This window comes from Microcaecilia unicolor, chromosome 7 (assembly GCF_901765095.1).
Source record: "Microcaecilia unicolor chromosome 7, aMicUni1.1, whole genome shotgun sequence".
Taxonomy (NCBI): domain Eukaryota; kingdom Metazoa; phylum Chordata; class Amphibia; order Gymnophiona; family Siphonopidae; genus Microcaecilia; species Microcaecilia unicolor.
Window position 1 is genome coordinate 297,851,780 of NC_044037.1, and position 104,221 is coordinate 297,956,000.

Below are 104,221 nucleotides of genomic sequence, written 5' to 3' on the forward strand. Positions count from 1 at the left end.
TCTTCGATTCATAACTACCTCTTTAAAAAAGTGATTTAATGTGCACTAACTTACAAATTAGCACGTGTGTTTAAATATTGCAGTGCGTGTTTAAAGTTGCTACTGAAACAAAAAAGTAAAACCGATCAAAAAAATGTACCTGCAGATCTGGAAAAATTCATGGAAAAAGAAAAAAAACCTTTCCTCTGCCCAAATCCCTAGTGTCACAGTAAAACCACTTCTTTGGGTAGAGTAGCTAAGCCAAGGTTCTGATGCACTCATGCTGCCACACTATTCTCCACTCCTTTTTTTCCTGATATACATACAACTGCATGTTCTTCTAGGTTACGAAAATCTGATCAAGTTTAAAAAAAAAAAAAGTTGTTCATTTTCTGTGCTGCTGCTCCAGCCCTTGAAGACTGCCACCAGCTCACCGGACTGTCATCTGACCTCTTATGCTACAAGTATGTGAAAAAGGGTTGTTTTTAAACATGACAGTATTTCAAGCAAAGTAGTGGGTTTGTCCACCAATCTCTTGAGTGTCATCTTTCAACAAAAGGGAAGAGAGGAAAGTAAAATCTAACATCTTCCCCACAAACACACCAAGGAATAAACGGTCCTCAAAATTATCAACCTTCTGGGGGATCAATAAGTAGAGTTTTACTTTAAAACTACTCATAAATCTAAGTATGAATGTGCAGCAAAATGCTATCCTTCCTAATGTGAGAGGACAAGATTAAGTTGGGGGAAAGGATAAAATTCTAATGTTACCCCAATTCTTGCAGTGCTCCAATACCAAAATAAAAAACTATACGTAATTCAGAGAAAGGACAGAAGAGCTTCACAGCAAGCTTTCCCAGAGATTTCAAACATATGACCTCCTTAATGTAGACATAAATTTGCTTTTCAAAATGGACCCAATATAGTTTACAGTCTCACCTGCCACAGAATATTTTCTGTTCTGGATATTACCGCAATGTTTAATTGCAGAGAAACACAAGCAAAATCGTTAATAAAACAGCAAAAGTGATAAAAGCATCTTGCAATCTTCATTAATGCTACAGTATAACCTTAGAAATTTGATAGCCAATTTAAAGGATTTTAAATATGCAGTTCTGTCTCTATTTAAAAAGTAGTAAAACAGGTCATTAAATATACTGTACAATCAAATTTAGCAGCTACATAACATAAAACTGCACGTCAGCCTGCACAAAAATAACGCTGCAACCTGGGATCACCATATCCAAATTTTCTTCATCTACAACTGAAACCATTTTATGCAATCAACTACAGAAATGCCCAGAAATCATGGAAGCTTCACATCAGTCTACAAGTTTCAACTTCTCAGCACCAAATTTTTCATGGAAAAATATAAAATGGCAATTAAAAAAAGAAAAGCATATGCCTTTATCAAGACAAGATACAAAGGAAGCAATATAATATAGACTGGCATCATTTCCATACTGTACCATCCAAGGATCAGCTCAATGAAAGAAAGCTAATTTCTGCTATATTTCTATACTTAAAAGTACACTTTTGTCTCTCAGTTGTAAAAAAATATTACAGGAAGAGCTGCATTTAAATGATCAGTTTAACCTGCTGTACATACTCCTGTCAAATTGTAATCTTTTCCATATTATAAATAACTTATTAAAATGTCCAGAATAGGGCCAGTACAATGGCTCAGTGACAGTGCTGTGCACGACCACATAGGCTTGATTCTCAATTTCCACTTAAACTTCTTTGGCCGGTCTGGAGCTGGTGATGTGGCAAAGCAAAACTTCACAGCTCTCAAGGGGGAAGGTATCCCTGTCATTCTGCAATGATAAGAGTCGCTAGCTGAATTGGTGTCCCAGTCCAAAGAACAACAAGGTCTATCAGTGGATAATTAGAGGGTGTTAAAAGTGGGGGGAAAAACCCAGGCTTCTGTGAATGAAGCCTGATGGCACCATAACCCCCATAACTGAGCTGAAATTCCCAAAAGGAGTGAAGCAAGAAGCTGGTAGGTTAAAAACAAACAAAAACTTGCACACGTACATATATCCCCCTTCTTCTAATGACACATGTGCAACACTGTCAGCTTCCATGTTTTTCCTATATTTTTGGTACTTTTCTAATTTACTCCACATCTATTAGTTTGGGTGGTCTATCAATTAAATAAATAATGTGTACGCCCAATATATTGTAAAATGTTTTAAAAATACTAATGTGTTTTCCCTCTCTCCATGTGCTACCAAATTTCTGCTAAATGATGCAACAGTGGGCTATGAGCCGTTTTTCCATGTTGTTAAAGCAACAATGCACCTCAGTCAAAAAAAAAAAAAATAAATTCAGCCAATAAGAACTCAAGCAGCTACACTTGTCCATGCCCTTTGGAGAAGTGCCTCCAAGTACCACATAAGTTGAACATTTTCACAAGCGCAAAATGGGAAACAGTCCTGATCAGAGAAGCAGCAAAGTACCTTTAGAAACCACACATTCTTTTTAAATCTCATAAAGCAAAACAATGAAATAATGAGCATCTTAAGAGCTGCTCCTCAACGTATCGTATCGCATAAAGGACAGAAAAGTGCTTTCAGTGAAAGAAGAGGTGTCAGGTGCTTCTAATTGTTGTCAGGCTCTTTCACCTGTAGAGAGAGATACTGTAAATACTTTAGTGCATAGTGTAACCGAAAGCTACATAGTAAAGGCAAATTTCTTCTTGGCCGGAAATGTCCCTATTCAGAAGCTGCTGCTTTAAGCCAATGAAAGGGATCCAAAAAAAAAAAAAAGAAGCATTGGAGAAGGCAAGTCTGCTCCTTAATGATCTCAAGTTTTCACACAAGGTTCAGCAAGAACAGTGTTTACATTGCTGGTTACCCAAGCTGAGAACAACCCTTCGATCTAACAAAAACAAAGGAAACATGAGAGGAATGAAAGAAGCCCAGCTGCTCAAACGCTGTGACAATGGACCTCAGATGAAGAAACGCTATTAAGGTGGGCTATCAGCTGCGTTGTTTTCACCCAGCCAGAATTCAAATGGTGATGGAAAGATATGCACAGTCCCAGACTACCTTGAGGCCAGTTTGTCATTAGCTAGGAATGAGCATATACTAAAGTGCTTTGTCTAACTGAACCACATCAGTACCTTATAAAAAATGTATACTCTTTGTGGAAAAAGGTCCTCATTATACATTAAAAAAAACAATTTAGAATAATCATTGCAATTTAAATGAAACTTGGAAATCAAGAGAAATAATTTTCCCTCTTGTCTTTCTTGCTAAAATAGAAAAAAAAAGTGCAGTCACTTAGAAAATAAATGCAGCAGACGTGAGCCGAGTTTGAGGCAGGTGGCTAGTGATAATGCACAAATGTGTGCCTTAACAGTTCTTCTGCAGAAGGGCGTAATTTGGCTTCTACAAAAATGCGCTTCAGGAAATCCCGCAAATGATCTGAGACATGGGCAGGCAGCTGGGGACTGGTTGGTTGTGTGGCTATTTTAAAGATAGCAGCCATGGCTTCAAATTCCGCCCAAGGGGGCTTCTGAGTCAACATTTCCACTACTGTGCATGCCACACTCCTAAAAAACAAGAAACCATGTATGAATATCTTCAATATAGAAAAATCTCTTAACAGTTCCATAACAAGAATAACCAATGTCCTGGCAACAGCTTTTGTCTTTACTGATGGCTTAAATTTTGCATTTATACTATTCACGCTTACTAAGCAGAGCACTAGATTACTATGAGGGGTATTTTCGAAAGGGACGTCCAAGATCTGATGAGGACGTCCTCGCAAAACGTCCCCATCCAGGGGTGGGGGAACCCATATTTAAGAGACAAGATGGATGTCCATCTTTTGTTTCAATAACACGGTCAGGGACGCTCCTTAGAGATGGTCGTCCCTAGACTTGATCGTTTCTGATTTTTGGCGATAATCGAAATGAAGGACGTCCATCTCAGAAACGACCAAATGCAAGCCATTTGGTCGTGGGAGGAGCCAGCATTCGTAGTGCACTGGTCCCCCTAATATGCCAGGACACCAACCGGACACCCTAGGGGGCACTGCAGTGGACTTCATAAATTGCTCCCAAGGTACCTAGCTCCCTTACATTGTGTGCTGAGCCCCCCAAAATCCACTACCCCCAACTGTACACCACTACCATAGCCCTTACGGGTGAAGGGGGGCACCTAGATATGGGTACAGTGGGTTTGTGGTGGGTTTTGGAGGGCTCGCTGTTTCCTCCACAAACGTAACAGTTAGGGTGGGGGATGGGCCTGGGTCCACCTGACTGAAGTGCACTGCACCCACTAAAACTGCTCCAGGTACCTGTATACTGCTGTGATGGACCTGAGTATGACATCTGAAGCTGGCATACAGGCTGGCAATCAATATTTTTAAAGATGATTTTTTGAGGGTGGGAGGGGGTTAGTGACCACTGGGGGAGTAAGGGGAGGTCATCCCCTATTCTCTCCGGTGGTCATCTGGTCATTTTGGGCACCTTTTTGTGCCTTGGTTGTAAGAAAAACATGACCAGGTAAAGTCGTCCAAGTGTTCGTCGGAGATGTCCTTGTTTCTTTCGATTAGGGATCGAGGACGTCCTAGTGTTAGGCATGTCCCGCCTTCGCTACGCCTCCGATACGCCCCCTTGAACTTTGGCCGTCCCTGCGACGGAAAGCAGTTGGGGACGTCCAAAATCAGCTTTCAATTATACCGATTTGGACGACCTTGTAAGAAGGACGTCCATCTTCTGATTTATGTCGAAAGATGGGCGTCCTTCTCTTTCGAAAATGAGCCCACAAGTGTCTGTTACAGATGAACAGAATATCAATATCATTAATACATGTTGCCCTATATGTCAACAATATTATAACCAAAGAACTTCAATAATATTCAGTCTCTAAATAATTCTATAAACTCAAATTCACTAGAGAGAGACTCACTCATATCCTCAACACACATATGTATTTACACGATGTATTTACATCTGGAAGCACTGTAAAAATTGCACTGCAGAGACCTAAACCAGGAAGACTGAGAAACATTTAACCTTGGACTTAAGCTTACTTTCAAAGCCTTAAAGAAAATTACAGGACATCTATTAAGCATTGGGATTGTTGAAAACACCAGTACACAGCTTAAACATTTATATTGTGGACATTATAAGTTTGTCTTGAATTAGGAAAAATACACTGAAGCATTTGATACTGGTGTATATGAATATTGAACAGTTTAATGTTGTAATTATTTCTAAGTGACATATCACTTGAGAGACTTTGCAATTAAGCACAGGATTTAGGAATCATTAAAAACTTTCTAAAAAAAAATTTGTTTAATAGATTATAAATAAAAGCATTGTTATTACATATGTGTGTTGAGAATATGAGCGAGTCTCTATAGTGAATTTGAGCCCTTTATTTCAAACCTAGATTTCCAAGATTTTTGAGTGAGACAGGAAATGTTCCATGGCACTTCCTGTATGTCATGTCCTAGTGTAGTCTCCCTGCTTCAAAATGTATTAACGGATGGTATGAAAAAAAAATTGTTTTAGTTATGTGTAAGATTATAAAGCCAAATTTAACATACCAGATATCTGCTTTTCTACCATAACCTTCACCACTAATGACTTCAGGGCTCATCCAATATGGGGTCCCTGTGACAGACTTCATTCCCGTACCGGAAAGACAGATGGTTTGGAGACGTTTACTGGCACCAAAATCTCCCAACTTCACATTACCTGCTGAATCCCGAAGAATATTTGCTCCTAAAAAGGAAAGTGTTTTGCTTAGTGTTACACAAGATACATTAAATGATCTGCATATGTATGAGTAGCAGAACTGTAGAAGCTGTGCTGGTCTTGGCCAAAAAGAGTTTTTGTGTGATACTTTTCAATGGGCCAAAAAAAGGTGTTGCAGTAGACAGGATTTTGAGACGTCATAGGCTACGATCTGAACATGAGGCCTGTAAGATCTCAAACTGATGTACCGCCATCTTAGCTAGTCCTCTCAACCTACAAAAGACTCTAAGGGGGCAGGAGGATTCTGTATATTCTTTAACATGTGTGCCTAATTTTCATAACATGCAACACCAGAGGGGTGTGACCATGAGAGAGGCATAAGCGGGTCAGGGCTGTTCCCAGAATTTTAGTATGGTATTATAGAATACCGGCTTTTCCGTGCCTAACTGCCATTAGTTGGGCACAAGCATTTACACCAGCCTTTGGCAGGTATAAATGCTCATGCCCAAAGTTAAGCATGAAATGCAAGTTAAGTTAGTATTCTATAAAAGCTGTTCCATGCAGAATGGCCTTTACGGAATTCACACTTAGTGCAGATCATCCCGGCTCCTAACTTGGGTGACCTTTACAGAATTCCCCAGTAGGTGTAAGCAGTTTAACACTCAATCTCATCACATTTTTAAAATAACATTTCTTTCTAATGCCACCTTATAGAAAGAAAAACAATTGGGAAATATAGTTTATTCATATTAGAAAGAAAAATTGGGCGCACAATAGTAATTTTGTAAAGCTTGTCACCACAAAATATATCTTCAGTTAATTCCTACATCTGACAGAGCTATGAACGATTTTAAAGTCCAGCTAAAGCCAATTAACCCTTTAGTGTCCAATGTTCCCATCAATTTGTTCCCATATGGCTTATTACGGGAACATTGGACACTAAAGGGGTTAAGTCAATCTCCCTTTCTCTCTCCTCCACGCATTTGTCATCCCTGGTCGCTCAAAACAAAGCAAGCAAATCTATGAACTGCCCTAATCACGTTGTCATTCTTTATTGTTGGTACCATTTTTATTTGATTTCACTTATATTTTCAAACATGCCAGCATGTGCAGCATACGGACGTACAAAGAACTAGTACTGGTTAGGGTAGTTCTAAATTGTAAATCATTGTGTCATTTGGAGGGGCTGGTTATAGGACTCCCTGTATTTGCACAGAGATCTTTTCACCTAGTAAATGGCCACCAAAACAGACATCATGTTATGAGAATCAGGTGCTTAACAATAAGATTTACTATTTAAGTACAATTTTAAAATAAATATTAATTAGGTTGAAACCTAGGAGCATTTAACATCTTTATTTTCTTGTACCTACATAGTAACATAGTAGATGACGGCAGAAAAAAGACCTGCACAGTCCATCCAGTCTGCCCAACAAGATAACTCATATTTGCTACTTTTTGTGTATACCCTACTTTGATTTGTACTTGTGCTTTTCAGGGCACAGACCGTATAAGTCTGCCCAGCACTATCCCCGCCTCCCACCACCGGCTATGGCACAGACCGTATAAGTCTGCCCAGCACTATCCCCGCCTCCCAACCACCAGCCCCGCCTCCTGATCTTGACTAAGCTCCTGAGGATCCATTCCTTCGGCACAGGATTCCTTTATGCTTATCCCACGCATCATGTTATGAGAATCAGGTGCTTAACAATAAGATTTACTATTTAAGTACAATTTTTAAATAAATATTAATTAGGTTGAAACCTAGGAGCATTTAACATCTTTATTTTCTTGTACCTGCAAGAAAAGAAACAGATTGCATGTGGGAACTTGCTCCTTTTGTTTTGTGGAATGCAGTGATATATTATAAAAATGCACTTGCCTTTTTTATTACTATTTCACAGGAGAGTACTGAACAATGAAGGATGGGCTTCCTTCATACAGCAGTTCTGTTCAGTCTAAATGTGCCAACATAGTCCAGTTCAGCACACAAGTTCATACAAAGTTAATTAAGTTCAGTGGAAAATAAATCAGTTGGCTCAGGCTGCCTGCTATGTGAATATTCCATCAATATTCATGCTTTAAACTTTGTTTTAATTTGTTTATCCAAACCTTACATGCACATGTTTTTGCTTTTTAAACCCAAAGGTAAATTCTAAGGGTGGCTGAACAATTAGGTATAAACTGTGCTGTTTCGGACTGCTTTGGGTCCTACTGATCTCTACGTCTAGAATTTTGGAAGATGGAAATGAGAAAATAAAAATTAAGTTTTGGATGTACTCTGTAGAAGTTGTTGTTTATTTTTGCAATATGTGTATGGCTGCCTGTTCTGGTGTGTGCATGTGATATTGTTTGAATAACTGCCTATACTTATGGCTATGATTTCTGAACATGCGACATCATTAAAAGGACAGACTTTTAAATGCCCAGTGGAGATATATATATATATATATATATATATATATATATATATATATATATATATATATATATATATGCTAATCTCAACTTTGTTAAATGTTTCAGACATATCCATCTACTTGCTCCCATGATATAACTGAATTCTATTATTCTGTTTCACTGTATTTTCAAATGTAAACCACATTGAACTGAGTTTGCTTGGAATCATGTGCAATATAGTGAAGATACTTACCTGTAGCAGGTATTCTCCGAGGACAGCAGGCTGATTGTTCTCACACTTGGGTCGACGTCCACATCGGCCCAGGATCGGAAGTTTTGCTAGCAAAAATCAAAAATCTTCCAGAGTCTTCTGGCATGCGAGCGGCGCGCACTGCTAATGCATGAACTGGTTTCCCGCCCGACGCGTAAGGACCTCAGTGTAGTCCAAAAGAAAGCGAAGAACAATGAACAACTCCAAAGGGGAGGAGGGCGGGTTTGTGAGAACAATCAGCCTGCTGTCCTCGGAGAATACCTGCTACAGGTAAGTATCTTCGCTTTCTCCGAGGACAAGCAGGCTGCTTGTTCTCACACTTGGGGTATCCCTAGCTGCCAGGCTCACTCAAAACAATAAACATTGGTCAATTGGGCCTCGCAACAGCAAGGACATAATAGAGATTGACCTAAAAAAAATACAACTAAGTGAGAGTGCAGCCTGGAACAGAACAGTAAAGGGCCTAGGAGGGTGGAGTTGGATTCTAAAACCCAAACAAATTCTGCAGCACCGACTTCCCAAACCGACTGTTGCGTCGGGTATCCTGCTGTAGGCAGTAATGAGATGTGAATGTGTGGACTGATGACCACGTTGCAGCCTTGCAAATCTCTCTTCAATAGAAGCTGACTTCAAGTGAGCCACTGATGCAGCCATGGCTCTGATATTATGAGCCGTGACATGGCCCTCTAGAGTCAGCCCAGCTTGGGCACAAGTAAAGGATATGCAATCCGCTAGCCAATTAGAGATTGTGCGTTTTCCGATGGCGACTCCCCTCCTGTTCAGATCAAAAGAAACAAACAACTGGGCGGACTGTCTATAGGGCTTTGTCCGCTCCACGTAAAAGGCCAATGCTCTCTTACAGTCCAAGGTGTGCAACTTGTCTTCACCAGGGCGGGTATGAGGACGGGGAAAAATGTTGGCAAGACAATTGACTGGTTCAGATGGCACTCAGACACCACGTTCAGCAAGAACTTAGGGTGAGTGCGGAGGACTACTCTGTTATGATGAAACTTGATATAAGGTGCATGCACTACTAGGGCTTGGAGTTCACTGACTCTAAGAGCTGAATAACAGCCACCAAGAAAATGACCTTCAAGGTCAAGTACTTCAGATGGCAGGAATTCAGTGGATCAAAAGGAGTTTTCATCAGCTGGGTGAGAAGTGAGAACGACGCTGAGATCCCATGACACTGGTGGAGGTTTGACAGGGGGCTTTGACAAAAGCAAACCTTTCATGAAGCGAACAACTAAAGGCTGTCCAGAGATAGGCTTACCCTCTACACGTTGATGATAAGCACTAATTGCACTAAAGTGAACTCTTACGGAGTTGGTTTTGAGGCCAGACTCTGATAAGTGTAGAAGGTATTCAAGCAGGGTCCGTGTAGGACAAGAAAAAGGATCTAGGGCCTTGCTGTCACACCAGACGGCAAACATCCTCCATTTGAAAAAATAACACTTTTTCGTGGGATCTTTCCTGGAAGCAAGCAAGACTCGGGAGACACTCTCTGAAAGAGCTAAAGAGGCAACTTCTAAGCTCTCAACATCCAGGCCTTGAGAGCCAGACTGGAGGTTGGGATGTAGACGCGACCCCTCGTTCTGGGTGATGAGGGTCGGAAAACACTCCAATCTCCATGGTTCTTCGGAGGACAACTCCAGAAGAAGAGGTAACCAGATCTGACGAGCCCAGAAGGGAGCAACCAGGATCATTGTTCCGCGGTCTTGCTTGAGTTTCAGCAAAGGTTTCCCTACTAGAGGTATGGGAGGATGCGCATACAGAAGGTCTGTCCCCCAATGTAGGAGAAAGGCATCTGACGCTAGTCTGTCGTGGGCCTGAAGTCTGGAACAGAATTGAGGGGCTTTGTGATTGATCTAAGTGGCAAAAAGGTCCACCGAGGGGGTGCCCCACACTCGGAAGATATTGTGGACAACGCCCATGTTTAGCGACCACTCATGAGGTTGCATGATCCTGCTCAACCTGTCGGCCAGACTGTTGTTTACGCTTGCAAGATACGTGACTTGGAGAAACACACCATAACAGCGCACCCAAAGCCACATCCGGACGGCTTCCTGACAAGCGGGCGAGATCCGGTGCCCCCCTGCTTGTTGCTGTAATACATAGCAACCTGATTGTCTGTCTGAATCAGAATGATTTGGTTGGACAGCCGATCTCTAAAAGCCTTGAGAGCGTTCCAAATCGCTCATAATTCCAGGAGGTTGATCTGAAGACCCTTTTCCAGAAAAGACCAAGCTCCTTGAGTGCGAAGCCCATCTATATGAGCTCCCCACCCTAGGAGGGATGCATCCGTCGTCAACACTTTTTGTGGTTGAGGAATTTGGAATGGACGTCCCAAGGTCAAATTGGATTGAATGGTCCATCACTGAAGGGAACTGCAAAAGTCGGTGGAGAGATAGATCACATCCTCTAGATCCCATGACCTGACACCACTGGGAAGCTAGGCTCCATTGAGCTGATCTCATATATAGGCGTGCCATGGGAATTACATGAACTGTGGAGGCCATGTGTCCTAAGAGTCTCAACATCTGCCGAGCTCTGATCTGTTGAGACGCTCAAGCCATGGACACGAGGGCCAGGAGATTGTCTGCCCTTACCAGGGGAAGATAAGTTCGAGACGTCCGTGTGTCCAAGCTCCAATAAACTCCAATTTTTGAACCGGCACAAGATGGAACTTGGGATAATTGATCACGAACCCCAGTAGCTCTAGCACTCAAACTGTCATCCGCATGGACTGTAAAGCGCCTGCCTCCGAGGTGCTCGTCACCAGCCAATCATCGAGATAAGGGAACACATGCACTCCCAGTCTGCGTAGCGATGCTGCGACAACAGCCAGGCACTTTGTGAAAACCCTGGGCGCAGACGTGAGGCCAAAGGGCAGTACACAGTACTGAAAAGTGCAGAGTTCCCAACCAAAATCAAAGATACTTCTTGTGAGCTGGAAGTATCAAAATGAGGGTATAGGCATCCTTTAAGTCCAGAGAGCATAGCTAATCGTTTTCCTGAATCATGGGAAGAAGGGTGCAGAGGGAAACCATCCTGAACTTTTCTCGGACTAGGCATTTGTTCAGGGCCCTTAGGTCTAGGATGGGACGCATCCCTCCTGTTTTCTTTTGCACAAGGAAGTACCTGGAATAGAATCCCAGCCATTCTTCCCTTGGTGGAACAGATTTGACTGCACTGGCTTGTGCTGGGAGCTGTAGGACTGAACTCCTGGTGGACAATTTGGAGGCATGGCTACTAGATTGAGAGTGTATCCTAACCGAACTATTTGAAGAACCCACCGGTCAGAGGTTATAAGAGGCCACCTTTGGTGAAAAAATATTAACCTCCCTCCAACCAGTAAGTCGTCCGGAACAGACACTTGCACTGTGGCTATGCTGCACTGGAGCCAGTCAAAAGCCCGTCCCTCGCTTTTTGCTGGGGAGCTGCAGGGGCCTTAGGTGCACGCTGTTGACAAGAAAGAGTGCGCTGGGACTGAGCCTGGGTAGGCTGCCGAGAAGTAGGAGTGTACTTATGCCGATTATAGGAATAGGGAGCACTCCTCTTTCCTCCAAAAAACCTCCAGGATGAGGAGGTGGTAGCAGAAGATACCCGGCGGGAGAGAGAATTCATAGCATCATTGTGCTTTTTGATTTGATCGACCACATCCTCTACTTTTTCGCCAAAAAGGTTATCCCCCCGGCAAGGGACATCCGCCATTCACTGCTGGATCTTATGATCCAGGTCACAGACACACAGCCACGAGAGTCTGCGCATCACTATACCTTGAGCAGCTATTTTGGATGTCACATCACAAGTGTTGTAAGTACCCCTGGCCAGGAATTTTCGACACGCCTTCTGCTGCCTGACCACCTCGTGAAAAGGTTCGGCGAGCTCCGTAGGAAGCGCTTCGACCAAACTAGACAGTTGCCTCACCGAGTTCCGCAAGAGGATGCTCTTGTAGAGCTGGTATGTCTGAATTTTGGTTGCGAGCATAGCAGCCTGATAGGTCTTCCTCCCAAAAGAATCCAAGGTCCTAGACTCTCTGCCTTGGGGTGCCGAGGCATAGTCCCTAGTACTCTTGGCTCTCTTGAGAGTAGAATCCACCACCATGGAATCGTGAGGTAGTTGAGACTTCACCATTACCAGCTCTCCATGGACTCTGTACTGGGACTCAGCTTTTTTGGGGGCCATTGGATTAGAGAGAGGGAACGACCAGTTTCGCGTAAGAACTTCCCTGAGTGTGTTATGCAAAGGAGCCAATGCAACCTCTGTAGGTGGAGAAGGATAATCCAAGACCTCAAGCATCTCGGCCCTGGGCTCATCCACAACCTCCATAGGGAAGGGAATATCCTTAGACATTTCCCGAACAATGGAGGAAAAAGAAAGACTCTCAGGCGGAGACATCCTTCTCTCAATGGGCGGAGTAGGATCAGAGGGGACTCCATAGGACTCTTCTTCAGAAAAGTATCTGGGATCTTCCTCTTCCTCCCACGAACACTCATCCTCTGTATCGGACAAAAGCTCTCTAAGAGCTTCCTCCACCGACGCTGAAGGAGAGTCGACCCGGGTGGCAGCTGACGCCAATGCCCCACGCGGCACCGAGGTTGGGGACCTCACCACAGGCGAAGGACCAGATGCCGCTTCAACAGACGGTGCAGGAGGCGCAAGCACACCCGGCACCGAAGTAGACTGGTGCAGCAATCCCTCCAGAAGCTCTGGAAGAAGGGCCCTGATGCGCTCGTTGAGAGCCTCCATCGGAAAAGGTTGTGGGGCTGGTGGCAAAATCTGTGGGGGCTCGAGAGCCGGTACCAGGCTGCCACAAGACTGACGCATTGGCACCTCCTGTATAGAGGGTGAGCGGTCCTCCTGGCGCCGACGCTTCTCGGGTGCCGAATCCCTCGGCTCCACGGAGCTCTCGGTACCGTGCATGGAAGGAGATTGATAACGGTGGTTCTTAGCCTTCGCTCGATGCCCGTCATCAAGACTCCTTGGTACTGAAGAGGAGGACGTGGAATCCTCACGCCTCCTCGGGGCCGGGTCCAACGAAGGTTGGTCCCGGGGGTCCTGCATAGCAGTAGCCCTCAAGACAGGTGGAGACCAACTCAATGCCTCGCTGCTCCCAGCACAATGTGGTCGTTCGGCAGCCATTACCTGTGCTCTCGAAGCTGATGTCGAAGGACTGGACCGATCAGCAAAAGGTTTTTCTTGTTGAGCCTCCCGAGACACTTGGGTCCGTTTTTTCATCAAAGGACACAGCTTACAAGCAGCTGGTAGATGATCGGGCCCAAGGCACTGGAGACACCACGCGTCTATTTTTGATGCAAAGCAGCAATAAAAAGGCTGTGATCTCACCCAAACAGGACGGCTGACCAAGTTGTACTCAATGTACACCAAACAGGCCACAGCTCAATCCAGGGAATCTCTCCAGCTTTTCTTTTAGCTAGTTGCTAAACCTCCATAGAAAGCACATGTTCACCTACAACTGGCTGGCTTGCCTGTTTGCAAGCCCGGCCAAATGTACCAGCTGATGTGATTAACAACTGTAACTTAACTGCAGCATATCATTCTCCTTTATTTCCAGGCATACTGGAAGCAAGTGGAGGAACAGCAGATTGCACTAATCTCACTGGTGGCTACGTGCTCCCAGGACAGGCCAAATGCACTGGCTAAAATACTGAATTGCCATGACTTAACTGCAGCACATCACCTTCCTTTTCCCCAGACAAACTGGAAACAAATAGAAAAGGAGTATGAAAACTTCAGACCCTCTGACTAAAATTTTTTTTTCTTCGTCCAAAAACTTTAATGGGGAAGGACTTAGCACCCCTGGGCTCTGTGGATCAGCTTCCACCAATCCTATCCCTTTAGTCTGTTTCCAAGCGAGGGAGGAAATCAGCTCAAAGGACTTTTCCCTGCAGTGCCCCCCAGACACGGTCTATCCTGCACTGAGAATTTGGGCCTGCAGACTTCCCAGGAGCAGCCTACTTGACTTACTTATAGTTTCTGCTCCAGGCCACATGTCTGCACCATCTCTTGAGGGTAGAAAGGTACTGCGGAGCTGAAAAGGCAGCATCAGTTCCCTACAAGGGGAGTGACGTCAGCTTTGGGATGTTTTTCCTTTGGTTCCATCTAGCAGGGGGACATAATCCATTTGTTTGGACTGGTCTGGCATGGACAATATGGAAACAGGAATTCTCTGTTATTAAATATTCCCTTCATACTAAGAGTGAAATGGGTGTGATGCTCACTGTAAAGAGGTGACCATGAATTTGATAAACAAATATGTCAACACCAGTACAGAGAATGCTCACTTTGATACCAACACATTATATATATCAGAAGTTCCATTGGAAGCATAGAGAAGCAGCCTGTGGGACATATAGCCTACGTTTTCAAAATAAAAGTTATATGGAAACACCTTTTTGCAGTGCCTTGGTGAGCTACCTCCTATTTTATTTAAAAAACTAGTACAAAAGGCCCGTTTCTGGAACGAATGAAACGGGCGCTAGCAAGGTTTTCCTGGGAGTGTCTATGTTTGAGAGAGAGAGCCAGAGTGAATGTGCGGGTGTGTGACAGAGTGAGACTGTCTGTGTGACAGTGTGTGTGTGAGAATGAATATGTGACAGGGCCCCCTCCCCTGTTCCTAATGCCCCTCATCCCGTTCCCTCCCCTCCTTTTCCTCCTCCTTCCCACACTTTGGGTTCCTTAAGGCTTTCAAAAGTCTATGTAACCCCGTGGCCCTAACGCCCAGTATCCGGATACCCCACCGCTTTCCTCCTTACCCCTCCCCCAAGATGTAATACTTTCACGTCCTTCATTTTTTTTTAAAGTGTCCTATCTACCCTGTGTACAAATGCCCGGCATTCAGATTGTGTTCCTCTCGTAAATGTTCATTTCTTTCATTCATTCATTCATTCAGAACTTGCCCCCCCCCCCCCCCCCCCTGAACACTTTTGGTTCCTTCAGTCTTTTAAAACTCTCCTATGTACCCTGTGTGCTAATGGCCAGCATTGAGATTGTTTTCCTGTCCCAAATTTGCATGTCTTTCAGTCATTCACAACTCTCCCCCCCTTCTCCAGTTTAACACTTTTGTTTCCTTCAGTCTTTTAAAACTCTCCTATCTACCCTCCTGTGTCCTAATGGCCAGCATTCAGATTGTTTTCCTTTCCCAAATGTTCATGTCTTTCAGTCATCAGAACTCCCCCCTCCCCCCATTTAACACTTTCGGTTCCTTCAGTCTTTTAAAACTCTCCTATCAACCCTGTGTCCTAATGGCCAGCACTCAGATTGTTTTGCTTTGCCAAATTATCTGTCACTGAGGTCACTGAGGTCAGTGCTTGCCTGTCTAGCAGACCACTTCCGGCAGGCACGGTCCCAAGCACATCCTGTTGGAGGTGAGAATTATTATATAGGATGTATAACCCACTTATATACTAAACGGTTCACATCAAATACATACACAATAAAATATACACACATATCAAATAAATCAATGGTGCTATTCATACATTATCCTTTCAAAATCTGCTTACTACCATTCAAAATGCTAATATTCAAAAACAAGTTACAAAGCCTTTTCACACCAAAATGGAAGTGCACTATGATTTTTAGCATAACTTACAGCTCTCAAAAGAAGGCCGGCACAAAAAAAATGAGTCTTTAATAACTTTTTAAATTGGATCTTACTCCATGTTCCATAATAGTGGGAACAGCTACTGAAAAGGCAGCTCTTGTGCTGGCATAATGTACACTGGTCATTGCCTCCACACCGAGCTAAACTGCAGTCTCTGATCTCAACATCCTCTTAGGACGATAAACATCGAAGGCATTTGTGAAATACCAGAGCACTTTTCCATACAAAGCCTGGTGAATGATGGACAGAACCTTATGCTGTATCCTGTATTTCACTAGTAACCAGTGAAGTTCTTTCAAACTTGGGGTTATGAGATTAAATTCAGATGTGACAGCAATCAATTTAGCTGCATAATTTAGAATAACTTGAAAACCTATCACCCACAAATTCGCAACTCCTCAATACAATAATCTATTTTAGCTAGCACTAAACTCTGTACTACCCAATTTATAGGTATTGATGTAGGGCTGACTGAAAGCAGGCTTGATTGGATCAAACAGGTGGTTGGGATCAGAGATCATTCCTGCCTGAACCTTCATCATCAAGAAAACTTGAGCCCAACGAAGGAAAATGTGTTCCTGGAACTTTAAACATATCCAGATCCCCTACATCCTCAGCCTGGAGTAAGAACAAGAAAGAAATGGAAGGCTGATCTTGTGTACCTTTAATATCTCTATGTACTATCATATTACTGTGCAAATAATGAACGCCCTCCAGGATCTGCCGGGTGTACTTGCGGGTTACATTCTCAGTGAGAGCTCCATATGCTTTCAACTGGTCCTTTATGGAACCCTACAAGAAAAAATATAAATGGTTGTTTATTATATGAAACAAAGAAAAACAAAATAGCTTTGCCATTATTAAACATAATACCAAATGATCTGGTACTCTACATGCAATAATTCAATATATAACAGGCCAAGTTCTCTAGTACTACCTTCCATTAACATATATTATATGTGAGAAACCTCAGTAATTACGCTGAAGTATACCTTTTGTAATCAGGAGTAGTATAAAGCAATGTAAGATTACCAACTGTACAAAACAATTATTATTATCCAATTACTTCCATATGGCTCATGATTAAAGTAACATTAAAAACATTGTTTCTCATCTGACAATCAAAACATAGTAACATAGTAACATACATAGTAACATAGTAGATGACGGCAGAAAAAGACCTGCACGGTCCATCCAGTCTGCCCAACAAGATAACTCATATGTGCTAATTTTTGTGTATACCTTACCTTGATTTGTACCTGTGTTCTTCAGGGCACAGACCGTATAAGTCTGCCCAGCACTATCCCCGCCTCTCAACCACCAGCCCCGCCTCCCAACCACAGGCTCTGGCACAGACTACTGTTATTGCAAAAGATCATGGATTGGAATAGCCACTGTGCCTTTAAGCACCTCCAAGAACTCAAAGAGTTCAAAGAGGCTCAATATATCTGAACTAGATTCTGTTTCTTGTTATAATGGGAAGAGAATCTTTCTGGACATGCCGTGGATGACCCTTGGATAAGGGATATCTTTCACAGGGAATCTCGCTTCAAGCAGGAGGAGGAGAAGGAGAAGGAGATGGTTTGGAGAGTATCCCTGTAGAATATTCCTTCTCTTCTAAGGAAATTTCAGGAGGAATAAATCCAGATTTATGCAATCCTTTAAGTGACTTTGAAAGAGCACCAAAGACAGTGAAGGAGCAGACAGAAAATGTAAAAATGCCCACCCTGTGGTTCAGAGTCAGATATAGGTAGCAAAGATACTACTGGGGCCCCAAAATGAATGAATCTCTTTGTATAAAAGTAATAACCGTGATGGTTGTTTGTCCAATGTTCATGCTCATGTTATTGGGATTAATGGTTGGAGAAAGACATTTTGTATGTTGGTTGGTTGTATTATTTGACCAATAAAAATTATTAAAAAAAAAAAAGTAATACCCGTGGATTGAGAAGGTACTGAAATACACTGCAAGAGCAGGTCATGGGAGGCTGAGCATGGCATGGGAGTTGGAGAACCAGGTGGAGAGAGCATGGAAACCAGGACAGTTTGGGCTCACGCATACACACTAAGCAGAAGGGGACAATACAATGAAGTGAGGAATCACTTGTGCTGCAATGCAACAGGGACACTACTACTAGAGAGATCAAAACAGAGGAAATTTGAAGAAACATTTTTAAAAATTCTAATGATCAAGAATGAAGCCATAATATTAGAGTACAGATAGTGCCAGGAGGTGGGGTCCTCCACTAAGAGACGGAAACATTTTTGGGGAATATGGGAACCATACATTCAATCCTTATCCCCGAAGGCACGTAGTTTTATAGTTAACTGTCTTTGAAAGTAGGTTTGTTTGTTTTTTTTCTCTTTGAGGGTGGGAGGGAGGATGGGGGGGTGGTATGGGGAAGGGGCGGGGCTGGAGGAGGGCCAGTATACAAATACAAGATAACATTAGTAATGTTCTTATGTATGGACTCTTATTTGGCTTGTCATGAATAAAGACAGTTTAAAGGTCAAATTGAGGGGGGGGGGGGGGTCAAAAGTCTTGGTGGGGAGGAGGGGAGAAAATTGTAAAAAAAACTTTGATGATACAATGCACTACCCTGGCTTAGGTTTGAGGGGTTTTTGATGTTCATTCTGTTAAATATTGGAATTTCTGGATGTTGCCCGGGAGGGAAAGGTTAGGACAGCTGCTGTACTGGGTGATTCGATCATTAGGCATATAGATAGCTGGGTGGCTGGTGGACGTGAGGATCGCCTGGTGACTTGCCTGCCTGGTGCGAAGGTGGCGGACCTCACGCGTCACCTAGATAGGATTTTATATAGTGCTGGGGAGGAGACGGCTGTCTTGGTACATGTGGGTACTAATGACATAGGAAAATGTGGGAGAGAGGTTCTGGAAGCAAAATTTAGGCTCTTAGGTAGAAAGCTGAAATCCAGATCCTCCAGGGTAGCATTTTCTGAAATGCTACCTGTGCCACGCGCAGGGCCCAAGAGACAGGCAGAGCTCCAGAGTCTCAATGCGTGGATGAGACGATGGTGCAGGGAGGAGCGCTTTAGATTTGTTAGGAACTGGGCAACATTCTGGGGAAGGGGGAGCCTATTCCGAAAGGATGGGCTCCATCTTAACCAGAGTGGGACCAGGCTGCTGGCATCGGCGTTTAAGAAGGAGATAGAGCAGCTTTTAAACTAGAAATGGGGGGGGAAGGCCGACAGTCGCTCAAAAGAGCATGGTTCGGGATAAGGTATCTTTCAAAGATATCACCATAACAGGGAAGATAGAGTATCCTGATAGTGAGGTTGCAAAAGAGATTGTAGTAGATCGGGTATCTTTAAATAACAATAAAAATCAGACAAAAGATTGCCAATTAATACTGTCAAGTACTAAGCATGATGTACTTAGGAACAACAAACATAGTTTGAAATGTCTATATGCGAATGCCAGGAGCCTAAGAAATAAGATGGGGGAGTTGGAATATATTGCACTAAATGAAAAATTAGATATAATAGGCATCTCTGAGACCTGGTGGAAGGAGGATAACCAGTGGGACACTGTCATACCGGGGTACAAATTATATCGTAGTGATAGGGTGAATCGGATTGGTGGAGGGGTAGCATTGTATATTAACGAGAGCCTTGAATCAAATAGATTGAAAATTCTGCAGGAAACAAAACACTCCTTGGAATCACTGTGGATTGAAATTCCATGTGCAAAGGGGAAAAGGATAGTGATAGGAGTGTACTACCGTCCGCCTGGCCAGGACGAACAGACGGATGCGGAAATGTTAAAGGAAATCAGGGACGCAAACAAACTGGGCAACACAATAATAATGGGGGATTTCAATTACCCGCATATAGACTGGGTTAATGTAACATCTGTACACGCAAGGGACATAAGATTTCTTGATGAAATCAAGGACAGCTTCATGGAACAGCTAGTTCAGGAGCCGACAAGAGAAGGAAAAATACTAGACTTAGTCCTTAGTGGTGCTCATGATCTAGTGCAGGGGGTAACGATACGAGGGCCGCTTGATAACAGTGATCATAATATGATCGGTTTTGATATTGGCATTGAAGGAAGTGAAACTAGGAAATCAAGTACGCTAGCGTTTAACTATAGAAAAGGTGATTACGACAAAATGAGAAAAATGGTGAAAAAAAGACTGAAAGGAGCAGCTCGCAGAGTAAAAAACTTGCATCAGGCGTGGATGCTGTTTAAAAACACCATCCTGGAGGTTCAGGACAAATATATTCCACGTATTAGAAAAAAGGGAAAAAAGACTAAACGTCAGCCGGCGTGGCTAAACAGTAAGATAAAGGAAATCATTAGAGCCAAAAAACAATCCTTCAGAAAGTGGAGAAGAGAACCAACTGAAAGTAACAGGATAGATCATAAGGAATGCCAAGCCAAATGCAAAGCGGAGATAAGGAGGGCAAAAAAGGACTTTGAGAAGAAATTAGCGTTGGAAGCAAAAATACATAGTAAAAATTTTTTTTAGATACATTAAAAGCAGGAAACCGGCCAAAGAGTCGGTTGGGCCGCTGGACGAAAATGGTGTTAAAGGGGCGATCAAGGAGGACAAAGCCGTAGCGGAGAAATTAAATGAATTCTTTGCTTCGGTCTTCACCGAGGAGGATTTGGGGGGGACACCGGTGCCGGAAAGAATATTTGAAGCGGGGGAGTCGGAGAAACTAAACAAATTCTCTGTAACCTTGGAGGATGTAATGGGTCAGTTCAGCAAGCTGAAGAGTAGTAAATCACCGGGACCTGATGGTATTCATCCCAGAGTATTAATAGAACTAAAAAATGAACTTGCGGAGCTACTGTTAGAAATATGCAATCTGTCCCTAAAATCGAGTGTAGTACCGGAAGACTGGAGGGTAGCCAATGTTACTCCGATTTTTAAGAAGGGTTCCAGAGGAGATCCGGGAAATTATAGACCGGTGGGTCTGACGTCGGTGCCGGGCAAGATGGTGGAGGCTATTATTAAGAATAAAATTGCAGAGCATATACAAAAACATGGACTGATGAGACAAAGTCAGCACGGATTTAGTGAAGGGAAGTCTTGCCTCACCAATCTAATGCATTTTTTTGAGGGGGTAAGCAAACATGTGGACAATGGGGAGCCGGTTGATATTGTATATCTGGTTTTTCGGAAGCGTTTGACAAAGTGCCGCACGAAAGACTCCTGAAGAAATTGCAGAGTCATGGAATCGGAGGTAGGGTATTATTATGGATTAAGAACTGGTTGAAAGATAGGAAGCAGAGAGTAGGATTGCGTGGCCAGTATTCTCAGTGGAGGAGGGTAGTTAGTGGGGTCCCGCAGGGGTCTGTGCTGGGTCCGTTGCTTTTTAATGTATTTATAAATGACCTAGAGATGGGAATAACTAGTGAGGTAATTAAATTCGCCGATGACACAAAATTATTCAGGGTCGTCAAGTCGCAGGAGGAATGTGAACGATTACAGGAGGACCTTGCGAGACTGGGAGAATGGGCGTGCAAGTGGCAGATGAAGTTCAATGTTGACAAGTGCAAAGTGATGCATGTGGGTAAGAGGAACCCGAATTATAGCTACGTCTTGCAAGGTTCCGCGTTAGGAGTTACGGATCAAGAAAGGGATCTGGGTGTCGTCGTCGATGATACGCTGAAACCTTCTGCTCAGTGTGCTGCTGCGGCTAGGAAAGCGAATAGAATGTTGGGTGTTATTAGGAAGGGTATGGAGTCCAGGTGTGCGGATGTTATAATGCCGTTGTATCGCTCCATGGTGCGACCGCACCTGGAGTATTGTGTTCAGTACTGGTCTCCGTATCTCAAAAAAGATATAGTAGAATTGGAAAAGGTACAGCGAAGGGCGACGAAAATGATAGTGGGGATGGGACGACTTTCCTATGAAGAGAGGCTGAGAAGGCTAGGGCTTTTCAGCTTGGAGAAGAGACGGCTGAGGGGAGATATGATAGAAGTGTATAAAATAATGAGTGGAATGGATCGGGTGGATGTGAAGCGACTGTTCACGCTATCCAAAAATACTAGGACTAGAGGGCATGAGTTGAAGCTACAGTGTGGTAAATTTAAAACGAATCGGAGAAAATTTTTCTTCACCCAACGTGTAATTAGACTCTGGAATTCGTTGCCGGAGAACGTGGTACGGGCGGTTAGCTTGACGGAGTTTAAAAAGGGGTTAGATAGATTCCTAAAGGACAAGTCCATAGACCGCTATTAAATGGACTTGGAAAAATTCCGCATTTTTAGGTATAACTTGTCTGGAATGTTTTTACGTTTAGGGAGCGTGCCAGGTGCCCTTGACCTGGATTGGCCACTGTCGGTGACAGGATGCTGGGCTAGATGGACCTTTGGTCTTTCCCAGTATGGCACTACTTATGTACTTATGTGTTTTGACATGATGGATCATCAATAAAAATTGTTAAATATAGAGTACAGATAATAAAACCCAGAATTCAATGTGATTTCCTGTGTTTCTTTAAGTCTCCAAATAAAAGACTAACCAAAATTAATCAACAACAAAATAGTGGGGGTTTGAAGGGCATAAGGAATACCACTGAAGCTACACGAATTCTTCCGATATTGAACTTTTCCTGAAAATAACACACTGCTTACCCCTGGCATATATTCCATAAAAATGGAGAGGGTTCTTTCTTGGGAATCTTTCAGGCAGCCATAATACTGAACAATTCTTTCATGCAGCAGATTTTTCAGCAGCTGAATCTCACACTCAAGGGCATTTACTTCCTGAAAACCAGAAAAAAACACAATCACTATCTAGCTATAGCAGCCACAAGATTCATCCAGTGTCCAAGGCTTTTTGGCTTTTCCCTAAACAGTACTATACAAACATAACACATATAACTGATATTTAAGTAACTAACTCGTGCTTTTAATTACTTTCTTATACTTTGCAATTAAATGCAACCACTTACAACTCATTCGTTCTTTTGGAAGGTGGTAACAAGTCTGAAGACAAGAATCATTTTTCTTTAAAAAAAAGTGTTATCACAAAGAAAGAAATGCCAGCTATGCAATAGCAACATCCACTAGCCAGTTTTACAGTCCACGATAGCTGGGCTATGAAAAGAGCTGTGGCTTAATGGCCCCAATATAGGACTGTCTTTTCAAAGACCGAATCAATGAATGGGGTCAGGGGTCGGGAGGATAGAAAATAGGGGGAGAATGTAGTTGTGAATAAAGACACACGGTGTCATAATCCAGTACAGGCCAGTTCCAACTGAGCTGGAAACCTAGAGGAGGAGGAGGAGGAAACTATTAGGATAGAATACTCTATATTAGAGATTTTAAGTAAATTGTGGAATAAAGTTGATAATCTAAGTACACTAGTAAAAAAGGCCCATTCCTGTCAGAAATGAAAAGGGCGCTAGCAAGGTTTTCCTCGGCGTGTATGTTTGAGAGAGAGTGTGTGTGAGAGATGGAGTGTGTGATAAGACAGAGAGTGTCAGAGAGAGTGTATATGAGAGACAGAGAGTGAGTGAGTGGGTGCCCCTCCCCCTCCCTTTATGGTTTGAGGCCCCTGTTCCACCCCCACCTCTCTGGTCTCAGGACCCCCCTCACCCCTCCCTCCAGCCACCCTTGTCCAGTGACCCTGCCCCCCCTGCCCAGCTACCCTCCTCTCCCCTGCTCCCCCTCCAGCCACCCATGTCTTGCGACCCTCCTCTCACCCTGTCCCCCCTGCAGCCACCCATGTCCAACGACCCTCCTCTCCCCTGCCCCCCCTGCAGGCACCCATGTCCTGCGACCCTGCTCTCTCACCTGCCCCTCCTTAATCCACCCAGGTTGTGTAACCAATTCTTCGGGGCAGGCAGGAAAGATCCCTTAATATATATTAACAGTGCAGTGTTCTGCTCTATAATGTCCTGTAAAGCATTATAGAATATTAACCGTGAGTACGTTTGATGTAATTACAATAACAGCAGCACCAAAACAATTTATGTAGGAATCTCTCCAGCAATGAAACCAATAAAAGAACAGTAGTTTGTGCTTCTTACCTTACTAGTTTCTGGGCTGTCAGGGTCAAATTGAACTTGCTTAACAGCTAGTTCTCTTCCTGTATCAGCATCATAACATAGATATACTCTGCCAAATGCACCCTGACCCAGCGGCTTGCCTAGTCTCCAGTTAGTTGGAGCTCGTGGTGCTGAAAATGTAGTTATGAGAATATCTTTATTAAGGTTGATTTTTACTGAAAATAACATACTGGAAACAATAAAAATCCCTAGGCTGAGTGTTATAAAATCTTTACCACCACCATCACTAATTCTTCTCAAGAGCAGTTTAACTTTCCAACATTATAAATATGCCCATACTATTTAACTATTAATTTTTGGATCTGTGTGTATCATACGTTAAATTATTCTTTTGCTCTAGTGTTATAAACATTTGAGAAAGTTGCCTAGTATGCATCTAGCAGAAAACAAATTTAATATTTAAAGCCATTACACCTCCAGCTAGAAAATAAATGTTCTGTACCTACATAGTCAACTGATTTGACCTTGTTTTAATTATATTTTTATTTTACATCAAGCTAGGGAAAATACCAAATTATCAAAACACCCCATTTACTTTTTACTCCTTAGAGAACACTTGAACTGGAAATGGGATAATTCATTTCTGCATTTATGTTTCAACAATTTTATTGAAATGATAACAGAACCATAAACTTGGCTTTTGACAAAGGAAATAACACATCATCTTCATATCAAGATACCCATAGCCCTTGTCAGCTTTGCTTTTCTCATTTCCCACCCCTCTCCTCTCCCCCTTCCCTCCCTTACTCACCCTGTTATATACCCCCCCCCCCCCCCCTCCCATCTTCATTTCTGCATTTAACACAGGAATGCAATCTCCAGGTATTACTCCCTTGGATTCCTTTAAGAAATATTTGTTTGAAGTTTTGAAATTTACCCCAGAAACTATTCCCCCGATAAATCGGATTTATTATATACCTAACAAGAGAACCTCAGAGAATTCTTTGGAAATGATTTGTCAAGAAAAGAAAGATTCATTAAATATATCTGAACTATTAGAAACATCATTATTAGCAGATTTAGAAAGTATGACTATTGGTTTCATTCGTATTTGAGCAAGATTTGGAAGCGGTGAAAAGGTTATCCCTCCGAAATCTGCAAACTTTGTTTTATGGCAAAAAAGTTTGGTTATTTCCAGATGTTACAGAGCAAACACAAGAAAGGAGGAAAGTGTTTCTGGCTTTAAGAATGGACACTTTGGCATTGGGGGCTTCTTTTTATATTAATTATCCATGCAACTGTGTTGTTAAGTATACTGGGATAAGATATGCTTTTTTTCTTCCAGAACAATTACGTGCCTTCATAGATTTAAAAATGGCTCACACTAGTATTACCCACAGTTGAGAATAAATGAAAAGGATGGGGTTATAGCATGTTTTGATTTTTTTTATGAAATGATTTCTTGAAGCTTATCTCCTGAATTATATATTGTAAAGGCCCCCTGGATTGTGGTCTAAAGAGTATTTACAATTTTTCTTATTTACTAATTTGATGTAAATTTTACTTTTCTGATTTTCTTATCAAGTATTATGACTTGTAAACTGATTATATACCAATAAATAAAATAATTTAAAAAAAACACAGGAATGCATGTCAATCAAGAGGTAAAATACAGACAGAACATGATCATGTCTGCCACTTTCTAGCGCTCCAATTTAAAAATGTTCAGAAAAGTGCCTTTGAAAAGCAAGTCTTCAAAGATAAAATGCCTGGCCTTAAGATTTTCTGACTTGTAAATACCATTAAAAATAGCAGTGCATGATAAAGACAAGGCTACTTAGTATTAAAATGTAAAACAATGAGCTTGTCTGAACATTTCAATATTCTCTCTTAGGTCTCAAATTTCAAATTTTCCCACCACAAAAAAAACAACAAAAACATTTTGGTTTTAATCCTTCTTTGCTTTTCTACTTATAAGTCCCTTTACAGCCACTATTAAAAAAAAGGATCATTATTCCTGCTCCACCAAAAAGATGATTATTTTCTCACATGAACAAGAAACCTACTACAAGACTTACAGCGGCTAGGTGGGCTGATGTCCATCACTGAGAGAGTGGGATTGTCTATGTCACTTCCTCTTCTCCTCATCTTGTTGTCCTCATATTCTGGTGTAAAAACACTACTTCCACTGCTTGTGCTCAGAGAGTGATCTGTGGGACTGAAATTAACTGGAGAACGAAAACTGTTCCCTTGAGTCCTTCTGGCCCTTGGAAATGTTTTACGACCTGCCAAGTGGTACAGTGAAGAAAACTAAGTTGCTACTTAATAATAAGGAAGCCAAGATACATGTCTGAAAAAAAGGGTAATACACAGGGAACGAATGACTGCTCTGACAGAAAAAATGACTTAAAAGTTAAGCAATTTCCAATTCTTAGTGTTCTGGCAAGTGAAATAACTTACTGGAATGGTTTTCTCCAAATTATAATTTATTGTATTTAAGTGATACACAAACATTATGTACTACATATTGAGTGCTCATCTGCAGAGAAACTGGCTTTAAAACCAGTACAAATATTTTAGTCACTTGTGGCTTTTAACCACACTGCCCCAAGACACATAGACCTTTGAAGCTAGTGAACAAGTCTCCTGCATCAGGTCAAGGTCAACAGTCAGCACCCTATCTGTACTGGAATCTGATTATACTCAACACACATTTTTCCCACTGTATGGCAGGTTTAATGTGGCTTACATATTGCTAAAAAGGCGGTTACAAAATTTAGATTTGTAGAAGTCTAGTACATAGTTTTGTGTCATCTGCAAATTTAATCACCTCATTTATTGTTCCATTTTCCAGACAGCACCAGTCCCAGTATAAATCCCTGTGGCACTCCATAATTCACCTTACTTCATCGAGAAAAATGGCCATTTAACTCTACTCTCTGTTTTCTGTCTAATAATCAATTCCTAATCCACAGAAGGACATTGCCTCCTATTCCATGACTTTTTAAATTTTCTTAGGAGTCTCTCATTAGGAACTTTGTCAAAAGCTTTGTGAAAATCCAGAGACAATACATCACCCAGCTCACCTTTATCTACATGCTTATTTATGCCTTCAAAGAAACGAATCAAATTGGTGAGGCAAGACTTCCCTTGGCTGAACCCATGCTCACTCTGTCCCATTAAACCATGTTTGTCTACATGTTCTGTAATTTTATTCTTTTTAATAGTTTCCACTATTTTCCCCGGCACTGCAGGCTTACAGGGTTGTAATTTCCCGGATCACCCCTGAACCCTTAAAAAAATAAATAAATAAATAAATAAAAATTAAAAATCAGCATTACATTAGTCACCCTCCAATCTTCAGGTACTATGGACAATTTTAATGGCAGGTTACAGATTACTAACAGATCAGCAATTTCTTGTTCGAGTTCTTTCAGTTCTCTGGGGTGTATGATAGATCACCTGGACCGGATGGCACTCCAACTTGTCAATATGGTTCAGTATATCTTCCAGGTTCACTGAGATTCCTTTCAGTTCCTGCGCATCATCATCCTTCAAAACTATTTCCAGTACAAGTAGATCTCTCACATCTGCTTCCGTGAATACCAAAGCAAAGAATTCATTCAATCTCTCCGCTATGGCCTTGTCCTCCCTGAGTGCCCCCTTTTGCTCCTTCATTATCTAACAGTCCCACGGATTCCCTCACAGGCTTTCTGCTTCTGATGCACCTGAAAATGGTGTTACTATGAGTTTGTCTCTCAACATAAGTTTTTCTTTATATTCTTTTTTAGCTTTATCAGTGCTTTGCATCTAGCCTGACACTACTTATGCTGATTCTTATTTTCTTCATTCGGATCCTGTTTCCATTCTTTGAAGAATACTCTTTTGGCTCTAATAGCCTCTTTCACTTCACCTTTTAACCACACTGGCTGTCATTTGCTCTTCTTTCCACCTTTGTTAATATGTGGAATACATCTGGTCTGGGCTTCCACAATGGGATTTTTAACAACGTCCACGCCTGATTTCAAGTCTCAACCTTTGCGACCGACCCTTTCAGCTTATTTTTAAACATTTTCCTCATTTTGTCATAGTCACTCGTAAATTGTCATTAAAGGAAGAAAGGCCCAAGACATTACAGGAATAATGCCATTTTTATGTGGGCATGGGCTCTTACTTTTGCCCACAGGACTACTTAAAATCCAAAGAAAATGATGAATGAGATAGAATTACCTTCTTCAGACCAACTACATAAAGTCACCCCATAATGGGGCAATGATGCGTTAGCTCCGGCTGGCAGAAGGGGATAGAAGTCAACAGAACATGCCACCAAACTGGCTATTTCCAAATACTGCATAGCACCTTTTCACCTTTTGAAAGGGCTCCCAAAAGTTGCTCTATAAAAATAAAGTAAAACTTTCTCAGGTTTACCATCATTGTAATCTTGATGATGATATGAAATATGATATCTTCGTGGATACGTCCCTCCTTTCCCAAACTTTTCAAAGACAGGAATATCATAATCTGGGGGGTGGGCGTGAGAAGAGAAATAAAAAAAAAAACAAAAGCATCATTGTTACTGTAGGTGTAATCATATTAGAAATAACTCTATACAGAAGATCTCATTTGCACTGATAGGTCAGAAATATTTATTACTCCAGAGTAAGAAAACACCAGCAAAGAAACTCAATGCTACTTGCACTGTAACAATTATACAAACTGGTTCTCAACAGGAATCAAAGTCATATTATTCAGCAGGCACAGGTATTCAGTTAATTAGGCTGCTCAACTGCTTGAAATTGCTTAGCTTAGTTTCCTAAGGGCTTGATTACTAAGTTTTTTTTCCCTTTCATTAAGAGGTTCTAAGCGAGGTATCCCATGCAGCTGAATATTGCATAATTTGAAGTCTGATAAATCATTCAATGTAACTGGACATCTCACAAAAGAACTTTAAATAAAGCAGAAGAAAAGAATTGTAAACAGATAGGCCCTGACCTCCAAAAGCCACATATTGAAGTTCAACCTGGGATGTATGCAATGGAAAGTGGGGGTCCTTTTGGATTAAAAAAAAAAAAAAAAAAAAACAGAAGACTCCTATTGTAAAACTGCTACTGTTTTTGTTTAGAGCATGTCTCAAAGTGACTTAAGCTGATGACTGCAGAAGCTGATTGTATTTGTGCTCCTGGCTCATTTAATAAAAAATGATTTAAATATAAATCTGAAGAGCGGCAAGAAGAATCACCACTTGAAGAGATGGCATGTTAAACCACTGGAAATTGTACTTCAATATCTTAGTTCAGAAGTGAATTTTATCACAACAAAGCTTCCTTTAGTATATTCTATCAAGTACCACAGTAACATAGCAAATGAGAGCAGATAAAATACTGAAGTGGCCCACCTAGTCTGCTCACTAAGGTGGTTAAGGATTCTAACTGCCACTTCCATGCAGACTGCACCCACATCTTTCTAGAAGTACAAAAAGTCAGTTATCTGCTCTGTTAAGCTGGAGCACTCAAAACTGGGTTTATATCCGCTTGCCATTTAATGATCTCTGTTTATCCCACTCGCTTTCTGAATTCCATTACCATTTTTGTCTACACCGCCTCCTTCTCCGGGAAGGTATTACAGACAACCATCAGCCTTCCTGAAAATATATTTTATGATGTCACTCCTGAAATTAAGTGACCATTATGCAGATATCTAATGTTAAAAATGGGGGATAACTCCAGGTGGAAAAGGCATTGTGTATGGGTTAGATTAAGTGAGGATGTAAGATTTGATCGTTGATTTCTCATGTTCTCAACAATGAACTAAGAAACAGATAAAAACAGAGTTCAGATTCCACATTCCCTGTTGACATTCCTTGTGACTCTGGGCAAACCACTTTATCTTCTGTTGTTTCCAGCACCCCATTAGGTTTAGAAACTCTTTTGGAAACAGACTTTTGGTACACCTTAATTCTAATAATGCTGTACACCAACTTAAGCTTCATTTGGGAAAGTGATTTAAAAAAAAAAAAATGGAAAGCAGCTCATTATACCAAAATATCAATAGCAGCCTGTTATGACTGAGCTGGAAATCTAAAGGAGAAAGATAAAGCTTCCAGACCAAATAACAGTCCAAAAAAATCCCTACTACTTTTCTCCAGTTAAATATTATTTTCAGGCTATTTTGTCCTGTTTAGTTAGCTGATGTAAGTTTCAGCCATGTTATCAATAAAATAAAGTTTTGATAAAACCCTGCATTACTTTACTAACTCATTGTGCCATTACCTGAAAATTCTTGGTGGTTATCAGGGTAACTCAGGGCTCTTGGCATCCGAGATTGGGGGTAGCTGTCTCTGGTAAGGTCAAATATATATCTGCATTATCATTACAAATCAGTGTGTAAAATGAGACAAAGTAGAAAATATTTCAACTTTAAAGCTAGGAGCATTTTGTTACTGTAAGGAAAGCCCAGGCTGAAAACACTGTGTGGCATTCCATAAAACAGGTAAACATAAGTTTAAGCATCATTCTGCACATAATGTTAACGTGGGAACTGGGATATCCAGGTAGTGAATGATACATACCTGTAGCAGGTGTTCTCCGAGGACAGCAGGCTGATTGTTCTCACGACTGGGTGACGTCTGCGGCAGCCCCCACCAACCGGAAAAAGCTTCGCGGGACGGTCGGCACGCAGGGCACGCCCACCGCGCATGCGCGGCCGTCTTCCCGCCCGTGCGCGACCGCTCCCGCCAGTTGAATGACTAGCAAAAAGATGAAACACACAACTCCAAAGGGGAGGAGGGAGGGTAGGTGAGAACAATCAGCCTGCTGTCCTCGGAGACCACCTGCTACAGGTATGTATCATTCACTTTCTCCGAGGACAAGCAGGCTGCTTGTTCTCACGACTGGGGTATCCCTAGCTCTCAGGCTCACTCAAAACAAGAACCCAGGTCAATTGAACCTCGCAACGGCGAGGGTATAACAGAAATTGACCTACGAAGAACAACTAACTGAGAGTGCAGCCTGACCAGAATAAATTCGGGTCCTGGAGGGTGGAGTTGGATTTACACCCCAAACAGATTCTGCAGCACCGACTGCCCGAACCGACTGTCGCGTCGGGTATCCTGCTGGAGGCAGTAATGTGATGTGAATGTGTGGACAGATGACCACGTCGCAGCCTTGCAAATCTCTTCAATAGTGGCTGACTTCAAGTGGGCCACTGACGCTGCCATGGCTCGAACACTATGAGCCGTGACATGACCCTCAAGAGCCAGCCCAGCCTGGGCGTAAGTGAAGGAAATGCAATCTGCTAGCTAATTGGAGATGGTGCGTTTCCCGACAGCGACCCCTAGCCTGTTAGGGTAGAAAGAAATAAACAATTGGGCGGACTGTCTGTGGGGCTGTGTCCGCTCCAAGTAGAAGGCCAATGCTCTCTTGCAGTCCAATGTGTGCAACTGACGTTCAGCAGGGCGGGTATGCGGCCTGGGGAAGAATGTTGGCAAGACAATTGACTGGTTAAGATGGAACTCCGACACCACCTTCGGCAGGAACTTTGGGTGGGTGCGGAGCACTACTCTGTTGTGATGAAATTTGGTATATGGGGCATGAGCTACTAGGGCTTGAAGCTCACTGACCCTACGAGCTGAAGTAACTGCCACCAAGAAAATGACCTTCCAGGTCAAGTACTTCAGATGGCAGGTATTCAGTGGCTCAAAAGGAGGTTTCATCAGCTGGGTGAGGACGACGTTGAGATCCCATGACACTGTAGGAGGCTTGATAGGGGGCTTTGACAAGAGCAAGCCTCTCATGAATCGAACTACTAAGGGCTCTCCAGAGATGGCTTTACCTTCCACACGATAATGGTAAGCACTAATCGCACTAAGGTGATTCCTTACTGAGTTGGTCTTGAGGCCAGACTCTGATAAGTGCAGAAGGTATTCAAGCAGGTTCTGTGCAGGACAAGAACGAGGTTCTAGGGCCTTGCTCTCACACCAAACGACAAACCTCCTCCACTTGAAAAAGTAACTCTTTTTAGTGGAATCCTTCCTAGAGGCAAGCAAGACACGGGAGACACCCTCAGACAGACCCAACGCAGCGAAGTCTACGCCCTCAACATCCAGGCCGTGAGAGCCAGGGATTGAAGGTTGGGGTGCAGCAACGCTCCGTCGTTCTGCGAGATGAGAGTCGGAAAACACTCCAATCTCCACGGTTCTTCGGAGGACAACTCCAGAAGAAGAGGAAACCAGATCTGACGAGGCCAAAAGGGCGCGATCAGAATCATGGTGCCGCGGTCTTGCTTGAGCTTCAGTAAGGTCTTCCCCACCAAAGGTATGGGAGGATAAGCATACAGGAGGCCGGTCCCCCAATGAAGGAGAAAGGCATCCGACGCTAGCCTGCCGTGTGTCTGAAGTCTGGAACAGAACAGAGGCAGCTTGTGGTTGGTCCGAGAGGCGAAAAGGTCCACCGAGGGGGTGCCCCACTCTCGGAAGATCTTGCGTACCACTCTGGAATGGAGCGACCACTCATGCGGTTGCATGACTCTGCTCAGTCTGTCGGCCAGACTGTTGTTTACGCCTGCCAGGTACGTGGCTTGGAGAAGCATGCCGAACCGGCACGCCCAACGCCACATCCCGACGGCTTCCTGACACAGGGGGCAAGATCCGGTGCCCCCCTGCTTGTTGACGTAATACATTGCAACCTGATTGTCTGTCCGAATTTGGATAATTTGGTAGGACAGCCGATCTCTGAAAGCCTTCAGTGCGTTCCAGATCGCTCGGAGCTCCAGGAGGTTGATCTGCAGATCCTTTTCCTGGAGGGACCACAGACCCTGGGTGTGAAGCCCATCGACATGAGCTCCCCACCCCAGGCGAGATGCATCCGTCGTCAGCACTTTCGTGGGCTGCGGAATTTGGAATGGACGTCCCAGGGTCAAATTGGTCCGGATGGTCCACCAGAGCAGTGAAGTGCGGCAACTGGTGGAGAGGCGGATGACATCTTCTAGATTCCCGGTGGCTTGGAACCACTGGGAAGCTAGGGTCCATTGAGCAGATCTCATGTGAAGACGAGCCATGGGAGTCACATGAACTGTGGAGGCCATATGACCCAGAAGTCTCAACATCTGCCGAGCTGTGACCTGCTGAGACGCTCTGGCCTGCGAAGCCAGGGCCAGGAGATTGGTGGCCCTTGCTTCGGGAAGGTAGGCCTGAGCCGTCTGGGCATTCAGCAGAGCTCCTATGAATTCCAGAGACTGTGTTGGCTGGAGATGGGACTTTGGGTAATTTATCACAAACCCCAGCAGCTCCAGAAGTAGAGTAGTGCACTGCATAGACCGGAGGGCTCCCGCCTTCGAGGTGTTCTTGACCAGCCAATCGTCCAGATATGGGAACACGTGCACTCCCAGCTTGCGTAGGTAGGCCGCTACCACCACGAGGCACTTTGTAAACACTCGTGGGGCAGAGGCGAGCCCAAAGGGCAGCACACAATACTGAAAGTGCCGTGCGCCCAGGCGGAATCTGAGATACTGTCTGTGAGCTGGCAGTATCGGGATGTGAGTGTATGCGTCCTTTAAATCCAGGGAACATAGCCAATCGTTTTTTCTGAATCATTGGCAGAAGGGTGCCCAAGGAAAGCATCCTGAACTTTTCTTTGACCAGGAATTTGTTCAGGCCTCTCAGGTCTAGGATGGGACGCATCCCCCCTGTTTTCTTTTCCACAAGGAAGTACCTGGAATAGAATCCCTGCCCTTCCTGCCCGGGTGGTACGGGCTCGACCGCATTGGCGCTGAGAAGGGCGGAGAGTTCCTCTGCAAGTACCTGCTTGTGATGGGAGCTGAAAGATTGAGCTCCCGGAGGACAATTTGGTGGCAGGGAGGCCAAATTCAGGGCGTATCCGCACCGCACTATTTGGAGAACCCACTGGTCGGAGGTTATGAGAGGCCACCTTTGGTGAAAAAATCTTAACCTCCCCCCGACCGGCAGATCGTCCGGTACGGACACTTTGAGGGCGGCTATGTTCCCGTGGATCCAGTCAAAAGCCCGTCCCCGGCTTTTGCTGTGGAGGCGCAGGGGGCTGCTTAGGCGCACGCTGTTGACGAGAACGAGCGCGCTGGGGCTGTCCCTGTGCCTGACGAGGCCTTCGGGCCGGCTGGTTGTACCTACGCTTTGCAAAAGAATAGGGTGCAGCCTGCCGGGCCCGGGAAAAACGTCCACCTGCTGAGGTGGATGCTGAAGGCGCCCGGTGGGAGAGCTTGTCGAGGGCGGTTTCCCGCTGATGCAGTTGGTCCACCAGCTGCTCGACCTTCTCACCAAAAATGTTATCCCCCCGGCAAGGGACGTCGGCCAGTCTCTGCTGGGTGCGGTTGTCCAGGTCAGAGGCACGCAGCCATGAGAGCCTGCGCATCACTATACCTTGGGCCGCAGCACGAGATGCCACGTCACAGGTGTCATAGATACCCCTGGACAGGAACTTTCTGCACGCCTTCAGCAGCCTGACCACCTCCTGATAAGGCCTGGACTGCTCCGGCGGGAGCTTATCGACCAGGTCCGCCAGTTGCTGCACATTGGTCCGCATGTGGATGCTCATATAGAGCAGGTATGACTGGATGTGGGTCACGAGCATGGAGGATTGGTAGGCCTTCCTCCCAAACGAGTCCAGAGTGTGAGACTCCCGCCCCGGGGGCGCCGAGGCGGTATCCCTCGAACTCCGTGCCCTCTTGAGAGCAGAATCCACGACCGCCGAGTCATGGGGCAGTTGGGGCCGCATTAACTCTGGGTCAGAGTGGATCCTGTACTGGGACTCTGCTTTCTTGGGAATGGTGGGGTTAGTTAACGGTCGCACCCAGTTCCGAAGCAGTGTCTCCTTGAGGACATTGTGCATCGGTACCGTGGAGGACTCTCTAGGTGGTGATGGATAGTCGAGGACCTCGAGCATCTCGGCCCTCGGCTCTTCCACAGAGACCACGGGGAAGGGAATGCTGATAGACATATCCCGCACAAAGGAGGCAAAGGAGAGACTCTCAGGAGGTGAGAGCTTCCTCTCCGGTGAAGGCGTGGGGTCCGAGGGAAGGCCCGTAGACTCCTCTGAGGAGAAATATCTAGGGTCCTCCTCTTCCCCCCACGAGGCCTCATCCTCGGTATCGGACATAAGCTCATGTAGCTGAGTCCTGAACCGGGCCCGGCTCGACGTCGAGGCACCGAGGTCTCGGTGTCGTCGAGCGGGTGGACTCCCGCGCCGGCGGGGACGGAGCTCCCTCCATCGACGTCGACGGGGACTCCACCTGCGTAGCGGTCGAGACCGGCGCCGCAAGCGGCGGCGGTGTCGACGGCCCCGGCGCCGGGCTAGAGCTCGCCGGCGCCACAGACATCGGCGCCGAGGGCGCAAGCACCCCCGGCGCCGGCACAGCCTGGCGCATCAGCCCTTCCAGGATCCCCGGAAGGATGGCTCTGAGGCACTCGTCCAGGCCCACTGCCGGGAAAGGCGGTGGGGCCGGTAGGGGTGTCGGTGCCAGAATCTGGTGGGAGCCAGGAGACGGCACCGAAGTGCCGGGACCCTGTCGCGTCGGTACCTCCACAACCGACGGGGACCTCTCCTCTCGACGTGGACGCTTCGGCGTCGCCTCCTCTCCGATGTCCGGGTGCATCGAGGGCGACCGGTGACGACGCTTCTTATTCTTCTTGCGATGCACGTCACCGGCGCCGGGAGGCATGGAGGAGGAGGAAGACGATCCCCCTCGGTCACGAGGAACCGGGTCAGACAGGGTTCGGTCCCGTGGGCCACGGGCTGAGGGAGTGACCGGGGCCGACTGCCCACGCGGCCTCTCACCTCTACCCTCACCGGCGGGACCTGTTCTCCTGGGGTCGATGCCATCGGTGCCGATGTCTCAGGCATCGATACCGATGCCGTCGAGGTTGACGTCGAGGGGCCGGCGCAAGTTCCAAAAAGACGGTCCCGTAGAACTTGCCTCGCAACCTGAGTCCGTTTCCGGAGACCGAGACACAGGGGACACGACTTGAGATTGTGCTCCGGCCCGAGGCACTGGAGGCACCAAGCGTGGGTGTCGGTCTGCGAGATCGGCCGGCCGCACCGACCACACTTTTTAAATCCACTCGGGACCTTCGAGGACATCGACGGAAAAATCGCGTCAGCGAAGTCAAAGTCGTCGATGGTGGCGGAAATCACACCTCGAAAAAGGGAAAAACGACCGTGCGGCCACTAGGCCGCAACGCGGCGTCCCCGCTAGAAACGAGGGAAAAAGGGGAGCACGTGCTCCACACGCTCAGGTTTTTTTTTTTTTTTTTTTTTTTTTAAAGAAAACCGGGCGGTGAACAAAAACTAAATAGAAAAAAGAAACGATTCGCGTAAACGCGATCGACTTTCCGGCGGCTGAGAATAGAGAGAGCGGCAAAGCACGACTCTCTCCAGACGCGGAAAAAAAGGAACTGGCGGGAGCGGTCGCGCACGGGCGGGAAGACGTGCCGACCGTCCTGCGAAGCTTTTTCCGGTTCGTGGGGGCTGCCGCGGACGTCACCCAGTCGTGAGAACAAGCAGCCTGCTTGTCCTCGGAGAATGGGGTGTTCATAAGTCCTCCAGTACTATACAAAAGGCTCTGCTATTTATAAGGATACTAGCAAACACACATGTAATTTGCCAGCCACATACAGTGGGAACATCGATTTTACAAAGCTACACTTAAGTTCTAGAAAACGAGTGCAATCACTCAGCATCTTCTCTGTAAAAGCGTCAGCAAATACACATGCAAGTGCTTTTTGCACTTATACATGTAATCACCAAAAATTATGCACAAATTACCCTATTCCAGAAAATTATCCCCCCAATTTTATAAAAAGCGCTAAAAATTGTGAACACAAATTTGGGCATGCGCCCAATTTGCATGCACAATTTAACTGAATAATATATCAATTAGCACTGATAACTGGCTTTTTAACAAGCAATTATTGGTACTACCGTATGTGTACGTGTGTAAATTTAGGTGCAGGATCCCTGCCTAAATTTTACACATGAAATGGGGGGGGGGGGGGGGGGGTGCGGCAATGGAAAAAGGTCCCAGCTCTGGTCAAGTGAAAATTTTGCAAAGGCAGAACTGCAGGGCTACGTTGAGCTTGTGACCGCAAGGTACGTGTCAGCACATACAGTGCCACAGCCTGCTGGTGTATTCCAGGGTGCACTGTGTGGAGCAGGGTGCCGCAATTTTGAAGAGGGCAGTGCCAGAGGCAGAAGAAAATGAGCACTGCTCCTGCCTCTTTTGAGGTATGGGTCCAATGGGTTTGTGAGGGGGAGGAGTTGGGAGTTGCCACTAGACACCATGGATATTTTGTTTTTAATTGGGGAGTTGGGAGGAGGAGGTTCATTAGTCCATCAGGGAATTTGTGTTGATGTTGAGAGGGGGGGTGAGGGAGTGCACTAGACCACCAGAGAAGTATTTTATTTTTTCCTATGTGTAGATGGGGGGGGGGGGGGGGGGGGGGCACATCAGGTCGGGGAGAGGAAGAGAGAGGGAGGTCACTAGACTTAGCAGGGTGGTTGGGTCAGAGTGAGAGGGGGTGCTACGCTGCCCCAATGCAGAGATTCCCACATACAATGCATGGGAAAAAAATTTTCTTGCATAGTCACAGGATAGCTCATTAACATACATTTAAATGCGTTTTAATTAAGTCTGCACTAAAGTTTTCCATGCGAGTTAACATACGAACTGAAACCCCTTCCTGCACTGCTATTCTGCAGTAAAACTGTGTTACACCTGAGTTAACCACGTGGCAAGTTTTCTGCATGAACCCCTAAAATGGTGGTGCCAGTCGTCCCATCCCCTTTATCATTTTCGTCGCCCTTCTCTGCACTTTTTTTTTAATAATTCCACTATATCTTTTTTGAGATGTGGTGATCAGAACTGAACACAATATTCAAGGTGCTGTCGCATCATGGAGCGATACAAAGGCATTATAACGTCCTCATTTTTGTTATCCATTCCTTTCCTAAGAATACCTAACATTCTATCTGCTTTCTTAGCCGCCGCAAAACATTCAGCAGAAGGTTTCAATGTATGATCAATGACAATGACACCTTTCTTGGTGACTCCTAAGTGACTTCCAAGTGGAACAGAGGCACCCTGACAGTACAGAGGACCTACATACCTGTAATAGTCTTCGGAGCTTTCCAGAAAGCTGTGGAAAAGACATTCGGCTCACCAAACACTATTAATGTAACCCACTTGTGTGACAGATGAATGTGCTTGACTTTACAGAACTAGCATGGATCAGAATCTCCTGCAGCCCCAAAAGCAGTATGCTAATTCACCCCCCCCCCCCCCCCCCAGCTCAAAGAATCCCCACTTGGGAAACTCCTCTGTTGACTGAGACATCAGGAAGGTATCCTACACTTTCTATACTGTTTTGACAAACTAGTGTTTACTCATTTAGAAGACATAAGAAATGTGTGCACAGCATGAAAATCCTTGTGGTTTTCTCTTACAATTACATAAAATCAGAACCGTTCACCCAAATCTGGTTGGTGACAAACTGATTCTAATGATTCAAAAATGATACAATGTATTATACGCTTTTTCTTCCTGTTTTGGGGGAATGCTGCTGCAATACTATGTCACTACATATGTCTATCAATAGAGAAATAACAGTTACCTTACCCATCTAAAGGACTGTCTAATGAAGGGCAGCTTCCAGAGCCAGAGTTCTCAGGGCTACTTAAAGACAAGGGATCCAGCATCTATTAAGAAATATTGAGAGATTTATTGTTCGAGGTATCAATTGTGATAACTTCCTTTTTCACATCATGTTGGCAGATATTCAGTATCTGCAATTTCTTTTGTAGTCTTGTAAAGCTAAATATGATCAGCTAAAAATGAACTATTTTAGTATCTTAATATTTAACAAAAGAATCAGCGAACAAGAAAAAAAATATGACAATTACCTGGTCCACGGTTTCTGGAATGAACTCTCCCTCACTATTGATACTCGTATATGATCCATTTCGAGCAACCTGGTGTAGCTCATCTGGAATGTAGCCTGGGGGAGGTGAACTTCTATCCCTGGTTTGAGAACCTTAAAATAAAAGGAATGAACAGCTAAATAAAACACCACATATGAAATACTGTATTTTTAGGACTATAAGACGCACTTTTTCCCCCCCAAATTTGGGAGGAAAATGGGGGGTGTGTCTTATAGTCCGAAGGTAGCGAGGTCCGAGTTCGGGATCGCCCTCCCCCCGAGTTCGGGATCGTCCTCCCCTACTCACGTCACGCGATGTTCCCTGGTGGTCTAGTGACGTCAGGGCAGGAAAGAGCCCCCTCTTTCCTGCCCAGCGCGCTGCTCTCCGTCCTCCTGTATGCTGCCTGACGGTCTCGGCGAGATTCAAAATGGCCGCCGAGACTTCAATTCTCGGCTGCCATTTTGAATCTCGCCAAGACCGTCAGGCAGCATACAGGAGGATGGAGAGCAGCGCGCTGGGCAGGAAAGAGGGGGCTCTTTCCTGCCCCAACGTCACTAGACCACCAGGGAACATTGCGTGACGTGAGTAGGGAGAGGACTATCCCGAACTCGGACAAGACGCACCGGAGCACCTAGGTTTTAGAGGAGGGAAAAAGGAAATTTTTTTTTCCTATTTTCCTCCTCTAAAACCTAGGTGCGTCTTATGGTCCGGTGCGTCTTATAGTCCGAAAAATACGGTAAATATTCCTCAGATTCAAGAACAGCCTCAAACACAGCCTTAAAATCCACAAGGCAGATCTCAACAGTTAAGAGGAAAAGGCCTTGGACAGAAGGAGGCGGGGCCTAAGCCAGGGAAGAAGAGACGTCATGGAGACTCTGCGACCAACACAACAGATCTTCCTGCCCGTGCAGCGCTTCAGAAAGAGGTGAGAGGCGCTGCTCGGGTCGGTAATAGGGAGGGGGGTCTCGGTGGAGGGGGGAGCGGCGTAGTCGACCTCGGGGGGGGCGGGGCACGGGGCAGAAGAATGACGGGAGGCGGAGTTAGCTTTGCAAAACACAAGAACAGGAAGGGAGGGGGACCGGGGCTGCTAGAATTTCGCTTTTTCGTGGTGCATGGGAAAGCGGTGGAAAGTGGGGAGCAGCGGGAGGGGGTGCACGGGGCGGAGGAATGATGGGAGGCGGAGTTAGCTTTTGCAAAACAGAAGAACAGGAAGGGAGGGGGACCGGGGCTGCTAGAATTTCGCTCTCTCGTGTGTGGGGGGGGGGGGGGGGGAAGTGGCGGACAGTGGGGAGCAGCGGGGGGGGGGGGGGGCATGGCCATCCATTCAGGACGCTCCTGATGAGCGCCCTTGCCCCCTCCGGATCCTTTTATTATTTTTATTTGATGTGTTTTCTGACACGTTTTCTTTAAGCTTAAACACAGCTCTTTTGGACATATGTAATGCTACGTCCTTTGGACCAATCACAGCGCTTTTAGCTCTGCTAATGTGCTGGGATTGGCTCAAAGTTTATTTTTTCACTTTACGATTTTTCCTGGCACAGAGCTGTCCTAACGAGAGGTCCACACCTCTCGTTAGATTTCCTGCCTTTTTCCTGCATAAAGGCAATCGGAAAAGGTTAGTGCATCTCGTTTCAATGGGGTTTTTACACTAATTGCTCATCTCCATTCCGTTTTCGTTAGCTGCTAGCTTCCTCGGTAAAAGCCCTTTGATGCATGCAACGGATCAAAATTTCCTCGTTGGACGGTCATTAAAGGCTCATTAAGCTTTAGTGCATCTGCCTCCAAGTCAACACATTTGATCATGTGACCTCACTAGCTCACAGTGGTTGCCAATTTCAGCAAAGATTAAATTCAAACTCTTCTGGTTGATAAGTTACTTAACACAGGCTTGCTTGCCTTGTTTTTTTGCCCGCTTTTTTAATTCTTTACTCTCTGATCCTTAAATCAGAATTTAATGGTAATTCCATTTTACACAATAATTGGATTAGACACTACCAAACATGTGGAAAGCTCCTTCCATTGCACTTCAGATTAGCACCTTCCTTAACTCATTTTAGGAACAATTTTAAAAGTTTAATTTATTTTCTGATCATCACTTATTAGCCTTACAGCTTTAGATATCCCCAGAAAATAGGCCCTTTGACCCTGAGACAAAACAGATGTTTCTGGATCAATGTGAGTGCTGAATACTCTCTCTTTAGTATATTTTTTTTCTGCTGGGTCCAATGTAACTTTTTAGGATTCTCTCATTTCTCTCACCTATATTTTTACTGTAATTGTAAAATGCCAAGCAGGTTTTTTGACCTGCGGTATATCAATAAGTACATAAGTAGTGCCATACTGGGAAAGACCAAAGGTCCATCTAGCCCAGCATCCTGTCACCGACAGTGGCCAATCCAGGTCAAGGGCACCTGGCACGCTCCCTAAACGTAAAAACATTCCAGACAAGTTATACCTAAAAATGCGGAATTTTTCCAAGTCCATTTAATAGCGGTCTATGGACTTGTCCTTTAGGAATCTATCTAACCCCTTTTTAAACTCCGTCAAGCTAACCGCCCGTACCACGTTCTCCGGCAACGAATTCCAGAGTCTAATTACACGTTGGGTGAAGAAAAATTTTCTCCGATTCGTTTTAAATTTACCACACTGTAGCTTCAACTCATGCCCTCTAGTCCTAGTATTTTTGGATAGCGTGAACAGTCGCTTCACATCCACCCGATCCATTCCACTCATTATTTTATACACTTCTATCATATCTCCCCTCAGCCGTCTCTTCTCCAAGCTGAAAAGCCCTAGCCTTCTCAGCCTCTCTTCATAGGAAAGTCGTCCCATCCCCACTATCATTTTCGTCGCCCTTCGCTGTACCTTTTCCAATTCTACTATATCTTTTTTGAGATACGGAGACCAGTACTGAACACAATACTCCAGGTGCGGTCGCACCATGGAGCGATACCATGGCATTATAACATCCGCACACCTGGACTCCATACCCTTCCTAATAACACCCAACATTCTATTCGCTTTCCTAGCCGCAGCAGCACACTGAGCAGAAGGTTTCAGCGTATCATCGACGACGACACCCAGATCCCTTTCTTGATCCGTAACTCCTAACGCGGAACCTTGCAAGACGTAGCTATAATTCGGGTTCCTCTTACCCACATGCATCACTTTGCACTTGTCAACATTGAACTTCATCTGCCACTTGCACGCCCATTCTCCCAGTCTCGCAAGGTCCTCCTGTAATCGTTCACATTCCTCCTGCGACTTGACGACCCTGAATAATTTTGTGTCATCGGCGAATTTAATTACCTCACTAGTTATTCCCATCTCTAGGTCATTTATAAATACATTAAAAAGCAACGGACCCAGCACAATAAATAAATGGACTTGAACTTCAGCTTGAAAAACAGAGTACACATGCATGGCATCCAAGTCTTTCATCTGTGAAAAATAAGTATTAACAGGGTAAAATACTATAAATTAAAATAAAAAGCAGATACTATTGAAAATGTAATCTTGCCACCCTGAACAATATAGCAGGAAGTAAAAAGTACACAACACTGATCACTGAAAAAATATCATACAAGTACATATAACAGTTTGTGAAAATAACTGGCATCACTAATTATTTAGAGCAGACATCTTCAAGTATCTCGTATTACCTAAATTAATTGTTTTGTTATACCCTTTTACTTAGTGGGTAACCTATTTAAAAACATAAGCTTAGTTCTAACAGTAAACATATGAAAATATATTTCATAAACATATATTGTAGATATTCTGAAGACTTGACCCATTAGGATTGTATCTGAATACTATTATAAAAGAAAACATGTTTAAAATTAGCAGCGTGACTTACCTATCAAAGATATTCTATTATTTTTCTCTGTTCCTTCAATTACTGTATTATCTAAATCTTCCAGTGATGGCAATGCTTTCATGTTACATAAATTGGAAGCCTATAGAAACAGAGAGAGAGAGAGAGAGAGAAAGAGAGACTCGCTTTGAAAATGAATGGCATAGTATGAAAGAATATTTAAAGCAGAAGTACTAAAATTTCTCGGTTCCACTTGTTCCCATCTTGATCTTAGTCCTCAGTCTCTTTACCTTATTGTCTTAGTCATTATTTCTTATATTTTTAGCCTACTCTGCAGAGGATAGATGGCTTATTAGATTGCCCCGTCTGTGTGTTTGAGGCCACCTCTGATAACCTGTTCACACCTATATATCAGTGTCAGAAACATCCTATCAGGGGGATGCTTATTGGAATCTACATACATACACATGAACATATGTACCCATGTGCATTCCAGAAAGTAGACTCCATTAGTTTGTGTGGCATTTTTCTTTCAAATATCTCCGAGTTTAAGCTACAGCTGTTTGTGCTGTATTTAGGCTTTAGATATACGTTTGGTACCTACATGATACACCAGCAAGATTTTTCATTGCAATATCTTGATTTACTTAGCTAAGAATTCCTGAAAACCGTAATTTGTTTTAGTAGGCAAATAAGTTTACAGGAAATTCTAGTCTGTACATATTTTCATCACATGTTAAATAGGAAAACTCCTATACTCAATATTCTCAGCTACAGGGTTCTTGCAAAATTTGTCTTTAACCATGAATAACTTATTGTATACTTCTCACTCTGACATTTCACTACATTTTAAAACAGTCTGCGCTGGTGGAACCTAAATTAGAAAAGACAGTTTTCCTTAAATGTAAATTTTATTTAACATCTATCAATACAACTACTCTCTTCTTCTATATGTTCTAGTATGGAGGATGGGAAGATCTGATACAATTTATTAGTCACTAAATCCTCCAAAGAAACAAGCAACATGCAGTCTAAAACAGAGAACAATTAAATAAGACATCAATAAAACAAAATACAGACATAAAAACCAAAGGATAATCATGGTCTCAGAATCGACAAATTTAGTCTGACCTGACAAATGTCAAGAATAGGAGAAACAGTGAATCTGTTAAAGCTATGGAGATAAACTGGAGGAACAGCAGGCCCTATGCAGAAAGCCACATAACACAGCTGCGAGCAGAAGATGGTTATATAACGTGATTGAGAAAATATTCTGCAGCGTACAGAAAGCTAGGTGTGTGGCAAAATCATGCTGATACTAGGAAGAGGGGACCATACATGTGCACATTTGTTTCGTGTGGTACTGATAGCTATATTGTGTGGCAATGAAAAACATTTGTACTGTTCCTTCGCATACATGGATTGGCAGAGTTACAAAACAGTTTACAGCAGATGAGCATATTAATCAGCGCATAATTAAAAGTGCTCAAATCAAGATCTGCATAATTTTAGGACTATGCACAAACAGCAAAATTTCTGCACACGTCTGGTTTCCATATGAGGGCTAACAAAAAGTAAAACCACACATATATATTTGCGCTTCTAAGGTTGCTACCCGATGGCAAATTTTCAAACATAAAGCATATAATTAAAAAGCTTGCAAATGATAGGTGCTGAACAACAAGCGCAGAAATTCCCTGGCACTTCTGCTTCTCTTTTTTCATTTCAATATCCCAAGCAATACAAAGCATATAACAGATCAAGTCTGACTGAACAACAGCGAAGTGAAACAATATAGGAATCCCAAGCCAAGTCCTATTCTAACCCATCGCTTCACTTTTTTAAATAACTTTACTGCTTACTTTGCGAATGATAGGCAATGAATAAAAGGTGCTGAACAGGTGCAGTCTTTCGTTTATTTTTGTAGCTAGAGAAAAAACCCATGTGCTAAAATCCTCTCAAGCACCTCTTTTTACGCTGTCCTGAACCTGGCAAAACATTTCTAGTGCTGTGTGTACAAATCTCACTGTTTCTTTTTCTGAGTGGTCACAGAATTCTTAATGATCTCTTTACCATACATTTTACTACAATTTGCAGCCATGTTCCGTAAAGTGTCCACTACCCGACGTAAACAGGACCGACCCATTGTCAGATAAATAAAAAGTCAGATACTACGGGAAACAATGATAATCCCTCAAACAATGCATAAACATGGGCTGTAAAAGCAGGGTCCCAGGTCATAACAGTGCTGTTTTGCTAAGCAGAGTCCCGGGTTGGAAAACAAATTGTCTCAGGTGCAAAATTTCCCTCTGTGCTATGCCAGGAAATTGGAAAGAGACACAATGTCGTCATCGGGGGAGGGGGGGGTGTCTGTCGGATATGCCGAATGGTTGGATTAGCAAAGGCCAATTGAGGTTGTACTGTAAACTCACTCTCAAGCCCGTTGTGCTTGCTCTGCCAATAACGTGTGCGTATACCATTCGACTCAGCTTGTAGTACTTTTCTGCATTAGGCCCAAAGAGAGAGAAGCTGAACTTTTCTTGACATTGCTGGACCAGCAAGAGGTAAGAAGAAAATCTTTTTTTCTTTTGCACACAGGATGCTTTAAAAATATTTTATTTACAAAAATTGGCTAGATAATTTAATTTCCTTTCAAATTTATTTGTAAAATGTTACACAGCACAAAAACATGACATTATCAAAAATAAATACCTTAAACATTTATTGGGTGTTTTCTTAAATTAGATTTCCGTTCTAAGATGAGACCACCATCATATTCTAAGAAAATATGTATTAACTTCATGCTAGCAAATTATAACCAAAGAACAACCATGGACCCAGAAAGGATAAAACGTTCATATCCATACCTGGGTATTTCCAGTCAATACTAGCAATATCTTCAGGCTCTTCATATGAACACTACGGTCTAGAAGCTCAATGGCTTTGTCCAGATCGTCCTGTGTTGTTAACGGGATCACAAGCTAGAAGAGGAGGAAAAAAATTATAGGTAGTTGACTTGGAAGGCAATTTAACACATATTTAAGTGCCAAGTTAATGGTAACCTAAAAATCAGCTTTCAGCTATGCAAAGATTTTCCTTTTCCAGTCTTGTAAGGTACCTTAACCAAATCAGCTACTTTTTGCTTGACTCACTAAATGTTCATCAACACAGGTTAAGACTTCAATGAGGATGTGCTTTGGGGATTTATATGTACATTAGCATTAAAGGTTAAGTCCGAATAAATGCATATATTGTTGCCTCTTTCCTCAATAAGCTTGGGGCTTTATACACTTGGATAAGTATCATTTAGGGGAAAGTCAAGAAGGTACCTGATCAGCTGAAGACCATCACTTATCAAATCTGATTATTTCAAGATTCAAAACAGTGTGATCAGTGGCAGGCTCAGAGCCAACAGAGAGCTAGGGTGCATAGAGAAATGAACCATCCAATTAAATAAAAATAGAAGAGGGGATAGTTCTTGTACAAGCTGTTGATAAGCCCTCACCTAAAAGTATTATGTCCAGTTCGGAAAGGTATACCACCAAAAGGATACAGACACGAAGGTGGACCAGATAGATCACCAAATTAGTCTGCTCTACACTACAAGCCTTAAAACGATATATAAGGGCTTCAACATGTATACTGTACTGCAGTGATCCTCACCTAAGTCTTCATGGTATATCCATCCAGTCTATTATAAGTACACTAGTAAAAAAGGGCCGTTTCGAAACGCAATGAAACGGGCGCTAGCAAGGGAAATCCCCACCCATCCTCCTTCCCTGCCGAGTTCCATGCCCCCCTCCCTCCCTCCCAACCCCCCTCTGTCCCTCCTTCTCCCTCCCTCCCGAGTTGCAGACCCCCCTCCCTCCCAGTTCAAGGCCCCCTTCACGCCCCTCCCACAGAGTTGACCCCCCCCCCTTGGCGTTACTGCCTGGCCCCCCCCGTGGCGCGACCCTCTGGACACCACCCTTTCCTCCAGAAAACCTCCCCCAAAGCCTCTGCGTACCTCTGCTGACGGAGACGAACTTCTCTTCTCGGCTGCAGGGCGTTCCTTGTTGAATGAGCATCTGTTGAAGTTTCTGTTTGTGCGTCTGATGTCAGATGCACGCACAGAGACTTGGACAGATACTCCTTCATCAAGCCACGCGCCCGCAGGCGAGAAGAGAAGTTCGTCTTCGTCAGCAGAGGTAGGCAAAGGCTTCAGGGGAGGTTTTTCGGAGGAAAGGGTGATGTCCAGAGGGTCGCGGCAGGGGGGTCCAGGGGGCAGTAATGCGTAGGGGGTGTGTTGCATTGGGAGGGAGGGGTGAGTGTGTAACTCATTGTTAGGGAAGCGTGTTTCCCTACTCCTCCCTTGCCGTTGCGTTCATTTCGTTCACCGAAATTGTTCCGCCCTCGACGTCATCACGTTCGACGCAAGGGCGTGACAGAGAGACATGGTCAGTGGAGAGGCTTCACCACCACGAACAAACCCTTCACGGCAGTGGGTGGAGCTTGGGGCTTCATTAGAACGTTGGGGTTGCAAATTATGTCCGGATGGGGCGTGGCTGAGGGCAGGTGTATGAGTGAGAGTGAGTGGTGCTGACAGGCTACAACAGTACAGGGCTTCAGTGTTTCCCTGCCACACAGTGAGCTTCAGAATTGGAGGTGAGAATTATTTATATAGACAAGTATTGCTGAAGGTCTATCAAGTCCAGCATCCTGTTTCCAACAGTGGCCAATCCAGGTCACAAGTACCTGGCAAGATCCCAAAACAGTACTTATACTACAAATAAGCAGTGGATTTTCCCCATTTTAATAATGGTCAATGGACTTTTCCTTTAGGAAGCCATCCAAACCTTTTTAAACCCTGCTAACTGCTTTTACTACATTCTCTGGCAACGAATTCCAGAGTATAATTGCACGTTGAGTGAAGAAATACTTTCTCCAATTTGTTTCAGGATATTCACAATGAATATGTATGAGAAGTGTGCATACAAATGAGGAAGTGCATGCAAATCTCTCATGCATATTCACTGTGGATATCCTTGACTATATATACATTTTTTTTTCTTTTAACTTTTACCAACATAGCTGCACCTTTCTATATCTTCTAGTGTCTCTGATGGAAGGACTATACACAATTATTGTAACATATTAGCCACCAAATCCTCCTAAGAATTCAGACTGACTGGGTGTTTCAAGGAGCAGGTCAAGAACCACAGACCTACGAAAAGAACCCTCATTCACTAAACGATACTACAGTGGTTCTTAACCTATGTGTCATGACACAAATGTCTCACAAAACACAAGAAGTATGTCACACTACCAGAACCCTCATCCACACTCTTATCACCTCTCGCTTAGACTATCGCAACTAGCTTCTCACAGGTCTCCCACTTAGCCATCTCTCTCCTCTTCAATCTGTTCAAAATTCTGCTGCACGACTAATATTCTGCCAGTGTCGTTATGCTCATATTAGCCCTCTCCTCAAGTCACTTCACTGGCTTCCTATCCGTTTCCGCATACAGTTCAAACTCCTCTTATTGACCTATAAGTGCATTCACTCTGCAGCTCCTCAGTACCTCTCCACTCTCATCTCTCCCTACATTCCTCTCTCCCTACGTTCCTCCCCGGGAACTCCGTTCACTGGGTAAATCTCTCTTATCTGCACCCTTCTCCACTGCTAACTCCAGACTCCGTTCCTTGTATCTTGCTGCACCATATGCCTGGAATAGACTTCCTGAGCCTGTACGTCAAGCTCCATCTCTGGCCATCTTCAAATCTAAGCTAAAAGCCCACCTTTTTGATGCTGCTTTTAACTCCTAACCCTTATTCACTTCTTCAGAACCCTTATTTTATCATCCTCACTTTAATATTCCCTTATCTCTTGTTTGTCCTGTTTGTCTGTCATAATTAGATTGTAAGCTCTGTCTCTATGTTCAAGTGTACAGCGCTGTGTATGTCTAGTAGCGCTCTAGAAATTATAAGTAGTAGTAGTAAGTTGAGTGACTACAAGAATGCATACTGCACCTTTAGTTTGATTTTTTGTAAACAGTTTTGAATACTGCTACTGGCATATTATCAGTGTTGTACTACTAACTGTACTGTGAGGTGATCATATTCGCCAGTTGACTTTTTTTTTTTTTTTTTGTTACATTTGTACCCCGCGCTTTCCCACTCATGGCAGGCTCAATGCGGCTTACATGGGGCAATGGAGGGTTAAGTGACTTGCCCAGAGTCACAAGGCGCTGGCTGTGCCTGAAGTGGGAATCGTGGTGGATTTTCAATCTCAGAACAATTTAGCCTATGGGAGTGAACAAAATTCAGTGGTGATCTATTTTGTAAACAATTCATTGCACACACAAAAACTGAGCAAGTGCAAGGTGCAAGCAGCAGTGGCTCAGGGCAGTGCTGCCAACTGCTGAGCTTGATAGGAGTTCTGGTCACAGGTAGAGGTAGTCTTCAGCTGTCATGGATTGGGGATCCCTGTCAGCTAAGATATTTATATTTTTGGAGAAGGCAAGTGGTGGGGGCAGAGAGAAATTTGTGCCCACCTACTTTGTGCTTATGCTTACCTAAAATGGTGGTCTGGCCATGCTACTGATTGCAGCAGTAAGAATATCTGGCTTATTTTGAGCACCAAATGCAGTTCTTTCAAAATAGAGAAATTGCTTTAAGCTGTAACAATGTTGGGCAGACCAGTATTGCTCTTTTGTTTTGCAGTACATCCAAGCCTTTTACCACTGGTGTTTCACTGTTTTATAAGAATTTTTAAAAAGATTAGGATTTTGGGGGATGTTTTAATGAGCAATTTTATATAAAACACTCCATCTAAGAAGTTTATAATGTTGTCAAAAATTTGATACACAAATTATTAAAGGGGTTTTTTTTTTGTTATAGTTACTACAGTATTATTATAGTGTGTTAGTTTTTAGTTACAAGCGTTTTATAGCCTGCATTGGTACATGCTCACTTCAGCAAAATGGAGAAGAACCTGAAGGAGGAGCCTGCAGGGTGGGAGGAAATAAGGAATATAGAGGGAAAGATTCTGCACAGGGAGGGGGGGGGGGGGGGGGGGGGGAAGATGCAAGGAGGAGAGGGGATCGGAAAGGGTCGCCTCCTTTATTTTCTGTCTAGCATTGGCCCTGACTGTCCCCAGCTAAGAACATCCTCCAACGGCAGCCTTAACTCCCTTCTACCAAGCTCTCCAATTGGCGACAGCATCCTTGAGATACAAACAACTAAGCATGCAAAGGGTGCCAGCATCGGCCGCTTAGGAACATTGATGCTGCCTGCCAAGCTTGGTAAAAGGGAGTTCTGGCCAACTTTGGAGGAAGTCTTTAGCTGACAGAGCTTGACGATCCCTCATTAAGCTAAAGTATTTATATTCTGAGGTGCAGGTAGGGCGGGGCAATGAAAATTTTGTGCCCACCCAAAATTGGCTGTCTGGCTACACCACTGGGATGGAGGCTTCCACTTTTGGCTCAGAGGATGGGGACAATTAGAACTTGCTTCCTGACAATATCTGCGCAACGCAAAGTTTTGCACAATTTCAGAAACATATAAAGGCATTTTATTTAGAGAAGTTTTTAATTTAGAAATGTAAAAGTTTTTATATTAGAAACTCACACAGACTATAGCTTGGATAAGTAATTGCTGTTTGAGAAAGAGATAATATTTTAAGTCTTTGTCTTAATAGTATTGTATATTTTATGGAATTACGTATGTAATCATTGTGAACCGTAAAGAGGATAGTGCTGTATACAAATGGTGAAAAACAAACATATTTCATGCAGACACTTGCTCTCTCAAGAAAAAGGTTTTACAGCAGGATTTAAAAGTTTAACGAAGTCTGCAAAATCCTAAATTCTGTCATCTGTCCTTCCACATTGCACAGAATTGGTGAAAGAAAGTGAGCAGTGGAGTTCCTCAGGGGTCGGTGCTGGGGCCTATTCTATTTAATATATTTGTGAGAGATATAGATGATGGGTTGGAAGGAAGGAAGGAAGGAAGGAAAAGTTTGCCTTTTTGCGGATAACACAAAGATAGCCAATAGAGTGGATACCCTGGAGGGAGTAGAAATGAGAAGGGATCTCCAAAAGTTAGAAGAATGGTCGAGGGTCTGGCAGTTAAAATTTAATAAATTACAAGAAATCAGGAAGAACAAATCCAACAAACCAAGTTAAACCTTAAATTCACTATAATAAACTTGGGTTCAGAATAATTTATCTTTTTTTTTTTTTTTTTAATATATATATATATGTATGCACTTTAAAAAAATGCTAAATTGTTTTAAATGTGCTCAGACCATACCGTTTACACCCATTATATCCCCAAGAGGAATATGTGGTGGTGTCACAATGGAACCATCATTGCACATGTGATGTTCCACCTCCTAATATTCGTGTATGTACATACAGCTGAGCCCAAGTAGATCTTAATCACCGGTGTATGCGTATATTTATAATACATATGTATAGGTCATAAACTACTTACATTAAATATTATTAGACTTGAGCTCAAACCTCCGCCCATAAATTATGGTACATTCCATATTACCTTCTGATACATGGATAATAAAACATACAATTCAACGTTTGTTTAAACCTAAAGGAGGAATATGTTAATTTATGACACCCTGATCTCACTTCCCCCACATATCTTACACAAACCAACCCACAATGCGATATACACACATATTCACATAATTATTTCACTTCCCTTGGGGTATATTGTGCTCGTGCTTGTGCTTCATTAAAATCACATATCATTCATCCATTCCAATCTTGCCATCAAAATAACTCCCTTTAAGATGATTAAGATCTACTTGGGCTCAGCTGTATGTACATACACGAATATTAGGAGGTGGAACATCACATGTGCAATGATGGTTCCATTGTGACACCACCACATATTCCTCTTGGGGATATAATGGGTGTAAACGGTATGGTCTGAGCACATTTAAAACAATTTAAAACACTTTAGCATTTTTTTAAAGTGCATACATATATATATAAAAAAAGATAAATTATTCTGAACCCAAGTTTATTATAGTGAGTTAAAATTTAATGTCAAGAAGTGTAGAGTGATGCACTTGGGGTGCAGAGACCCAAAAGAGAGATACCGAATAGGAGGGGAGAGATTAGTAAGCTCGACTCAGGAGAGAGACCTTGGGGTGTTGGTGCAAGAAGATATGAAAGTGAAGAACAATGTGACAAGGCGACAGCTGTGACCAGGATGCTAGGCTGCATAGAGAGGGATAAAACCAGCAGAAGAAAGGAGGTGTTGATGCCCCTCTACAAGTCGTTGGTGAGGCCCCACTTGGAGTATTGTGTTCAGTTTTGGAGGCCATTATCTTGTTTAAGATGTAAAAAGACAGGAAGCGGTGCAAAGAAAAGCTACAAAAATGGTATGGGATTTGCATTGCAAGCTGTACAAGCAGAGACTTGCTGACCTGAACACGTATACCTTGGAAGAAAGGAGAAACAGAGGTGACGTGATACAGACGTTCAAATATTTGAAAGGTATTAATACGCAAACCTTTTCCGGAAACAGGAGGGTGGTAGAACTTAGAGGGCACGAATTGAGGTTGAAGGGGGGAAAGACTCAGGAGTAATGTCAGGAAGTATTTTTTCATGGAATGGGTGGTAGATACGTGGAATGCCCTCCCACGGGAGGTGGTAATGAAAACGGTAATGGCATTAAAACATGATTGGGATAAACACAAAGGAATCCTGTTTAGAAGGAATGGATCTACAGAATTTTAGCGGAGATTGGGTGGCGACACCGGTAACTGGAAAATAAAACAGGAGCTGGGCAGACTTCTACAGTCTATGCCCTGATCATGACTGAATTGACAGGGATGGGCTGGAGTGTAAATTTTAAGGGGCTTCAATGTTAGCTTCAGAACTTTTAGTACAAGAACAGTGCTGAGCAGACTTCTATAGTCTGTGCCTCGAAAACGGCAAGGACAAATCAAACTTGGGTATACATATAAAGTATCACATACCATGTAAAATGACTATCTTGTTGGGCAGACTGGATGGACTGTTCAGGTCTTTTTCTGCCGTTATTTACTATGTTACTATGTTTTACTATGTAATCCCCCATTTCCACAGGCTGAACAGAATTCTACCTTTCCCACACAGAAATCTGCGCAGTCTGCATTTGCAGCACAGATATTCCCCTTTCCTGCTGTCTCCATCCCCTCCCTCCTACACGCTTACTGCTCCATTGTAGCAAAGAAGAGGAACCGCTGCCCCGGCAAAGCCAAAACAGCAGTATGGAGGCCCATAAGGCTCAAAGAAACAATCAGGCTCAGGACGGTAAAGGAGCAGGAAGCATGGCTGGAAAAAAGGTGAAGTGTGGGAGGGGAGGGGTGGAAAAAAGGCTGATGGGAGACGGCTGGAAAAAGTCAATGGAGTATGGGAGACGGCTGGAAAAAGGTTAATGAGGTATATGTGTGTGTACCCTGGGCAATGGTACACATACACCACTCTAGTGGTGGCAGTGGCGGTTGTAGTGCTAGAGGGGGAGTATTTCATGCCTGGGTGGAGATGCCATCCCTTATAATGGGGGAATTAAGTGTGCAAAAGTTTGAAAACTTTTCTTTTTTTTTGCACAGAATTCCACCAGGAGTAACAAAAAAAGGGTATTTATACCCCAGACACAAAGACAGTCAGTCCTACAAGTAAACTGCAAAGGACAGATTCATAATGCTTTTACTAACTAAGAAAAATTGGGGCTCCTAATTTTATAGAACCTATTTTACTAGGAGTGATCAATATAGAATCTGTCTCCTCACTGGATGCTTCCATGTGACACAGAATGGCTGTTGGAGACCCGATGATGTGCTTGATGGATCACTGGCCTTGTACAGCATAGCTGTTCTTATTTACTCTTTTGTTTTCAATTTTCTTCCCTATTTTGCACACTTATAATAATGTGGCTGGCTCAAAGTTCCACATTTTTTCTCTTTTCAAAATTCTTTGCCCAGGGACGCTGAGGGGGGGGGGGGGGGGGGGGGTAGAGGGCAGGCAAAATTCCCCAGGTCCAGCCTCCGGGGGGGGGGGGGGGGGGGGGGGGGGTGGCTGGTGCCGGCAAGCTTGTGTTCCGGTTCTGTCTCTCAGAAGGTAGTGGATGGCAGCCCAGGTGACAGAGAAGCAGTCTTGTCCTGGGCCTGGCTACATGTCTCTTAGCGGCCCTGTCTTTTTGCCATAGATATTTGTACATATAAACTCTCACGTCTTTCAATATATAAACTGCTTTGATTGTAACCTAAAAAACCGCTAGATCAAATCCCTTCCCCTTTCATGTAAACGCTTTGGGGGGGGGGGGGGGGGGGGGTTTAATTCCAGAAAGCAGACACTTTCACCATATCTTCCATAACAGCAGAAATCTGAGAGGCCTACAACTACATAGTAAGATAGTAAATGATAGCAGATACAGTTTGCCCTATAAACTTAGAAGTGAATAATCAATAGAGAGACTGTATGCTTCAACCTCCTGAGTCTGGTGAACATATACAATTTGCACTGATTCAGATCCTGAAACTATCTGATCAAAATTGAAAGTAACTATCAGAATAAACTAACCAGCCAATTACCTCGTTATTGGAATAATGCAGGTCCATAGCCTGTCCAAAGGCCACCTTAGCTTTAGAAAGAAGGTCTTCAAGTCTAACTGGCCTGGAGAATTGCAGGATTCTACAATAAAAAATAAACCACAAAGTTACTTCCCAGCTATTGGTGAAGAGTTGCTTACCTGTAAACAAGGATTCTCCATAAATAGCATGATATGTTAAAAAACTAGGTGGGATGACATAATCCGATTACCATGAGACAGATGGTTGTTTAAAACTACAGAAAAACCTGAAGTTTTTGATAACAGCATGGGGGGTCCCTAAGCTGTCTCTTCCTTGTGACCAAACTCAGTTTCTCAGCTTACAGGTCAACTACTTAAGATGGTTGAAAGACAGACTCTGGGGCCGATGTTCAAAAGTCCCCGTTAAAAACCGTGTTCATTTAGATCCACAGTAGAAGTTACGATTTTGAAATAGCAAGCGATGCCCAAAGGAAATCGCATACAAATGAGATTCACATAAATTTAGCAAGCAGCTCAGTAGGGAAAGCGACTAGTCTGTGCAGAACAGTCTCTCAGTAACTGTCCATGTTTTGCGCATACCCAGGAATCCCGCTGCTGTATTCTCCCCTTTCCATAGGTACATAAGTATTGCCACACTGGAATAGACCAAAGGTCCATCAAGCCCAGCATCCTGTTTCCAACAGTGGCCAATCCAGGTCACAAACGCCTGGCAAGGTCCCAAAAATGTTCAATACATTTTATGCTGCTTATCCCAGAAATAAGAAGTGGATTTTCCCCAAGTCCATTTTAATAATGGTATATGGACTTATCCTTTAAGAAGTCGTCCAAATCTTTTTTAAACTCCCCTAAGCTGTTTTTACTACATTCTCTGGCAACAAATTCCACAGTTTAATTACACGTTGAGTGAAGAAAAATTTTCTATGATTCGTTTTAAAATTTACTACTTTGTAGCTTAATCACGTACCCTCTAGTCCTAGTATTTTTGGAAAGAGTAAATCACTACTACTACTTATCATTTCTAAAGCGCTACTAGACGTACGCAGCGCTGTACACTTGAACATGAAGACAGTCCCTGCTCGACAGAGTTTACAATCTAATTAGGACAGACAAACAGGACAAACAAGAGATAAGGGAATATTAAGGTGAGGATAATAAAATAAGGGTTCTGAACAAGTGAATAAGGGTTAAGAGTTAAAAGCTCATCAAAAAGGTGAGCTTTTAGCTTAGATTTGAAGACGGCCAGAGATGGAGCTTGACGTACCGGTTCAGGAAGTCTATTGCAGGCATATGGTGCAGCAAGATAAAAGGAACGGAGTCTGGAGTTAGCAATGGAGGAGAAGGGTGCAGATAAGAGAGATTTAACCAGTGAACGGAGTTCCCGGGGAGGAATGTAGGGAGAGATGAGAGTAGAGAGATACTGAGGAGCTGCAGAGTGAATGCACTTATAGCATTTCACGTTTACCGGTTCCACTTCACTCATTATTTTACAGACCTCTATCCTATCTCCCTCAGCCATCTTTTCTCCAGGCTGAAGAGCCCTAGCCGCTTCAGCCTTTCCTCATAGGGAAGTCGTCCCATCCCCTTTATCATTTTTGTCGCCCTTCTCTGTACCTTTTCTAAATCCACTACATCTTTTTTGAGATGTGGCAACCAGAACTGAACACAACAGTCGAGGAGCAGCGCACCATGGACCGATACAAAGGCATTATAATGTCCTCATTTTTGTTTTCCATTCCTAATATCATCTAACATTCTATTTGCTTTCTTGTCCGCTGCAACACACTGAGCAGAGGGTTTTAATGTACCATCAATGACGACGACTAGATCCCTTTCTTGGTTGTTGACTCCTAACGTCGAACCTTGCATTACGTAGCTATAATTCGGGTTCCTCTTTCCCACATGCATCACTTTGCACTTACTCACATTAAGCAACATCTGCCATTTAGATGCCCAGTCTTGTAAGGTCCTCTTATAATTTTTCACAATCCTTTCGCGATTTAACAACTTTGAATAACTTTGTGTCGTCAGCAAATTTAATTACCTCACTAGTTACTCCCATCTCTAGATCATTTATAAATATGTTAACCCCTTCAAAGAAATGTAATAGATTGGTGAGGCAAGATTCCCTTCACTACATCCATGTTGGCTTTGTCTCATTAATCCATGCTTTTGAATATGCTCTGTAATTTTGTTTTTTTTTATAATAGTCTCTACCATTTTACCCAGCACCAACGTCAGGCTCACCGGTCTAATTTCCCAGATCTCCTCTGGAACCTTTTTTAAAAATCAGTATTACATTGGCCACCCTCCAATTTTCTGGTACCACGCTCGATTTTAAAGATAAATTACATATTACTAACAATAGTTCCGCAAGTTCATTTTTCAATTCTATCAGTACTCTGGGATGAATACCATCCGGTCCAAGAGATTTGCTACTCTTCAGTTTGTAGAACTGCCCCATTACATCCTCCAGGTTTATAGAGATTTCATTCAGTTTTCCCGACTTATCAGCTTTCAATACCATTTCTGGCACCGGTAACTCACCCAAATCTTCCTTGGTGAAGACCAAAGCAAGGAATTCATTTAATCTCTCTACCATGGCTTTGTCTTCCCTGAGTGCCCTTCTTACCCCCCCCCCCCCCCCCCCCCCCCCCCCCCCCCCAAACCGATTATTTTTCTGGCTTCTTGTTTTTAATATACCTAAAAAAAAACTTTTTACCTTCAACGTAATCTTTTTTTCAAAATCCTCTTTGCATTTGACTTGACATTCCTTATGCTGTTTCTTATTATTTTCAGTCGGTTCCTTCTTCCATTTTCTGAAGGATTTTCTTTTAGCTCTAATAGCTTCCTTCACCTCACTTTTTAACCACACTGGCTGTCGTTTGGTCTTCCGTCCTCCTTTTTTAATATGCACAATATATTTGGCCTGAGCTTCCAGGATGGTGTTTTTTAACAGCATCCACGCCTGATGTAAATTTTTGACCCTCGCAGTCGCTCCTCTAAGTTTTCTTTTCACCGTTCTTCTCATTTTATCATAGTCTCCTTTTTTAAATTTAAACGCTAACGTATTTGATTTCCTACATATACTTACTTCAAAGCTAATATCAAATCAGATCACATTATGATCACTGTTATCAAGGGGCCCCAGCACCATCACCTCCCGCACCAGATCATGCGCTCCACTAAGGACTAGGTCTAGAATTTTTCCTTCTCTCACTGGCTCCTGTACCAGCTGCTCCATAAAGCTGTCTTTGATTTCATCAAGGAATTTTACCTCCCTAGCGTGCCCCGATGTTACATTTACCCAGTCAATACCCCATTATTATTGTGTTGCCCAATTTGTTTGCGTCCCTAATTTCCTTTAACATTTCTGCATCCGTCTGTTCATCCTGGCCAGGCGGACGGTAGTACACTCTTATCATTATCCTTTTCCCCTTTACACATGGAATTTCAATCCACAGTGATTCCAAGAAGTGTTTTGTTTCCTGCAGAATTTTCAATCTATTTGATTCAAGGCTCTTGTTAATATACAATGCTACCCCTCCACCAATTTGATCCTCCCTATCACTACGATATAATTTGTACCTCGGTACGAAATCGAATCCATGACAAAACGTAGCCAACTAAGACAAGCTCTAGCCGCATAAGAACTACAAACAGAAGCTTGACGTGTCAAAGCGGACACCTGAAAGGCACGTTTTAAAGAGGCCTCCAGCTCTCTTGTCTTGCATATCCTTAAGTGCCACACCACCTTCCACTGGAAGAGTAGTCGTTTTAGTGACCCGCCGTCACCAGGGCATCCACCCTAGGTAGAGCAAACTGCTCTAAACGGTCCGCTGAAACCGGATACAGCCTGGCCATAGCCCTGGCTACTTTCAGCCCCCCATCCGGATCCACCCACTGGGCCGAAATCAACTCTTCAATAGCTTCATGTACCGGAAAGTCCTTAGAAGGTCGTCTGGTACTAGCCATCTTGGGGTTAACCGCCTGAGAAGCCGCAACCTCAGGGTGCTCTATATTCAGGGCTTCCAGCGCCTGAGAGATAAGGAGGACAACTCCCCCTTATGGAAAATCCTCACGGCGGAAGAGTCCTCCGGTTGGTCAGTGAGGACACTGTCCTCCACGTCCTCTACCCCTGTCTGCTCCAAGAGAGCCACCATGGAGGAAAATGCAGGCAACCGTATGCAGGACCCCTCCTCAGACCCCAAAGAAAGCCTAGGCTTTTTAAGGGAGGAGAAATCCTCTGGGGAAAAACCCAAAATCTCTTGGTTAACCCCAGACCCCCTGAGAGAATCAAAGGCTGAAACTGTCGCAGCCACGTGAGGGGGGGGGGGGGGGCAAGGCTCTTTTCAACAAAAACGCCTGATGGAGTAGCAAAATTAACTCTGGCGAATACCCCTCCTCCGCAACGGAGGAGGTCGCAGCCATAGCACCTGCACCACCACCCACAGTGCCTGAAGCCCCCCCCCCCCCCCGACTCCCCTACCAACGGAGAAGATGCTTTGCCCAAAACCGCTACCGGAGCCGGCTCCGCGACTGATCGCAAAATGGCACAAGAATCACCAGGCTCTGGGCGGGAAAGCACGCTCTCGGGGGCCCCACCGCTCCGTCATAAGTACATAAGTACATAAGTAGTGCCATACTGGGAAAGACCAAAGGTCCATCTAGCCCAGCATCCTGTCACCGACAGTGGCCAATCCAGGTCAAGGGCACCTGGCACGCTCCCCAAACGTAAAAACATTCCAGACAAGTTATACCTAAAAAATGCGGAATTTTTCCAAGTCCATTTAATAGCGGTCTATGGACTTGTCCTTTAGGAATCTATCTAACCCCTTTTTAAACTCCGTCAAGCTAACCGCCCGTACCACGTTCTCCGGCAACGAATTCCAGAGTCTAATTACACGTTGGGTGAAGAAAAATTTTCTCCGATTCGTTTTAAATTTACCACACTGTAGCTTCAACTCATGCCCTCTAGTCCTAGTATTTTTGGATAGCGTGAACAGTCGCTTACATCCACCCGATCCATTCCACTCATTATTTTATACACTTCTATCATATCTCCCCTCAGCCGTCTCTTCTCCAAGCTGAAAAGCCCTAGCCTTCTCAGCCTCTCTTCATAGGAAAGTCGTCCCATCCCCACTATCATTTTCGTCGCCCTTCGCTGTACCTTTTCCAATTCTACTATATCTTTTTTGAGATACGGAGACCAGTACTGAACACAATACTCCAGGTGCGGTCGCACCATGGAGCGATACAACGGCATTATAACATCCGCACACCTGGACTCCATACCCTTCCTAATAACACCCAACATTCTATTCGCTTTCCTAGCCGCAGCAGCACACTGAGCAGAAGGTTTCAGCGTATCATCGACGACGACACCCAGATCCCTTTCTTGATCCGTAACTCCTAACGTGGAACCTTGCAAGACGTAGCTATAATTCGGGTTCCTCTTACCCACATGCATCACTTTGCACTTGTCAACATTGAACTTCATCTGCCACTTGCACGCCCATTCTCCCAGTCTCGCAAGGTCCTCCTGTAATCGTTCACATTCCTCCTGCGACTTGACGACCCTGAATAATTTTGTGTCATCGGCGAATTTAATTACCTCACTAGTTATTCCCATCTCTAGGTCATTTATAAATACATTAAAAAGCAACGGACCCAGCACAGACCCCTGCGGGACCCCACTAACTACCCTCCTCCACTGAGAATACTGGCCACGCAATCCTACTCTCTGCTTCCTATCTTTCAACCAGTTCTTAATCCATAATAATACCCTACCTCCGATTCCATGACTCTGCAATTTCTTCAGGAGTCTTTCGTGCGGCACTTTGTCAAACGCCTTCTGAAAATCCAGATATACAATATCAACCGGCTCCCCATTGTCCACATGTTTGCTTACCCCCTCAAAAAAATGCATTAGATTGGTGAGGCAAGACTTCCCTTCACTAAATCCGTGCTGACTTTGTCTCATCAGTCCATGTTTTTGTATATGCTCTGCAATTTTATTCTTAATAATAGCCTCCACCATCTTGCCCGGCACCGACGTCAGACTCACCGGTCTATAATTTCCCGGATCTCCTCTGGAACCCTTCTTAAAAATCGGAGTAACATTGGCTACCCTCCAGTCTTCCGGTACTACACTCGATTTTAGGGACAGATTGCATATTTCTAACAGTAGCTCCGCAAGTTCATTTTTTAGTTCTATTAATACTCTGGGATGAATACCATCAGGTCCCGGTGATTTACTACTCTTCAGCTTGCTGAACTGACCCATTACATCCTCCAAGGTTACAGAGAATTTGTTTAGTTTCTCCGACTCCCCCGCTTCAAATATTCTTTCCGGCACCGGTGTCCCCCCCCCAAATCCTCCTCGGTGAAGACCGAAGCAAAGAATTCATTTAATTTCTCCGCTACGGCTTTGTCCTCCTTGATCGCCCCTTTAACACCATTTTCGTCCAGCGGCCCAACCGACTCTTTGGCCGGTTTCCTGCTTTTAATGTATCTAAAAAAATTTTTACTATGTATTTTTGCTTCCAACGCTAATTTCTTCTCAAAGTCCTTTTTTGCCCTCCTTATCTCCGCTTTGCATTTGGCTTGGCATTCCTTATGATCTATCCTGTTACTTTCAGTTGGTTCTCTTCTCCACTTTCTGAAGGATTGTTTTTTGGCTCTAATGATTTCCTTTATCTTACTGTTTAGCCACGCCGGCTGACGTTTAGTCTTTTTTCCCTTTTTTCTAATACGTGGAATATATTTGTCCTGAACCTCCAGGATGGTGTTTTTAAACAGCATCCACGCCTGATGCAAGTTTTTTACTCTGCGAGCTGCTCCTTTCAGTCTTTTTTTCACCATTTTTCTCATTTTGTCGTAATCACCTTTTCTATAGTTAAACGCTAGCGTACTTGATTTCCTAGTTTCACTTCCTTCAATGCCAATATCAAAACCGATCAGCACACCCCGTGCTGCAAAGGCCCGCCACCGAACGCCGTTTCCCGCATCGGGAACAGCGTTTTACCGCCTCCGCTGCCATCGCCCATCCCCGAACAGGAACCCAGCAGGACTTACCCCGGACCGGGAAAGCGCGGGAACTGACAATTGAGCTGAAGAAAAAACTCTCTGACTCCACTTCGAGGCAGGCTCAGACAAGCAGGCAACAGAAAACTGGACTCGGACAGCAGTAACACAAACCTGCTCTCAGCAAAAACACACTTCCCTGTGCTTCTCTTTTAAATAAATTCTATGGTTCTCTCTTTTTTTTTTTTTTTAGTGAGGAGGCAGAAACAAACAGGGAAGGAAAGGAACAGCAAAAGCCTGTTCAGAGGGAATTTGAGGTGCAGCAGGGACCCAGAAACTGCGTATGCTGCCAAAGGGGACACCACCAGTCCGCCACCCCCCCCCCCCACTCAAACTGGCCACTGGCCCAGAAGCACCCGTTTCACCTCCCATCCTTTGCTCCCTCGTTCCAGAGCTTCCTTTCAATTAAAAGAGACTCGCCTCCTGCGCATTTATGCCACATAGGTATCATATTTCCCCCTCCCACCATTCTTCCAAAATATACATATTGAGATCCTTAAGTCTATCCCTATACGCTTTATGACGAAGACCACTGACTATCTTAGTAGCCGCCTTCTGGACCGACTCCTTAACGTTTATATCTTATAACAAAAGTACAACATCTGGAGAAAAGGAACTGCCAGCAACTGAAAACTAGCAAAGCACAAAATCAGAGCACTGCTACTGCCCTGAAGCAACTTGAATAGCCCCCATAGATTGAAAAGCTAAACCTACACTAGCTCTAGAGGTACAGGGGGACAAAATTGACACCGTTCCTGCCCTTTCTGTGAGGAAACTATGGGCTACTACCATTGAAAATGAACAATCTTCCCTGCTACTACTACTACTTAACATTTCTTAACAATCTTCCCTGCTGAAAGTTCTCATAGAGGGCAGCCGAAGCTATCCTCAAGGCTCCCCCTGTGCACCAGCTGAGGAAACGAATGCACAAGTAGCACACTGCCCCAAAGAGCAAGGTCAGCAGCTGCCGCATCAGGAGCCGCACTTCACTTTCTCTGCCAGAACTGCCATATCAGATTGAGAAGCAAACATGGTCACTGATAAAATGAATATACTGCAACTAAGGCAAAAGGCTAAAGCAGCTCACTATGAAGGTGCCCACTCTCAAGCTCCCTCAAGAGAGAATTGAACAGGTATGCAGTTAAACAGGCTTGCCTCTGAAGCCTTCCCAGACAGGGCTCTCATTTATTGATGACCACAGATTAAAAAGCTCCCTCTTCTTTAAATCTTCTTAGGTGCTCTTTTTTGGGGGGTCAACTAACAAACAGGAAGGAAGGAAGGAAGGAAGTGGAGGGGGAGGGGGTGGGACTCAGACTCCTCTGTGTAATTCTCCTAGGATGACCAACCACCTCTTATAACTCCACCTCCTTGCTCTACTGAGTTCCAGTTAACCAACTGGTTCAGAACCAGGCCTCACCACACCAGACCAAATACAACATGAACTCCTGTTGTCCACCTGCTGGAGACAGAGAAATACTGAAGTGCTGGAGTTGCACAGTGTCCTTAGAGGGCACAGCACTTTGCTCTGTATTCTCTTTCACCACCTCCTAGTTGATAGGAATAACACCCAGGTTCTGAACTAGTCTGATGAGGGTATTGAAGAATGTTCCATTAAGCTCCTCCAAAAAAGTGACCTATATAATTTAACATACATCTTATATATTATACAGCCACATAATCATCAAAGTGATGTACAGACATTTTTTATATAAAACAATCAGCATTAAAATCTATTACAGAATAAAATAAGCATTAGCAGAATAAAACCCACATAGAATCATCTTCCACATTAGACAGCTAATGTCTTCAACAGCTAAGTCTTAATCATAGATAGATAGATCTATCAAGAAGTTATGTACAACATTAGACAATCAAAACTTAAATGTCATGTAAACTCCTGATGCCAGTGTTTTGGTAAATGCACTACCTATCTCAAGGGAACTTGTAATCTCTTTCAAGATGGTATCTCAGTTTCATCAGTTAAATCCCAGCAGCCTTTCTTTAGGATGACCTCTAAAGAAAAGGCTTCTAGCAGATTTTTTTTAACAAATAATTTAAATACAAACCAAAAAGTTGAAGTGCACCACTTTTCTGGTTTCCACAAATAAAGAAATGTTTTATTGCATAGAAATAGTCTTTTATAAAACTATAAGTCTAGAATTTGTGTAAAGTTATATCTGTGGAATGGATGAAGAAATTCATTGGGACAGTTTTCAAAGCAGAAGTACCATGAATACTTCCATTCTGAAAATTTATCACAACCTATAAGGGAAAAGTACAAGCTAACTTTATACTTGTGAGGCACTTTTAACATCATTTCTTTTGAGTTTAAAATTTTATTTTGTACACTGCACAAACAGTAAGGCAGTCAACAAGTATTTTAAAAATAAAATAAAAGTATAGCCGTACAGTTTAAAGCCAATAGTTCCCAAGCCTGTCCTCGGGTTTTTCAGATATAAATAACTATAGTTGCCTGCAATGCCTGTGCTGTATACAACTATAAACTTCTATATATTCACTGTGGATATCCAATAACTCAAATTAGCTGGAGGTCCCTCAGGATGGGTTCAAGAACTTCTGGTGTAAGAAAAATATTGCTAATGTTTCTGTTCTTCTGCTACTCTTCCTTTCTATCAGGAGTTCCCTTCAAAGTTCCTCATTTTAGTCTAAAAACAACACTGCAACAGAAACACATTAAAGATTTCGTTTTCTCCTTCTTACCTCTTTTCACCCCGATGTTCAAATTTTACTCGAACATCATTCTGTAATAAAAAAAAATAATAATTACATACTCGAAAAGGAACTAAAACAAAAGAAAAACACATTTACATACACCATCTCTCCTACTGTCATCCCCTCCATCTGTCACATCCTCAACCTCTCTCTCCACTGCAACTGTCCCTGACACCTTCAAGCACGCCGTCGTCGCACTACTCCTCAAAAAACCATCACTAGACCCAACCTGTCCTTCCAACCACCGCCCCATCTCCCTCCTACCCTTCCTCTCCAAGATACTTGAATGCGCTGTTCACAGCCACTGCCTTGATTGTCTCTCCTCTCATGCCATCCTCGAGCCGCTTCAATCCGGTTTTCACCCACTTCACTCGACAGAAACGGCACTCTAAAGTCTGTAATGACCTGCTCCTCGCCAAATCCAAAGGTCACTACTCCATCCTCATCCTCCTCGAGCTATCTGCTGGTTTCGACACTGTCAATCAATCTACTTCTTGCCACACTGTCCTCATTTGGGTTCCAGGGCTCCGTCCTCTCCTGGTTCTCCTCCTATCTCTCCCTCCGTACCTTCAGAGTATATTCTCATGGATCTTCCTCCACCCCCATCCCGCTCTCTGTTGGTGTTCCCCAAGAATCTGTCCTTGGACCCCCTTCTTTTTTCAATCTACACACCTCCTCCTTGGGCTCGCTGATCTCATCTCATGGTTTCCAATACCATCTTTATGCTGACGATACCCAGCTCTATCTCTCCACACCAGACATCACGGCGGAAACCCAGGCCAAAGTATCGGCCTGCCTATCTGACATTGTTGCCTGGATGTCCAACTGTCACCTGAAATTGAACATGGCAAAAACTGAACTCATTGTCTTTCCACCCAAACCCTCTTCTCCTCTCCCTCCACTCACTATTTCAGTTGCCAACACCCTCATCCTTCCCGTCTCATCTGCTGGCAACCTCGGAGTCATCTTCGACTCCTCCCTCTCTTTTTCTGCGCACATCCAGCAGACAGCCAAGACCTGTCGCTTCTTTCTCTATAACATCAGCAAAATTTGCCCGTTTCTCTCTGAGCACACCACCCAAACTCTCATCCACTCTCTCATTACCTCTCGCCTCGACTACTGCAATCTTCTACTCACTGGCCTCCCACTTAATCATCTATCCCCCTCCAATCCGTTCAGAACTCCGCCGCGCGCCTTATCTTCCGCATGGACCAATATAACCACATTACCCCTCTCCTCAAGTCACTTCACTGGCTCCCGATCAGATACCGCATACAGTTCAAGCTTCTCCTACTAACTTACAAATGCACTAAATCTGCAGCCCCTCATTACCTCTCTTATCTCCCCGTACGTTCCTGCCTGTAACCTCCATTCACAGGACAAATCCCTCCTATCAGTACCTTTCTCCACTACCGCCAACTCCAGACTCCGCCCTTTCTGCCTCACCTCACCCTACGCTTGGAATAAACTTCCTGAACCCAAACACCAAGCTCCCTCCCTGCCCATCTTCAAATCCTTACTCAAAGCCCACCTCTTCACTGTAGCTTTCGGCACATAACCACTTGCCTCTATTCAGGAACCTAGACTGCCCCACTTGATTGACTGCATACTTGACCTTTAGATTGTAAGCTACTTTGAGCAGGGACTGTCCTTCTTTGTTAAAACTGTAGCACTTTAGAAATGTTAAGTAGTAGTAGTAGTAAGCAGGTGATCTCCGAGGACAGCAGGCCCAGTATTCTCACATCTGGATGACGGAGCCCAGTGTGGACAATACCCAGCATATAACTATCAGAAAATTCTAGCAGCATCCTAGATGGTACAATATAACATTAAGATAGGTGTGGAGAGGGTTCATTCAAAAACTAACTTTATTCAGATGGGGGATTACCTCAAGAAATTGCTGTCTGGCTGGGAACATATGGAAGAAGTTGGAAAGCAGTGGGCAAAACTGAAAGGAGCTATTTTAAGGGCAACAAACCTTTTTGTAAGGAAAGCAAATAAAAGAGGAAAAGGAAAAATTAGGTCCTACCTGCTAATTTGCTTTCCCCTTCGGACCGGCCCAAAGGACTGGTAAGGTTCTGAACATATTCCAGCAGGTGGAGACTGAGAACACCAATTTTTGTGATAGCCAATAACAGCCCAGCTCAGTCCCTGTACGCCTCAGTATATCACAGTAACAAAGCAAGAAGAAAAAGAAAGAGAAAGAACAGAAGCTCTGTGCACCTATATACACATAGGAAATGCATGCTGGCAATCGACCAATGTAATAGAACTTACGCTTGGGTTTTTTTGTTTGTTTTTTTTTAAACTTTCCCCAACAGAAGACCACGAAGCAACCTCCAACGAGTGTACGGCAACAAAGAAAATAAAAATCGCCACCTGCAAAGGGAATCTGGGCCAGTCTGGAGGGACTACAGGAATGCAAATTAGCAGGTAGGACCTAATGGGGCTCATTTTTAAAGCACTTAGCCTTCCAAAGTTCCATAGAAACCTATGGAACTTTAGAAGGCTAAGTGCTTTGAAAATATGTCTCCAAATCTCCTTCCTTAATGTCCATCTGGACTAGCCCAGAAGATTGGTGGGAAGTACCAAAGCAGTCAAATCAAGGGAGGGACCTAACAAGCCCCGCTGTCTTAACTCTCTGACCAAAAACCGCATCCTGATGTGCCAGCACATCCATTCTGTAATGCCAGACAAACGACTGCAATGAGGCCGCTTTCCAAATATCCACTGGAGAAACCAAAAAAGCTCTCCACCCAGGATGCAGCCTGTCCTCTAGTAGAATGAGCTTTAATACCCTCTGGAACTCGTCTGCCATTGAGAATATAGGCCAAGCTAATTGCCTCCTTAATCCACCTGGACAATGTAGCCTTAGAAGCTGCTAAACCTTTACGACCAGCACTAAGCAAGACAAAAAAAAAAAAAAAAGTCAGATCAACGAAAGTCCTCCGTCCAATGTAAATACCCTGTGGACATCCAACTTATGCTCCTCCGACCCCCCTGGAAGCACAGAGGGCTGGAAGGAGCAACGACTGTTTAACAAGAAAGGATGACAACACTTTTGGAAGAAAGGACGGAACCGGATTCAACACTACCTGATCCGCTAGGAACTCCAAAGAGGGAGCTCGATAAGAAAGAGCCTGCAATTCTGATACGTGTCTCGGCGACGAAATGGCCACCAAAAACATCATTAGAATAAGGTCTTTAATAGTAATCGAAGACAGCGGCTCAAATGGAGGACGAACGAGAACCAAGAGGACCAAATTAAGATGCCAAGATGGAAAAGAAGGATGCAGGGTCAGGTGCAAAATATTCACAGCTCTGAAAAACCACCCCTCATCTGGGTGACTAGCCAAAGACTTGCCTTTCACATGCCCCTGAAAATACATCAATGTTACCAACTGCACTTTAAGGGAGGCTAACGTCAAACCTTACCGAAATCCATCCTGTAGAAAATCCAACACCTGTGGCAAGGAAGCATGCAAAGGGGCAATCTCCCGATCACAACACCATGCCTCAAAAATCATCCAAATCCGAACACACGCCAACAAGGTGGAGTGTCAGCGAGAACACAACATCGTACCAATCACCCTAGCAGAATAACCACGCTTCTTCAACCATGCCCTCTCAAGAGCTAGGCCGTAAGACAAAACCAAGTGGATTCAGCATGAGTATTGGACCCTGAGACAGAAGACCGACTGACTGGGGAAGGAGAAGCTCGGGTGCCACCAGAAGACGCCCGAGATCTGCGTACCATGGATGCCTTGGCCAATCCGGAGCCATCAGGACTACCTGACCGGCATGTTGTTCCATGTACTAAATGACTCAACCTAAGAGAGGCCATGGCGGAAACACATACAGGAAACCCACTGGCCACAAGCGAAGCAGGGCAGCCAAGCCCTCCGAGTCCAGATCCTTCCTACGACTGAAGCAAAGCACCTTGGCATTCCCTCGGGTTGACATCAAGTCCATCACCAGCAAGCCCTATGCTGTGGATTATTACCTTTAACGACTCCGCGCTGAGCGACTACTCCTTCAGATCCAGAGTCTGACAGCTGAGGAGAACCACCTGCACACTGAGGACTCCCACGACATGGGAGGCTGACAGATCCTGGAGGTATCGATATGCCCAAGATATGAGCGCAGCTGTCTCCTGCACCAACCTGGAACTTCTCATGCTGCCCCGACGACTGATGTATGCCACCGCTGTACCACTGTTCAACAGCACTTGCACCACTCTGCCATCCAGAAAATTCATACCATGTGAGACGAATTGCCCTGGTCTCCAACAGATTGATGGAATAACTGAACTCCTCCATAGATCACCATCCTTGTGCCAGCAGCCCCATGCAGAGAGCTCCCCAGCCCCCGAGACTGGCATCCACGGTCACCTCCATCCAAGATGGACAGTCCAGCCGTAAACCTTTTGACAAAGTTGCTCATCCAGAGCCACCACCATAGATCCTGATGCACCTTCACTGGTAGAGGCTAACTTGATCCATAAGGAGCCCGACTGAGGCGACCATCTGGAGAGAAGTGTCTACTGCAGACTCATGTGAGCCCTGGCCCACTGCATTGGTTCTATGGTCACCGCCATCGAACCTAACACTTGAAGATAGTCCTGAGAATAAGGAGCTCTGTGACTTCAGAGTGTGCGTACCTGACTCTGCAGCTTGAGAATTAGCAGTTACAAAAGGAACACAGTTCCCTGAAGCATGCCAAAGGAGATCCCCTATATACTCCAAAGGTCTCCGCCAGAACAAAATGACTCTTCAGCGGGTTGATCACCCATCCTAAGGATTCCAAGAACTGGACCAGTTACCTGACAACTCTCCTGATACGACTTCACCCAAATCAACCAATCGTCCACGTAAGGATGGACCAGAATACCCTGCCTGCAAAGGGCAGCTGCTACCACCACCATGATCTTGGTAAAGGTCCTGGGAGCCGTTGCAAGGCTGAACGGCATCGCACAAAACTGAAAATGCTGACCAACACCACAAACTGAAGGAAACACTGGTGTACCTGGAAAATGGGGATGTGCAAATAAGTCTCCGTCAAATCCAGTGTCGTGAGAAATTCGCCGGAATGCACAGCTACAATAACTGACCGCAACATTTCCATCCAGAATGGAGAAACGCGAGAGCTCTGTTGAGCTTTTTGAGATCTAGGATGGGCCGATAGGAACCCTCCTTCTTTGGGACCACAAGACTTAGCTGGTTTTGGAATTAACATCCACCTGGACTTAGCCGATTTGGAAACAAAATTTTTAACTTGACTGCAGGCAAAGGACAAACATGCTTTTGATCTCAACAATTACTTACACTGGTACATAACAATATCCTTTGTACACACTAAACTACAGATCATTTCTTTGCAGAAAGTGGACTTAGTGGGTTTCAGAAATAAGCCCTTCAATTTCATAGTACATGTTGTCTCAAAAAGATGTAGTAAACAGTATGCAGATTACCTGTGTTTTTGGTGACGATTTCACCTTTCCCATGTCTTGTAGAGATAAAGCAGGTCGACTGGCTTTATGAAGAACAGCCAAATCCTGCATGATTGCATTCAAAACTTGCTGCTCATCTGTTGAATAAAAACAATGAGAAAAAGAAATCTAAATGAGTATTAAAACTTCAATGTGCACATTTTTATGTTTCAATATTTTTATTGATGACAACATATCAAAAAAACAGTAAATGGAAACCATTCCAAAAGCACACATTATAAACAACTTGAGTTTCTCCATTCCATTCGAGCAGTCATCAAATACAAAGATTTTTAAGTATACCCCACCCCCTCCCCTTTCTCTGTACCCTAAACTCCAAACAAATGCCCCTCCCCCATTTATACATTACTTCGGCCAGGCCTTTGACTGATAGCACCTGGGCCTAAATTAACACTTTAAACCCCCCCCCCCCCCCCCCCCCCCCGGAAGCAGGTCAATACCAGCAACCTAACAACAACACTGGTTTCTGGTTTCCTAGAGCTGAGAGCACTACCCCAATCCTACAGTTTATTAACAAGAAGGCTGCGGCCTCGAGGCCCCAAATACTGCAAATACGGATTCTAAGCCTGCAAGAAGGATTTTCTGCGCTTAGAGGACTCCCTAACTTCCCTCGCCTCCCAACTTGCCAAAGGATGCACCTGATTCCTCCAGTGCCAAAACTCCGGAGGCTCCGAGGAAGTCCATTACTGCAGAATAACCTTCTTAGCCACTAGACACAACTTGCGGCTTAAAATACTAGCAGTTCTGGATAGGGGGAAAAAAAGCACCAGATACATCTAACAAAAATTGTTTCAGTGATCCACTGAGTTCGTGATCTAACAAGCGGGTTAAAAATCCTCTCACTCTCGCCCAAAACTCCTGCACCTTAGGGCACGTCCAAAAAGATAGGGCGGGAACAAGCCACACCACGCGCAAGCACTTGTGCTCCAAAAAGCGCGTCCCTCCTGGCAGCCACATCCAGCCTGTAATGTCGGGCAAAAGAAAGCTTAGAAGCCTAAGTTGCTGCACTACATATCTCTTGAAGAGAGAGTGCTCCAGGTTCAGCCCAAGAGGAGGAAATCGCTCTTGTGGAATGAGCCTTAAAGGCGTCAGGCAGAGGCCGGCCAGATAGCAGGTATGCTGAAAAAATGGCTTCCTTAAGCCAACGGGCTATAGTGGCTTTAGACGCTGGAGACCCTCTGCGAGGACCTGACAACAATACAAAAAGGTGATCAGAGGTCCTGAAAGCATTTGACATCTGCAGATACTGCAACAGAGCCCGGCGCACATCCAGGAGGTGCAACTGCCCAAAGGATTCTGGAACTCCTCCATAGTAAAGGAGGGCAAACAGATAGGCTGGTTTAGGTGAAACGCTGAAACCACCTTAGGCATGAAGGAAGGCACAGTACGTACCGTTACTCCGGACTTTGAGAATTGCAGAAAAGGGTCTCGAAGGACAGCGCCTGGAGCTCAGATACCCATCTCGCCGATGCATGGCCACCAAAAAGACCATCTTAGAGTCACATCCTTCTCCGAAGCTTGCTTCAGCGGCTCGAAGGGCGAACACTGAAGAACCTTTAATACTAGCCCCAGGTTCCAGGCCGGGCAAGGGGGCCGCACGGGAGGCTGGGGCCGAAGCACCACTCTCAGAAACCGTGCAATGTCCGGATGTGAAGCCAGGGAGAGGCCAGCGACCCCCCCCCCCCCCCCCTCCCCAAAAGCATGACAATGCTACCACTTGAACACGCAGGGAATTATAGGCCAAGCCTTTTTGTAAACCATCCTGCAGAAAGTCCAGTATCGGCGATACAGAAGCCCACATGGGTGTGATCGCTTTAGAAGCACACCAAGCCTCAAACTGGCACCAGATCCGAGCATAGGCAACGGAAGTGGAACGCTTGCGGACCTGCAAGAGAGTGGAGATGACCTTGTTAGAATAGCCCTTGTCTCTCAATTGCGCCCTCTCAATAGCCATGCCGTAAGACCAAAGCGGCATGGATCCTCCATGGTCACCGGGCCCTGCGTCAACAGGTTCGGAACCAGAGGCAAAGGAAGGGGAACCTCCACCAGCATCTGCCGGAGGTCCGCATACCACAGCCGCCTGGGCCCATCCGGGGCAATGAGGATCACCTTGATGTAGCCGAATTTGCAGGAGGAGCCGCCCTATTAAGGGCCAAGGAGGGAACACATACAGAAGGCCCGGAGGCCAGGGTTGAGCCAAGGCATCCAACCCCGCCGAGTGAGGATCTCTCCGTCTGCTGAAAAAGGACGGGACTTTGGCATTTGTGCTTGACGCCATAAGATCCATTACGGGCTTTCCCCATTTGGCACAGATCTGAAGGAACACTTCATCTGCCAGTTTCCACTCCGCTGGGTCGATTTGAAGCCTGCTTAGAAAATCGGCTTGCACGTTGCTCTGACCTGCTGACAGAAGCTGCAGATGCAGCTCGGCCCAGTGGCAAATTAGAGCGGCCTACGTGGCCAGTGCTCTGCACTGAGTGCCGCCTTGTCGATTTATATAGGCCACTGCTGTTGTGTTGTCCGACAGAACTGACAGCCAGTCCCTCCAGAGTTTTGTGAAAGCCCAGAAGCGCCTGAAATATCGCTCTCAGTTCTAAGCGATTGATGGACCACCCCGTTTCCTCAGATGTCCATAGACCTTGGGCATAGCTTCCCTGGCAATGTGCTCCCCAGCCCTTCAGGATGGCATCTGTTACCACCAGGCACCAATCGGGAAGTGCTAGCGGCATTCCTCGCCGCAGCATGCTGTCTGAGAGCCACCACTCCATACTGAGTCGGGCCGCAGGGAGCCACATGAGTCTGTGTTGATAATCGTGGGACATAAGAGACCATCGTAGAAGAAGGGCAATCTGCAGAGGTCTCATATGCGCTCTCGCCCACGGCACCACTTCTAAGGTGGCCGTCATTGACCCCAACAGCTGGACAACGTCCCAAGCTCGTGGGCGAGGCATCCTCAGGAGCAGACGGACCTGATTCTGAAGCTTGCACTGCCTTTGCTCGGGTAGATAAACAAACCCCGAGGCCGTGTCGAACTGGACCCCCAAATATTCTAGAGATTGAGAGGGGATCAGGTGACTTTTGGGTATATTGACGACCCAACCCAGAGATTGCAGTACTGTGACCACTCTGGCTGTGACATGATGACTCTCTTTTGCCGAGTCCGCTCTGATGAGCCAGTCGTCTAAGTACGGGTGAACCCAGATACCCTCTCGCCTGAGAAAGGCAGCTACTACCACCATTACCTTTGAAAAGGTTTGGGGAGCTGTGGCGAGGCCAAAAGGCAAGGCCCAAAACTAGAAATGTCTTCACAACACCGCAAATCGGAGGAACTGTTGGTGCGGGAGCCAAATAGGTATGTGCAAGTAAGCTCCAGAGACGAGAGGAACTCTCCTGGCTGTACCGCCGCAATGACAGAGCCCAGGGTTTCCATATGAAAATGCCGCAATCTTAGAGACTAGTTGACTTCCTTCAAGTCGAGAATGGGCCGAAAAGACCCGCCTTTTCACGGCACCACAAAGTAAATGGAGTAACGACCATAGCCGTGTTCAGCGGGAGGCACGGGGATCATCGCCCCAAGGTGCAACAATACTTGTAGGGTCTCCTCTACCGTTGCCCGTTTGAAGGAAGTACCGCATCGGGACTCCAAAAACACGTCTCTCACCAGGGCACTGAATTCCAATCGGTAACCTTCTCTGATCAGGTCCAGGACCCACTGATCCGTGGTAATCTTGGTCCACTCCTCTAGAAAGAGGGAAAGGTGTCCTCCTACAGCTGTAGAGGAGGAGTGGACCGGTGCACCATCATTGAGAGGGTTGCCCTTGAACTCCAGGCCTAGCACCGGCCGCTGCGGATCGCTTGTCCGAGCGAAAGGAGTTCCTCTGCTGAAAACGGGCACGTTGAGTAAATCCAGCAGAGCGCACCGGGCGATACCTTCCAGCTTCACGGAAGCGAGATCTAGAGGAGGAGGGAACCACCTGACCCTTGGAAGAAGGCCACGGCCTATCCTCAGGTAACCGCTGGGGTTTAGCATTCCCCAGGACTTTAACAATCCTCTCCAACTCCGCTCCAAATAACAGAAGTCCCCGAAAGGGCAACTTCACCAGCCTTTGCTTAGAGGCTATGTCAGCCACCCAATGCCGCAGCCAAAGAAGGCGGTGGGCAGAAACCGCCACAGACATCTGTTTAACCGAAGCTCTGACCAGATCATAAAGGGTGTCAGCTAAAAATGACAGGGCCGACTCCATCCGCGGGGCAACCTCAGAAAGGGGCCCCGCACCATCGGCAGGCTATTCCACTGCCTGCTGTAGCCAGGAAAGACATGCCTGGGCTGCATAGGAACTGCAAATAGACGCCCTCAAGGCAAGGCCTGCAATTTCAAAGGACCGCTTCAGCGTGGACTCCAGCCGCCGGTCCTGCATGTCTTTCAAAGCGACCCCTCCCTCTACCGGGAGAGTGGTCTTTTTTGTCACCGCCGTGACCAATGCATCCACTTTAGGCATCCCCAAAGGGGCCACGTACTCCTCACGCAGAGGGTAAAGCTGACCCATAGCCCTGGCCACTTTCAACGGCCCATCGGGGTCAGACCATTGAGCAGAAATAAGCTCTTGAATGGAGTCATGCACCGGAAAGGCCCGAGTAGGCTTGTAAGTACTTGCCATCCTAAGATTAACAGAGGAGGCCTCGCCTTCAGCAGGATCATCAATCGAGATGGCCTGCAAGGCGTCAGTAATGAGAGCTGGCAGCTCGTTGTGGTGGAAAATCCGGACCACATTGGGATCATCCAAATCCAGTGGCAAACAGACACCCTCCTCTGGATCATCCGTCCCTGAGGGCCTGCCAGATCCCTCAGACTCCCCACAGCCCAATCACGGGGGGGGGGGGGGGGAGAAGATATGCGCCACTTTCAGACGGGGAATTAACCCATCTATGTTTAGCGTGTTTCCAACGCTCGAGGGGGGGGGGGGGGGAATAACATCTGAAGCCATCCCCGGGAAGCCAGGATGCAACGCAGTGTCAGACACCTGCGGCAGAGCTCTTTTCAGCATAAAAGCCTTATGCATTAAAAGCACAAACTCAGGGGAGAAAAACTCACCCTGGCCCTCCGCCTCCGAATTAGGAGAAACGGATGTAGGAGCTCCTCTGGCAGCCTCTAAACTAGGCGTCCTGCTGCACTGAGACTTCTCCGCAACCGCGAGGGTCGAGGCATGCGGCGCTTCCAAAATGGCTCCTCTGCCAGCTCCATCGAGCGGGAATAAACATCGCTCGCCATGCTCATACTAGCTTGAGCGTCTAAGGAGCACGTTTTACACAGCCCCGCTGCTGATCTGCGTTTACCACAACGGGAGCAGTGCTTAACTCCCTCAGCAGCCATCACCCGACTGGACGGAAATATAGTAATAAAATGGCGGCTTCGCGCCAAAACTTACCCCGTTCAGAACGGCGCCCGCGGGACCTCCCCGGAAGAGCTGGGCACCACTCCCACCTCAGAAGACCGAGTCAACGAGTTCCGGTCAAGCTGTACAGAACCAGAATCTCTGGAAAAAGCCTCAGAACAGCCACGCAGTAAAAGTGCGCTTTTTTTTTTTTAACGCTGTGAGGAAAGTTGGAGGCAGGCAGCAACAGAGGGACTCTGGGAGGCGAGGGGAATGGGTAAGGCAGGGAAAGGGCGAACCTATATGCCTTTAAAGTGGGCACCACCAGCCACAACACCCCTGCTCAACTGGCAAAGCACAGGAGCCACCCCAGGCAGTCTGAAATCCAGGAGCTGATCAAGCTACGTCCACACCTGCTGGGAGATAGAGAAATACTGAAGGCAGTTGGGGCTAGCCGTCCAAGAGGCACTATGGTTTTTCAGTGTTCTCTATCTCCACCTGCTGGTAGGTGGATACAACCCATCAGTTAATGGATTCATCTGCTGCTGATGACAAGGCATTTTATCATTAAGAAGTAAGCTTCCAACAGACTTGTTTCTTTGATTAGCAATATTTTAAGCCAAACAGAAATGAGACTACAGTGTTCCGACAGTTGCTTTATTTACTTACCCATAGTAGCAGCCAGCTGTTACAGTACGCTTTAAGGGATTGGTTCTCCCATTAGTGATCTTTTGTTCCTAAAAAGCAAAAGACAAAACACTAAAATATTAAAAACTAGTAAGCATCAGAATGCCAAAAAATGCTAATCAATTATACATAATTTGTTACAATTTGATAAGAGGAAAGGGAAATGGGACTTGATATACCACCTTTCTGTGGTATTTTGCAACTACATTCACAGTGGGTTACATATATACAGGTACTTATTTTGTACCTGGGGCAATGGAGAGTTAAGTGACTTGCCCACAGTCACAAGGAGATGCACTGGGAATCAAACCCAGTTCCCCAGGATCAAAGTCCGCTGCACTAACCACTAGGCTACTCCTCCACTCCAAAATTTGATAAGGAAGAAGAAACAATTACTTCAGCTAATTCTCACAGTGCAGAACCTCCCCCCACCACCACCACGAAAATGGCAAAGAGCATTAAAAACTCATCTAATCAGATTATTACTAATCAAACTGAGATTCTGCAAACTTTTCAGGACTTTTATTCTTTATTATACAAATCTGAACTTCAATCCTCTGATGACATATCACAATTTCTTAAAAATCTCCCTACACCAAAATTTACTCCCTCTCAAGTCAAGATAACATAGTAAATGACGGCAGATAAAGACCTGTACGGTCCATCCAGTCTGCCCAACAAGATAAACTCATTTACATGGTATGTGATACTTTATATGTATACCCAAGTTTGATTTGTCCTTGCCTTTCTCAGGGCACAGACCGTAGAAGTCTAACCAGCACTGTTCTTGTACTAAGTTCTGGAGCTAACATCGAAGTCCCTAAAAATTTACACTCCAGCCCACTATCTATTCAGTCACAATCAGGGCACAGACTGTAGAAGTCTGCCCAGTTCCCATTTTGTTTCCCAATTACTGGTGTCGCCACCCAATCTCCGCTAAGATTCCGCAGAACCATTCCTTCTAAACAGGATTCCTTTGTGTTTATCCCAAGCATGTTTGAATTCCATTACCGTTTTCATCTCCACCACCTCCTGCGAGAGGGCATATCTACCACCGTTTCCATGAAAAAATACTTCCTGACATTACTCATGAGTCTGTCCCCCTTCAACCTCAACTCATGTCCTCCAATTCTACCACCTTCCCATCTCTGGAAAAGGTTTGTTTGCGGATTAATACCTTTCAAATATTTGAACGTCTGTATCATGTCACCCGTTTCTTCTTTCCTCCAAAGTACACGTTCAGGTTGGCAAGTCTCTCCTCTTACGATTTGCAACGCGAATCCCATAACAGTTTTGTAGCTTTTCTTTGCACCGCTTCCTGTCTTTTTACATCTTTAGCAAGATACAGCCTCCAAAACTGAACACAATACTCCAAGTGAGGCCTCACCAACAACTTGAAGGGGCATCAACACCTCCTTTCCTCTGCTGGTTATACCCCTCTCTATGCAGCCTAGCATCCTTCTGGTGCAGCCGTTGCCATGTCACATTGTTTCTTCACCTTCAGATCCTCGGACACCAATACCCCCAAGGTCTCTCTCCTGAGTTGAGCTTACTAATCTCTTCCTCCTATCTGGTATGTCTCTTTTGGGTTTCTGCAACCCAAATGCATCACTCTGCACTTCTTGGCATTACATTTTAACTTTACTAACAAAGAACACTCTAGAACAATATAACCCTGTATCTATTTATGTACCATATTAAACATCAATTTAATTTAAATGAACATCCACTTTGAAAGAAACTGTGAACATGATTATTTATAAACGTAATTATTAACGGAAATGACCTGGCACATGCAATGTTATGACACAATCAATTCAACCATACAGAACACTTAGGTTAGATTACAATATCTTAATCGATCTTCGACACAGTTTTTAATCAGTCTGCATTCAAGAATATGTAAGCTCATATACACAGTTCTTTGCCTAGGTGTAATGCACTACAACTGTTGGACACTCCCAAGGTCTATATAAGCTTGCACTTGTCTTACAGTTCTGTCCTCCAGTGTGTGTTCAAAGGGAAAAACACTTCTCAAAATGTGCTGGTTCCCCAGTTTAGGCTCAGATGTTGTTCCTTCTGCTTTTCTGGCCCCTGCCGCTTCACAATTGTTTCTTTTAAAGTATTCCTTTACTCATGCAGAGTTTCACCTTATTGCTTCTTCAGAAGGAATCATTATATATGTAAGAACAACACATAGCATTCAAACAAAGAGTAACTTCATTAAATTAACCATTTTTGACAATTGACTTAAACATTATTTAAGACTTAAACAATGTACTTTATCATGGTGGCCATGATTCTCAGTCGGACGCCAAGTCCAGAATGAAATGCCTCCTTAACAGGAAGTCTACTTGCGTCCCTCCACTCTTCACAAATTAAACCCAGCACACGGTCATGATACGAATAATTTAACGAGACCCATCCCACATCATATCCACCCCACCTCTCATTTTAAACCCCCGAGATGTGTTGTGCCCCACTGATAAATGAAGCACTGTCCTTATATAATAACCTTTGTTGCACTCCACCTTTGCCCTTATATCAAACCATATCGTGTGATGATCACTATTACATAGGTGGGCATCCACCCGAATATAGGAAACACTACCCCCATTCGTGAACACTAGATCCAGCATCGACCCTTCCCTCGTGGGTTCCGTCACCATTTGTCTGAGCAAGGCACTTTGACAGGCGTCCATCATCTCTCTACTTCTTTCCGATTCTGCAGACGGGTCATTACAATCACATCAGACAGGTTGAAATCTCCCAACAGTAGCACCTCCCCTTTCATATCAATCTTTTAAATATCTTCTATCAGATCCTTGTCTAGCTTCTCCGTTTGTGCCGGTCTGTAGGTAACCCCCTTGTGGATACGGGTGCCAAGGAAATGAAGACCTCTCCTGAATGAACTGCTATGACAGAATGCAAGGTTTCCATTCAAAAATGCTTCACTAAAAGAGATCTGAAAAGGGAAAGGGGTTGGTATTTGATATACCACCTTTCTATGGTTACAATGAAAGCGGTCTGTAGATTATACACACGTACTTATTTTGTACCTGCTACAATGGAAGGTTAAGTGACTTCCCCAGAGTCACAAAGAGCGGTTCTCAGGCCAATCCAGGTCACAAGCACCTGGCAAGATCCCAAAAGAGTAAAACAAGATTTTATGCTTCTTATTCCAGGAATAACCTACCTAGTGCAAATGCAATCTAAATCAAGGGACATGGAACTAAAACCCTGTTTAAGACGCAGCTTTACCTTCCTGTCATGAGCATCCCTAAGAGCAGAACCTCCAACTGGAATCGTGATGCTTTTGGTTACCGCTGTCACTAAACCATTCACTTTCAGCAGACTAAAATAGCCTGTCCAGGGGAAGACAATACAACTTATTCGTCAATTTGGAACCCCTGAGGACGAAATCCAAAGCTTTCCATTCTGCAAAGACCATGTGTGACAAAGCTTTGTGAAGCAGAAAGGCTTTAGCAGTTCTGATGGTGATCCTATCCTGGGATTTTGAGAGAAGTCTGCTCCAAACCCAAAAGGAGCAGAATGTGATCCTCCCCAGACCCAACTGAAGAACTCCAGTCAGCTGACACAATGGCCACCATCCCTGCCAAAAACTGAGGTATCACAATGGGAATAGAGCATCTCCAAATGCTGCCACTCACGAGGATGACTCTGAGGGATTCACCAAGTCAGTCAAAAGCTCCCTCAAAACTCCTGCACTGCATAGTAGGAGCCAGATGAAACACCATGAGGGCTCTCACAAACCCCGCAGCATCTGTCTATTAGCTTTCCACAAAAACCAGTCACAGAAAAAATAAAGATGCCTCCATAAACAACCACTGCATTGAGCAGCTCTCCCCTTAAGCTGTAAGTGGGCAGAGGAATTCTCTGGTTTTTATACTGGGAGAAACAGCTGCTGCTGTAATTTAATTTCTCTACCTAGCAGAAGCTTTGTTCCCCAACCCACCCCCAACCCCAGAACTAAGGGAATAAAGATAAGGAAGCCCTAATAAAAATAATATTTGCCACTCATTTTGAAACCACAATTACCCTTTGCTGCGCTTTCCCAAAAACATCTTTAAGACCGCTCGTTTCTACTACCGATTGGAATATTTACCACTAGTAAAAAAGGCCCATTTCTGACACAAATGAAACGGGCGCTAGCAAGGTTTTCCTCTAAGTGTGTATGTTTCAGAGAGTGTGTGTGAGAGTGACTGTGTGAGAGAGAGACAGAGTGAATGTGCCAGTGTGTGTGTGTGTGTGAGAGAGTGTGCGGCAGGGGGGCCCCCTCCTACTCTTCCTTCCCCCCTCTTTTTTCTCCCTCCCCCCTCCTCCATTTAGGGTCCGTTTCTGACACAAAGGAAACGGGCGCTAGCAAGGTTTTCCTCGTAGTGTGTATGTTTGAGAGTGTGTGTGAGAGTGACTGCGTGTGAGAGTGAGACTGGGTGCGAGTGTGTCTGTGAGAGATAGTTTGCGTGTCAGAATGACTGTGTGCGAGTGACTGTGTGAGAGAGAGAGAGAGAGTGTGTTTCACACAGATACAGTGTATGTGAGAGTGTGAGACAGTGTGTTTCACACAGATTACAGTGTGTGTGAGAGAGTGTGATAGAGAGCGAGTGTGAGAGTATGTGTGTGATACACAGACTGTGAGAGCGAGAGTTTGCAGAACCCCCATCCCCCTCTTCCCCTCTCTCCGCCCTCCCCCTCTTCCCCCCTCTCTCCCCCCTTCCACCCATGTCCGAGTTCCAGAAACCCCTCCCACGTGTTCCCATCCAAGTTGCAGGACCCCCCTCCCATTTTTTCCCATCCCCCTCTCCCCTTCCCGCTCCGCGTCTCCCTTCTCCAAGTTACAGGACCCCCCTCCCCCCCTGCTACCCCCTGATCTAGCACCCCCGTCCCCTTCCAGTTCCATTACCCACCCCTCCCCTTCCAGTGGATTTCCAGGAATCCCCCCCCCCCCCATCGTTTCAGGACCCCCTTCCCCCTCTCTGTCGTTTCAGGTCCCCCCTCCCTACCTCTCTGGCCCTCCCCCTTCGGGTTGCGTGCTTGGCGCCCGGGGTAATCCATTGTCAGCTGGTCTGCTTGGTCCCGGTCCAGAGTGTGGCCATTTTCGCCCCGCCTCCGGTTCTTTGGGGTTGTTTGGTTGCTTTTGTGATGCGCGCGGAGGGGTGTGTTGCAGGGAGCACTGCCAGCTGATTCTCAGGCAGGAGTAGGGTACTCCTCCCCTTGCCTTGGATTCAGCTGACAGTGACGTTACTTATGTCATTACGTTCTAAGCGGCTTAGCAGACCACATCGAGGGGTCCACGGTCCTAGGCAGGTTAGAACGTTGGAGGTGAGTATTATATAGGATTGGATGGTTTCACGCTCCAGACAATATAGAAAGACTCCTAAGGCAGGCCTTTGGCTGAAACACAGTGCTGTCTCTAGTCTTCTATCAATAAAACTTGTGTCATTAAGAACTTGAAGACTCCTTGTATTGTTATACACCTTGGATAAAGATGGGCTATAAATTTAATCTAAATAAATCTAAATCATATTTTGCAGTGCTTAGGTAATTCAGTAAGCACCGTTAGCTGTGACAATTTTCCCTGCACCTCAGAGTCTTGGAAATATAGGAGACACCACATACCAAAAAAGACATTAACTGATCTCTGAGAGATAAAGGCAGATAAAGGCCAAATGGCCCACCCACTAAGAGATACTACGTACTTGTTCCATGCTTTCCTGAAATCAGATACAGTCTGTCTCCACAACCTCCATTGGGAGGCAATTCCACAGGGGTGAAGTGGGATTTGAACCTGTTTCTCTTGGTTCTCAGTCCACTGCACTAACCACTAGGCTACTCCTCACATCTTAAATGAAACTGCCTGGTGTTGCTGTAGACTGCATTGCTCTTAACAGTGGATAAAGGGTCATGGATTAGATATACTGCCTTTCTGTGGTACAACCAAAGTGGTTTACACTGTCCCTAGTGGGCTCACAATCTGAGCTTTAGTAAGCAATCTGTCCAAGACCACGAGGAGCTGCAGTGGGGAATCAAACCCAATTCCCCAGGTTCTCAGCCCACTACACTAACCATTAGGCTACTCCTCCACTCCAAGTTAGTTCTTCCTACAATAGTAGCAGGTAACTGTATCCTGCAGTTCACACTCTCTCGTGTGACATTGTTGATACCCTGACAGGCTTCCAAGTACCCCTTGCTGAAAACAACAGACTCAGTATACATTTTGGTTATGTGAAAAATTGAGAAATTTCTGGAGTAGAATTAACCATACAATAAAACAAACAATGGAACACTGCTCTCTGAAACAATCTGTCAAATAAAATAAAAAAACAGAGCTTAGTATCCTTATGAAATGTTTAATACAGGTAATTAAATGGAATTGGAACGTGTGACTGGAATTCAAGACACAAAATGCGTAAGCTACGAACAAAGCTTAAATAAATCATAAAACAAAATGAGTGATTTATGAAGAGTATAAACAAATCAGATTAGAATAAAATTTAAAATATTACTTGAACAGATGTGATCATATATATTGTTGTACCAATACACCACTTAGTAAGCCATTTACTAATGGTCAGCACAAAGCAATGCTGTTATCATGCATTATTACCACCACACGAAGGAGAAGAGGATGACCAAAAGACCTCCAGCAAACAGATCAGGATGATACAATTCTTTATTAAGCAAGCACCATGTAAACAACCCAACACAGGCCTATGTTTCAACGGAAGCACCACCTGCCTCATGGGTCACATGTACTATATACAAAACAAAATAAAAGCGATGTGATACCCGCAAGCGAGCCTTCTCTGGAGTAGACCCCACACTCTGGAATGCATTGCCTGAAAGGCTCCGCTTAACACAAGACTATCTCTACTTCAGGAAGCAGGTGAAAGCTTGGCTCTTCAACCAGGCCTTTAACGGAAGAAGTAACTAACTTATTAGTCTCACTCACACAAGGAGTGACTTGGGCTGCATATACTGCAGCAGGACATGTTTATCCACTCCTACTCTAGTTGAGATAATATTTAACCATCTATCTGACCTCATGTGCAACTTTCTTTAAATCAATCACCTTACTTTCCAACTCTTCCTACTTTTTTACCCATCTATATGTTACATCTTTGCCCTACCCTTCACTATCAATTATAATGTTCCATTAGGCATTGTGTTGACGTTGTAGGTAGTATACCATGCCATACTTTGTATTGTTAGTTGAATATTTTTACTACTGTAATTGCCTATTGCTCATATTTGATCTATTCTTACTGTACATCGCTTTGAGTGAATTCCTTCAAAAAGGCAGTAAATCATAATAAATAAATATCAAAGCATAAAAACTACATAATCTGATGACTACAAGTACATCACTAATATATAAACATAGATTTGTAAGTTTTAAAAAAAAACTGAACATATGAATATATAAAAATAAAATAGACCAAAATGTGCATTGCTAACAAATTCACACACTAAGATATATTGCCATTAAAAACTATATAGTACAAAGGTAAAATAAATACATATATATATGCACTACCATCTGTGGTGAAATATATCATCATTGCTAATTTATTAAACACTGAAAGGACTACAACACAGATAAAACTATGCTGAAACCAGGTGTAAATGCCAGCACCTAAATTACACACAGATCAAGTGTATTCTATAAAAATGTGCATAACTCATAGGAACACCCCAAAATGCCTCTTAACAGTATGCACTATAGGAGTTACACAACACGATGTGAGCGTAACTCCCAATTAAGGCCTACTAACATCAATAATTGGTTGCTAGCAGTCAATTATTGGCACTGACTGGCTCATTTATTTGTGACATTTATATGCCACATTATCCCAAAGAACATAGTAACATAGTAGATGACGGCAGGAAAAGACCTGCATGGTCCATCCAGTCTGACCAACAAGATAAACTCATGTGTGCTACATTTTGTGTATACCCTACTTTGATTTGTACCTCTCCTCTTCAGGGCACAGACCGTATAAGTCTGCCCAGCACTATCCCTCCCTCCCAACCACCAGCCCCGCCTCCCACCACCGGCCCTGGCACAGACCGTATAAGTCTGCCCAGCACTATCCCAGCCTCCCAACCACCAGCCCCGGGGACATCTGAAGTGCTACAGCAATTTGTTTGCTTTCTGAATTCATGTCACTCTAGGATAAAATTTGAAGTCATTAGTCATAAACAGCATATAGCCTTTTTAGACGTATGGGTGCAGAAAGAAGGAGGGAGTTTCAATACCATAGTATTTTCTAAACCAACAGATCACAACTACCTGTTACATTATGGGAGTATGCACCCTCCTCACATGAAGAAGAAACATCCCATAAGCCCAAATTTTGCGGCATAGGTGCATATGTTCTCAAGAGAGTGACTTTAAAGCAAGTACCAAAACACTCACCGAGTGAAAAATTCTTACAAGGAGGTTATCAGAAACAGCTGATCAAGAAGGCAGCGGAGAGAGCTAAATTTAACCCGAGGGAAGCGCTATTAGAGTACAAGTCTAAATGTCAAGAAGACGATATATGGCCTTTTGTTCTAAAATTTAATGCAGACACCGGGAAAATAAGTAAGACCATTAAAAGACACTTTGAGTTACTTAGAACACACCCCGTGTTTGCACAGTCTAACACCTTGTTCTCATACCAAAGAGGATGCAATCCGGGAGATTTGCTAAGTGTCAATGATATATGGTCACCCAAAAAACCACTGACAGAAGGGGGCCATCATAAAAAATGTGGACATTGTTCGGTATGCCACATAATGGCTGAAGGCATTTAATTTATCCAGCCTAGAACTGGACGCAAGTGCATCTTGAAAGCAAAAACCACCTGTGAATCCAGTGGGGTAATTTATGTCATCCAATGCCCTTGTGGATTATTATATATTGGGCAAACCGCCAGGAGTTTGAAAGTGAGGCTGATGGAACACCGATCATGCATGGAATTAGGTAAACAAGAAGCACCGATGGTGACACATAATGAAAGACATCAACACAAATTTGACGACTTGTTATGTATGGTATTAGAACAAATCAAACCTTCACAGAGACGGGGTGATTTGAGCAGAATGCTCCGTCAGAGAGAACAAAAATGGATTTTCTATTTCAGCACTGTTGAACCAGAAGGGTTAAATGTTAGAGTGGAGTGGTCGGCTTTCTTCTGACATAGCAGTGATTCAACATTTGAGAACTGAGAATGACATACTGAGTGGAGGAGTGGCCTAGTGGTTAGGGTGGTGGACTCTGGTCCTGGGGAACTGGGGAACTGAGTTCGATTCCCACTTCAGGCACAGGCAGCTCCTTGTGACTCTGGGCAAGTCACTTAACCCTCCACTGCCCCAGGTACAAATAAGTACCTGTATATGTAAGCCGCATTGAGCCTGCCATGAGTGGGATGCGGGGTACAAATGTAACTAAAATAAATAAAAATACACGGTATGATCCGTAGTGGGTATACCCAGCTGGAGGAAGTGACGTAATCTTGGTCCGAAGAAGAGAAGGGCGGAGCCGAGGTTGCTTTAAAATGGCGTCTGTGATCATGAGGGATTTACCGTTTCACAGCAAACCTTAGGAGGAAACGGAGTGGAATGACAGTGGATGCAATTTTGTGAGGAAGAATCTTGGAAATTACCCCTGACGCAGCATCAGCGAAACGGGGGCTCCCTGTCGGGTTATCAAGTGTGAAGTGCCGCCTGGAGAAGGACCCTACAGTGATAGTGATAACATTGAGCTAAGTGGTTTCAAGCAACACTTTCTCAAAAGACTTGTTTGATTTGCATTCCATTTGATTTGGGTAGCTTAAGCAATTCCACTTAGACTATACAGTACATTGACAGAAGTTATAGTGGGCACATACAGTAGACAGCAAGCTACAGAGCTACACAGTGAAATTAGTAAATAGTTATTTAACACACAGGTAGTAGTGATTGGTTATTTAATACAACAGGTAGCAGTGGAGATTTTTTGAAGCTACATGATGGCACGTCGAGCTCAAGCCTTATAGTCTGCTGAGTTGGACTGGCTGGGCGGCGACTCTGAGGCTTTTTTTCTCCACGTTTATAATCTTTGATTAAGCTGACCACTGTGAGGGGTTCCACGATACATTTACACAGGGTGTGTGAGCCTGTGTTATGATTTTCATTTATTTTACAAAGCTTGAGTGTACAATTATTCATTAGACGATTTATACTATTTACCATGTCAACATAATCTGTAATAGAACATTATAATTGGTAGTGAAGGGTAAGGCAAAGTTGTAACGTATAGATGAGTAAGAAAGTAGGAAGAATTAGAAAGGTGACTGATTTGAAGAACGTTGCACATGAGGTCAGAGAGATGGTTAAATATCATCTCAGCTAGGGTAGGAGTGGATAAACATGTCCCGCTGCAGTATGTGCAGCCCGAGTCAATCCTCGCGTGTGTGAGTGAGACTAATAAGTTAGTTACTTCTTCCATTAAAGGCCTGGTTGAAGAGCCAAGCTTTCACCTGCTTCCTGAAGTACAGATAGTCTTGTGTTAAGTGGAGCCTTTCAGGCAATGCATTCCAGAGTGTAATGTCTTTTGGAGAAGGTGTAGTTAGTGAAAGTCCTCGGGAGGACCTTACTGTCCTTGGCAGTGTGTGGAAGATCATCCCATTTTTCCAGATACTCAGGGCCATTTCCTTTCAGAGCCTTAAAGATCAGAAATAGAGTTTTAAATTTAGCCCTGTATTGTACTGGTACCCAATGAAGGTTTTGTCAAAATGGTGTGATATGGTCACGTCGCTTGTAACCTTCTATGAGTCTTGCTGCTGCATTCTGAATCAACTGAAGTTGGTGCAGGCCCTTTGTAGTCAGACCATTGTATAGTGTATTGCAGTAATCCAATCTTGATGTTATCATGGCATGTACAACTGGAATAAGATTTACTTTCTCAATGTAAGGAGAGAGGCAATGTAGCTGTCACAAATAGTAGAAGCAGCTCTTGAAGGTTGGTTGGATTTGGGGAATCAGAGTAAGTGTTGAATCTAACTGTATCCCAAGGTTCCTGACTTGTGATTTGAGGGAGAGCTCGTACTTCACAAAAGAGATTTTGATGTCAGGTATGTATCCACTTGTGTTAGGAACCCAGAGAAGCTCGGTTTTACTTTGGTTCAGGCAAAGTTTGTTGTGTTTAGCCCATTCTTCAATTGATATTAGACATCAGTTTATTCAAGGGTGTAGGTAAGTCAGATTCAATGGGTATAAGTAGCTGCACATCATCCGCATAGATGTAGAACTGAGTGTCCATTGACCGAATCAGCTCAGCTAGCGGTTTGAGGTAGTTATATATAATTTTTTTATTTTGAAAAGAGAAAATCTATATAAATAATTCTCACCTTGAACATTCTGAAGCTCACTCTGTGGCAGGGACACACTGAAGTCCTGCAGTGTTGGTAGGCTAGGCTGTCAGCACCACTCACCTCATGCACCATTCACTCACTCTCAGTCAGAGACCCACCCACAGCCATGCCCCTTCCGGACATAATTTGCAACCTCAACTTTCTAAATGAAGCTGCAACTTCCACTCTTGCATGGTGGTGTAGATCGAAATTTGGATTTTTTACACAGGACTGTCTGCCCCGCCCTCCCATCACGACGTCATGACGTGAAGGGCGGAGCTATGACAATCAACAAATCGCATCGCACAGCAGCCCCGCCCTCATGTCATGACATCGAGGGCGGGTCATGGAAAAAAACTAACGTACTGCGCTCTGCAATGCCTGCCCCATGCCGTTCCTCCAGCCTGCCACCCACGGAACAACGACAGAGAGACACAGACGAAGCGACGCCCCTTCCAGGCTCCAAAACACTCTGCCCGCGCCCCCCCCCCCCCCCAGCAACATCAACCCCCTCGCCACCCTTCCCTCGCTGTGCGGCCACTGCTGCTGCAAAAAACAGACATAACCTAAAGGTGAGAGGGAGAGAGGGAGGGAGGCGAGCAGGCAGGCAGGCAGCCTGAATGTCTGAAGAAGGGAGGGAGAGAAGCAACCAAACAACCAGCCAGCCTGAATGTGGGTGGAACGGAGGGAGCCAGCTTGATCATCGCAGTGCCAGGGATGAAAACCTTGCTAGCGCCCGTTTCATTACTCTCTGAAACAGGCCTTTCTTACTAGTATACAATAATTCAAGAACAACTCTTGTTACAGAAAAGATGAAATATTTCTACTAGGAATTCCATAATATCAAAAACTAAAGCAATATCAAGAAAAACAGAAAAAAATAAAAAAGATAAGTTATATATTTTCATATTACGTTGTATTATTCATCTTTAGTCCACAATTGAATGGAGGCATACCACTATATCTGTGGATATAGAGATTAGCCTCCTATTTTTCTTTTTGATTGGTAGAGTTAGAGGGAGACCCAGGATTTCTCCTCTTAAATTACGGAGTCGATGTAATTACTGCTCTTGGTTGTACAGAAGGAGTCACAACCATCTTGGAATCTAAAAAAGAACTAAAAATTGTTTAGGATCAAAAAACACATTTAACAGAAATTAATTTCATTATACATTTGCAGGGGAAATTCAACCAGAAAAGACCACCCAATTGTATTGCTCTTGGGTGTAATTTAAGAAATTCTTGACGCCTCTTTTGGGTCGCTTTAAAAACATCCGGAAACATTCTAACTTTATAGTTCAAAAAAACTGATCTCTATGAAGGAAAAATTGTTAACCCAGTCTCTGTCAGGTTGTAAAACAAATGTCACTATAAAAGTTGCTGGTATTAAGCCCAAGTTATTGTCTTCCAAGGCCTGAGTTAAATTCAGATTCAAAGTGTCAAAAGGTACTCCAGCCCCTTCATCAGCCAACTGGCCCGTCTCCTTTTTTGAATAAGGTAGTAAATAGTACATTTTTTAGACCAGGGGGTATGCTTGTTCAGGTATCTTCAGAACCTCTGTCATATCTTTTAAAAGTTATAAGTGGAGCAATAGAAACCTGTTTAGGAAAATTTATCAATCGCAGTATACTGGATCTCTGCTGATTTTCCAGAGTTTCTATTTTATTCTGAAGATACAACTTTTCTTTTATTAAGTTAACTTGGGTTTGTTGGAGAATTTGTATTAGTCTCCAGCATTTTATCCATAGTTAACATATTTTCCTCTAATGTTGGTATTTTTCCTGATAAGATCTGGGATTGTTGAATTAAAGGTGAGAGTTTTTGAGAGAAATTTTTCCAGACTCATAAGGGCTTCCCAACTTACTTCTAGGGTAATTTTGTCTGGTTTCTTAAGAGTAAAAGTAACTTACTTGGTGAATCAAGGTCTACCAATGATTCTTTAGGAAGTAGTGTCACCTTTCTCAGATGGTTTTCAGCATGAGCGTTCTCTTCCTGTTGATTTGCATCTGCTTGTGCGGATATAGTCGACGGTATTCTCTCTGAGCTGGGTCCCGCACCAGGAAGCCCTACTGCCTCTCGGGTACCAAGGGTTTCCTGGCCCCTTCTGTGTGTCCGCCGGCATGGGAGGTGGAGCCCATACTTCAGGGCTTAACGATGTCTCTGCTTCTAAGCAGAGGATCCTTTCCCCGCTCCCTCCAGCTGTGAAGGTATAGCTCCCGATGCCATTCCTGGGGAAAGAAAGCGATCCAAAGACCCCACAATTGGCGAGATTTGCACTGCGGGACCAGCGCGTTGCCCGCCCCTCCTCTTAGGCATAGAGGAAAGAAAATTTCGAATCTCAAGGAAAATGAGGTAGGTGGGTTAGGAGCGACTTCTCAACACTCTCTCTCAGCCGCCACCTTGCCTCCATTTGAGGTAGATATTGAACAGAATAGGTGACAGTATCGATCCTTGTGGTACCCCGCAGGTCAGTGTCCATGGTGGAGATGAGCTGCTGCCAAACATTATGGATTGTTGCCTGTCTGATAGGTAGGATCTGAACCAAGCAAGTACTGTTCCATTGATACCTGTTTCTGTCAGTCATGCTAACATGATATCATGATCCACAGTGTCAAAAGCTGCTGAGAAGTCAAACAGTACTAACACTGAGGCAAATCCCTTGTCTTGGTTTCTGTGACGATCATCTAGTAGAGATACAAGGACCGTTTCATAACCGGATCTGAATCTAGATTGTGACACGGATCTAGCCAGTTTCTCTTTTCTAGCCAATCATTAAGTTGAACAGACTGTTCCTTCTATGCCTTTCCCTAGAAACGGGATGTTGGATACTGGCCTGTAGCTTTCAAGTTTGTCCTGGTCAAGGTTGTTTTTCTTCAGCAGAGGATAAACCATTGCCCTTTTTAATACTGTTGGTAGTTGCCCATTAGAAAGAGAGGTGTTCACAATTTTTGTGGCACCTTCAATAAGGCCCATACTTGCTTGCTGCATTATCTTTGATGGGCAGGGATCGAGGGAGCAGGTACTTGGTCAAAGGTCTCTTAGGATTTTGTCAAGGCTCTCCTCTGTCATTAGGTTAAAAGTGTCCCATCTGTCTGTCAGGAGGGGGCGAGTTTGTGTACACCTCGTTGGCTGGTTGGGGACTGGGTAGGACTGCCTGTGAATCCTGGCGGAGACTTTTAATTTTGTTGGCAAAGTATGCAGCAAAATCATTGCAGTTCAGACTGGGCAGGCTGATTCTGTTGTGGGGGCTGCAGTAGGCTGTTTACTATACTGACCAGCTGCTTGGCTGAATTAATAGAATAACTGGATCTATATGAGCACGTGTTTAAGCACCAGCACTTACATCAGAGCTGGTGTTAATTCTTGTGTCTAGAATTGGAAGATTTGTGTATAATGCTAAAAAGCCCATAGGTATAAAATGGGCTTCTTAACATTTAGCACACCTTAGTAATAAGACCCTTCCATCAGTGTGAAATCTGGAACTGATGCCTACACTCTGCTTTTCAATATCAGGTTGAATGGTAGATAAATTCACATTAAATTGTCAACATCTAGGCAACCACTTAGAATATATGCGTTGCCATACTGGGATAGGCCAAAGGTCCATCAAGCCCAGTATCCTGTTTCCAACAGTGTCCAATCCAGGTCACAGGTACCTAGCAAATTCCAAAAGAGTAAAACAGATTTTACGCGGCTTATCCTAGAAATAAGCAGTATATTTTCCCAAGTCCATTTTAATAATGGCTTCTGGACTTTTTTTTTTAGGAAATGATCCAAACCTTTTTAAACCCTAAGCTAACTGCTTTCACCACATTCTCTAGCAACACATTCCAGAGTTTAATAATACACTGAGTGAAGAAGTATTTTTTCCAGTTTGTTTTAAAATTTGCTACTTAGTAACTTCATTGTGTGCCCCCTAGTCCTAGTATTTTTAGAAAGAGTAAACATTCACGTCTACCCCTTCCACTCCACTCATTATTTTATAGACCTCTATCATATCTCCCCTCAGCCATCTCTTCTCCACGCTGACGAGCCCTATCCACTTCAGCCTTTCCTCATAGGGAAGCCATCCCATCCCCTTTATCATTTGTGTCATCATTCTCTGTACATTTTCTAATTCCACGATATCGTTTTTTTTAAGATGTGATGACCAGAACCACCACACAAGTACTGGAGGAGCAGTTGCACCATAGAGTGACAGAAGGGAAAATTAGGTTCTTACCATGATAATTTTCTTTCCTTTAGTCAAAGCAGATGAAGCCATTACATATGGGTTGTGTCCATCAACCAGCAGGGGGAGATAGAGAGCACTCAATTTTTCACAGTGCCTCATGGCCAGCTAGCTCCACTGCCTCTTCAGTATTTGAAGCTTCCAAAGCAGTATGGCAAACCGCAATGGGAATAACATGAACTTTCCTCACAGCGTTCATTTTTCAATTCTATCAGTACTCTAAGAAAAATACAATCTGGTTCAGGCAGTTTTCTACTCTTTGTCAAATTGCCCCATTACATCTTACAAAGATTTTTTTTTTTTAAGTTTCTCTGACTCATCAGCATTGAATATCATTTCTGGCACAGGTATCTTCCCCCCACATCTTCCTCGGTGTAGACCGAAGCAAATAATTAATTTAATCTCTCTTTTAGGGCCTTGTCTTCCCTGAGTGTCCCTTTTACCCTCAGTCATCTAGCGGTCCAATCGATTCTTTTACCAGCTTCTAATATACCTAAAACAGGTTTTGATACATGTTTTTGCCTCCAACACAATCTTCTTTTCAAAGTCTCTCTTTGTCTTCCTTATATTCCTTATCAATTGGTTAAGAGACTTCATCACAACCAGGTCTTATCAAGTTAAAGGAACCACAAATATATCATCCCCATGGTCGCCTGAATGCGGAGTACCACAGGGATCTCCTCTCTCCCCAATACTCTTCAATATCATGATGATCCCCTTGGCCAGATTATTAGCCAAACATGACCTTAATCCCTTTATATATGCTGATGACGTCACCATTTTTATTCCCTTTAAATCAAATTTATCCGAAATCTCTGATAAAATCACTACTGGTATGTCCACCTTGATCTCATGGGCCAATGCCTTTAAGATGAAATTAAATAAAGAAAAAACTCAATGCCTAGTCCTCTCGTCTCAATACTCCCCATCTCTCCCGGCCACCCTCAATATCCCAGATGTAATCATCCCCATCTCCAGTAGTTTAAAGATCCTTGGAGTTACAATAGATAGTCATCTATCCTTCGATAACCACGCTAAGCTGATCACAAAGAAAACGTTTAATATGATGTGGATCCTGAAGCGAGTGAAATCCTATCTTCCATTGAACACTTTCCGGAACCTGGTTCAATCCACAGTCATCACTCAGGTTGATAATTGCAACAGTGTTTTCCTTGGATGTAAATCCCAAGTCCTGAAAAGTCTCCAGACTGCCCAGAACACAGCAGCCAGACTTATATTTGGAAAGTCAAGCTTTGAAAGCGCCTCACCCCTTCAAGAAAGGCTTCACTGGCTCCCCATCAAAGAGAGAATATATTTCAAGGTCCATACAATTATCCATAAGATCATATCAGGAGAATCCCCCATTTATATGAACAACCTGATTGACCTCCCAGTTAAAAATAGAACAATGTCATCGCGAACATACCTCAATCTACACCTCCCAAACTGCAAAGGTGTCAAGTACAAAACATACTATGCATCCAGTTTCTCCTTTCTGGGTAGTCAACTTTGGAATGCTCTCCCAAGACCCATCCGAGCTATTAATAATTATTTACCTTTCAGGAAAATGTTGAAGTCCCATTTTTTTCAAGCAAGTTTACCCTAATGGACCAGCTTCTTCCCTCCATCCTTTACCATTTCCCTCCCATTCTCCTTCCCTTTCACCTATCATATCCTTGTCTACCTTCCCTATTCTAGTTCATTACGTTCTTTTCACATGTCCTTTGAACTGCCTTTCATAATGTAAGTAGTTATGATCATCACAATTTATAATACTGTTCCTACATTTCCTTGTTTTTACTGTATTCTTTACCATGTAAGATGCTTTCTTTTACTATGTAAGCCGCACTGGACCTGCTGTATGTGGGAAAGAGCGGGGTACAAATGTAATAAATAAATAAATATGCTGTTTCTTATTATTTTCAGTCAGGTGCTCCATCAATTTTTTGCAGGATTTTCTTTTAGTTCTAATAGCTTAGTTTACCTCATTTTTTTAACCATGCCAGCTATCATTTGGTCTTCCTACTTCTTTTTTTAATGTAATCTGGTCTGGGCTTCCAGAATGGTATTTTTGAATAATATCCGTGTCTGGTGTACATTTTTTACCTTTGCAGCTGCTCCTCTAAGTTTTTTTTTTCTTCTCTTTAAATCATTCTCCTCATTTTATCTTAGTCTCCTTTTTGAAAGATAAATGCTAACATATTAGATTTCCTATGTGTACTTATTCCAGAGATGATCACTGTTACCAAGTGGCAAAAGCAACGTTACCTCCTGCACTAGATCATGCACTCCACTAAGGACTAGGACAAGAATTGTTCCCCCTCGTTAGCTCCTCAATCAGCTGCTCCATAAAGCAGTCCTTGATTTCATCAAGGAACTTTACCTCCCTAACATGCCCTGATTTTACATTTACCCAGTCAATACTGGGGTAATTGAAATCACCCATTATTATTATGTTACCCAGCGGCCCTTTTACAGAGCAGAGGTAAGCTCCACGTGGGCTTAGCGCTCGCTCTTCCGGGACTACCACCGGCCCAACGAGGACACCAGAAGTAGTCCTACCCTGACCACCATTTCCTGGAGAAAAAGAAAATCCCCGGAAATGGCTTGCACAGCGATAATCCAGCAGTAATCGGGCATCACCAGAAGCTGCCGGGTTGCGCGGGAGCCCTTATCACCATCCCAATGGGTGGCAGTAAGAGTTCTCTTATCGCATTGTCTGGGTGTGTCTGGGGGTTTTTTTACCCGCTGCGCTAAAAAGGGTCCTGCTGAACAAGGAAAAACAACCCCCGCAGCTAGCACAGGGCCCTTTTTCCCAGTGCTTGGTAAAAGCCCCCCCCCCCCCCCCAGTTTGTTAGTCTCCCTAATTTCTGCTTACATTTCTAATCTGTCTGTTCATTCTGGCCAGGTGGACGGTAGTACACTCCTAGCACTATCTTTTTCCCCTTTATACATGGATGTGTTGTATGTCTGTAGAATTTTTAGTCTATTCAATTCAAGGGCCTCTAAAGTAAAATGCTACCCCTTCCACCAATTCAGTCCACCCTATCACTGCAATATAATTTGTATCCTGGTATGACAGCGTCCCACTGGTTATCTTCCTTCCACCAGGTCTCAGAAATGCCTATTATATCTATCTTTTTATTTCGTGCAATATATTCTCTCTCATCTTATTTCTTAGGCTTCTGACATTTGCACACAGACATTTCAAACAATGCTGGTTGCTCCTATTTACAACTTGCTCAGCAGTTGACAGTCATAATTTGCTATCTTAAATCAGTCTGATCTTTATTTAAAGATGACTGATCTACTATGGTCTTTGTTGCAACCTCACTATCAGAATGCCCTATCTTCCCTGTTTTGGCAATATCTTTTAAAGATACCTGGTTCCAAACCATGCGCTTTTGAGCGACTGTGGGCCTTCCCCCAGATTCTAGTTGAAAAGCTGCTCGTCTTTTTAAATGTTGATGCCAGCAGCCTGGTTCCACCTTGGTTAAGGTGGAGCCCATCCTTCCAGAATAAGCTTCCCCTTCTCCAGAATATTGCCCAGTTCCTAACAAACCTAAAACCCTCCTCCCTGCACCATCACCTCAGCCACACATTGAGAGTCCGGAGTTCTGCCTGGCTCGAGTCCAGCAAATGGAACAAGGAGCACTTTTGAAAATGCTACCCTGGAGGTTCTGGGTTTCAGATTTCTAAGAGTCTAAATTTTACTTCCAGAACTTCCCTCTCACATTTTCCTATGTCATTGATACCCACATGTGCCAAGATAGCAGGCTCCTCCCCAAAAACATTAAATACAAATAAAACAAGAATATTGACTAGCTACTGGAACAAGCATATGATTTTTTTTTTTTAGTACGCAGCACAGAAGTTTATTGTAAATGTTATTTATACAAGCACTGTAGCACAAAACTAATTTGTTAAGCTATGAAGGTCTAGTTTTATAGTAGCTGGAGACCTAAAAGAAGAGTTCGAGTTCCTAATAATTCAATTCCCTTTGTAATCAAAACATTTGTCCATTTCCTTTTTTAAAGCACTTTTCTATATATTTCATACAACTCAATAAAATAAACCTACTCAACTACCTTACTATAACAGAATAATGCTTATGTTTAACATATAGTATGGAGTGTGTGAAAGACTACATTAATTTGGCCTCAAAACCACCTAGATGAACATGTAGAAACAAACGAGAGTTTGCAAGTACTAAAGAGGGAATAAGATCCTGAGAAGACAGAGAAATTTATTAGAGATCTTGGATGTTTGAATGAAATACAATACTCCTCTCCTATAAGCCTAAGGACATAGCTTCATTACATTCAGTAGTACACATGGAGGGGCATAATCGAAATGGGTGCCCAAGTTTTCCTGAGGACGTCCTCGCAGGACGTCCTGGCGAAGGGGTGGGGAAACCCGTATTATCGAAACAAGATGGGCATCCATCTTTCGTTTCGATAATACGGTCGAGGACGCTCAAATCGTGAAATTTAGGTCGACCTTAAGAGATGGTTGTCCCCGATTTTCGGCGATAATGGAAACCGAGGACGCCCATCTCAGAAACGACCAAATGCAAACCAGGTGCATAGCTCCCTTACCTTGTGTGCTGAGCCCCCAAAACTGTACATCACTCCCATAGCCCTAAGGGGTGAAGGGGGGCACCTACATGTGGGTACAGTGGGTTTCTGGTGGGTTTTGAAGGGCTCACATTTACCACCACATGTGTAACAGGTAGGGGGGGATGGGCCTGGGTCCGCCTGCCTGAAGTGCACTGCACTCACTAAAACTGCTCCAGGGACCTGCATACTGCTGTCATGGAGCTGGGTATGACATTTGAGGCTGGCAAAAAATATTTAAAAAGTTTTTTTTTAGGGTGGGAGGGGGATGGTGACCACTGGGGATGTAAGGGGAGGTGATCCCCAATTCCCTCTTGAGGTCATCTGGTCAGTTCGGGCACCTTTTGCAGGCTTGGTCGTGGCGAAAAATGAACCAAATAAAGTCGCCCAAGTGCTCGTCAGGGACGTCCTTCTTTTTTCCATTATCGGTCGAGGACGTCCATGTGTTAGGCATGCCCCAGTCCCACCTTCGCTACGCTTCCGACACGCCCCCATAAAGTTTGGTCGTCCCCGCGACGGAAAGCAGTTTAGGACGCCCAAAATCGGCTTTCGATTATGCCGATTTGGGCGACCCTGTGAGAAGGACGCCCATCTCCCAATTTGTGTCGAAAGATGGGCACCCTTCTCTTTTGAAAATAAGCCTAACAAACATAAATCTCTTATATTGTAAACGGGTTTGATTTGCTAAACAGCTCTGCAGAGGTTGTTTTCAGCATTTACTTATCACAGGAGACCCTAACACTAAGTTTAGATAGGTAGACAAAACAAATATAACAATGTTATTTGAATGTTCTAATTGTGTTCTCATTGAACGTTCCAATGCTATTATGCTTACATCGTATTACTTTTCTGTTATTTGAATTTCAGTGCTGTTGAATGTATATATTTTTGATCCTGTTTCATGGTAGTCCTATTATTAGATTTCAATTTGCTGCTTTCATGTTTTCATCTTTCACTGTGTCTATGTCTATACTTGTTCATTTTACTAACGTTATGCTGTTAACAAAACTGTAAGTCTGATGTTAAACTGTACACCACCTTGGGTGAATCTCTTCATAAAGGTGGTTAATACCAATAAACATGTATGACCTGAATACAATTTATTTCTAAAGAATGTGTAAATACTGTAATATAGCATAGTAAATGACATCAGATACATTCCAGAATGGCCCATCTGTCTGCCCAATTATGTAGCTAAGGATATACCTGTTGCTCCATGCGAATTACACCCTCTTGTCTTTACTTCCTTGCCCTTGGTAGTTATCTGTAGTCTTTAATCACTAATTGCACTAGTATTGAGAACTTCAATTTTTGAAAGGTTAAGCAACCATAAATACATTAAAATAAGTATGCAGATAGTTCTTCCCCAAATCAGAAAGCACACATACGTTTTTTGTGCATCCTTCAAGAACATAAATCTGAATACACAAAGATGTTACTGGTTGCTAATACATTCACTGAGTACATTTCATCGCACAACACTATAAAATCATTCCAGTGAACTATATATAAATATATATTTCTTATTGTCCAGAAAAAAAAGTATTTTTCATGCTGTTTTTCTGAATTCCATTTGCAAAAGGCAGAAAACAAAACTGATCAGGACTGTTCAAGCAAGCACATCTCAAAATGTAGTTCACAAGTTGCATGTGAAAATACACGCTGTCGCCTCTTCTCGAGCAGCACACACCTCATTCCAAGGAATAAGCAATAATATCCCTCTGTTCTTTACCCTCAAAATGACATCACAAGAGTTTTCAAAATATTTCAAGTGAAACACACACTCACAAACAAAAAGAAGACAATAAGACAAACCCACGAAGTACGACCATCTTAAGCATATGTAAATCTTATTTTATCATCCTCACTTTAATATTCCCTTATCTCATGTTTGTCTGTCATATAATTAGATTATAAGCTATGTCAAGCACTGACTGTCTCTTCATGTTGAAGTGTACAGCGCTGCGTACGTCTAGGAGCACTTTAGAAATGATAAGTAGTAGTAATAATAGTAGTCTTTGGGATTCCGGAATCTTGCTACTCTTTGGGATTCTACATGGAATTTTGCCACTCTTTGGGATTCCGGAATCTTGCTGCTCTTTGGGATTCCGGAATCTTACTATTCTTTGGGATTCCGGAATCTTGCTACTCTTTGTCTTTATCCCTTATTTGTCCTGTTTGTCTGTCCTAATTAGATTGTAAGCTCTGTCGAGCAGGGACTGTCTCTTCATGTTCAAGTGTACAGCGCTGCTTACGTCTAGTAGTGCTATAGAAATGATAAGTAGTATTAATAATAGTAGTCTTTGGGATTCCGGAATCTTTCTACTCTTTGGGATTCTACACGGAATTGCCACTCTTTGGGATTACGGAATCTTGCTGCTCTTTGGTATTCTGCACAGAATCTTGTTACTCTTTGGGATTCCGGAATCTTGCTGCTCTTTGGGATTCTGCACAGAATCTTGGTACTCTTTGGGATTCCGGAATCTTGCTACTCTTTGTCTTTATCCCTTATTTGTCCTGTTTGTCTGCCCTAATTAGATTGTAAGCTCTGTCGAGCAGGACTGTCTCTTCATGTTCAAGTGTACAGCGCTGCTTACGTCTAGTAGTGCTATAGAAATGATAAGTAGTAGTAATAATAGTAGTCTTTGGGATTCTGGAATCTTTCTACTCTTTGGGAGTCTACATAGAATTTTGCCACTCTTTGGGATTCCGGAATCTTGCTACTCTTTGTCTTTATCCCTTATTTGTTCTGTTTGTCTGTCCTAATTAGATTGTGAGCTCTGTCGAGCAGGGCCTGTCTCTTCATGTTCAAGTGTACAGCGCTGTGTACGTCTAGTAGTGCTATAGAAACGATAAGTAGTAGTAGTATGTAAAGCCAAAAACATTGCTGTACCAACATACTTAAGAACCAACTTTTCAAACATTTTAGGGGGTGCAACATGCAACCCAACACAGTGAAGGCACTGGCACCTACGCCAAAGTACTTTCAAACGCTTATAAGAGGCAATCTGTGCTGACGGCTGTCATCCCCGACATCTCCATCATCATCAACCTGCCAGAGCGGGGAGAAGAAGCCCGGCAGCCTCGGCTAATCTGACCCCCCCAGAGGCCCTGAATCTGCACCGACCCTACAACAATCCGGAAGTTACCTACCCTCTTCCCGAGAGGAGAGAGTCCGGGGCGAGAGGCTTCCTTCCTGGTTCACCGAAAGAGGCCAAACGGCCTGCGGCTCCCCGGGGGGGGGGGGGGGCAAAGAAGCCGCGGCCCCCGACCTGGCACAGAGGAAGGAGCCAGCGGTGGAGGCGCGGAGTCGGCCCTAGTGGACGCCGAGGAGGCCGCGGAATGGATGGAGGAGGCCGCCGGCGCGCGCGCGCTACTCCCCCCCCTCCACTGCTCGCCGTTCCGCTCTCTCTCCTCACACAGACACAGTTCCGACTCCACAGGAGCTGCTGTGGCACCGAGTTACGCGGCCACGTCGGAAACAGAACGAACCGTAAATAAATTATATATAGATTAAAAAAAAAAAAGGGCCAAGCGAAACTTGAGTCAAAGCGAAGGGGCTCCAGCAGGGGGGAGGGGACAACTACACACAACAACGGCGGTCGTGGTGCCCCCGCGCACGACGCAAGTCTCGCGCTGACTGACGTTACGAAATCAGCAGCACGAGCTCGCCAGCAGCGCCGTTGTACGCCGGGGCTCGCGCCCGGACGATGACGCGTCTCGCTCCTCCTCCTCTTTGGACGGCAGCAAGGTTGTGTTTACTTGCTGCGCGCCCCCTTCACGGCTTACGGTGTATAGCGCATTCTCGGGCGACAGCTTTTTGACGGTCAGCAGGGTCTGCAAGAAGGTAAAGCCCAGATCCTCAGAGTACAGCCTTGAAAAACGGATCTCTAGTTTGATTAGAGTGCAGCAGTCCTTTGCCAAATAAGGGAGGGAGACTTCCTGCTCCAGCACTCATTCGCATTGCTTTCCAAATTACTTTCTTATGTATATGTATCCTATACAGTTTATTGTAAGCCACATTGAACTACAACTTGTTTGTGATAATGTGGGTTATTAATGTCATAAATAAATCCCCCCCACACCCTAGAAGGCCTGCATCCTCCTAGATTGTGAGCTCTTTGAGCAGGGACTGTCTTTTCATGTATTGTGTACAGCGCTGCGTATGCCTTGTAGCGCTATAGAAGTGGTAAGTAGTAGTAGTAGATCCAGCATGCATTCCCCCCAAAACGGCTGTGTCATCTTGGATCCAGCACTTATTCCCCTCAGAAGAGCTCTTTCCACCTGGATCCAGCACTCATCCCCCCCCCCCCAGAAGGGCCCTAACCCCCTGGATCCAGCACTGTTTTCTCCCAGAATGGCCGCATTCCCCTGGATCCAGCATTCCCCCCCCCCCCCCCCAGAAGGGCTGCACCTCCCTGGATCCAATACTCATTCCCCCCAAAAGGGCTGCATCCCCCCCTGAATCCAACACTATTTTCTCCCAGAAGGTCTGCATACATCTGAATCCAGCACTTATAACCCCCACCCCACCCCAAGAATAGCTCCTTCCCTCTGGATCTAGCTCCCATTCACCTCCACAACTGCTCAACTACCTGGATCCAGCACTGTTTTCACTCAGAAGAGCTCTTTCCACCTGGATCCAGCACTCATCCCCCCCCCCCCCCAGAAGGGCCCTAACCCCCTGGATCCAGCACTGTTTTCTCCCAGAATGGCCGCATTCCCCTGGATCCAGCACTCCCCCCCCCCAGAAGGGCTGCACCTCCCTGGATCCAATACTCATTCCCCCCCAAAAGGGCTGCATCCCCCCCTGAATCCAACACTATTTTCTCCCAGAAGGTCTGCATACATCTGAATCCAGCACTTATAACCCCCACCCCACCCCACCCCAAGAATAGCTCCTTCCCTCTGGATCTAGCTCCCATTCACCTCCACAACTGCTCAACTACCTGGATCCAGCACTGTTTTCACTCAGAAGAGCTTCATCCTCCTGGATCCAGCACTTATTCCCCCCAGAAAAGCACCTTCACTCTGGATGCAGCACTCATTCCCTTCCCCCAAGGGCCCTTTCCCCCGGAGTCCAGGACTCCTTCCTCCAAGGAGGGCTGCATCTACTTTAATCCAGGACTTCCAGAAGTGTTGCTGCCTCCCAGATGCAGCAATCATTTCCCCCAAAGGGGCTGCACCCACCTCGATCCAGCACTAATTATTACTTTTAGAAGGGCTGCTGACTCCTGGATCCAGCACCAATTCTCTTTAGAAGGGTGCCTCCTACATAAGTATTGCCATACTGGGACAGACCAAGGGTCCATCAAGTCCAGGATCCTGTTTCCAGCAGTGGCCAATCCAGGTCACAAATACCTGGCAAGATCCCAAAAAACTTCAATACATTTTATACTGCTTATCCCTGAAATACTGCCAAACAACACAGCTAAACTCATTTTATATCTCTGATAACAACACAAAAAAAAGTAGAGTGCTATGGGAGAATCACAATGGTGGAGTTTACGGGCAAAGTCTCATATTCAAGGCGCAGCTGATTTTAAACTTGTTCACTGCTAACGATCTAATCATAGACATATGTCCTCCCTCCTACCATTGATCTCAGCTAGCAGCAACGCTGATTTCTTTGTATCGCTTTTTTTTTTCCTTATTTTTGTTTTTTTTATATTATTCTAACATGCTGCTAGCTTTCATATTACTGTAGCAAACTTGCTAAAGATGGCTTTAATAACTTATAAACTTATCTGCATGCCGTTAGACAAGCACACCCCAACAGGAGCCTGTTTCACCCTCCTGGCTTTCTCAAGGGGAACTTAATGTGCAGTCTCAGGCTGTCAGATATTTATTCGCCAATGGTTGACCGACAGGAAAAAGGAGGTGATAGTGCCGTTGTATAAGTCTCTGGTAAGACTTATACAACGGCACTTCTAGATTTAGACCTGCTACCTGGGACATCTAGGTGTTAAGAAAATGCTATGAATGAGCAGCACTCCACTGGAGAGGTTAAGAGAAGTCACCCCTTTAATCCCTCAAGGATTGATGTTACCCCCAAAAGTGAAACTGGCAAGAGATACCAGGCTCTGTGACAGTTTCAGGAAAAAAAAATGGATAGTTATGTTTCTAAAACAACTCACATTGATGTTTGGTACTGTACATGAACAACTAGGTTACCATTTCATAACATGGAAGCCTGCGCAGCCTTCTACATGGAATGTTGCTAGTGGAATAGCAACATTCCATGTAGAATCTCCAATAGTAGCAACATTCCATGTAGAATCTCCAATAGTATCTATTTTATTTTTGTTACATTTGTACCCTGCGCTTTCCCACTCATGGCGGGCTCAATGCGGCTTACATGGGGCAATGGAGGGTTAAGTGACTTGCCCAGAGTCACAAGGAGCTGCCTGTGCTGGGAATCAAACTCAGTTCCTCAGGACCAAAGTCCACCACCCTAACCACTAGGCCACTCCTCCACTATCCCACAGCTACATCCATCTACCTTTTTTGCCTCATTTACATTTGAGACACATATTTTTCTAAGATGGATTTCCATGTCACACAGAACAAGCACATGAATGTCCATTTCTCCATGTATTTCAGAACAGGCTCTGTGTCTCCTAGCCACTACTCACTTGCCCTGTACCCTTTTATCCCCACCTCTTTAATTCCCTTACCTCTTAATTGTTCTGTCTGTTTACCTGTCTTATTTAGATTGTAAACTCTTTGAGCAGGGACTGTCTTTTCGTGTATGATGTACAGCGCTGCGTATGCCTTGTAGCGCTATAGAAGGGATAAGTAGTAGTAATGTAGAAGCCTGCCCTTGCAGATCAGCAACGCGGCCGCGCAGGCTTCTGTTTCTGTGAGTCTGACATCCTGCACGTACGTGCAGGACGTCAGACTCACAGAAACAGAAGCCTGCGCAGCCGCGTTGCTGATCTGCAAGGGCAGGCTTCTAGATGGAATGTTGCTACTGGAAGAGTAGCCTAGTGGTTAGTGCAGTGGAACGTGGGATGTTGTTACTGTTTGAGATTCTGGAATGTTGCTATTACTTGAGATTCTACGTGGAATGTTGCTACGATTGGAAATTCTGTTGCTACTATTTGAGATTCTACATGGAATGTTGCTATTCCACTAGCAACATTCCATTTTTAGATTGTGAGCTCTTTGAGCAGGGACTGTCTTTCATGTATGGTGTACAGCGCTGCATATGCCTTGTAGCGCTATAGAAGTGATAAGTAGTAGTAGTAATGTAGAAGCCTGCCCTTGCAGATCAGAAACACGCCGCGCAAGCTTCTGTTTCTGTGAGTCTGCGCATGCAGGACATCAGACTCACAGAAACAGAAGCCTGCGCGACCGCGTTGCTGATCTACAAGGGCAGGCTTCTAGATGGAATGTTACTAGTGGAGGAGTAGCCTAGTGGTTAGTGCAGTGGAACATGGAATGTTGTTACTATTTGAGATTCTGGAATGTTGCTATTACTTGAGATTCTACATGGAATGTTGCTACGATTGGAGATTCTGTTGCTACTATTTGAGATTGTACATGGAATGTTGCTATTCCACTAGCAACATTCCATTTTTAGATTGTGAGCTCTTTGAGCAGGGACTGTCTTTTCGTGTATGATGTACAGTGCTGCATGTGCCTTGTAGCGCTATAGAAGTGATAAGTAGTAGTAGTAGTAGTGTCTGTAGATCCAGTTCTAAAATACTGCTGGAACTTCAGCTGTCCCAACTTGGACATCTAATTTGCAGTCTGAATATGCTTTCTATAATGACGCTCTAAGGGGTTATCTAGGTCAATAGGGCAGGAAGGCATGTATTATATAAAGATAGATAGGTGCCTATGTGTTAATAGAAAATGCAATAACAAATCCTGCATAAATTGCACCTAGATTGAAAACATGGATATTAAGTAAATGTTAACATGTACTTTAGGCATATATGCATATATTTTATAAAATATGCATGTACACCGTGACTCTGCCCAAACTCTACCCTAACTCCTCCTCCCTAAAGCTTTTTAAGGGAGGACCCCTTCTTAACAGACACTTAAGGAACGCATCGCATTCAAGATGTGCACAATTGTACACAAAATCATCCATGCAGACGCCCCAACCTACATGCTAAACCTCGTGGACCTGCCTCCCAGAAACGCCAATTCCTCAATCTGCACTTCCCCAGCTGTAAAGGACTAAAATACAAGCTATTACATGCCACTACCTTCTCCTACATGAGCACGCAAATGTGGAATGCATTACC

General features: G+C 44.3%; 1 protein-coding gene across 1 annotated transcript; it reads right to left on the reverse strand.

The window, feature by feature from the left end:
- Positions 1-571: 571 nt before the first annotated feature.
- MAP3K2 (mitogen-activated protein kinase kinase kinase 2) lies at positions 572-99,197 on the reverse strand. The gene is made up of 17 exons (XM_030210493.1): positions 99,114-99,197; positions 75,697-75,764; positions 69,617-69,732; positions 64,135-64,175; positions 54,332-54,431; positions 45,615-45,728; positions 42,790-42,889; positions 38,913-39,043; positions 38,629-38,708; positions 30,258-30,325; positions 28,417-28,509; positions 26,067-26,273; positions 24,010-24,158; positions 22,610-22,741; positions 16,659-16,788; positions 5,545-5,722; positions 572-3,538 (listed from the first exon to the last, which is right to left on the reverse strand). Exons 2-17 carry the CDS (start codon positions 75,698-75,700, stop codon positions 3,313-3,315), a joined length of 1,869 nt encoding a protein of 622 aa, XP_030066353.1. The 5' UTR covers positions 75,701-75,764; positions 99,114-99,197; the 3' UTR covers positions 572-3,312.
- Positions 99,198-104,221: the final 5,024 nt, after the last annotated feature.

Excerpts from the sequence above, each read along its gene's own strand:
- MAP3K2 (XM_030210493.1), bottom strand. Across the intron at positions 39,044-42,789 it reads TAATAGAATATCTTTGATAG|GTTCTCAAACCAGGGATAGA; the intron begins GTAAGTCACGCT and ends TTTTATTTTAAG. Across the intron at positions 3,539-5,544 it reads GGTAGAAAAGCAGATATCTG|GAGTGTGGCATGCACAGTAG; the intron begins GTATGTTAAATT and ends CTTGTTTTTTAG.